This window comes from Trachemys scripta, chromosome 4, assembly GCF_013100865.1.
Source record: "Trachemys scripta elegans isolate TJP31775 chromosome 4, CAS_Tse_1.0, whole genome shotgun sequence".
NCBI lineage: Eukaryota > Metazoa > Chordata > Testudines > Emydidae > Trachemys > Trachemys scripta.
The window spans coordinates 91,090,084-91,210,585 of record NC_048301.1 but is presented as its reverse complement, the minus strand read 5'-3'; the positions used below and the strand labels follow the sequence as shown (position 1 = coordinate 91,210,585).

The window sequence follows — 120,502 nt, the reverse complement described above, 5'->3', positions numbered from 1 at the left end:
ACTATGGTTAAGAAAGCCTATCACCTTTATTTTGGCTGCAAAATTGGAGATCAGGACAAGAGGTGGGCCCCACACATATGCTGCAACACTTGTGCAACAAATCTTCGCCAGTGGTTTAACAGGAAAAAGAAATCTATGCCTTTTGCGGTGCCAATGATTTGGAGAGAGCCAATAGATCATACCAGCAATTGTTACTTCTGCATGATGCCTCCAGTTGGGAAAAAGTGGAGTGTGCATTATCCAAACATTCCATCAGCTATACGCCCAGTACTCCACAGAGAAGGACTGCCGGTTCCTGATGCACCAGAATCATTCTCACTTGAGTCAGACGAGGAAGAGGAAGAGGATGAAACTTCTGGTCCTGAACCATCAATGACACAGGACCCACATTTTCTCCCTTCCTCCTCCTCTGAACCACACCTCCTAACACAAGGTGAACTGAATGAACTTGTCAGGGATTTGGAACTACCCAAGAGTAAGGCAGAGCTGTTGGGCTCCAGACTACAGCAGTAGAATCTCCTGGCAGGTAATGTTAGGGTTTCCATGTTCCGTGACCGTCAAAAGGATCTTGTCCCATTCTTCTTCATGGAAGGTGATCTTGTAGCCTGCAACAACATCGATGGCGTGATGGCAGCCCTCAACGTCGTTCACTATCCAGATGAGTGGAGACTGTTCATTGATTCATCGAAGACGAGTCCTAAAGCTGTTTTACTGCCTAATGGCAATGTTTTGCCATCAATTCCAGTTGGTCATGCAGTCCATATGAAGGAAACCTATGACAACATGAAACAACTTTTGAGGTTCATAAACTATGACCAACATCAGTGGCAGCTTTGTGGCGATTTGAAGGTTGTTGCTCTCTTGCTTGGTCTGCAGACTGGATACACAAAGTACTGCTGTTTTCTCTGTGAATGGGATAGTCGTGCAAGAGATTCCCACTACATCAAGAAAGATTGGCCACTCCGACAGTCATTGGAGCCTGGGAGGAAAAGTGTTCAGCATCCACCACTTGTTGAATCAAGGAAGATTTTGTTACCACCCTTACACATCAAGCTGGGTCTGATGAAGAACTTTGTCAAGGCCATTGACAAAACACAAGCAGCTTGCAAGTACCTCCGTGGAAAATTTCCAAGGTTAAGTGAAGCTAAGATAAAGGAAGGTGTCTTTGTTGCTCCTCAGATTCGTGAACTTCTTCGAGATGATGCATTTGACCATGCACTGCGTGGCAAGGAAAAGACGGCATGGAAAGCCTTCCAGTTAATGGCAATAAATTTTCTCGGAAACAACAAGGCAGACAACTACAGGTTGTTGGTGGAAAACCTCCTCAAGGCATACAAAAGCCTTGGTTGCAACATGTCACTAAAGATACATTTTTTGCACTCTCATCTAGATTTTTTTCCACCAAACTGCGGAGCAGTGAGCGAAGAGCACGGCGAACGATTTCACCAGGACATTGCAACAATGGAGAAATGCTATCAGGGCAAATGGAGCCCATCAATGCTTGCAGACTATTGCTGGACAGTGACAAGAGATGCTCCATTTAATGAATACAAGAGACAAGCCAAGAAGCGCCGAGTAGACACTGAATAGGACTAAACTATGTACAGAATAGTTTTTTGCCTTTTGTTTCATAATAAGTTTTATTTATATAACCCTTTTGCTGATTTTTAAAGTGTTACATAAACAGGACAGGTGAAATATTATTATGTAAAGCAACCATAAACACATGAAAAGACCTAGGTTTACAATTTATGATTAAAACTCTACTATCTACACAGTATACATAGACATAAAATGTAAAAACTTAAATATCTTAGAAACAGTAGCCAATCCGTTGTTTTAATTGTCATATTTGAATTCAGCACATCAAAATACATAATAAATAGCACATTTTATCTCTGATAGCAGACGACTTCTCAAAAATTGTAGACCAGTGTAATTGGGAAAACAGTAATTTATAATTGTTGTAGGTGTTTTCATGGTTTGTCCTAATGTTTAAGTAGCATTTCTTGTATTATCAGAAAGGTCATATTTGAAACATTAATAACTTCTTATTGTTTTTCAAGAACTTTAAACTGTTTATATTAGAATTTTTAGCAATGGGTAATTGGATCTAAGGTTATTGATATTGTATTACATATTCTGTTCTTATTAACTTTGCTGCATAGAGTGGTATCTTTGGGTGTCATTCTCTACATATTTAATCATCTGGTTAATGTTGAAAATATTTTAAAAGTAAAAGAAATTCCTCCACATGGCTAGCCTTCTGTTTAAAGGTTGTAAGGATTTGTTTTTCTTGCTCAAACCATGACATAGAACAGGTGGTGTATAGTGTAGCTCATGGTCTATTGACCATGATACATGGACAGCTAGTGTAATAATGGTTCTCCTGGCTTTCCTTAAGTAAGATAAACTGAAATAAAAAATATTTCATAGGATGTTAAGAATTTGATTTAAATGTATCAATGCAAGTATATTCAGAGTTGAGGTTGAACCTCCTTAACCCAGCCTACTATACCTAGGTATAACAGTGCATGTAGAGTTCAGTCTCTGCATTTGGCAAGTTCTATAGTGTGCAGGGCTTAAGGGAGCAGGAGGTCACAACAGTGTCTGTAAGCCACCTTTTTGTTGCCCTGAGTTGTACCCATTTCAGCCCCTGGCATGAGTTAGAGCAGCCTCAGCTGCCCACAAGCAGATTCAGGAATTAGAGGAGAGGGGAAAGACAGGAAGGTAGAATGCAGTGTGGGAGGATGAGGGAGAACGAAGGAGAGAGCTGGGGAGTGTGTGGGGGGAAGGAACAGGGTGGATAAACCAGAGAGGCAGGGAAAGATAGGGCAAAGAGACAAAGCAGGAGGAAAAAGGGAAAGAATGGAGAAGAAGTTTCCAAAGTCAGCTGTGGGATCCTCAGTATGAATTCTTAAATATTATAGGTCTGCATTCTTTTCTTTAAAGTAAAATTTCTGCTCAAGATTATAATTTTGCACTCTTAGTTTTTAAATCACTTTCTTAAATTGTCAGAATTCCACCTTAAATTGATTCATTGTTCTCTAGGCTTCCTTCTAAAAAAACCCCACATTTTTGCACAAGGTCTACATAAACAAGACTCTTGGTTATTATATTTTTTCTTTAAAAAGAAGAACAGGAGTACTTGTGGCACCTTAGAGACTAACAAATTTATTAGAGCATAAGCTTTCGTGGACTACAGCCCACTTCTTCGGATGCATATAGAATGGAACATATATTGAGGAGATATATATACACACATACAGAGAGCATAAACAGGTGGGAGTTGTCTTACCAACTCTGAGAGGCCAATTAATTAAGAGAAAAAAAACTTTTGAAGTGATAATCAAGATAGCCCAGTACAGACAGTTTGATAAGAAGTGTGAGCATACTTACAAGGGGAGATAGAATCAATGTTTGTAATGGCTCAGCCATTCCCAGTCCTTATTCAAACCGGAGTTGATTGTGTCTAGTTTGCATATCAATTCTAGCTTTGTATCCCTGATTGTACTTGAGGGTCACCTCTTATTTGCAACCTTCACTTGAGACTGCATGTTGTGGCCAGCCACCAGTCTTAATTGGCTATGAGTATTGTTGTTGAATGAAATTAGGTACTTCTTTCCCAATGGGCTGAACTCATTTCCATTACAACATTACCAGATGGAGATATTGGAAATTTAACACTGATCTTTCACATGCTGGTCTGGGTTCATCAATACCAAGGGGATAGGTGTCTTATTAATACCTTAGCTAGATAGACAAAGCACTCTAGGACACTACTAGCTGAACTGAAACTTGAATGCAAAATTTTAGTGCAAAGCAAGTTTTTATATTCAAGTGATAAATCTCTCATAATATGAATTAAAAATTGAAACAATGCCAGTCTCTTAACAACAGAAACACTAGTGAATGCCTCTGTTGATGGATTAAAGTGTACAAGATTCAAGAATTGCAACTAAAGTTCCAGTTATTGATTTTATGGATGGTAATCTTTGAGATCTAAGATCTTCCAGGTCTAAAGTCCATAGTTAGTTGGTAAATCTCACACTATTGCAAAGTTTTTGTATATCCAAAAACAGTATTTAATTTTTAGGATTGTACATTCATATATTCAAAGGTTCAGGATAGTGGCTATACACCTAAACATTTGATCACTGCAAATGATACTAACATGTGCTGGCAGTATAATAATGCTATAGTTAAAGGTATTAAAATATCACTAATATTTGTATACTCTATGAGATAAAAGATAAGGGATCAAATGTTTCTAATCTTACTCAGGGATTACTTGACTCAAGATTCTCATTGACACTGGTGACTTTGCAGTGGCTATTACTGGAGTGGAAAGTATTATATTAATGACTTCAAATGGGAATTTTTCATTAATAAGAAACACAAGAGTTGTACTAAAATGTCTTTATTTTTCAGACATTTATAATAGCTATTTATCTATTTGTTCTGAGTAGAGAACAGGTTCTAAGTTCCTCTAAGACTCAGAGATTACTCCAATTTCTACTTCTTCTTTCTCCCCTGTTTCTTGCAAAGGCCCTACATGAAGGTGATCTTTCCTCTAGTGAAGGTTGGTTATAGCTCCCTCCAAAGTCTATGCTGATGGTGGGGGAGAAATGTATATCACCTTTTAGCACCCCTACCACCTGTTGACTTATGAATAAAGTATGGTGTACAGAACTTAAACTTGGATCCCCTCGTTTTAATTTAATACATAAAGATTTTCTCCTACTCCTTTTGAAATCAATAGGAATTTTGCCATTGCCTTAGTTGAAAATTGGACTGAGATCTAATTTATTTCTAATAAAATATGGTGTAAAACAACTATATTAAAGTAATTACAAACCATGAAAAAGTTTCACAGGCACCAGTAGTTGACATTTTCACATTTGGTCATCAAACCTGGTCTTTAATTCTTGTAAATATATTAAAAAATGTACTAATAAAATATTGTGTTGATCTATATTATGTTAAAAATTATTAAAATAATATGTATGTCATAATACACATTTATGCTCTTTTACATTAATTTGTTTGCATTAGAATTTCACTGATTTCTTTTGCATTCTTTAGATATTTAAATAAGTGCAATGTTATAATCTTAGTCTTACAATAAAAGAACCATTACAGTAAATGAACCAAAAAAAAAAGGTATTACTGCATTGGGATGAACAAAATCTTCAATACACATTGAAAATATAAACAAAATATTTAATATGTATGCCTTCTTCAGTAAAGATTGGTAAAGAAAAATTATACTGTAACATTAACTGTGTAGCTTTTTTGTGTTTTTACAGATTTCAAAATACACTTTACAGAAGAAATTGAATGAAATGGTAAGAAACTACAAAAACTGTAGATGACTATAGATGAAAGAGACCAAAAATTTTTGCAATGACAAAATGATGACAGATTGGGAGGGTTGTAATGAAAATACTGACAGAATTTTAGAAATAAGCTATGAAAAGTAACTGTTTAGACCTAGCTAAAAGAAAGAGGTCACATCATCTTGTTATATGTAAAATACTTCAGTTTTTTCTCTTCCTTTTACTATATTCTGACAATTGCAGAATTGTTTATAAAAACCTTTAATTTAATATTTGGAATATTTTTTTCTAAAATTGAAATATTCCTTAGTTTGTAGAGCATATGTAGTTTAACTTTTGCTTATTAGAGCCAGCGAAGATTTTTTTTACAGAACATAAAAAGAATAACGATATTACATTATCCTTAAAATTATAAGGCATGGCCTGGAGTTGGCTGCATTAGGATGGAATAGTCAGGGACAATGATATGTCTAAAAGTTAATACGTTAGCAAACAGAATGACATGGGGGGTGGGAGTTAGAATTATTTTTAATATTAATTCCCCAGCAGAGTTTAGATTTGATCCAAGGAGACAAAAATAAGAGGAGAGACAATTTACTCCCTCAGACATTGAATATAGAGTGACAGTTTAGACACTCTGAATCCTGTTGTGTGTTTTAGGAAGTGAAAGAGCGAGCTGCAGAAACATTGCTAAGCTTGATTGAATAGAAGCTGTGAAAATTCTGTTGCTGCTCAACTGGAAAGAATAAAGATAATATTGTCAGACCATTATAAACTGTGATTTTAATTAAGAAGCTCAAAAACTAGAGTCCAGTTTAGCTTTAAGTACCATGACATTTGTACTGAAAGTCATCTTCAACGCTACAGTGGTTTTACACAAAATGTGGTGAAATTGAATAATGTGTCCTTTGACCTGGGAGATAAGGCTACAAGTTAAAGATCAAAGGCAACATAAAATGTGTTTTGTCTTATTTCACTTTTAACTTGCATTTGTTGTTAAACAAGTACTTGTAATCTGAAAAATGTTAAAATATACAAAATTATTGAATTTATATTTATATCCCTTCAAGTACTGTCTTTTACTGAGCTCCCATGTTCCGTCTTCCATATGAAAGAGAATAATATTTAAATTACAACACTTTTTGTCTGCAAACTAGAGGTGTATTTACGCCTCCTAATGAAATGTTGCTTCTTTATATATCCTTGTATTTTATGTTGTGTGTGTAAAAATGTGTATATTATATATACACACAGACTCATAATCATTAAATAATTGTCTTCGGATGCCTTGGAAACACTCAAACACTACAGTGCTGATACACTGTAAGAACCTGGATGAATAAATAGGTACTCGTAATAATTTCCTAGAAATATGTGGGAAAACATGTTAGAAACCCCTTTTTTGAACATGTCCCTACCTTCTGTAATTCAGATTTTCTTAGCTCTATTCATAATAGGTGCTCAGAATCTATGATGATAGGGACCAGATAAGGAGGTAAATAGAAGTTCCATTATCTATCTATCTGTGTAGCAATGCAATAATGTATTTTAGATTGGGTCAGGTTCTGACAGCTTTACTCCTTGAGCAGTCCTGTTGAAATCAAAGAGATTCTGAGAGAATAAAGATGATAGATTTGTAGCCATTGTGAGTGATAGTGGCCAGTCCAGGGACTTTGAGATTATGATGTAGAAAATAGATAAACAAAGAGCTCTTAGAAATTCCAAGGCATTAGTTATTTGATGCTCATTTATATGACAGATTATTTCCTTCTTTATATTTCTGTTAAAGAAGGGTCAAATTCTGCCCTGGCTAGTGCATTGAAAATTAGCAGAAACAATGCCTAATTCATATTCTGTACCTTAGAAAACCTGCCAGCCAGGATAGCAACATTTGCTTCTGCTAGGGACTGGATGTACCATCTTGGGCTTGTGCACTCTTTAACCTGTAAAACTGCAATCTTCACACATTCTGTGCACACCATACGTAATCACGTTGTGCAATCAAGTTGGGTTTGGGAATCAAGGTTGCTGTGGGTTGTTATCCATTTATGATACTGTTGTATAAATTATGTTGGAATTTTTAACCAACAGGGCAAAAATTTTGTTTTTGTATCTGAAAAAGATTTTAGAAAACTTTTTAAATATTAATAGAAAATTTTAATGTCATTCCCTCCTGTTTCAATGAAAACAAGGGCCCCGATTCCCCAGTGCAGTATCCTAGTTTTTATACCTGTGGATTCTAGTCCGTGGGAAGATCAAGACAGTACTGGTGATGATAGTGTAGGCTTGGTGAAAGTGGCTCCTGTGCCATGCCTTCTCCCTGTAGCTGACATAGAGCCAAGAGGGCATGATTGGGGAAAGAGGTCATGGCCATGTCTTCCCCTTAACCTTGCTGATCCTTAGCAGCCATTATCAGTCCCTTGGCAATTAATGTAATTTAGTGTGTTCTGATGCTGGATTGGCACAGAATAGACTCAAGGTGAGCTTTTTATCATCTTTGTGCTTCCTCCCCAGCCTGCACTGCATTATCCTCAATTATAACTGAGGATCTGTGCTAAGGTTTTTAGGTTTTTCCCCCCTGAAACTTTTCCCTATAGTATCTGAAACATGATGCTATGCATGAGAACCAAGGAGGGATATTATATGTAAAGTAATCAGTCTAGTTTCACTCTTTCTAAGTTGAGTGTTATGAAAACAGTAAACACTCTAATTTGAGAAAAATAAATTCTATTTTATAAACTGTTTCATTTTTAATAATCTAAAATATTAGGGACACACTTAAGGAATTTTTATATGAATATGATTTTTATCTTGGCAGTCTCAACATTTTTAGGAATTCATCCACAACTGTTCATGGCTGAAAAACAGAAAAACTTGTTCTGGACCGCATTAATTTTTTTTTAAAAGATTGACTTTAGGGGGAAAAAATGTGAAGGGACTATTGTATGGGCCAAAATTTCCTGCTTTGATTTCCTGCTTTTGATTTATGCGGAGAAAATTATTTCTCCGCATAATTTCCACATCATCTTGCCTCAAGTCTCCTACAGTAATAACTTCTCCATCTCCCTGGTACTCTCAGTTCCCAATTACCACCTTCAGCCTCATGATATATATCTGACTACTAGTGTCTCCATTCCCAGCATATTCTCAGATCTGAGCACTTCATCTTGTGTCTTCCCCCAAGCAAGCTACCTGGCCCTGAGCTATTTCCCTGGACTAATTCCATCAAGAAATCACTCTGTTTCATCAAACAACATGGCCACAACCAATTCTACTCCCCATCCCAGCTTATCTTTATTTCAGGTGAAGGGCACTGTAGTTATCCTTCCACATGGAGTATCAGACTGTAGGACGGAGAAGTAAGATTCTTCTTCGAGTGCTTGCTCATATCCATTCCATTAGGTGTGCGCGCGCCGCGTGCACGATCGTCGGAGAATTTTCTACCCTAGCAACACCGGCGGGTCGGCTGTGGAGCCCCCTAGAGTGGCGCCTTCATGGCGCTGAATATATACCCCAGCCGACCCGGCGCCCCCTCAGTTCCTTCTTACCGCCCCTGACGATCGTTGGAACTGTGGAGCGCGGCGTAGCTGTTCTCCACTCTCCCTAGCTTATCCAGTTATTCATAGTTATAGTTATAGTTCTAGTTGTTTATAGTTCAATAGTTGGTTATTCACTTGTTTATAGTTGTTATATAGTTGAAGGGGATTAAAGGGGGTATCTCCCCCTTTTTTCCCCCGGCCGCGTGGCCGGGCTCATGCCCAAGGCTCCCGGCTTCAAACAGTGCGCCTCCTGCGCTAAGCCTATGCCTACAAGCGACCCGCACGACTCGTGTCTGAAGTGCCTGGGAGAGTCCCATCAAACAGATAAGTGCAAGATCTGTAAGGCCTTCAAACCGAGGACCAAGAAGGAGCGGGACTTTCGACTCCGGCAACTCCTTATGGAGGCGGCACTTAGCCCGGACGCTCCATCGGCGCGTCAGGCCCCGGCACCTAGCACCTCGGTGCGCAGTGCCCCGGCGGCACCGACCATGCCGACCACGTCGGACAAGCCTCCACGGCACCGGACTTCATCGGCACCGCACTCACAGCAAGTGCCTCGGCGCCGTTCATTATCCCCGGGACATAAAAAATCCCACAAGGCGGGGACCTCAGTGCCGAAGACGCCGGCTCCCCCGGTGCCGGGGGTAGAGCCGTGTCCATCTGTGGAGCACCGAAAACAGGTGCCTCCAGCACCGTCGACTCCGGCTCCGAGGCCGTTGAGTCCAGTGCAGACAGAGTCACCACCGAGACCGGCGGTGATACAGTGCCTCCCGTCGACACCGGAGACCTTTGCGACGGCGAGAGACTTGATCGCCCTCACGGAGCCGGCACCGCCCCAACCACCGGCACAGTCGGCACCGTTGACTCGCCCGGTCCAATCTAGGGGAAAACCTGCCTTGATGCGCCCTCCATCGCAGGGGCTGGAACCACGGCACCGGTCCAGGTCCCGAAGCAGGTCCCCACGCCGCTCGCAGTCCCGGCGCCGGATATCACCTCGGCACCGGTCGTACTCGCGGCCAAGATCATCGCGGCACCGCTCTACATCTCGGCACCGTTATGATCATCGGCACCGATCAACGTCGAGACGTAGCTCTCGGCACCGGTACGATCGACGTTCGACGTCGAGAGGCCGCTCCCGGCACCGGGCCTACTCCAGGTCATCGTCTCGATCCAGGTCCGACTCCCGGCACCGGCGAGGTCATCGGCACCGATCGCGATCTCGGCACCGATCGCCGGCACCGCGTAGAGATAGATCATCTCTAGACCGGCACCGTACGGCACCGTATCCCACGGGATTCGTCTCGGCGCAGTCGGCACCGCCATGGCCATCGAGATCGGTGTCTCGCTCCTCTGAGGACTTGTCAAGATCGGCATACCCCCCTCAGGGGCAAACCAGGGAGCAAGATTTAGGCCATTGGCAAGAGGGAGCAGAGGACCCTGACCATGGCCCATCTCACTGGTCGTTCTGGACCCCGTGGGCATACCACCAGGCGCAAGGGGCTCCAACAACCTCTCGCTCGGGTCACTCTGATTCAAGAGCCCCAGAGTCCACCATCTCTCGCCCTCCTCCAGGGGGCATGGAGGCCTCTGTGTCTGCACCACCTGACGTCCCAGACCCAAGGGCAGGTGATGCTCCGACCCAGGAACAGGGAGACCAGGATCCTCCCTCGGATCCCCTACCACCAGAGGCATCTTCCTCTTCCTCTCCGGATGAGGCAGTGGCGGGCACGTCGTGCACAGGTCCACCCCCAATAGATCTTCGGGCTCATCAGGACCTGTTACGTAGGATGGCCCGTAACATGGACCTACAGACGGAGGAGATAGTGGAGGTGCAGGACCCCATTGTAAATATCCTCGCGGCGGATGTCCCATCAAGAGTGGCGTTGCCCCTGATCCGCACGATCCAGGCGAATGCAACTACGATATGGCAAACCCCTGCCTCTATCCCACCTACAGCGAGAGGGGTCGAAAGAAAGTACTTTGTCCCCTCCAAAGACTACGAGTACTTGTATACCCATCCCTAGCCGTGTTCACTGGTGGTGTCATCAGTGAATGCAAGGGAGCGCCATGGTCAACAAGCCGCAGCGCCCAAATCAAAGGAGGCTAAGCGACTTGATTTGTTTGGCCGTAAAGTTTATTCAGCTGGAGGGCTGCAACTTAGAGCGGCTAACCAGCAGGTGCTCCTGAGCCGCTACAACTTTAATTCCTGGAACTCTATGGGGAAGTTCAAGGAATTGGTTCCCCAAGAGTCCAGGGAAGAGTTTGGGGCCTTGGTTGAGGAGGGTAAGAAGGTGGCTCGGACCTCCTTACAGGCCTCCCTGGACATAGCGGACTCGGCCGCGAGAACCCTGGCCGCAGGTATCGCTATGCGAAGGACTTCCTGGCTCCAAGTTTCCGGTTTGCCCCCCGAGTTACAGCAAACCCTGCAGGATTTGCCCTTTGACGGACAGGGGTTGTTCTCGGAAAAGACGGACTCTCGATTGCAGAGCCTCAAGGACTCCAGGACAATCATGCGCTCCCTGGGGATGCATGTCGCGGGTCCCCAGCGCAGACCATTCAGGCCCCAGCCTCAACGTTTTTACCCCCCCCCACCTCGTCAGAGACAGGACCCTGCCAGAAGGCGAGGGCGAGGTGGTAGGAGAAGATGGGCTGGCCCTCAACCCGATCAGAACCAGGGGCCACCAAGGCCACCTTCAGGTCCTAGACAGAACTTTTGAAGGTGCGGTCGAGGACGGCGCCCCAGTCATCCCCCAGGATCCAGCCCCCTCCTTTCGAGATCGCCTCTCCCACTTCCACCGTGTTTGGTCCCTTATAACTTCGGACCGTTGGGTCCTTCGCACGGTGGAGAGGGGATACGCTATCCAGTTTTCTTCTATCCCTCCCTCCCACCCCCCTTCCCCGTCCCTCTTCAGGGACCCTTCTCACGAGCAACTTCTTATACAGGAGGTTTCTACGCTCCTTGCCATGGGGGCCATAGAGGAGGTTCCGATAGAGTTAAGGGGCAGGGGATTTTATTCCCGTTACTTCCTGATCCCCAAGTCCAAAGGAGGTCTGCGGCCCATCTTGGACTTGCACGGACTCAACAAATTCGTAGTAAAGTTGAAGTTCCGCATGGTCTCTTTGGGGGCCATTATCCCTTCCCTCGATCCTGGAGACTGGTTCGCCGCCCTCGACATGAAAGACGCTTACTTTCATATTGCAATTTACCCGCCTCACAGACGCTTCCTGCGATTCGTGGTAAGCAGAGTGCACTATCAATTTGCAGTCCTTCCCTTCGGCCTATCCTCGGCCCCAAGAGTGTTCACGAAATGTATGGCTGTCGTGGCAGCGTACCTTCGTCGACAAGGGATACAGGTGTTCCCGTACCTAGACGACTGGTTGGTACGCGGTCGCACCAAAGAGCAAGTTCGAGCTCATGTCCACATAATAGTGCACACATTCAACAAGTTGGGCATCCTTCTCAACAAGGACAAATCCACTCTAGAACCTACCCAGAGAATAGAATTAATCGGCGCAGTCCTAGACTCCAGACGTGCACAAGCCATCCTGCCAGACAACCGCTTTTGTACCATCATGAGCCTCATTCAAGGGCTCAGGGCCTTCCCAACTACCACGGTGAGGTCGTGCCTCACCCTACTGGGTCACATGGCTTCCTGCACGTACGTAACCAGGCATGCCAGACTTCGGCTTCGCCCACTCCAGACCTGGGTGTCATCGATATACCGCCCACATCGAGACAGCCTGAACATGGTGGTCACGATCCCGAACTCGATCCTGTCCTCCCTCACGTGGTGGCTAGATCACAATGTGGTTTGCGAGGGGATGCCATTTCACGCACCACAACCCTCTCTGCAACTGGTTACAGACACTTCATCTCTGGGTTGGGGCGCCCACCTCAACGAACACCATACGCAGGGCCTGTGGACTGCATCCCAGTTAGCCCTGCACATCAATGTTCGGGAACTGATGGCGGTGCGCCTGGCGTGCCAGGCATTTCTCAATCTCCTACGTGGCCGTTGTGTGTTAGTTCTCATCGACAACACCACGGCCATGTTTTATATCAACAAGCAAGGAGGAGCACGTTCGTCAATTCTATGCCAAGAGGCCATTCGCCTGTGGGACTTCTGCATCGCCCACTCAATCCATCTCACGGCATCGTTCCTCCCTGGAGTCCAGAATACTTTAGCGGACCGACTCAGCAGGTCTTTTCAGACGCACGAGTGGTCCATCCGTCCGGACATCATACATTACATCTTCCAGAAGTGGGGGTTTCCCCAGATAGACCTGTTTGCATCTCGAGACAACAGGAAGTGCCACGTGTTCTGCTCCCTACAAGGTCGAGCTCCGGGCTCCCTCTCGGATGCGTTTCTCCTTCCCTGGAAAGACCACCTCTTTTATGCCTTCCCTCCGTTTCCTCTGGTCCACAAGGTACTGCTCAAATTGCGCAGAGACCAGGCACGGGTAATTCTGATCGCTCCAGCGTGGCCGAGACAACATTGGTACACCACACTGTTGGAACTCTCGATTCGGACACCGATCCCGCTTCCGTTATGTCCAGATCTCATCTCTCAGGACCACGGCCGACTGCGTCACCCCGACCTGCATTCTCTTCACCTCACGGCGTGGCTGCTCCATGGTTCTCCCAGACAGAACAACAATGCTCACTATCGGTCCAACAGATTCTGTTGAGCAGTAGGAAGCCATCAACACGAGCCACGTATCTGGCCAAGTGGAAGCGGTTCTCCTGTTGGTGCGAACAACGAGCCACGTCCCCGTTACAGGCACCTATTCCTTGCATATTGGAATATCTCCTCTCCCTAAAACAGCAAGGGTTGGCGATATCTTCAATTAGAGTTCACCTGGCCGCTATATCAGCCTTTCACCCAGGGGAACTCGCGTCCTCGGTATTCTCTAACCCGATGGTCGTTAGATTCCTCAAGGGCTTAGACCGGACGTACCCACAACAACGTCAGCCCGTCCCGACGTGGGACCTCAACCTGGTTCTCTCCAAGCTCACAGGTCCTCCATTCGAGCCACTGGCCACCTGTTCACTTTTGTACCTATCCTGGAAGACAGCCTTCCTCGTAGCCATCACCTCAGCAAGGCGCGTTTCTGAACTCAGGGCGCTTACATCCGAGCCCCCTTATACAGTTTTCCATAAGGATAAAGTGCAGCTTCGTCCACATCCTGCCTTTCTCCCTAAGGTGGTTTCTCCATTTCATATCAACCAGGACATATTTCTCCCGGTTTTTCATCCTAAACCACATGCTACTCGCCAGGATCAACGTTTACATTCTCTGGACGTACGCAGGGCCCTGGCTTTCTATATTGACCGCACAAGGCACTTTAGAAAGACGACGCAACTCTTCGTCGCAGTGGCCGACCGAATGAAAGGCTCACCGGTCTCCTCGCAACGCCTATCCTCCTGGATTACGTCTTGCATCCGGACTTGCTATGACCTGGCAGGTGTCTCGGCACCGCACCTCACCGCTCATTCCACGAGGGCCCAAGCTTCCTCGACGGCTTTTCTGGCGCAAGTTCCGATCCAGGACATTTGTAGAGCTGCGGTTTGGTCATCAGTCCACACGTTTACAGCTCACTATGCACTAGTACAGCAGTCCAGGGACGATGCTGCATTCGGATCAGCGGTTTTGCACACAGCAATGTCTCACTCCGACCCCGCCACCTAAGTTGGGCTTGGGAGTCACCTAATGGAATGGATATGAGCAAGCACTCGAAGAAGAAAAGACGGTTACTCACCGTTGTAACTGTTGTTCTTCGAGATGTGTTGCTCATATCCATTCCAAACCCGCCCTCCTTCCCCACTGTCGGAGTAGCCGGCAAGAAGGAATTGAGGGGGCGCCGGGTCGGCTGGGGTATATATTCAGCGCCATGAAGGCGCCACTCTAGGGGGCTCCACAGCCGACCCGCCGGTGTTGCTAGGGTAGAAAATTCTCCGACGATCGTGCACGCGGCGCGCGCACACCTAATGGAATGGATATGAGCAACACATCTCGAAGAACAACAGTTACAACGGTGAGTAACCGTCTTTTCCATGCCTTTCCACTCTAATAGGAACAGACTTCTGTGAAAGCTCCAGGATCAAACCCTCGCTCTCCAACAGACTCCTTCCAGATTTCCTCTATTTTGTTTCCAACAATTATTTTAGGGGAGGGATGTTAGGGCCTGAGTGGAAGACTGTTTTACATCCCTGCCAGGAAGGATGTTAGGGAAGTGGCAAACCTCGGCTTACCTTTTCTGGGAATGAAGCCAGGAGTGTGCTTTTCCACCAGAAGTCATCTTTGGGCCAGCCTTTGACGGACAGCAGGCCAGTCTCTTTCTCCCTTGGTAAGAACATGGGGAAATAGCAAATCAGCACGTTCTTCCTAGCAGAACATCTGTCCAGAATATGTGAAGGCAATGACATCCCATTTCCCCAGTGAGAAGGATATAGGGGGACTGGCATGTTGACCTATCATGAGGAAAGAAGGTGGCAAAACAGTAAGATAAAATATTGCCAAGTTAAAAAACAAAATTAAAAAATTTGCAGATCTTGGGGGGGGAACCAGAAGATTGGGAGAAACTTCCTGCAGATTTTGCTGTAATTCTTCAAAATATGATATTGTCAAAGCTTGTGATTCTTAATACACACACGGTTTTGTAATATTTTAAATATGAGGCATGTATTGTAATGCATTATTGCTAAAGTAAGCCAGGGGTTTAAAAATAATTCCTGCACTATAGGGTCAATTTGCCCTACATTGTGTCTCATTAATATGAAAATTAATCAAACCTTTCAGAGTAATGGAAATTACCTGCATCGGGAGGAGAACATACCCATGTATAAATTTATATATAGGTCTATTTAAGGTTTTGACATACAGAGAGATAACAGAAAAGAAATTCAATTTAAATTGACATGGCTCTTAGCTTATCATGCTGTGCCTGGCTACTTCAGAGCACAAGAGCTAGAGGCAAGAAGAAAAGATAAGCATGGATTACTTAATGCCAGGCCACAAATAAAGAAACAAAGACCAGGAAGTTATCTGGTGGTTATACAGGTCATGGGTTTATTGAATAAGTAACTGAATCAAATGACCCAAACCTAAACCTTGAGAGGAAGTCCCTCATGGGTGTGTGTAACTCCACCATTACTGAAATCTCTGAGCTGTCTGATCCCATGGAAAGACACTATGGGTATTCCTGGACTGGTCACAAGTGGTTCCATCCCCGGGACTGATTTGCCATGTTCCAGTTATGGCCCAATACAGTGTGTCTGGCACTGAAACCTTATTCTATGGTATACTTCTTTCAAGCCACCTTGGCGTAGCTGAGATGGCATATTACTTAATCCAATTATTTCCCTCGATCATGCTTTATCAGCAAGGAATGCCTACCTTTGAGGGCAGTCAGCTTAAGTTTGGCTCCTTCTACCACCATCTGCCTGGAGCAGAAGAAAAATTTGCACTTCATGTGTAAGTCTCTAATAGAATAAACATGTCTGAACCACTGTCAGAAGAAAAGGTAATAATCAAGTGTCGTCATTAACTTTCTTTTCTTATTTTTGTTGGTTTCATTCACATCCGTAGCATTACTTAAATGCAGTTATTTTGATGTTTTTTTCTGTGCTGACATAAGTAAAGGGTTGGAAAAGAGAGAAGAATTATATGAAAATTCATAGGCTGAATAGCTGGAAGTGATTTTATAAGTGGTAGCTGTTTCTTTAGCTGTGCTTCCATTACAACTTTCAATTTGCTGTATTGTGTTTAATTTTATTATCTTATACAACATGAAAAATTTGTATTATATATATCCTATTTTGCTAGTCTTATGTTGGCCATTTCTTTGATTACCATCAACTTTTATTATCTTCTGATGCTTGGACATATATTGCATTTGTTAGCCTATAAAAAGGGAGCACCACAGAAGTCAAGCAAGTTGGGCCAAATTCATCCCTGTGTAGCTCCACTGAAGTTACATACAGGAATGAATTTGGCCCAACCTGTTTGATTTCTGTTTTATTCCCTAGTAGCTTAACAAAGGCAATGTATGTCCAAGTAAAGTAATGAAATTACACAGGGATGAGTTTGCCTCTGTATTTTTAAAGGAAATTAAAGGGGAAATTTAGCACACTTAATAATTAAAAAAAAAAAACTAACAAAAAACAACAACAAAAACAAAACCACAACAAAACAAACCAGAACAAACCAGAAAAGAGACTAAAACCTAAAGTAAAAAAGGGATAAAAAGTAGTTTTACAACTGCATTGGTGTGTCACCTGGAATACTGTTCATTTCTGGCCAGCATGTCACAGAAAAAAAGATGTTTTCAGTGTTGTAGTTGTGTTGGTTCCAGGATATTAGGAAGGCAAGGTGGGTGAGGTAATATCTTTTATTGTACCTACTTCTGTTGATGAAAGAGTAAAGCTTTTGAGCTACTCAGAGCTCTTCAGCTCTGGCAAAGGTACTCAGTGTCACAGCTAAATACAAGGTGGAACAGATTGTTTAGCATAAGTAGTTAACACGTGGTGTTATAAGAGACCTTCAAGGTGAAATGGGCTGTTAACACCTCTGCAGTCATAGGACTAAAAAGGGGGAGTAGTGGGTTACAAATGTTGTAATAAGCCATAAATCCAGTGTCTTTATTAAGACCATGATTTTTATCATCTAGCAAAGTTGCGAAGCTTATATTCAGTGTAACTATTTATGCAAACTATCTTTTCCACCTTGTATTTATCTGCGACATGCTGAGTACTTTTCCCAGACCTGAAGAGCTCTGTATAGCTTGAAAGCTTGTCTTGTTTACAAACAGAAGTTTGTCCAATAAAGGATTACCTCACTCACCTTGTTTTGCTTAAAAAAAGATTAAAATTATTAGAGCACTGAAAAGACTTTCATATGAAAGTTGACTGAAAAGGTTATTACTGTTTACAGAGGAAATGAATAAATGAGCTCTCTTTCTCTCTCAAATGAATGGTATATAAAAGGCAAATCATGAACTCCTATTTACCCTTTCCTATAACACAATAACCAAAGAAACGATAGACTTAACACTGATAAAAGGAAATATATTTGACACAACAATTAACCTGTGGAATTCATTGACACAAGATATCACTCATTCAAGAGTTTAGTAGGATTAAAACAAATTAAATCATATGGGTAATTAGAAAATCCACAGTTAGATTATTTGAGTTAAAAATGTATAAGGGATGTAATCCTTCATCTTTCCGGGCATAAAACAACCATTGATTGGCAGTGGTTAGGAAGAAACTTCCCCTATGAATGACTTATTCCATAATTGTCCATGAATCTGGTACTGATTTGCATTTGTGTTCCAATATTTTTAACCTGTTAGAGCCTAACTTTTGTTTTTGAGAAGTGACTGACATTTTAGATGCTTCCTTTAGAAACTTTTAAAATCCCTAGCTACTGTTTAGTAGTAAATGGTGAGCTTTTGTTTTTAGCAAATAATATATTGAAATTATTTTATTTAGATAATTAAATTATACTATTCTTCTTTAAATCTCTTTGCAGTTCCATTTGATTCAGAATATTGTTGGTTGAGTTTGATGCTTTGATTTATCTGATTTAATAGTTGAAAGTTTGGCGAGCACATTTATAATTGCTAGAATTGCTCATTGAACTAATTCTTGATTCCTGTTTTCAACAGGATCAAAAGCTACAATTGCACATAATGGCAAAGGAGGAACATCATAAGAAACTGAATGAAGTTGAGAAATGCTATGCTACTATCACATGTCAATTTGGAATGATAAAAGCGGCTCATGAGAAATTAGAGCAAAATGGTAAATCTTTCTTAAATGTAGTCCTACAGTAGTTATTTTTGTAGTGGTTTTTTTTCTTCTTCAATGAGTATTTTCACATTTAGAGGTTAATCCTGTCTTATCCATGGCATTAGAGGACCCTACTCAGGTGGAACTGATGAGTTTCTGTGACGGAAAGGAGGGAGAAGAATTTCTGAACCCTGTACCTAGGTCCACTGCCTCTAGTTATCTGTTTCATGGGTGCTTCCTGTGTCCCCCAGTGAGCAAAGATCATAGACCTCAGTTCTACAAAGAGCTGAGTTATCTTGCAGAGTGCTGAGTGCCCTTACCTGTGATTGACCTCACTGAGGGTGAAATCCAGGCCCCACTGGAATCAGTGAGGGTTTTGCCTTTGACTTCAGTGGGGCCAAGATTTCATCCTGAGATTTGAAGACATTTAACACCTTTCAGGAAACCTCATCAGCACCTCATAGAATCTAGCCCTTAGAAAAATTGGGAAGCCAGACAACTTTTTTCCCTTCTTCGGGGGATGAGGGGTTTGCTGTCACCTTCCAGCCATCAACAATCTCAATTGACAATCTCCAACTCTGATTCATGTTGTTTTAAATTAAAAATGTTGTTGTCAATTGTACAGAAATAGAAAATAATAAAACAGGAAAAATAAATAGAACTAGATGAACAACATCATCTAGCACTCTTTTTTTAAAATTCTGCATAAATAACTATTCAAATATAATAAGTCTGTACCAAACACTCATTCCCATCTCTGTGCTTAAATTCTACAAAACTATTTGTGAATCTGTTGGTATATGACAAAATTGCACCAAGCATCTGTGTGCTTACTTATGTATAACAGTTTTGCACCAAATATGTTTTTCTTCCATAAAATAATACCAAAATTAAAACCAATAGCTCAAATATTTAAAAGTATTTGCAATTTTACACAGAACTTGTGTAGAAACCCCCCCCATTATATGCATATAAGTCATGAATTTATATGTGACCACACCTTTTCATGTACACAACCCTGACTTGCATGTGTATATTTAGTGTTTTGTACATCCTTTGTGGCTGCATGCAAACATGTGCAAAGATCTTTGAACATTCAGTCTGTATATGTAAATACACATATGGAATATAAATACATATTAGTTGTAAAAAAGACAGGAAAAAATCCAAGCATTATATGTCAAAAAAGGCTTGTGTAAATGAAGTTAAGTCATTTTTCAAAACCTTAAACTAGCTAGCTTTTTATATTTAGATAAGAGTAAATTGGTGGCCTGTTCTGTGAACATTCTTGGCATTTTAATGGCTGGGGTTATTCCTCATGCTCATGTCTTTTGAAATACAGTTGTGCTTAATATTTAAAACAAAAGAAAACATTGCTGTTCTTTCTTTTTATTTATCATGGAAAAGTCCTATTTATTGTTTATCCTATGCATAAAATGTTTTTTGCAATTTTTATGGAAAAATACATTAGCTTTCTGTATTTACATAATTTGGAATATGTATAAATGTATTTTATTATGGAAAATATTTGCAAAGTAAACAGCTGGAAAAGATTAAATATAACAGCAATACAAGTGCTTCTGTTCAACAAGAAAATGAGCTATTCACCATAGTAACTACAGTGTATTTCTTACTGAAGAGAAAATTAATTTTATACTGTGTTATTTAACAGCCATATTAAGCATGTAGATCGCTTGTAAATTCTGAATATGAATCTACAGTCAATGGAAAAGTCACAGGAATCCATACATTAAATAAACCTCTAATTTCTAACCTACTGATTTCCTGGGATTAAAAATAGTGTTTATGAAAACAATTTGTAGATCTTGAAAATGTTGAAGTTAAAAATTGGTGCTTCATGTAGTTGTATAGTAGAGATGCCCCTCTTTCTAATGGGATCCAGCACTTTTAACTCTGGCTTTATTTATTATTTGTTTCAATCTACCAGGCTTTAAAACCATGAAGGTGAAATCCTGGCTCCACTGAAGTCAATGGGAGTTTTGTTATAGACTTCAGTTGGATAGAATTTCACTTATGATATTTTATGTATTGGAAAGTTGTCTTGGGACATTTTAAGAAGTGTGTTACATTTTGTAATGCATCTATTTAATTTGAAAATCTCTCTCATAATACTGTTACTGAGGCTATTGTAAGCCTGATCATATTGTAAGCCCAACTTTCAAACGTTCCACCTGAAATTGACAAGTTGTAAATGCCTGAGTAGAATATTTCTAGGAATTTTGGGGGGAAAAATTAAAAAGGAGTAGGAGCTGGATGGCACAGACCTGTGCTACCCAATTTTGGAATGGGAGCTGTTGGAGCAGTAAAAAGAGGGTGCATGAAGGGAAAACATGAAGGGAAAAGCATGGAATAAGGGATGAAGAGAAAGTATAGGAGATCAAGATGCATGGATAGGGATAGAGGAGACTGAGAAATACAGAGATTGGGGGACATGTACAGTTTTTTTAGATGTAGTATTTTAAACACTTTTAGAGTGAAATTCTGGCTCAATTGAAGTCAATGGCAAAACTTTCATTGACCTCAATAGGGCCAGGATTTCACTCAAAGTTTTCAATGTAGATAAAAGTAGATTTTATGTCTCCTCTATTGCCTTTCTACTGTCCATTACCTCCCATATTCCAGCTAGGTATAATTGCCCCTACAGATCCTATGGATTTGCTAAAATCTTTGGAAGGGAAGCCCCATTTTGATGGGTCTCCTAAATTCTGTAGAGCCTGCCTCCTCACCTTATAGATAACCTGATTTAAACTTTTGATGATAATTAAAAGTAACAGAAAAGCACAAACAACCTCATTGTTTAAAATGTTAAAGTTGAAAATTAATGAAGGTAAAATCCAGCTAATATCCACAATAATATTACACTTTTCTTACAAAAATTCTACCCCTTTGTAAAAATCTAAAGGTTTGAGCTGTACCAGGGTAGTATAAATCAGTCTGATCCTAACTGAGTATTTTAGGCATTACTACAGTAAAACTAAGTAATTGAGACACTTGCAACCTTAGCTCCTTTTTCACAGAGTTTGTTAAGGAAGTTGTGTATATATTACAGTGTATATATCCACATGAAATTTTAATTTGAAGGCATGTTTTGAGGATGTATTTAATTTTTTTTCCATTGAAGTGCTGGAAGCACTACAACTTAATGAAAAACTGGCATCAGTGAATAAAAGGCAAGAGTCTGAAATAGATAATCTAAAGGAGGTAAGTACAGTATGTATTTTCCAGATGTTTGGGCTTGTTTGAGGAGCTTCAGTAGAAGTAGTAAGAATAATAACATACAAATTGTAGCGCTCTTCTTCATACTGGCTGAGTGGCTAGGATTGGCTTTCAGGATACCTGGGTTCAGTTCCTGGCTCTTCCACTGCTTTGCTGGGTCACCTTGGGCAGTCACATTCCTCTCTGTGTCTCAGTTCCCTGTCTGTAAAATGGGGATAATGCTACTGACCTCCTTTATAAAATGCTTTGAGATCTGTGGATGAAAAGCACTATATGAGAGGAAGGTATTATGTTAATATTATATGCTCCCCTTCCTGTGTAAAAAATATGTGGGAGGAAAGCAGCTTTAAGGAGTTCCTGGCACATAGAAACTGTCATTGATCTTCACTCATCCCAATTTCTTCTTTGCCAATAACTGGCAGCATGGCTTTCTCCTTTGCTTTGTTGCCATTGCCTTTCCCATCCCATAGAGTAAAGCAATAGATGGCACTTTTCAGAGTAGCCAGAGGGCGATAAAGCAGTGATTTTTAACCTTTTTTTATTTGTGGACCCCTAAAAGGTTCAAATGGAGGGGTGGACCCTTTTGGAAATCTTACATAGTCTACAGACCCCAGTTTGAAAGCCGCTGTTCTGTGGGTAACGATAGCCTTTCGCAGACCCCTTAGATATACTCTGTGGCCCTCCTTCCTGGTTGAAAATCATTGCGATAGCGTATGGCAGTGGTTCTCACCCAGGAGTCTGGGGCCCCCTGCGGGGCCGTGAGCAGATTTCCACCAAGCAGGGCCAGCATTAGACTCGCTGGGCCCAGGGTAGAGAGCCGACGCCCCACCGCATCGGACTGAAACCTCTGGGGCTGCAGCCGAAGCCTGAGCAATGTTACATCACTGGGGCTTGGGGCCCCAGGCAATTGCCCTGCTTGCTACCCCTTAACACTGGCCCTGGCAGAAACCAGTTCTTGGGCACAAGTGGGCCATGGAGTTTTTATAGCATGTTGGTGGGGCCTCGGAAAGAAAAAGGTTGAGAACCCCTGGCATATGGGCAAAAGAGCAACTATGCCTATAAAAGAAGTCTGGTAGCCTGGGAGAAAAAAAAGCATTGCAGAATCACTAAAATAAATTGAGAGCTTGGGACAAGTGTTACCAAGGTGAATGGGGGGCAGGTGGCATGTGGACAGTGAGGTTACCCTGCCACTGAGCTCCCTCCTGTCCCTCACACATGCAGAACTATAGTAGTTACCAGATATCTCTTTGGATTTGCCCTTTCTCCTAAGCAAGTGAGTGAGGCAAGCTAAAAGGGTTAATATGCATGTCAGGAGGGGTAGGTCTCTCTTCCCTTCTAGCAGCCAATTAAAGGGTAACAGGAGAAAAGCAAAGGCAACCCCTGCAATAGTCATGTAATTTCATTCTCTGTCCATAATCCCACCTTGTTCTTGCCTCCTCCTCCCCACTTCCATTTATTTGAAGGGAGGTCCAACAATGTTTCCCCCTTGATCATCAGGCTCCCAGAAACCTTGAAAGAGAACCAGTTCACTGCTCCACTCCCAATCTCCTTTGGGTTTCTGTTGCTCTGATATCTTCAGACAGATGACTTTGTGGTCATGCTCCTGCTGCTGCTACATGCTACCTGTTCAGGAGACTTGAGACTACTACTTGCAATAGGAAAAATTAGTTGTTTAGGAGAGGGATTCAGTTACCATTTAAGTTTGTTTTAAACTGATCAAAATTGGACATTTACTCACTGTGACTTGCATTTCTGAAAAGTGAGGTTGATGAGTACAGCAATGCTTTAAAATTCTACCTGCACCTAGTATTGTTTTTCAGTTTTTAATAGAACACATAGCTTCTCATTGTTGAGGTTCATTGGGGTATGATGCCTTTAAAAATCTGGTCCAGAAATCAATTATACCCTGAGATAGACAGTTTAATTAATTAAGACCCTTTTTTCATCTGTTTCTTTCAATCTCAAGCTTGTTGCCTATTGCAGACATTTATTTTGGGCTTACAGTTTTAATAACAGCAAAGATAAATCACTAATTAAATCTAATTTATTTTTAGTTGCATACTAGAGAATAAGGCACACCCTGAGTATTCAAAAACACCAAGTTCCAAAATGACTGTTTGATTCAAAAGATCAGAGCTCTGTCTCTTATTAAAATCATACTTATAAACTTAACGATAAAGCACAACATTGTGAAATTACTCAAAAGGGTGTTCAAATCATGAAGAGGTTTTATAGCTTTTAGAAAAGCCTATTTAGTCCAAATACATTATTCAGATAATAATAGCATTACACCAAAAATCCACTCCCCCAAAAGTAAATGGTTTTGAAAAACAAAACTAAAATGGGGGATTTGTTTTAAAATGGTTAACCTCAACAGTGTGTTGCAGGTAAAACAACTTTCCACTTCAGAACAAATATAACTATATGGTGCACTTTGACCACAGAAATCTTAATCTTTGAGAAATGAATTGTTGTCTGTGTAGAATGGTTCACATTCTTAGGCGAGATCAAAAATTGTATGGAGTCCACGAAAACTGGCTTTTGCATAACTGAGAGGCTTCATTGGAACTGGGGTCTGAGGCTTCATGATAAACCTCAAAATTCCAGAAATGTGTGAACGTAATAGTAAATTGGATTAGTTATTTTGGTTAAAGGGAAAAACCCAGAACAATTTTATGAAATAATAATTAGGACTTTTTAATATGTGAGGGCAAGAAAATTGTATACCGCATCCAGCAACACAATCTTTCACTCAGATTTTTTTTCTGCCAGGATTTATTCTTGAGGTTTAGGGGTATAAATTAAAAGAAAATATTTTTATTTTTATATAAGCAAAAAAAAAAAGAGAGAAAGAAAAGTCTCCTTTCCTCCTTTGACTACCACAGCGTGCTTTCTTGGATCCTTGCTTTCTTGGACCTTCACTCTTCAAGTGCTTCCTCCACATTGAACACTGGTGGGAGAACTACACTGCGAGTTAACTCCCTGCCTGTTATTGTTCAAGTAGAAGCAGCAGCTGAAACACTGGAGCTTAGATACAGTAGACTTAGGAATCATAGAAATGTAGGTCTGGAAGGGATCTCAAGATGCCAAGTCCAGCCCCCTGCGCTGAAGCAGGACCAAGTAAACTGAGACTATTCCTGACAGGTGTTTGTCTAGCTTGTGCTTAAAAATCTCCAATCATGAGGATTCCACAACCTCCTTTGGAAGCCTTCCTTAACTACCCTTATAGTTAGAAAGTTTTTCCTAATATCTAACCTAAATCTTCCTTGCTGCAGATTAAACCCATTACTTCTTGTTCTACTTTAGTAGAGATGGAAAACAATTGATCATTGTCCTTTTAATAACAGTTGTTAATATATTTGAAGAGTATCATCAGGTTCCCCTCAGTCTTCTTTTCTCAAGATTAAACATGCCCAGTTTTTTTAACCTTTCTTCATAGCTGAGGGTTTTATTTAAACTTATCATTTTTGTTTGCTCTTCTCTGGACTGTCTGCAATTTATTCACATCTTTTTCTTAAAGTGCAGTACCCAGAATTGGACACAGTTCTCCAGCTGAAGGCTCAGCAGTACTAAGTAGGGGAGGACACATGCCACCCTGTAACATATGACATTCCTAGTAATACACCCCAGAATATTAGCCTTTCACAACTACATCACACTGCTGACACACATTCAATTTGTGACCCATTATAATACTCAGATCTACTACCACCTAGCCAGTTATTTCCCATTTTGTAGTTGGGTGTTTGATTTTTCCCTCTTAAGTGTAGTACTTTGCACTAGTCTTTATTCAATTTATCTTGATGATTTAAAGACCAATTCTCCAATTTGTCAAGGTTGTTTTGAATGCTAATCCTGTTCCCCAAAGTGCTTGTAACCTCTCCCAGCTTGGTGTCATCTGCACATTTTATAAGCGTACTCTGCACTCCATTATCCAAGTCATTAATGAAAATATTGAATGGAAATGGACCCAGGACTGACTGGACTCCACTAGATACGCCACCCCAATTTGACAATAAACCTTTGATAACTACTCTTTAAGTATGGTCTTTTAACCAGCTGTATACACACCTAATAGTAATTTCATTAAACCACATTTCCCTAATTTGCTAATGAAAAGCCTTAATAAAATCAAGATATATCATATCTACTTCTTCTCCTCATCCACTAGGCCAGGAACCCTGTCCAAAAAGGAAATTGGGTTGGTTTGGTCTGATTTATTCTTGACAAACCTATGCTGGCTATTTCTTACAACCTATAATTCTCTGGTGCTTACAATTGATTGTTTGGATGAAAATACTGCATCTGTTTACATTTGGTTCATATTTGGAACGTTATCTTTGCAGCCATAAAGGCTAGAATCATAATTATTTTTATTTCAAAACTTAAAATTCTTCATAAAGTGATGGCCTAGGCCCCTGCACTCACCAAAGAAAGTTCTCCACTTGCCCTTGGTGAGTGGGTTTGTCTCTAGATCTGATTGTTAATATTTTCTCTATCCGTGTGGTCAGATAGATTACCAGATTTGTGGTATTGGTACAAAAGAAAATATACATGAATATATATCTTCGTCAGTTAGACCTCCCACTCCTCTACCTAACCTCCATGGCCTCAATATAAATGTGCATAATAGTTTTTTGTTTTTTTTTTTTACAGTGCAAGATAAGAAGTAAGGACCAGACTAACTACTTTGTAGGATTTTTCTTGTGCATGGCAGTAAATCCTGAGTTTTAGAAAGCATGCAGTATCAGAGCCATAGACAAAGTATTTGCACTTGCTTATCCATTGGGCTTTATAGTACACAGAATCTAATAACTGTCTCCCGTACAGATAGTGCATTCAAAAAATTGGCATAGTACTCACTTCCACAAAGTCAAACCTCTCACCCCCTCTTACATTTAATTTTGAAAATATGCTTTGTTGCTTGTTGTATAGACCCTTTCAGTAAAAACTAACAATGAGTATTATCTAATTTTTGTATGAAAAGACTGAAATTTCCTAATTGGATTTTCAGATTACAAAATATCACATTTCTAAAGTAATACTATTCTCTTTACAGTCTTCCAATTAAACAATTATACTTTGTCTATGTTAGAGCACTGTAAATTCACTTATGACTAGAGTATTAAAAATAGTTTATAAAAATGAATTAATTGATAGAGGTAGCTATACTCATATTCTTTCATATAACTCTATATTCATGAATTTCACATGCAAGATAATCTTCATTTTTTCTTTTGCACTGGTATATGATTTTGTCCAGAACAGTTAAACCATTGTTTCTGTGATAAGATGGAATTCCAGTTTTGTAGAGAAAAGTTAAACAGACCAAACATAGTTGCTAGATAAAACTATTACCATTCTGAATGCTTGGTTCACAACTATGGCATCATGAAGAATTCTTGATACTATCTGTGAACAGCATTCATAACCTCTGCTGTTTGTCTGAGTAAACGTCAGAGTGCTCAAGGAGAGAGCGATATTAAACAGACTACCTTGCACCAGAAAAGGAGGGGTGGGGGAGAAAAGGGCACAATATTTATGAGTCCAGGAACTATAAGTTGTAATTTAATGAGATCAAAGCATTTGCTGTTTATTTGCTGCACTAGCCGCTTTGGATAAACTAGTTAGAAAACAGATAATGTTTTTTTAAAAAGTGCAGGATATTTAAAAGATTATAAAGGCTATAAAATCAAAGGCATATTTTAAATGGAAAATCATGTTGTAAAGGTTTCTAATATTAAATTAATTTAGTGTTCTCTTGAGATTAAGTAATTAATGTTACAGAGAAAGCAAAGATCCCCAAAATTTATGGTCAGTTCCTGTTTTTGCCAGATATCCACTGCTCTTCCTTTTTTTCTGCTATTTCCCAGGAGTACACAGAAGTTGTCATTGGTGTACTAATGGGTACTTTTACTCCTGTTGTATGGCTCGGCACAGGAGTTCCCTACCAATATCAACTATAATGTAACTCTACTACTTTTGTAATAGGGAGAGACAGTAGCAATATTTATACAACCCCTCTTGGTAGATGACTTGATGGTTTTTTTTGTTTGTTTGTTTTACACTGATAGTTAAAACAAACAGTCATTACTATTAATTTAATGTATATTACTTAATTTCATTTGTTTTGGTATTTCTGTACTTTTTTAAAGAAAGGGCACGGGTCAGGATAGTGTAAAGATTTCTCTGTTTTGAGTTGCAGTGCTGATACTGGATGAACTATTTATGCATGTTTCCTGTGTTAAGGAACTGAAGAAAGTAACTACAGACTTGATAAGGTCCAAGGTCACATGTCAGTACAGGGTGGGAGAAGAAAACATCAATCTTACAGCAAAGGAACAGCAGTTACAAGAACTACAACAAAAAATCAGAATGGTATTCAAGAAGCTCTTAACATTTGTTGCCTAATGTTTCCTCTTGCTCATTTAAAAAACAGAGCTGTAATGATTTCCAAGTGATGCATACATGTTTCTATACCTTTTTGAGAACTGAATATTTGTAGTGACAATTATTTGATTTTAAATACTACATTTTCTAGGAAACTAAATTATAAATGTAAGATATTTTATTATTTATAAGATCAAATGTCTTTCAAGCACTAACTGTCATTAAATTGCTCTCGATAAGGATGAAAAATCAGTTTAATGTAATTTTATTAAAGAAAATGTATTAATATAAAGATTGTTGCATAATATTTTCATACATTACTTAATGTTCATTTTATATTTTGTTAAGGAAACAGAGATTAATAAAAATCTCAGTGAAGAAAATGCACACATTAAAGAAGAGAAACAGGTGAGCGGTTAATGCAATTTTGCTGTTTAAAGTTGATTAATAATACTTGTGATCAGAAATATTTGGCCATTTAAGAAATGTGCTCTAAACTCTTAAAATTAACTGTGTTCAGCATTTTACTTTTCAGAAGTAATTTAATGTTGATTTTAATAATAAAAACAGGATCTTACTGTTTTATATCAAATCAATTAATAGGACATACATTATTTTATTAATTTTGTTTTCCACATTATATTTCCAAGTCTTCATTTATTTAGTTAAATTTCAGACAAGAGAAACCTGGCATACCAATGAAAATAATCTTCTACATATGTATTCAATAAAGATATGCAGTAAGGATTGTAGAATACTTGTTTCCTCTTTCTGCACACTGGTACCCAACAAATTACTTGCATTTCACTGGTAGTCCATCCAGTTAAAATTGGGATCATGTGTCAAGCATCCAAATAAACTACTCAAACACACATTGACTGTAATAGCAGTGTACTGTACTGCTTTGCAGGATCTCATGTAAAAGTGATCTTTTCTTAGGTCATAAAAGACTCCCTCTCCATAGGTCATTAATACCAGGCATGTCAAAAAAGTGATGTACATGTTCTTAGGGAGGGGAAGGAACAGAATACTGACCACATTACCCATTGAGCACTCATTAAAGGGTGATCTAGCAGTACCATCGTAGTCTCAGAAGACTGTATTTTTACTTTACTTTTGAAGAATGCTTGACAGTAGAACTAGAAAAAGTAGGTAATGGATGCTTATTAGAGTTTAACTTAATGACTCTCACAGACCTAAGTTGTGCTAAAAATACTCCATGGAGTGATACTTTCAGTCTGGTGTATGGGTATGTTTGTATCCTTAAAAAAATCCACAAAGAGCCTCCTGCCTCCACCCAAAAAACCACCATGGCTAAAAACCCCTAAACGAAGCAGTTAGAGAGAAAAAGACATCCTTTTAAAAATTTGAAGTCAAATCCTACTCAGATAAATAGAAAGGAGCATCAACTCTGGCAAGCCAAGAGCAAAACTGTAATTAGGTAGGACAAAAGAGGATTTGAAGAGCACCTAGCAAAAGACAAACTAACAACAAAATTTTTTGTAAGTACATGAAAAACAGGAAGCCTGTCAAACTGAGTGGCGCTACTGGATGATCAACATGCTAAATGAGCACTCAGAGAAGACCAGTCATTGCAGAGAAGTTAAATGAATTCTGTGCATTGGTCTATACTGCAGAGGATAAGAGGGACATTCCCACATCTGAGCCATTCTTTTTACGGAACAGATCTGAGGAACTCTCCCAGACTGAGGTGTCAGTAGAGGAGGTTTTGGAACAAATTGAGGAATTAATCAGTAATAAGTGATCAGGACCAAATGGCATTCACCTAGGAGTTCTGAAGGAACTCACATATGAAATTGCAGAACTACTATCTGTGGCATGTAACCAGCCACTTAAGTCAGCCTCTGTACCAGTAGACTTTCAGACCTCCATGTGGTCTCTAATTCTGTGTACACAGATACTAGTACTTAAACATTTAGTTACCTGATTTTGCCTGAAAAAAAGAGACTACCTATAGTATATGAAAGAAGTCAGAAAACTTTCAGTTTTGAATCTCTTTAGAGATAAATTAATGTATGAGTTTGGTATGAGTCTCTCTTTCAATTCCATTCAACATTTAAGAATATTTTCTATCCCAAAATCAATTATGTCACACATTGCATCTGTGCAAATCATTTACTAGTAGCTACTGGATTACTGTTTAGGAGCAAGTTCTGTAGGGATTTGTGGATATATGTTGCTTGTTTAGGTCATTCTCTCTATCTTGGGACCTTCAGAAATGTGTCTTACATATTGTTTCATGTAAAGTGGCTTTTATTTTCTCCATCACATCTGCTTTAGCTAGCAGGCTTTGTCAACAGAGTCACCATTTTGTGTGTGTTATGAAGATACCTTGGTCTTTTCTTTTCTGTTTTTAATCAGTCTACAGTCTTCAGGGTGATCCTAGATTTACACCTTAATCAACCAGTTATTTGGGTGGTCCTCTCTTTGAGATCTTATTTTTCTTGAAACAAGGACGTCCTGCAGTCTTTAAATTCCATCTGTCCTGGAGAGCATTTCCTGCCATTTAGAGTGTATTCCATTCAATAACACTGAGTTCTTCTTAAAAATAGACTCTCTCTCTCTCTGCAGGACATGAGAAATTTTAAGACTCTAGGATTGTAGTATAATAGGAGCCCTTCAGGAGTAAGGTAGTGTACTGGCCTTTCATGTATGGAGATCTGAGCTCAAAACTTTGTCACAAAAAGAAATTAATTTGGTGGTTTGATCCTGTTTAACTGTGGTGTAGGTGTTCAGGCTCAGGCTGTAGCCTGGGTTCTAGGAGCCTGCAAGGTGGGAGGGTCCTGGAGCTCACGAGTCCAAATGTCTACGCCACAATTAACAGCCCTACAAGCCTGAGGCAGCTGGCAGAGATCAACCGCAGGTGTCCAATTGCAGTGTAGATATACCTTCTGTTCACCATGACACAAACACCACAAATTTGGCATAAGTGTCAGCTGCTTCTTAGGAGAATCCCAAAACTGGAAGAGCAACAGCGATATTGCAGGTCAGAACTGTAGTTTGCATTAGTAAAGCTGGGGAAGAAATTTACACAGCATTACATAGTATTTAAGTGAGAGCTACTAGTCCCTCACCACCATGAATATTGAATCCCTAAGAGCCACACTTTGAACCCTATACAGTGGTGAGTAGTTACTCTTGGGAATTCCTGTGAAATCAATGGAATATTTGTGTGAGTAACTGCTCACACAAGTAAGGGATTCACAATCTGGCCCTAAATTCATCTCAGAATTTAAAAATGCATGTGTTATTTTTAGTTCCAATGGGCCCATCATTGTAGCATTCTGGGGGGATATACCCCAGAAAGATCAGATGCTAGCTGCAAAGTCTGATAAACCTGAATTGTATCACAACATTCTGATGTTCATGTCATAATACACCATTACTGTGTGTAAATTCCAGCCCAGTAGAGTCTACATTCAGAAGATGGAGAACAGTTTTCAGGATCATCTGTTTGTGAAAGTGGTTGCCTGTTTCCTCTGGGGTCTTCCAAACTGGCAGTGATATATATTGTCATAACATTACTCTGCCAAATGTGCTGAACTCAAAACTGTGAAGTGCAGACAGAATTTGGCGCATTTAAACATGTCTTGTTCAGATGGGTCCAGAACTGCTACTGAACTGTTCATCAAGTGGCATCATATAAGAAAATACCTTGAGAAGAACTTTACTATTATATTGTTCCACAGAAAAAGGCCACAGAGGAGTTGAGTAGCTCTTTCGTCTTCCATCAACCCCCTCCCAAAACTGATACTGATAATTTAAAAAGAGAAATAGTGATATTAATGTAAATTATGTAATCTATTAACTGAGGAAAGAACACATGTGTTAATCAAAAATAAAGTATTTGTAAAACATCCATTATTTTCTTTATGCTCAAACTTCACAAACTAAACAAACTAATATACCATGATTTGTTTGTTTATTTTCATAAGGAGATTATCAGTTCTCTACAACATATGCAGCAGCTGTTTCAGCGACTGACCCAAACAAATGTCAGAATGGAAAGTGAATTGAATGCACTGAAAGAAGAATATAAGGTCAGATTTTTCTTGATTATACAATCTACTACTACCTGCTGTATACTTTTGAAGAGTGTAGGGCTGTTAAACACATCAGAATGCTTTTCAGAACTTTTGACCTCTGATCCTCTGGTCCCTCAGCTCCTTAATTTTCAGTATGAACCTTGAAACACACCCTGTTCCCTAAACTCCTCAAAGAAAAAGATGGCTGCCAATTTTCACCAATTTTTTTCTAGAGGATAAAGCAAATCTTAGTTAACCTCAAGACTGTTGTTTTAGTTAAGTGATTTTTGTTGTTGTTGTTAAGATGTGTTTTTTTTTTTTTTTTTTTTTAGAAAATTGAGTTCTGAAAATCAAGGAGCAAGATCCTGTCCTCAATTTCAGCAAAATTCAGGGCAAAAGGGCTGGCATAATGACATCCGGAGCATAGTGCCACCTTCCCTCACCCTCCTTGGCATAGGCTGCATGTTAAAAGTGGTGAAGGGGCAGATCAGAGTATGCTGAATTTGACAAATTAAACCACTTTCAATGAGTGGCAGTAGCTATGTCCACAGGAGAGCTCTCTCCCATTAGCGTAGAGTGGCTACACGAGTTATCTTACAGCAGCGCAGCTGCAGCGGTACAGCTGCGCCATTGTAAGGTCTATAGTGTAGACCAGCAGTTCCCAAACTTGTTCCGCCGCTTCTGCAGGGAAAGCCCCTGGTGAGCCGGGCCGGTTTGTGTACCTGCCGCGTCCGCAGGTTTGGCCGATCGCGGCTCCCAGTGGCCGTGGTTCGCTGCTCCAGGCCAATGGGAGCTGCTGGAAGCACGTTGCCAGCAGCTCCCATTGGCCTGGAGCAGCGAACCGCGGCCACTGGGAGTCGCGATCGGCCAAACCTGCGGACGCGGCAGGTACACAAACCGGCCCGGCCCACCAGGGGCTTTCCCTGCAGAAGCGGCGGAACAAGTTTGGGAACCACTGGTGTAGACATACCTTAACTATCTAAAGGTATTTAGAACCATTTATACACATAAAGAGGATTCCACAGTGAACAAATAGCTCAGATATTGCCTAACTTCCAACTTGTAGCAGCAGAAAATCTCCAATCAAAGGCACACCTGAATTGGAGCACTCATAGGGACACCACTCGAAGAAGAAGAAAAAATAATACATTTCTGTTTGAACTGTGAAAGCGAATCTAGTTCCCAATCAGTATACATATCTACTAAAAAAACAAAAACCCACAACTTTCCAAACTGGAACTAATTGATATCCTAGTTGAAAGTCTCAGCAAAGAGGCTAAGAAGTGACTGGAGCTTAAAATAGCCCGTCATCCTGTGCACACTACCACTGATGCTGGCGGAACTTATGTTGTTGATCAGGTGTGTTTTTTCACACCCCTCAGCAATATAAGTTTTGCCGACATAAGTGATAGTGTTGACATGGCCTTAGTCAGTCATAAGTTTTCCATAATGTTTCCTTTTTAAAACAAAAACAAACCAAAAAATCCTTCTTTTCTGTGTCAGATTTCCTGCTGCTAAGTCAATCCCTTAGAGTAGAACAAAAGTCTCCACGTTTTAATAACTGTCCATCTTGTAAGCCAGTGATGCTCATTATGCCTTGGTGAGAGGCACATCCCTGAGAGAGATGCCATTTGCAAGTCATTCGCAAGCAGAACACAGAATATAAGAGAGAGACTTGCTTGAATTTGTTTTTGCTGGAGAGATTGATACACCCCTCTTCATGTCCTGGAGTGGCTGGAAATGAAAACTCTAAGCAGTCCTCTTCAAAAAGCACTGCTGTCAGCTCTGTAGCTCGTAGCTCTGAGGGTCACATCTAAGAAAGTCTCTTCTTCAACTGGTAAAACTTCTGAGGTCAGGGGAAGAAAGGAGCACCACTCTGCTAAGGGGCATTAATCCAGGTCACTGTCAACATGTCCTGGCTCTAAGAGGCAGAATTCCTCTTGCTCTGCCACAGAAAAGGGTAGCTCATGCTTAGGAAGGGTCCATCTGGCACCGATGCAGGCACTGGTTATTTTATCCCAGTTACAACTGTTGCAGAATGTCACTGTGTGGCTAGCAGCTGAGCAATCCCTTGTGGCCTTAGGATGACCTTGCAAATGACTCCTGCCTCAGTTTCCTCCTTCCACAGGCTTCTTCAGTAACTCACCAACCCTTTTCTCCATTCACACTCTCTCTCGGATTGTAATATATTAAAATTTAACAAACATTTAAAGTAAAGTTCATATTCATCCATTTACACCTTATCAGGTCACTGCCAAGTCTTTCCTGCCTGTACTCTCCCCAAGTCTTATGCTTCAACTCAGAAAGCTGCAGGGCTGGCTGAGCTTGGTGTACTCCTCTATTTGTCATTCATTGGATATGGTGGCTTGAGGGCTAACATCATTCTTAGACTGTTTCAATTGGTAGATAGACCAATCCAGTATGTGTGTGGGAGTTCCGTTTGCTCCCCATCAACTAACTTTGAGTTTGGTTATGGATGCTTCTGCCTTAGGTTGGGGGGCCCACCTGCAATCTCAGTAGATTCAGAGACTGTCTGGTCTAGCCAGGATTTAGCTCTCCATATAATGTAAGAGTTGAAAGCCATTCATCTAGCTTGTCACACTTTCCTTCCCCATATCAAGGGAAGAAATTTGCTAGTACTTATGGTCAACATGCAGCCATGTTCTGTTTGAACAGAGAGCGGTCATATCAACACTTCTTTCCCAAGAGGCAATGCTGCTTTGGGACTTGTCACTAACTCAATCCATCTCAAAGCCTCCCATCTTCTAGAACAGTCTGGCAGACCTACTGAGCAGGTTTTTCACTAGTCACCACGTGTGGTCTCTGCCCAGATATAGTCAGGTTCGTTTTCCAACTGTGTGCAACCTGCATCAACAGGAAGTGTCATTCATTTTGTTCTCTAGCATGGTCTCTGATGGATGCTTTCCTATTTCCCTGGAAGTACAAAATCATGTACACATATCCTCTGGTTCTGCTCCTTCACAGAGTGTTGTTAAAATCAAGCAGAACCATGCTTGAGTGATACACATAGCACCGGCGTGGCCTCACCAGTGTTGCTTTTCCACTGCTGAGCCTCTCAACTAAGGCTCCATTGACACCACAAGACCCAGATCTGATATCACAGGACCACAGTCATCTCCATTCCATTCAGGAGGTCCGTTATACAGCCTGGATGCTCCACGGTTAACACCTCAGGAAGAGATCTGTTCAAAGGAGTTACAAAACATTATCTTGAATAGTAGGAAGATTTAGACTAGGTAGCTTTATCTGTTGAAATGGAAGTCTCTCTCTGTCTAGTCCACAATAAGGGGTTTCCAATACAACATGTGCTGGACTATTTGTTATACCTGAAACACCAAAGTCTTGCCATTAGTTCTGCCAGGATTCACCTAACAGCTATCTCGGCTTTCAACCTTCTGGATTGACATAGGACTGGAGAAAACAGAGTGATTATCAATCAGGATTTTGAAGGGTCTGGACCAGTTATATCCCCAAGTAGAGGATCCTATTCCCCTTGTGATTTAAGCTTAGGGTACATCTACACTACAGCGGGGAGTCGATTTAAGATACGCAAATTCAGCTACGTGAATAGCGTGGCTGAATTCGACGTATTGCAGCCGACTTACTCCGTTGTGAGGACGGCGGCAAAATCGACTTCTGCCGCTTTTTGTCGGCGGCGCTTACTACCACCTCCGCTGGTGGAGTTAGAGCGCCGATTCGGGGATTGATTGTCGCGTCCCGACGGGACGCGATAAATCGATCCCCGAGAGGTCGATTTCTACCCGCCGATTCAGGCGGGTAGTATAGACCAGACCTGAGTATACTGGCAAAACTAATGGGTTCTCCCTTTGTACTGCTGACTACCTGTTAATTACTCCATCTTTTAATAAAGGTAGCCTTTTCAGTGGCAATTATCTCAGCAAGAAAAGTAGGTGGATTGAGAGCTCTGATATCTGAACCACCATATGCAGTCTTCTACAAGGACAAGGTATGCCTATGCCCTCATCCAAAGTTTTTCACCAAAATGTTTTTCACTTCCACGTCAGTCAGCAATATGTTTACGAATTTTCTTCCTAAGCCTCATGCTCATACATGAGGATAGGCTCTATATGTTGGATGTTAGCAGAGTGTTTTAGCATTTTACTTGACAGGAATAAATCATTTAGCTCATCCTTGCAATTATTCATGGAAGTTTCAGATAGGATGAAGGACCTTCCAATCTCTTCTCAAAGAATTCCGTCATGGATCTCCTCCTGTATATGATTGTGCTGTGACATGGCCAATATTACTCCATTGAACAGGATGTTAGCACAGCCAACCGGAGCACATGCAGCTTCTGCAACTCTTCTAGCTCAAGTACTTATTTTGGACATTTGTAGATCTGCAACTTGGTCTTCATTTTGCATACTGTTGCTTCTCATTATGCCATCTCTCAACAGTCTAGAGAAGACGCCAGATTTGGATTGTAGTCCTTTAATCATTATGCAGGTAGACTCTGATCCTACCTCCAGATTGAAATGCTTGAGAGTCATCTGAAGTGGAATGGACATGGGCAATCACTTGCAGAAGAAAAACTGCTATTAACCTGTAATTATCGTTCTTTGATTTGCATTGCACATGTCTAATCCACATCTCACCCTCCTTCCTCTGTATATTGGAGTCTGTCTGGTAAGAGGGAACTGAGCGAGGTCGAGGGCAGCTCAGCCCTTTATAGTATTATGCAGCAGCATGAGGCAGTAGAGGGGGCATGTGCCACCCCTATGAGCACCCCAAGGGAAAAATCTGATGCTAGTGTACTGGATGTGCACAGACATAAAGTGGAATGGATACGTGCAACACATCTCAAAGAACAACTCCTAGAGCTCAGGGCCATTTGCCGGACTTGCACAGCATTCCTTCCACTCCTGAAAAGGTTGACCATTCAGATTATGACAGACAACACCATGGAGATGTTTTATATCAACAGGCAACGGGAAACAAGATCCACCCCGCTTTGTCAGGAAGCTGTACATCTATGGAATTCCTGCATTTGACATTAAATTACCCTAAAAGCCCTTAACTTACAAGGCTTGCAGAATGTTCTGGAAGACCACCTGAGGAAGCAGTTTGGAAGTAACATGTGATCAGTAAAAGATACCATCATACAGGACATCTTCGTCAGATAGGGGAACCTGTTTGCAATGAAAGAGAACAAGAAATGTCTCAGATTCTGCTCCAAAGGAGTCAGTGCCAGGATTCTCTGTCAGATGTGCTGCTGATCCCCAGGGCTCCAGGACTAATGTATACATACCCTCCAATCCCATTAGTTGTAAGAATCATCAGGAAATTCAGACAGCAATCAGCCAGATGATCACACTGGCACTGGCCTTGCTAAGGCAGGTCTGAGTCTCAGACTTGATGAATCTCTCCATTTGACCTCCAGTCCTACTACCTCTTCCAGCTAGATGTAATCTTCCAGACAGAGGGGAAAATCCTCCATCTTGATCCAGCTTTTCTGAACCTCACTGCATGGATGCTGGCTGGTCAACAGCAGTGGAAGGGAACATCTCTTTATGGGTCCAGACTATCTTTTATTATTTAATTAGGTGGGTGTTAGTATATTTCCCCCACAGATCATGAAGTAAGCTTCTCCATACATGTAGGAATGAGCTACTGTAGGTTTTTAAATGCTGAATATTATATTCATTCTCCAAATATTTTATAGTGTGGCTACATTAACTAGACAGTGATTATAGGCATGTTAAGATTAAGTAAATCAAAGTAATTTGATATTTTTGTAGCTATAAAGTGAAGTAGAAAAGAATTCCTTTGAAGAATGTTTTATATCTGACATTTTTTCAGAAGTGGTTTCAAAGAATCACAGCAAAATCCTATAAATACAGTTGATCATGTAGTTACATGCATTAAAACTGTGTTTACATTTTCAAATGTGTTTGTATGATCTTTATAGAAGGTAATGGATACCGTAAGTCTTTTATCTTCTGCACTTTGTTATAAAAATATGATAGGATAAAATTCCAGCAGTACTAGAGAGATGTGTGAGAACTGTTACTGTTGATTTACATGAGCTTGCTTTTAATTTATCAATATGACAGTAAAGTTGACACTGAGTAAGCCCAGAAACATTAGAAGCACAATTATGACAGCATAAAAAAACCTTAATAGCATATTACTATTCTTTTTAAAGCACTTTTATTCAATTTCAGTAAACCAATAAAAATAAAGGGCAATCAGACATACACTAAATATTTGACATACCAACAGATGTGTTTTACAATTTTAAATTAAACAATTCAAATTATAGAAAAGGTTATTAAGCAAGTTTGAGTATAAGTTGTGATAACAAAAGACAAAAATATTTTCTTTGGTTATACTGTAGTTTTTTCTTTAAGTACACTGGGATTTGATTGTGCTACATTTCATATTTCTCAGCTCTACACTTCATATTACTTTTTCAGCACATTAAAACTTATGCAGTGAAACTGAATAATGGCAAGTGTTTTTATACCCTTTTATAGCCATTTCTTTTTCATAACCTCCCCCTGTTTCCTGTTAGCTATACTATAAGCACCTTTCTGTTAATTTATGAAAATTATTGTTGAGTGAGCACATTATCACTGATCTGTATGGCACTTTCAGCATGTTAGAAGCAAAGGTCCAAGCAACATAAAACACATCAAAATTCATTAATGTGATATTGATTATTTTTTGGATAATTAATTTTATTGCAGACCCTTGAAAGAGATAATGAGCTGCAAAGGGAGAAGGCAAAAGAAAATGAAGAAAAGTTCCTTAATCTTCAGAATGAGCATGAGAAAGCACTAAGAACTTGGAAAAAAGATGTAAGTTTATTAAATTAAATGTTAGTATAGTCAAAGGGTTTTGGAATAGTCAAACATTTCAAATAATTCCTAAAACCCATGAAAATATTGCAAAAATAATGTATGAAAAAGTAAAATATTTTCTTTCCTGGACACTCCAAATTTGTGTCAAAAAATATTTTAAAAGGTAGATTTAGTAGAAACTCCATTTGACTTCTGCATTTTAGAAGGCCAGGCGTGCATCTCTTTTGGGCCTACACCACATAGGCCAAATGGAGGCTTTTGTTTTGTTTGTTTTTTAATTTAACCTTAGCACTTAGATATAGTTCCAGACTTATGCTTTTGTCAACCACTGTTTACATCGGAGGTATTGATGTTTCCTTAGCATGCACTAATACCAGGGGTTCTCAACCTTTTCCTTTCTGAGGCCTCCCCAACATGCTATAAAAATTCCATGTCCCACCTGTGCCACAACTACTGTTTTTCTGCATATAAAAGCCAGGGCCAGCATTAGGGGGTAGCAAGCAGGGCAATTGCCTGGCTCCCATGCCACAGGGGACCCTGCGAAGCTAAGTTGCTTAGGCTTCAGCACTGGGTGGCAGGGCGTGGGGCTTTGGGCTTCAGCCCCATGCAGTGGGGCTTTGGCTTTCTGCCCTGGGCCCCAGCAAGTGTAATGCGAGCCCTGCTTGGTGGCCCCCCTGAAACCTGTTCCCAGCCCCCTCAGGGAACCTCAGATTCTGGGTTGAGGACCACTGTACTAATGTATTTTGCATTTACATTGGCTAAATTATATTTCTATTACAGAACCTTGTCATAGTACCTAAACTATTACAAATATACCATTTGCATTTTCTAGTTTGTATTCCTGTACATTAAAAAAGTCATTTATAAATTATACATTACATTATAAAAGTCTAGTGTAACCCCCCATAAATTGAAATTATGAAAATTAAAGGAACTTTATCAAGATTATTTGGCTTAAGTACTGACCTACCCTCAATATTTGTTTTTAGTGGTACGACTTTATATGTATTTTTAAACAAATATTGAATGGTTTCTTAAAAAAAACCAACAACTCAGTAACAGCAACTTTGCAGTAAATTTGCAATAACAAATCAACTATAATAATATGAGATATTATACATACAAAAGAGGAAGGGAAATATTTTGGGGTAAGAAAATAAACTTTTCATGTTTTCAAGGTATTTGTGAAAACATGGCAAACTGTCAACAGCTTTTTTTTTTATATAGTTTTTAATTTCTATCCTGGCTTTCCCTTGATCAATACACATGGCTCTTCTTGAAGAACACTGGTTACAAGGAAGTAACCTCCATTTCACTACAGGGTAGAATAAAAGACTCTAACAAAGTAATTTTCCCTCCCTTGGTATTCACCCCTTCTTGTCAACTGTTGAGACTAGGCCACTTCCACCTAAATTGAATTGGCTCGTTAGCACTGACCCCTCACTTGGTAAGGCAACTCCCATCTTTTCATGTGCTATAATGTATATTCTGTTTACTGTATTTTTCACTCCATGCATCTGATGAAGTGGGTGCTAGCCCACAAAAGCTTATGCCTAATAAATTTGTTAGTCTCTAAAGTGCCACAAGGACTCCTTGTTGTTTTTGCTGATACAGACTAACACAGCTACCACTCTGAAACCTAACAAACACAGTTACCACTGTCTATGCATTTGAGTCTTACAAACTGGAATAAATGGTGACCAAAACCCAGGCTAGAGCAAGAAGAGGATAAGAGATAATGGAAATGTGTCTAAAATCTGTATGTTGAGTGTATGTCGGCACAGCAATTAAATACCTGGGCTGACCTGGGTCAGCTGACTCACGTTTGTGGGGCTGTAAAACTGCTGTGTAGATGTCTGGGCTTGGGCTGGACCCCAAGCTGTGGGACTATATGGGGGAATGGTCCCAGTGCCCACGCTCCAGCCTGAGCCTGAATGTCTACAAAGCAATTTCTAGCTCCACGAGTGTCAACTGCCCTGGGCCAGCCATGACCATGCTGTGAGTCTTTTATTCCAGTGTAGACGTACCCTGAGTGAAGGGGATAAGAAAATTGGCTGGTTTTGGTTATAGCATTCAGAGGCACCTGTTTTGTCATTTACTTCTATTGTGAGGTTTCAGACGTTTTACTTTTTTTATTATAGGTTTCAGAGTAGCAGTTTATCTTAATTTGAGAAGCTGTTGATATATCTATAAAAATTATCTTTCGGGTTTCCATATGCAAAAAGATTGGTGTGTTCACTTGTTCTGTGACCTTTCAATTATTACAGGAGGAAGACTTGAGAATAGAAATGGATGCTATTAAAAATATGCTGGTATCACTTAAAGAAGCTTATGGACATCTCCAAGACTGCCACCTTTCTCAGAAAGATCAACATACTGAGCAAGAGGAAAATCTGCAGGTAAAAATAAGGAGTATTTAATGGTTGCAAAACCTTATATTTCTTGTAAAGATATCAGTGAAGAAAAGATGCTTTGGTAATGTTTGCAATCCTGCTGTGCACTCCACTTAATCTAAGCAATTTAAACTTCTGTTTTGCTCTATTCAATCATTTCTCCAACATAATGATCCAAGAACAGTCTGAAATTTACTGAGCATATAGTAGGTTTTTTCCTGTTGGTCAAGCCACTTCTGTCCCTCCTTTTGGAGCCAGACAATGTCCTGGGACCATGGGTGCTTGCTCTATCCCAACCTCCAAGCTCTCCATCCAACAGTGTGGATGCTTCATGGTCGATGCCCGTTGAAAAGTCCTGCTCCAAAGATGTTCAAAACATGCTTCTGAATAGCAGAAAACCCTCAAATAGAAATTCCTGGCTAAGTGGAAGTGCTTCTCTATTTGGTCTCAGAGGAAACGTGCATCTCCAGAACGAGCACCCCTGGACCTCATACTGGACTATCTTCTAAATCTAAAACAACGTTTGGCTATTAGCTCTCTAAGGGTGCATCTGGCAGCTATTTTGGCCTTCCACGTATGGGTGGATAATAGATCCTTTTTTCCAACTCCATCATCACCCAATTCCTAAAGGATTTGGCCAGATTGTAGCCTCAGCTATGAGACCCAATCCCTCCTTGGGATTGGAACGGAGTCCTAGCAAAATTGATGGGACCCCCCTTCAAACCCCTTGCAACTTGCTCCCTTCTTCACCTCTCTATGAAGGTGGCATTTCTAGTGGCAGTTACCTCAGCCAGAAGGGCGGGTGAGTTGAGAACTCTGGTGTCAGAACCTCTCTATACAGTTTTCCATAAAGATAAAATTTATCTTCACTCTTCACTGAAATTTCTTACAGTAGTCGTCTCTAATTTTCATGTTAAACAAGCAATCTATTCATTTTTTTCTGAAACCCCATACACATAGGGATGAGGAAAAGCTTCACTCATCGGTTGTCAGAACGGCTTTAGCATTCTCCCTGGATCATACTCAGTCTTTCAGATCCTCTACACAACTGTTTGTAGTGGTTGGAGAGCGCTAAGGGCCAACCAGTTTCCACTCAGAGAATCTCTTCCTGGATCACTTATTCACTAGCTGGCTAATACCATCCCACCAGGTGGAGTGTTGGCACGTTCTACTAGAGTTCAGGCATCTTCTGCAGCTTTCCTGACACAAGCACCAATTCTAGACATTTGTAAAGCAGTGACTTGGTCATCACTCCACACTTTCACTTCTCATTACAGCCTTTCCCATCAGTCCAGAAACGGTGCTAGTTTTGGATGGTTTTCATCCCTTCCCCTTTTTAGGGGATGGACCTTCCCCCTTCAAGAAAAAGGGGAGTTCCATCAAAGATGAGCCTGTGCCGGCCCAGCCTGGTTTGAGCACCAGTGGATGCCACGTCCAATGCCTTTCACACTGCCTCTAGTAACCATATTGGGAACCATACTGGGATCCTTGGGCTGCATATCGATAACAAATTTGCCATGCCCCTCATCTCTCTTGTGTGGACAAGAGAGGAAGACATTTTCTCCTACTCCACCTATCCTTCCCTCCACTACCTCAGGCACAAGAGTCCTTTGAGAAGCAGTGAGCCAGGGCAGATAAAGGTGCTACTCTCCAAATAAATATTTCTTCATCTTCTACAGCTGATTACTTCAAACACTTCCAAGGGAATCTTTAGGGAATTCGCAATGCATTTCATTAACTCCTGGAAGAGGTCAGAGAGTTGCAGCATAAGCTTGTGGATATCCTCCACTGGACTCCCTCTACCCAAGTTGCCCTGCCTATCAGTGAGGCCTTGTTGGGTCCTGCTAAAATCCATCTAGCATACCCCTGTGATATTACATCCCAGCTAAGGACTACAGATTTTTGTTCACCCCTCCAACACCGAACTCCCTGGTTGTGGAGACAGTGAACATGGCAGACAATAACACATGAAAACCATGCCATATAATACAGATCAAAAATGTTGATCTATTTGGCAGCAAGACCTACTTGACTCTTCAGTGTAGGATCACAAATTATCAAGCTGTCAGGACAAAGCACAATCATTCAAATTATGCCAAATTCACCATCTTTATTGAGCTGGCTAAACAGTGATAGCTGTTTCAGGGTATTATCTATGAGGGCTAACTATTAGCTAGAACATCTTTGCAAGCCTCATTGGACATGGCTTGCACTGCTGCTCAGTCCATCTCCAAAGCAGTGATCATGCAGAGGGCATCCTGGCTCCAGCTGGCTGAATTCCCAAGGGACATCTGAGGACCTTCCCTTCGATGGTCTCAAACTGTTTGCTGAAGCCACTGATGAATGGTTGTTCAGATACCTTTAAGGATACATTGAGATCCCTTGGGATTTACATGCCTACAAGCAAATGAAAGTATGCCATTTGGGATCTGCTAAAAAGATCTTGCCCCATTCCATTTTCAAGATTCCAGAGACTTTATGAATTGCCCAGGAAGAAATCAAGGGTTCAGAGGAAGGGACCATCTACATCCTCTGTATCCACTACTGAGCTCCTATCATCATTTAAGCATCAGGTTTAATGAGCTGGTAGAGGGCCCAGAAGAACCCCACAAAATGGAGTTGCATCTACACCATTCCACCCACCTCCCACCCTATGGAGACCATTTCTCTCACTTTGAATCTGCATGGGAGAGATATCAGACAAATGGGTGCTGTAGGTTATCAGATTGGGGTACTCCATCCATTTTACTTCATTGCCTGCTACCCATCCCCCTTTCTTCAGGGACCTCTCTCAAGAGTACCTCAAGACAGGAAATTGACAACCTTCTGAGCATAGGAGCCATAGAATCAGTTCCAGTTCAGTACAGAGGGAGGGGCTTTTACTCCAGTTACTTTCTGGCCCCAAAGATGAACAGGGGATGGAGACTGATCTTAGATTTAAGACTCCTAAACAACTTTGTGAAATCACAAACATTCAGGAAGTTGACTCTTGCAGCTATAATTCCATCGCTGGAACCAGGGGATTGGCTTTTGGCCCTTGACCTTCAGGATGCCTACTTTCATACAGCAATTCATCTGTCTCACAAATGATTCCTGTGGTTTTTGATAGGTCAGGATCACTTCCCTTTGGCCTTTTGTCTGACCCAAGAGTGTTCTCAAAAATATTGGCAGCGGTTGCAGCTTACCTTTAATGTTTAGCAATAATTGTTTTCCTATACCTTGATACCTGGCTACTCAAGGATTGACGAGGTTTTCACTACCACAAAGATGTCAAGATTCCTGTTCCACAAGCTAGGTTTGCAGCTCAATATAGAGAAATCCATCTTAAGCCTGGTACAAACAATAGAGTTCATAGGAACCTCCTTAGATGTGATATCAGCCAGGGCTTATCTTCCCTCCAACAAATTCTTGATGTTAACAAATCTCACCTCAAAGATTCAAATCAGTCTACAGACATCTATAAGAAATTGTCTTCAACTGCTTGGACACATGGCAGCTTGCACCTTTGTGATGCAACATGCCAAGCTTTTCCTTTGATGTTTCCAGAGCTAGCTCAGGTCTGTTTATACTTAAAAAAAACAAACAAACAAACAAACACACAGCCTGACCAAGCTGGTGTCATGTCAGTCTCTCCTCAAGTACAAGATTCTCTCAATTGGTGGAAAGACCATGACAATGTCTGTGGGGGGATTCCATTTGTTCTACCTCCTCCTTCAGTCACCAAGACACTTGCATCTCTAATGGGTGGGGTCACATTTGGGACCCACACAACTCAGGGCAAATGATCTGCCCAAGAGACATGACTACACATCAACCTACTTGGGTTGAGGGCAGTCAGGAATGTCTATCTTTTTGCCTTTAATCAGAATTAGGTCCATAAAAGGTCCTGATGGACAACATAAAGAACATGCAGGTTATCAGCTGACAAGGAAGGGCCAGCTCTTCTTTCCTGTGTGCCAAAGCTCTGGAACTGGTGCATAGTCAATTTCAGCCTTATCTCGGCAGTTTACCTCCCGAGGATACAAAACAGAATAGCTAACAATCTCAGCAGGCACTTCTCCCAGGACTGTGTTTGGGATTTGGATTCTTAGATTCTCAGTCAAATCTTTCTCATTTAGGGAGTTCCAGAAATAGACCTCTTTGATACTGTTACCTACAACTTGAAATGCAAACACTTTTGCTCAAGTAGGGTCTTAGGCCTACACGTTCCTTGTTCCATGGACAAGAGGCCTGCTATATGTACTTCCTTCAACCGCTGTTTCTGAAAATGATCAATAAAATCAAGCAGGACAAACCCAGGATCCTATGAATAGTTCCAGTGTGGCCCAAACATATATAGTATTCTTACATGATTCTTAGCCATTTGTCAGGCAATTAGCCTTCCATCCATTCCTTATTTTCTTTCCCAAGATCCAATTGGATTCTTCACCCCAACCTGAAGATTCTTTGTCTTAAAACTTGACTCATGGGAATAGAGTGTACTTGTTCTGATGTTACTGAACTGTAGAAAAGGTGTTACTGAACAGTAGAAAAGATTCCATGAGATATACTTACCTCCGCAGGTGGAAAAGGTTCAGCCTTTCGCATATCCAGACATGTATTCCATCTGCTCACACTTCCCTCTCAGTTGTTCTAGATTACCTCCTTGAGCTGAAAAAGACAGGATTATCTATGAGCTCTATCAGGGTCCACCTGGCAGCTAAAACAGCTTTTCATTCCTGATTGAGAGATTCTCAGTTTTTGCTCATCCCACAACTTTGAGGTTTCTCAGAGGATTGGGGGAAAAGGTTCCCCCAATCCTCTGAGGGGCGCATTCTGATTTGGGATTTGAATTTAGTATTTAGAAGTCTTATGGGTCCCTCCTTTTGAGCCAATGGCTACTTCTTTCCTCATTAATTTATCTTAGAAGCTGTCCTTTTTGGTGGCTATCAACTCTGCTTGAAGGGTTGGGGAAAGAGGCTCTGATTGTGGAGCATCCATTTACAGTATTTTTCAAGAACAAAGTTTCATTATGTCCACATCCTAAATTTTCACCCAAGGTGTTGTCCAAGTTTTACATCAACCAAGTTATTCATTTATTTCCCCAGAGCCGCACCAGTCTAGAGAAGAGGCCACTTTGCATACTTTGGATGTTAGGAGAGCTTTAGCTTTTTATTTGGACAGAACTAAGTGAAGTAGAAAATTACCCAGACTGTTTGTGTCCATTGCAGATAGGTCTAAAGGTTCATCAATTTCCATCCAGAGACTCTACAGGTAGATTTCTGATTGCATTATATTGTGCTATAAATCTGCAGACATACAGACTCTTTCTGGGGTGTTGGCCCATTCCACGAGATCTCTGCCTATATCTAGGGCATTACTCAAGTGTGTTCCTATTCTGGACATTTCTAAGGCTGCCACTTGGACCTTCACACCACAGGCAGTGTGTGAACCACCGGGTGGAGGGAGGCTAGCACCCAGCCCTGCCCCTTCCACCCAAGACCCCTTCCCTTCCGTGCCGCCCATCAGAGCCCAGAGCTGCCCCCCACTGCAGCTGCCAGGCCCCTGCCCCAGGCTAACTCCCTGGAGCACTGGGAGGGCACATGGCGCAGCCGCAGCTCCCCCCCAGCTCCATAACGATGGGAGGGCGGGCGGCGCAGCCCAAGCTGGGGCCACCCCACAGGGAAACTGGACTCCAGCTGCATGGAGCAGGAAGCGGGGGAGGGATGTCTGGGGGCAGAGTGTGGGCGGTGGCACGCCTGGCTGTTTGGGGAGGCACAGCCTCCCCAGCCTATGATACCCATCGCGCATGCTCCACACATACAAGCATTAGACAGTGATCAAGTCTTCTAGATCAGAGGCAGCTGTTGGAAACAATCTTGTCTTCAGTCTTGGATTGGGCTCTGCAGCCTCCCCTCCAGCTGAGGGTTCTGCTCAGTAGGTCACCTGAAGTGGAGCTCCCATATGGACGCTACACAAAGAAGAAGAGGAGCTTTCTCACCTTGTGCAGTAACTGGAGTTCTTTGAGATGTGTCCCCCTTAGGGTGCCCCACTGCCTGCCCTCCTTTTCCTCTGCTTTGGAGATTATGAAGTAGAAAAGGAATTGAGGGCTGTTCACCTATGCAGTCTTATATAGCTTTGAAGTGGGGCACATGTGCAGGCTGAACGGCATTACTACCAAAAATCTCTGATTAAAGGCGCATGGGGTCTGAGCACACCTGAAGTGGAAAACCCACAGGGACACACATCTCCAAGAACTCCATTTACTGCACAGTGTGAGTAACCTCCCCTTTCATTAAAAAGAAAGTATTTCTCACTTTCATGGTTGATGAGAATAGCTTAAAAATGTGACATAAGTGCACCCTAATGTCTCCAAAACCAAGAGGCAAATAAAAAGAATGCAATACTGTTTTTTTCCCCCCAAAGTTGTGATTTTAAAGCCTTTTTCATGACTTTTGGGGCCTGACTCATGATTTCTGAATGTTTGAGTTTGGCTATACTGGGAATGGGAGGAAAAGAGGCAACAGAGGAAGAGACAGGCAATGTGCAAAGAAAGGGAGAGGAGACTTCAAACAAATCCATAGGAATGGAGGAAAAACAAGGTATCAGACCCCAAGATGGAAAAAGTCAATGGAGTTGTGGCTCTGGCCTATAGAAAAAAGTAAATAGAAGTGCCTATCCCTTTTTCAGGGACAAAAGGAGATGTACAAAGAAAGCAAATAGTTTGTGAAGAAAAAGTGCATGTCTGTGTAATTAGCAATTCCCTGCTCTCTTCAGTCTTCTTTTTCTGCCCTCACTTATTATTGGACAGGTCATTTGGGATCGTATGATGAAGCTCTGCCCTCTTTAGTGACCAAGTTAGCACATTTTATTAACACTTCTTCCTTTGAAAATTCTTCTAATATTTACATCATGCAAAGTTTCAGAGTAGCAGCCGTGTTAGTCTGTATCCGCAAAAAGAAGAACAGGAGTACTTGTGGCACCTTAGAGACTAACAAATTTATTAGAGCATAAGCTTTCGTGGACTACATCCGAAGAAGTGGGCTGTAGTCCACGAAAGCTTATGCTCTAATAAATTTGTTAGTCTCTAAGGTGCCACAAGTACTCCTGTTCTTTTTACATCATGCAAAGTTGCCCATCTGAAAAACCTAGAAGTCAAATAACTTGCCTGCTGAATATAGCTTGTGGGCCTGATACACTGCTGTATGTAAGCAAAGAAATTTCATTTAATTCAAAAGAATGACTCCTGATTTACAGCAGTGTAGTAAAAAAGTGAATCAGGCCCTTCCTGTTAAATCTAATCAAACTTTGATAAAGTAACCTTAATATATTTTATCTCTAATTAATAAGTTAACCATATCTACCATTTTATGATAGACTAGTCCGAAAGAAGATGCGTATACACAATCTACAATCAAAAATTATAGTATTTCTGGTCCTGGACAGGAAGATGACATTGAAGTAAAGAATATTGTAGGCTGCTCTTCAGACATTGATAAAGTACAGACCGAACAAAGTAATGGAAGTGGATGCATAGAAGAGACATATAACATTGTTGCCAAAGGTATAAATACTCACAAATACATTTTATGATGAGAGAGATTCAGTGCTCAAAATCAAATATAATATAAATTAATGAAATTCTTGGTATCAGTAGGTGCCACTTTGCTAAAGTACACAAAGCTCTGAGTATAGGCACAATCCTTCTTGGAGCTGCTTGCCTCACTCAGGTACAATTTGCATGCTCACCATCCCTTCTGGTGCGGTGTATTTTCTGTGCCAATGTGAGGACAGGTTCGGAGAAACTTGCTTGTCCCCAGCTCTAGTATAGGAGTGTAAGGAGGGAGACACTCTTCCCTTCTATCTGTACACCCTGCTGAAGATAGGGTTGCAATAGCTCAATATGTAATGGTATAATTACTATTCCCATGCAGGCCACGTCCACAAACACTTATGCCTCATATAGCTTTCTAAAACTTTTTTTTTTTTTTTTAAGTTTTTGAACCTGCCCATGAAATGGTACTTATCTAAGCCCAGACTCCAAAATGACAGGAATGGAAAGTCAAAACTTTAAGACCTTCATAACTGTATGGTGGTTTATTGAATCTTCTCTTTTCTTACTATCTAATAGAAATGTTCATAGCATTGGAGTATATTTACAGTGAACAGCTTCTGTAAGTATCAGATGCCTTAGCTTTTCTTCATTATTTAGCCACCTGTAAATGATGGCATGTTCCTATGGTATGAACACTGTCCCTTAAATAGGGTTGATGAGTTATAGATCAGAAAGATTAAGAGAAAAATTACACCAGTAAATTAGTGACTTTATTTAAGCTACATATAGGATGAAAAAAAATCATAAGAAATTGTTTAAGTTAAATAGCTAAATATATGGCTATAAGCAATTTCATTGCAGAGACCATTATCAGCTATTCTGGCAAATACCAACTGGGATAGTATTACAACCAAATCATAGAATAGTTAACAGTTTCATTTTTTAAAAAATAGGCAAAAATGTAAGTATATTGTTCTGTTTGAACATTATAAATATTTTGTCAAGTACATGAATACAATATTTGCCTCTAGGAACTTTCTGGTATTTAAAAAAATTGTCACTATTTCACGTATGAGGAAAATGAACATTAATGAAAATATCAATACATCTTTATGAATTGCATTTTGCAAAAAACAAAACATTTAACATTCAGATGTTTTTGTCACTAATATTTTCATCCTAATAGATTTACAACTTCTTGAAAATTATAAGGATGAAGTTAACGTCGCTAGCCACTGTGAAGAAAAGGAAAGGGAGGCTCCTCCAGGCAAAACCCTCTGCACAGATATTGATTTAATGACTCAAGGACAGACCTCGGAAGTATGTGTTGCTGAGTGCAAAAAGACAGCAAATATAGGAAAAACAGACAAAACGTTCTTGGAGAAAAACAATGCAAGTGCAGAACTAAAGCCACAGGACAGATCTTGTGCATTGGCAAAACTCCCAGAGAACACAAGAAAGATGCTCCTTGACAATACTGAAGAATTTGGTGTCTGCAGTATGGATGCAGGTCAACAGACAGACTCCAGCAAGCATATATTTGGCAATGCTTCAAATGAATTAGTTTGTAATACAAATGATAAGGCAGATGCCACACAGGATGACAAAGGTGTCTTTATAAATGAAGCACCAAACAAAGAATCCAGACAGGTTATTGGCATAGAAGACAGTCCTGTAACTGAGAGAACTGCAGACAACCATCAAACCATGTCTGAATTTAATTTTACCATCCTGACTCAGGTTACAGAAAGTAGTCATACAAAGTTTCAGAAATGTCACTTACAGGAGTCTAATGACATTTATTTAGATAATGAACAAGACAAAACAGAACCACTTCATCTGTTAAATCGAAGCACCAGTGGTATATCCTCAGATATATTTCAATTTAAACAGATTCATACAGATATTCAAGAGAAACACAACAGTGACACTGCAAGCACAACTAATGGAAACTGTGCACTGAACAGTACTTGTGATACAGCAAGTGATGCTCCAGTTCTGCCTACTACTTTCTGTGATAATGTAAGTGTGAACACGGACAATACAAAAGAAAATAACACTAATACGTCTCTGTTAGAGAATTTCAATTTAAGTACTGAAAAAACAGATAAATGGACAAATCTGAATGATATGCACAGCAACCAAAGTGAGCAAGACATTTCTGGACAGACTGAAACTGATACAAATACATATGCATGCACAGATGTTGTTTTGCCTCTGAATACTGAAAATATATGTGCTTCTCAGACTATTATTCATAAACAAATGGTTATAAATAAAATTACCACCGATAAACAAATGTCCTGGGAAAAAGTTCATGAAAATGATTTTCAGATACCCAAAACGAAGGATGGACAATCCCTTGTGATTAATGATAATGCACTAGAGAATTCATTGTTAAGAGCAAAGAGAGAGTCACTAAATAGTACAGTTCCAGGAGAGAAAATTGCTGAAGGTCGCCTGGAAGAATCATGTTCTTTACTCATAAGGACATCTGGAGATTTAGTAAACAGAAGTGGAAGGTCATCCTTTGATCTTTCAACTTCAGATAAAAAAACTGAGAAAACTCCAGTATACTTAAGTTTTTCAGATCTCGGTCCTTGGTTGAGAGTAAATCAAGTTGAAAGTCAAACAGCGTGGGCTTCAACTTCCGAAGGGCCTTTCCATTTGAAAGAGAAACTACTATGTATATCAGAAAACAAAAAGATTCTTTCAAAAGCACAGTGTCAAAATCTGAGCATAAATGCTGTCATGAAAGAAATAGGACTAGGTAAGAGAAATAATTATTTACATTTTAAAGTATAAGAGGAACATAATAGTGAATATATAGGTAGGAAAAACATTAAATATGGAAGTTCTCTATTCAATGTAAAGTAGTATCAGAGGAAAAATGTAAACCTTTTGATAATTTTAGCTATTATCTCTGAAACTTAGATTTGCCCTACTAAGATGTTGAGATTTCTCAACTAACCCACATTATAGATGTAATTAAGTGACCTATTCTGTGTTTATTCTATTATCTGAATAAATAAACTTTATCCCTTCCCTCCCTTTGTAAAACAAAAATCAGTGCCAGGATAACTAAATGTAATTCTCATAGGAATTTCTATAGCAATCATCATCATCACTGCTCAGAGACCTAGATCTCAATCCTGCATCATGATCCCCTAATGTGGACAGCTGCATCCATGCTACTGGATTCTGATGCAAGAGGGGCCCCCAATCATAAAGACTAAGCACAGTAACTAGTTTGGGGATAAGAGTGTGCTCATAGGAGGTGCTGAGTACCTTTTGGAAAGTTTTCACTTCCCTCAGCTCTCACAGAAATTAACGTTAGTTGTGGGGTGCTCTGTGCCTCTTAGAATTGGGTCCATAAACAGCTTGTTTGGTTATATTAGTGTATGTCATTAATCCAGATAACACTCACGCACACAAAATAAACAGAAAATGTCAAAAAATAAGAAAGGAGAAGATTCTATCTTTTGATACTTTGGGAAAGAAAAACAAGTGAGCCCATTAGAAGGCTTTTGGTGATTTGGTGATTATTTGCTGAACAATATTATGCATACACAAAAGCTGGGCGAACAACAAATATGAACTTTGCTATAAACATTTGTAAACTTAGTCTAGTAAAATGTGGGAAAAAAAGCATACATCATAGATGTAATTTATTTTGTAATAAATCTACCAATTAGATTTGATTACTTTAATGAGAAGTGCTGTTTTTAAACTCCAAATAATCTTATCAAGACAGAGGTAATTTTTGTTTCTCTATATTAAGAAAAAAAATAATGTATTATTTTTACAACATCCAAAATTGTGCTAGGTGATTTAGAAAAAAATAAGAGTTATAGGGTAAAATTTTCAAATGCACCTAAATGATTTAGGTGCTTAAGTTCCAGTGACTTCCCTCCAAAGTTACCTCAGCACTTTTGAAAATGTTACCCTTAGTCACTGCTCCAAAAAATTTATGATTTTAAAAAAGCAAACAAGACACAGCAAGTAAAAATAAACAAACAATGAAGGAAATAGGGGAAAAGGAAAGAAAAACTAAAATTGTAAAAGCTTCAGAGTAGCAGCCGTGTTAGTCTGTATCAGCAAAAAGAACAGGAGTACTTGTGGCACCTTAGAGACGAACAAATTTATTTGAGCATAAGCTTTCGTGGGCTACTGCCCACTTCATCGGATGCATAGAATGGAACATACAGTAAGAGGATATTTATACATACAGAGAACATGAAAAGATGGAAGTACCCATACCAACTATATGCAACAGAAAAGCTTCAAAAACAGACTCCAATGAGAAGCTGCTGAACTTGAATTAATATGCAAACTAGATACCATTAAGTTAGGTTTGAACAGAGACTGGGAATGGCTTGGTCATTACACAAATTGAATTGAATCTATTTCCCCATGTTAAAGTATCCTCACACCTTTGTGTAAACAGTCCGAAATGGGCCATCTTGATTATCACTTCAAAAGTTTTTCTCCCCTGCTAATAGCTTCTCTTAATTAATTAGCCTCTTACAGTTGGTATGGGTACTTCCACCTTTTCATGTTCTCTGTATGCATAAATATCTTCTTACTGTATGTTCCATTCTATGCATCTGATGAAGTGGGCTGGAGCCCACGAAAGCTTATGCTCAAATAAATTTGTTTGTCTCTAAGGTGCCACAAGTACTCCTGTTCTTTTTGCTAAATTTGTAAAAATAAGGTTATGTGGGTACATATGTTTTGTTATGCACATGTCTTGGCGATTTCTTATATATCTCTATATGCCTGGATTTGTGCCTGTAATGTTTTTATATTGATAAGCTATACCTCTAATTATTGAGTAATAAAATAGTGGATCCAGTAAACACACCATTAGGCCTGACTGGCCCTTCAACAGAAGAATCCATGAGCTAAAGTAGGAGGAGAACTAGAGGGTCATTCCCTGGCAGGTTTCCATCTCTCTGACTGACTGACTGACTGACTCACACACACACACACACACACACACACACACACCTCTTTATAGAATGAGCCACAATTCTACCTTCAAATCCCATTGCCCTCAGCTTAGGGGCTTTTATGTCTCTGCATTGGGGCTCTAGAGACCCAGGAGAACTCCCTTCCTCTGCACCCTGGCAGCAGAGCTCCAATAAAGCTATGTTGAAAGGGCTCCTTCTAGCTGAAACTATCCTAACGGCCCTGTTAAAGGGAATTTCTCCCTATACAGATGGGACTGTAGAAGAGTTAATATAGCCTCCTGCTGTATCAACTTTGTCAGATATAATCTATAGAAGTGTGGGTGGGTGGGTGGGGAATGATAAAACCCAGTCTCTCCAGCTCTCAGCCTGTCTGCTCCCTGTGTCTCGCCTATCCAATCCCTTTGCATAGATTCCAGCTCAACCAGGGGTACACAAACCCCTTTGGGCATAGGTGCCAACTCTGTGGGTGCACCAGGGCTGGGGCGGAAGGAGGAAGAAGTGGAGTGGGGGCGGGGCTTGAGCGCCCACCAGGAACTCAGAAAGTCGGTGCCTCTGCCTGGGGATACGCAGAGGTCTTCCAGGGGATACATCAGCCCATCTAGCTATTTGCCTAGTTTTATAACAGGCTACCTAAAAAGCATGAATGACTTGTTTATACTGCTTTATATACTGTATACTGCAATGTCAGTACAATATTTGTATTCCAATTGATTTATTTTATAATTATATGGTAAAAATGAGAAAGTAAGCAATTTTTCAGTACTAGTGTCCTGTGACACTTGTATTTTATGTCTGATTTTGTAAGCAAGTAGTTTAACTGAGGTGAAGCTTGGGGGGTATGCAAGACAAATCAGACTCCTGAAAGGGGGACAGTAGTCTGAAAGGTTGAGAGCCACTGCCTTAGAATATGTCTACACTGCAATTAAAAACCATGGCCGGCCTGTGATAGCTGACTCGGGCTCACAGGGCTCAGACTAAGGGGCTGTTTAATTGTAGTGAAGACATTCAGGCTCTGACTGGAACCTGGCCTCTTGGACACTGCGAGCTGGGAGGGTCCTAGAGTCAAGGCTGCAGCCAGAGTCCGAATGTCTACACCACAATTAAACAGACCCTTACCTGAGCCTTGCAAGCCTGAGTGAGCTGTCACAGGCCTGCTGCAGATGTCTAAGGCTATGTCTACACTAGAGACCTTACAGCGGAATCGATGCAGCTGTGCTGCTATAAGATCTCCCGTGAAGCCGCTCTATACCAACGGGAAAGAACTCCTCCACCAGCATAATTAATCCACCCCCACATAGCGCTGTCGTTACTGGCACTTCTGATAGTGTAATTTTTGTCGGTCAGGGATGTGTTTTTTCAAAATGCAGACAGTTTATATGGAAATCTAAATGTATTGTTGTGGTGGAATGTATTAATAGCTGCCATCAAGGCGGTCTTTGATCTATAGATAGTCACTGAAATCAACACCTCTGCCCTGGCTTTCTGTATTAGCCAACATTAAACCTCCAGCTTTCCATCAAGATATATCCACAGCATGAGAACTTAAATGCACTGAAGGCTACCCTGAACTTCTCATCCAGCAGATAATGGATAACATACCCTAACAATGCCTGAAATCACGAAAACCACTATGGACCACATATGACCACTTCATGTCTCTGGATCTGGTCAGGGAATGGCAAATGTCTGGACCTCATCTACCATTCCAAACAAGCAGATTATTACTGATCCAACAAGCCACCCTCCCAGTTTTGACTAGCCACACAGACTTTGGACCACACATCTAACTGCATCCAACAAACACTGGGAGATGTGGCTACTTGATGTACAAGTGTAAAATGAAAGACTTTCCGTCACGCGACTGTGGTGAGAACATCTAATCCATCAAACACATCATAATGCAGTGCCCCAAATACGGATTCAGAGGTGAATTGATGATATCCACAGTGTCACAGAGGAGGCCCAGAAATAGCTTATGGACCTACAACTGCATCTATAGTATGTTGCTCTGCAAATGCCATATGCAGGAGAGCATCACAGATCTCATTAAAGCTGATGTATGTGCTAAGTACCTTTCAACAATAGGAAGCCACTGCCCAAGGCAATGGGTGCATGGCAAGGCCAATCAGCAGCCAAGGCACATAGGGTGAGTGAGGGGTTTTCTTAGGACTGTTTGGGAAAAAAAATAAAAAATAAATCAGGGGAGAATTGATTGGTTGCAGCTTGTCCCTGTGTGTGAGAGGTAGAAAACACAGACAGTCAGCCCAATGTGAGAGAAGTGCTGGTGAGCATGGCCCTGGGAGGAACACAAGGACAGAGCTTATTTTGGGCATAATACTCACTGAAAAGGCAGACTTCAATTTCTGAGCAAGGAAACTGCCTACTATGTTTAGGGAAACAGGATTCTGTGTATGTTCTTTGTAAATAGGATTGCAACCTGACTCACATCATCAATTTTTCCTCCCTAAGGAAGGACGCCCTGAATATTGGCCAACTGCTAGAGTCAAAAAGGGGCAACAGTATCAATGAAAATTTTATGTCCAGTAGGGCTAAGGAAAATCAGAAGGAATTCATTAAATATAGCAGAAACAAAGGAAATCCAAACACTGATACAGGTCTCAGACTAGTTAAGGATGATAAAATTGTCAATCATGAAGCAGAAAAGATGTAATTATTCAATTGATATTTCTGTTCTGTATTTGGAAAGAAGCAGGGTGATGTATTCATATGTTAAAATAATAAGGAAATATTTTCTGTGCCATCAGTAACAAGGAAGCATGTTAAACAGCAACTATTAATTTTTTTAAATGGACAGGATTGGATAACTTGCATCCATGAATATTAAAAGAATTGTCTAAGGATTGCTCTCAACCTTTAATGATGATTCCTATTATTCCTAGATTTGTTAAAGTTCAAGGACTGGAAAAAAGCTGATGTTGAATAATTATTTTAAAGGTAAATGGGATGACTGGATAACTTTAGGCTGATTATCCTGCCATTCATCCCAGACAAAACCATGGAAAGGCAGATATGGGACAAAATCAGTAAAGGATTAAAGTATGGTAGCATGATTAATACTAATCAGCGCAGTTTTATGGAAAATAGGTCTTGTCAGACAAATGCGATATTGGTTTTAATGCAATCATGTTTGTTTGGTAAAGGTCATTGTGTTGGCATAATATACTTAGATGTCTGTAAGGTATCCGACTTAGTCCCACATGATGATAAAATTAACACTATAAAGAAACACTTTACAAAATCATTGTACCATATTCAAAAGATTAAAAGCTGGTTAACTGGTAGGTCTAAAAAAATAATTAGAAATGGGGTATTATCCTATGGTTGTGTTTCTAGTGGGATCCCACAAGGATCTATTCTTGGCCCAATGCAATTCAATATCTTTATCATGATCTGGAAGAACGTAACAATGTAAAAATTACAGATGGCACACACAGAGATGGAGTAGAAAATAATGATGACAGGCCCATTATAAAGACCAAGTTAGAACACCTGGAAAAGTGGGCTCATTTGAATAAAAGGTTTTAATACTGCCAAATGCAAGATCAAATATTTAGGAACAAGGAATGTAGGTCACAAATTCAAGATGGTAGTTAGTATCCTGGAATGCAATGGAACTGAAAAGAACTTAGGGTTAATGTTGGATAAGCAACAGAACATGAGCCTCCAGTTAGGTATAATCTGGGAAATATCAAGGCAGTGAGATAGTATTACCTCTGTATATGGCATGAGACCACTACTGGAATACTGTGTCCAGTTCTGGGGCTCAAACTTCAATAAAGATGCTGAAAAATTGGAAAGAGTTCAGAAAGAGCTATAAGATGCCTCCACCGGCACCAGCGCGACCAGTACGGACAAGATCCCTGTCCCCCCGGCACTGACAATCAGTACTAGTGGACAACCAGGACAATCAGTACTAATGGAATCCTGCCACTTCAGGGACCTCCGCATATCGGACGTACCGCAGTCTCTACTTCTCAGTGCCAGGATCTATGCACTGAGCCTGTGCTTAGCACGGGAATTATCCCCACTGCCATGCCATGCTCCTCCGCTCTCTAGTGAGGGTTCAGACAGTGAACCAGAGGAAGTGGCATCACAATACTCCACTCAGGCCCCATATAGTGCTCAGTATCAACAAAGCCCTAAAATATACCCGCAGGTGGCCCCACCACTGCCATCCTGGTTTGGCCACTCATGGGCACCATCACCGGGATCTATGTCTCCCTACTGGCCCTTTTGGGACTCTTGGGCAGCATATCGCTGGCATGCCTCTCGGGCTTCAAGCCTCACCCGAGAACCCTCAAGACACACCCCCTCGGCCGCAGCATCCAGAGCTTCGGAGCCTCCACAAGATATTATAGAGGAACTGGAGGGTGGTGCCGAGGAAGAACTGACACAGAGGATCATATTCTCCTCCTCCCCAGACAAAGCAGTAATGCCTTCCCCACCATCTCTGGCAGATGACTTTTGTCTCTTCCAGGAGTTAGCAAAGAGTTGCAGACACTCTCCAAATACCACTAGAAGTACATTCACCATTGACTCCTTGACTTGACATCCTCCATTCTACTTCCTCTCAAAGATCGCCCTCCCTATTAAACTACCTTAGACCCGGCAAGAACCATACGGCAAACCCCAGCGTTGGTAGTGCCTACTTGCAAGTGGGCAGACAAAAACTACTATGTCCCTGCCAATGAATCTGAATTCCTCTTTTGCCAGGTTATGCTCAGGCCACATCCAACCTCCCTGTTTCACATGAATCAATTGAGTCACCTTCCAATTTTTTACTCCAAGCCTCACCAAGACAACAGGGAGGCTATATTGCATACCCTAGATGTCAGGAGAGCCCTGGGTCTTCTATCTGGGCAGGACAAAGGCCTTCAGGAAGTCCCGTAGGGTTTTCCTCTCCATTGTGGAAAGATTCAAGGGCTCAGCAATATCAGCCCAAAGGCTCTCCAAGTGGGTCTCAAATGGCATCAGACAGTGTTACCAAACTTGCAACATGACCCCTCCAGACTCTATTCATATACACACCACAAGGTCAATCTCCTCATCTGTTGCCTTCTTCCAGAATAGCCCTATCTCAGAGATCTGTAGAGCAGCAACATGGGCATCAGTCCACTCTTTCGCAGAACACTATGTGATCACTGGGGTCTCTGCCTCCAATGCCATCTTCGGCTCCACAATACGGTCATCTGTAACTGACCCAACTCTGAAGTCCCGGCCCTTCAGAAGGGGTACTGCTCAGGAGTCACCTACAGTTGAGCACCCATAGGGACACTACTCAAAGAAGTTACCTTGTGCAGTAATGATGGTTCTTTGAGATATGTATTCCTACAGGTGCTCCACAACCCATGCTCCTCCCCTTTACTTTAGAGTTCTTGTCAATGAGTCTGCTGTAGAGAAGGAACTGAGGGAGGTTAGCTTTCATGCATTGGCTAGCCTCATGGTGCAGCCATATGAGAGACAGCACATGTGCAGGCCTAACAGACACTGCTACTGAAGTCTCCAATCAGCAGTGCAGGGACGCAAGCACATCCACCCATAGGAGGACACATCTCGAAAACCCATCATTACGGCACAAGGTGAGGAACTTTTTCTCAGCACAGGGTCCTGCCTTTTGGTCCTTCTGCAGCACAGGGTATTCACCAAATGCTTGGCAGTCACACCATGGGTGGAATCCATGTGGACAACAGATCTCATAGAAATACAGGCACTGTAGGTTAAGTAACTACAAAACTTTTACACATTTAACACATCTGTTTAGATTAGAAGATGTTGTAGTCTTGTGGGATACCTGACTTCAAATCTCAATACAAATGCCATGCTTTCAGATTGGTGCATTGCAGAAATAGTTAACAGCCTATGTGAGGGAATTCCTTATGCCACTCAACCACAATTCTGCCAGGGAATTAGGGAGTGACATTGGTAGGTTACAGAGATCAGCCACAACACATGATCTCCAGGGCGAACTGGGAAATAATATAAGACCTTCCTGAAGAATTATAACAGAACCAAACAACAAAAAAATAATGAAATATAACATTATAATTAGACTAAGGTCTCCTGCTGGTACATACATGTGAAAGCATTTATAAAAATTAATGCCAAGGCAAAGCACATATGTATATTCATAGTAAGGTAATAACTTTTGCTACTGTACTAAATGATTGATATTTGTTACTTTGCTGTATCAACATTGACTCATAACACTAACTGACTACGCTGACTGGTTTAGAAAATAGACTTCAGCCCTGATCCTGCAAAGATTTAGGCATGTGCTTAATGGCACTACTCACAGCGTGGAAAGTCTTTGCAGCATTGGGCCTTACTGTGTAAGTCATTTTCCATTGACTTTTTTAATGGAAATTTTGTGGCCAACTCTAACCATGTGATACTTGACAAATAGGGTCCCACCACTGACCAACATTTCGTCCCCCTCCGCCATCTCATCCTCCTCACCAGATGAGGCAGAGATGCCTCCCTCTGCCCTCTCTTACAGACAACATTAAACTCTTTCAAGACCTAAGAGGGTGGCAGATACTTTGCAATTGCCTCTAGAGGTAAAAGAATCACACCATAAGCTGATAGACATTTTACACTCTTCTTCTTCATCCAGAGAAACCTTCCACATCAATGAGGCTTTCTTGGATCCAGCCAAGATGATATTGCAGACCCTGCATCGGTCGCGCCAATCTGTAAGCGAGCTGATAAGAAATACTACATCCCAGCCAAGGGCACAGAGTTTCTTTTCTCCCATCCACCCCCTAATTTGATTGTTGTGGATGCAGTGAACTCCAGAGGTCGTCAGCACCAGGCAAAGTCCATCTCACATGATAAATATTGGAAACGCCTCAACCATTTTGGAAGAAAGGCTTATTCTTCTGCCACACTACAATTCCATATCGCAAATTACCAAGCTCTAATAGCAAAATATGACTACTTCAATTACTCCAAACTCAATTTGTTTATTGATCAGCTTTTGGAATAACACAGAGATCAGTTTAGGGCCATTATCAAAGGACAACTGGTAGCCAAGATGGCTCTTCAATCAGTGCTCGACGTAGGCAATTCTGCAGCACGATCCATCTTCACAGCAATTATGATGCGATGAGCCTCTTGGCTACATTTATCTGGCTTCCCCAAAGAAGTACAGACAACCACAGAGGACCTTCCCTTCAAAGGCACCAAATTGTTTGCAGAAAAGACGGACGCATCCCTCCACACACACACAAAGACTCCAGGGCTACTCTTTGGTTGTTGGGGATTTGTACACCTGACAGAAGAGAAAATACAGTCCTCAGCCCCTCACTTAAATCTTGCACAGCACACTATCAAACCCAATGCTTTTATGAAAGGAAAAAGTCCAGATTCTCAAACTGAAAACCATCGGGCACAAAGCCTTCCTCTTCCCAACCATCCACTTCAGAACATCAATTTTGACAGATTAGTCAGGGCACCAACAGACCACTCCCTCCAATACCATCTGATGCTAAACAACCCTTCACATCCCTTTGGGTGCCACCTTGCTCTGTTCCACAGCACCTGGGATTGGATAACATCTGACAAATTGGTGCTAGAGATCATCCTCAATGGGTATTCCATTCATTTCACCTCCCTTCCTCTGTCCCTGCAACACCTTTCCCCATCCCTCTTCAGGGACCTGCCTCATGAGAGTCTATTGTGACAAGAGATAGATCACCTTCTCTGTGTAGGAGCCAGAGAACCAGTACCTCAGCAAGTAGGAGGCAAAGGTTTTTACTCTTTACAGTAAAAAAGAAGTGGGGTTGGAGATCCATATGGGACCTCAGAGCACTCAACAAGTTTGCCAAGGCTCAAAAATTCAAGATGGTCATTCTAACAGCGATTATTCCAGCTTTGGAAAAGGGAGACTTTTTTACCCCTCGACTTTCAGGATGCTTATTTCAATCTTACCATCCCACAGAGGGTTCCTCATATTTACCCCAAGACAGGACAACCACCAGTACAGTGTACTCCTTTTCGGGCTATCATCGGCTCCCAGAGTATTCTCCAAGGTCTTCATTGTAGTGGCAGCTCATCTTCATTTCCAGAGAATCATGATCTGTCCCCATCTAAATGGGGGTTTAGACAACTGCCTCATCAGGGCTCGTTCCTTCGACCAAACTCTGCAGGTTACCCATATGACTATGGGCTTGTTCAGAAGCCTGGGCCTACAAATCAACGTCCAAAAATAAATGTTAACATCAGTACAGAGATTAGAGTTCATAGGAGCCAATCTCGACTCTCTCCGAGTGAGAGCGCTCCTCCCACAAAACAGATTCTATAAGAGTGGAACAGCTTGAGGACCAGTGCAAACCAGCCCTCAAATATCAGCCAGACGCTGCCTTCAACTGTTGGGGCCCATGGCTGTAGACACATCTGTGATAGCTTATGCCAGGTTTTGCATGAGGTGTCTCCAGTCATAGTTCACCTCAGTTTACAGACCAATCAGAGACAGCCTAGACAAGCCCCTATCATTACCCACCAAAGTCAAGCAATCCTTGAAGTGGTGGAAGGATCCAGCAAACATCTGCACGGGGATCTCGTTTGCACAGCCCAACCCCCCTCCGGCACTACTCCTCACCATTGACGCATCCCTTATAGGATGGGGAACACATCTCAACAACCTCACAACATGGGGCAAGTGGTCACCCACGGAGGCATGTGTTCATATCACTGTCCTCAAATTCAGAGCACTCAGGAATGCGTGTGCTTATTTCCTTCTGCTGATTAGAGGTACACACACAAGGGTCATGACAGACAACCTAGCATGTATGTACGACATAAATCATCAATGGGTGCCAGATTACCTTCCCTTTGTGAGGAAGCACTAATGCTATGGAACTGGTGCATTACAATATCAATGGCCTACCTACCAGGAGTGCAGAACACGACACTGGAGAGTCTCAGATGCAAGTTCCTACACAACCACGAATGGGAGATAACTCAGTAGTACTCTATGGCATATTCAGACAGTGAGGGACACCAACAATAGACTTGTTCACCACTTACCTGAACAAGAAATGCCCATGCTACTTCTCCAAGGCAGGCCTCGGTCAGCACTAGGAATGTTTTCTTTCTCTCATGGGACAAGGGCCGTTTATACGCCTTTCCCACATTTCCTCTATCGCTGAAAGTCCTATTAAAAATAAAGAGAGCAATTGTATTAATGATTGCTCCCATCTAGCTGAGACAGATATGATACCCTTACCTGTCACAGCTGGCAACATGTCTGCTAGTCTCTCTCCATACCTCCTCTCGCAGAACGAAGGAAACACTTTCCACCCCAACCTGTGGATACTCCAACTCAAGGCCTGGCTCCTTCATGGTTCCAGCACATATAAAGATCCTGCTTTCAGGAAGTATGGGGAGTGTTATTACATAGTATGAAATTGGCTACCCTGTTTACTTACCTGCAAAAGCAGACTAGATTTCTGGTTTGGTGTAATTCCAAGCAAATTTCCCCATCTGCTACTCTCCCAATGGTACAGTATATACTGACTCAAGAAATCAGGACTCTCTCTTAGTTCATTCAAAGTTCACCTAGCAGTCATAGCAGCCTTTTATGAAGAAATAAGAGGGATTCTCAGTGCTCTCGCACCCAACTACAAAACAATTCCTTGAGGATATAGTAAATCTTTTTCCCCAACCCAGATGCCCCACCTCAATATGGGACCTCAATGTAATACTAAAGAGCCTGACTAAGCCACCCTTTGAACCCATGGCCACTTGTTAGCTCACATACCTGCCTAAGAAGACAGTGTTCCTTGTGGCAATCACCTCAGCAAGGCGAATAGGGAAGATAGCAGCACTAATGGCACCCCTCCCACCCCCTTATACAATATTATTTCGGGACAAGGTTACTTTCAGACCGCAGCCAAAGTTCATCCCCAAGATGACCTCATCTTTTCACATAAACCAACTGATTCACCTCCCATCCTTTTAGCCTAATCCTCACTGCGATAACAAGAGGCTATACTGCACACCCTAGATGTTAGGAGAGCCCTGGCCTTTTACCTGGCAAGGACAAAGGCCTTTAGGAAATCTAAGCTTTTCCTTTCCATTACGGAAAGGTCTAATGGTGCAACGATATCGGCCCAGAGACTCTCCAAATGGGTCTCGAATTGTATCAAACACCATCAGGGTCACAACATAGTATCGCCATCTGGAATCCACACACACTCCACAAAATTTGTTTCCTCCTCTGTCACCTTCCTCAAGAATGTCCCCTTCTCAGAAATCTACATGGCGACAACCTGAGAGTCTGCGCATACCTTCTCAGAACACTCTATGATTACTGCGGAGTCTGCTTCCAACGCAGTCTTTGGCTCCGCAGTATTGTCATCCATAACAGCTCCAAAATCCCAGCTTCCCATTAGGGATACTGCTCAGGAGTCACCTACAGTGGAGCACCCATATGGACACTACTCAAAGAAGAGGAAGTTACTCACCATGTGCAGTAAAGATGGTTCTCTAAGATCTGTGTCCCTAGGGATGCTCCATGACCCACCCTCCTCCGCTTACTTAGCAGTTCTTGTCAAGGACTCTGTGGTAGAGGAGGAACTGAGGGGGATTCACCCGGGCGTGCTGGTTAGCCTCCTGGCAGAGTACGAGGAGGGGACAGCACATATGTGGGGTGAATGAACATTGCTACCAAAGTTCTATCAGCAGCGCAGGGATGCAAGAGCAGCTGCCATGGAGCACCTTTACGGACACACATCTCACAGAACTATTGTTACTGCACAAGGTGAGTAACTTCCTCTTCATTGCAATTATTTACCAAAAATATCTTATTTTCATACTGGGACTTTTTGTAATGCATTATAGAAATGAAATGATGGTAAACAGTATTTTTTATTAAAATGGAAACTTTATTAAAAAAATCATTCTTGCTGCTCTTCTACTGAAAAATAATTTCTGGCAGTAAGATCAGTGTAGAAAAACAAAGTATAAATGAGGTAAAATCAAAACAAAAATTCTGTGATTTAAAACAAACACTTGTGATTCTTAAGATCAGAGATAAACCAGAAGTTTAGTCACTCTAAAATTAGTGCCTAGAAAATGAATTGCAGTTGTTACCATTTCCTTTTTGTCAATCAGATTCTAGCAGTATTAACAGAGTTGCTGACACTTTGAATACCTCAAGTATCCATCGAGGTCCCAAGAGAGATCCCAGTGAAGAATGGAATGCAATAGCAAAGACTTTTTATGATTCTTCTTTTCCCACAGAACATGTAAGTCAATTAAAAATATTGCCGAGCAGACCTTGGTGAGCTAATTCCACAGATATGTGTAGAACTGTATGCATCTGGATGCTTTAAGACCTAGTCGATCTCCAAAATAATATCAAGAGGGCAACATGGCACCATTTTTCACAATTAATGTTGATAGAAAACAGCAGGAAAAAGTCACAGCATATAAATCAAGCAGATGCTAGCCAGTCTATTTTGGGATGAGAGGGTGAGGTAGTTCATTATGCACCTCAATAAAAATGATCACCTACAATATAGGAAGACAAGCACATTATGTTCCTTTTGTTTACTTATCTAATAAAATAATTCAGAATATATATGAATTGCAGTATCTGTTAGCTAGTTTGTTCTATGCTGCAATAAAATATATATTACTCATTGCTTTTGAATTTGTTCATTATCATCTTTGTTTAATAAGGCAGAATATTCACATTGGTATACATCAATGTATGCATAAGCAGAGAATTAAGAAGAAACCTGTCATCCTCTAGGGTCAATTTGTCATATAAGATTAAACTAGCCATGTTTCATGTTGCATTTTGGAGATCTCTGTGGTACATAACACTGTATGTAAAAACTTGAAGAAAAGGGCTGAGTCTGGTTTCTGTCTCAAAGAGACAAGTTCTAAGGCACAATATTAAACATACCTTCAAGGGTGATTTTTTTTTTTGGTGACAACTTGTGAATTAACCATCTTGGACCTTCCATTTTGGAAATGATTACTGAGAAGATGGTGGGCAGTCAGCTGGATCCTATTGGTCTGGTTATGTAGAGATAATTATACTGATATCTTCATCTGATAGACCAAGGTTAGAGGTCTACTGATTTTATTGGATCACTTTCAATACTATTTCAGCACCATTGGCTCACCTGTTCTCTAGTAGCACTATTCCTTCCTTTTGGATAAATCTCAAAGGGTTGTATTGAACAACTCTTCAGCCTCTCAAAACACTACTTCCATGTTATCAGTATTCTTTTTCAACCAACATGAGGCCACCGGTGAAAGTTGAGTTGTTTTAGGCTGCATGCGCAGCAATATGCTCATGATACTCAGATCTCTCTTTTGCCTAACTCAGGTTCCAATGTGTTTGCTCTTTCCACATGTGAAAGACATAGGAATAAGGATAAAGATGAGCTGAAGTTAATGCTGAGTGGTAGGGAGAAGCACCTGGATAAATTGGCAGGAATTATATCCACTCCTTTTAATGAGTGGAAATGCTATTTCTGCCCTTAGTTAAAATAGTAGACCAACATGTCTTAGCTACAGCTAGACAAGAGGTTGCAGCATTTCCTTTAACATACACACCTCTGACTGCATTTATACACACTTTTGTCACTTCTAGACTACACTACTGAACTGTGGTCTACCTAGGGCTATTCATGAAATCCAAGCGAAGACTTCCACTGGGGGAGAATGTAGCCACTTGCCTTTGTGGATTAGACATATGTGAGACATAACCAGTGGATCTTGCTGACTTCAGGTGCATTTCAAAGTGTTGAATCTATAAAGCCCCAGCCTGGGATTTTGCTTCTGCCTCTTCCCATTTGTTTTGGTATTACAATTGTAATAAGTTATTTCCTCAAGACTATAACTTTTATAGGCATAAAGAAGGGGAGCTGGAGGATTAAAAATAGTTAAGAGGTGTTCTTGATCACTAACAACTTATATTGCTATCATATAGACTACTGTACCAGTTATGTGCTACAGCACACTGAATAAATTGTATTCTAGCTCAGACTAAATACATTCATCTGGGAGGGAAAAAAAAAAAAAAAGGAAAGCTAGGGGGTATTTTTTTATTTAGTTGAGCCCTTTAATTCTGAAACATTTCCTGCTCCAGACATGAGACATGTCTCATTCACTGCATCTTGAAAGGTAAAAGCTGCACAACTAAGGTCTACAATGAGAGCAGCTCTCTCCTGAAGACCTTGTAAGGTGCATGAGATCAGACCCTCTGGTGATGTAGTCATTTCTGCTATATAGATTTTTTTTTTTTTTAAAGTAAACCTAGAAAAAATAGAGGCTATTAAAGTTGGATAGTTAAACAGTCATAAACCAGGAAATTACAAAGGTAAAACCTTAATTCTGGCCCTTGTACTTATGCATTATAATAATATCTGATCATTTAATTAGACTGTCTCAAATACAATCCATACAGCTTTTCTACAACCTTAGGGCATATACACACTACCACTTATGTTGGTATAACTTAGGTCACTCAGAGTTGTAAATAAGCCACCCCCCCAAATAACGTAAGTTACACCAATCTAAGCACCGGCGTGGACAGCGCTGTCAGTGGAGAGCTTCTCCTGCCGATACAGTTACCGCCTCTCACAGAGGTGGTTTTATTATGCTGAGGGGAGAGATCTCGCCCATTGGCATAAAGCATCTTCAGATGTGCTATAGTGCTTCTAGTGTAGACTAGCCCTTACATACATTTGTGGTATTTTGTAGTACTGTGTGTGCCAGCCATAGTCCAGTAGTCATTTCTATCAGAAGTGGAGTACATCATTGTACCATTTTCACAAAGCATACTGCAAACTAGGTATAACAGCAATAGAGAAAATTTGCTGGGATACTTGAAATATTTCATAGCTAACACATTTCATAACTACCTGAGCCCCATGAATTATATGTGAGGATGTATGTGTAGTGGTTGAAAAAAATTGTATAAGATATGGCTGCTGACTAAATAAGCCATGTATTTGGATAAGACAGGCAAGAATGTACCATATAAAAGTCTAAGTCAAGGATGACCTGGACCACAACAACATGGAAAATAGGATATATACGAATGACAAAAATAGTACAAGATACTACACAAGTGCACCTAAGATTATGGGGGGGGGGGGGGGGGAATCAAGGAATTGTATATATCCATACACTGTGCTTGCAATCAGAATGCATATGCACAAGTGCAGAGTTAAGGTTGCATGAGCATCCTTAACTCATTTGCTGACCCGAGTGCTTAACATTTAAAAGCCTAAAGGATACAAATTTTTAATCCAGTGGATGGGATTCACATAGCTATCCAGTATTTCAAACACATTGTAACATATCTATATTGAATCTATGAGCCTCTACACATACTACCTACTGCAATTTATTCTCCAGGGCTCAAATGCTGGTCCCTCTTGGACGAAAACCCTAGTAAATGGCCTTGCACATGGGAACCTTACTAGCAATGCCAAGTGCAAAAACAATTCTCCTCCTGCCAATCTAATAAGAAGGTGCAAGTATAGTTCCATGCATCCCCTAAATGGGAATTCTGGCTGGTGGAAGCATTGGCAATGGACAGCTTGCCCACAGTCCTTCAGGCCTGTGGAGAAGAGCCAGGTCCACCATTCATTGTCTTACATATAGTGCAGTTTCTCTGCATGGCAGCCCACTTAGTGGAATTGCAACAGTTTCGTTACATTTTGGACCTTACTAGGGGTAGAAGTGTGGAACAGCATTTGGTCATAAAAGAAATAACTATTATATTTTTCCATACTCCATCTTGAGATAAATTACTCTTATTTTAGTGTACAGTTGAAACATACTTACAATATTCCTTTTAAAATGCAAAAATGGTTATAAAAACACGACATAATGGGTCTTGTAGGAGGTTAGGCCTTAGATACGTATTTTTATTTTTCATAATTATTTTAACAAAGTGGTGTGGAGTCAGTGTCCTTACAGCTTCAAGAGATACTCCCTCTGCCTGTAGCTGAAAAATGACCCTAATAGTCAAAAAGTGCTAGATGCATCTTCAGTCAGCTGGACAACTTGTGCATGGAGCCAACTCCTTGAGACCCTGTGTGTGTCAAGGACTCCCGTAACAGAATTGCAGTTCTTGGAAATGTAGTTTCAAAGTACCACTCAGTGGAAATAATCTGACAAGCAGTTGAAATATTTGTTAATTCATTATATTATGTCTGAAAGGTGAGCCATGGACCAATAAAATGTCCCCACACCAAACCAGCTGCATCTATGTGTAACACGTGTGCTGTGCAAAGAGTTGGTTTGCTCTAGTAATTATCCACAGCCAGAGTAACTAGGACACTATTTCCATTCTATGTCACTTTAAAAATGAAAGTAAGCAGTTTGAACACAAGTAGCATATTGGAAAAATGCCAAGTTTCTAATGGCTGATTCCGCTTTCCTACTCCATTAGTAGTGGCAGTCCTCGGAAGGGAGAAAACAAAAGCTAAAAAAAAAAAAAAAATGTATACTGCAGCTTTACGTCTATTAAATTTAACCTTAGGGTTTACCATTGTTTTGTTTTGATAGAAGGTAGAATGGAGTGCATAATTCAAGGGAGCAAATAACTTATTTTAAAAAATTCTTGCAGTTTTTTTCTTAGGGGAAAGTGAAAAGGTTTATTACAGATACCTATATAGTCCGAAGATATAACTTTGATCACTTATTTTATCATCTGTCAGTGCTGGATCCAGAAAACACTGTACATGCTTGATTCGATCAGATGTGAGTGTGTCTCTACAACATGGTAAACACAACCATCCAAAAAACTAAATGAAGAGCAAAAAGAGCTCTTAACAACATGAGGCTCATTTTTTCCTCACTGACTGTCAGCTGAAGAATGAAGAGTATTTTTAAATTGTGACAGGCATCACTACATAAAAATATCTCCAACTGGCATAATGTATGTTAGCAAATACTTTGCTAAACTGCATACTTAATCCAAAATCGGCAGTCTCTCCCCAATTCTCAGAGAATATTCTGCATTTAAGTCTCAAATTAAGACTTCATTATTTTTATAGAATACAGTACATTTACTAATACATTATGAAGCAGAATAAATTAAAAGCAAACTATGCTTGTCAAACTAAATGAAATTAGTTTTGCAATGCATTATCCTCACTGTTAATCATGTCTGTTTCCTCCTTACTTGCTAATCTTCAAAATTCAATAATTTGCAATGCATCTCTAGATATATCAAGTTATTCTGAGTTTAATGCATTTATAATGCTAAATTTTATTCTCTTAGGTTAAAGCAGGAGTTACTGTATCATGCCACCAGCAGAAGCTTTCCCATCTGGCTTCCAATGTAGATACACCAATCTCAAGTAAAAGTTTACTCAGCAAGGAAGAGCAGAATTGTGATTCTCATAACTTCTTTATAAAAAGTCAAATCAATGACACTGAAAAGTTTTTGAATTTAGAAAGGCTCCACCGGTCTAGAAAAAGGAAATATGAAGAAAGTCTAGAAAAAGCTGCGGTAGGGGACAAAACAGAAAAATAATTCAATCTCTGAATATGCATATCATAGAAAGATTTGTAGAAATCTTCTACTGGAAGTAAAGAGGTGCATATTTTATTTTGTGGGTAACTCTAGACTGCAAACTCGCCGATTCCCTCCCCAGTATTTTGATGTAATTGTATTAAAAGAAAATAGATTCCCTACATTTCTGCAATTAAAGTCCTTGCAAGTTGTTACAAAATTTTTGCTAGAAGTTAAAAATTTAACACAAGTGTTATAAGTATATGTCTGTTAAGTGTAATTTGTGATGTATTTAACAACTGTACCTCCTTCAGATGTTGAAAATCTTAGCTGCAGGACTTCCTAATTTCTCCGCCAGAATGAGCACTAGCACAACTATCAAACAAAAGCGACAAAGGATGTCTCAGAATGGAATGGTCCCTTCAAACCTTTATGACTCACTAACTGGCACAGGAATAAGAAAGTCTGCTGTTTACATGTATCAGATCTTAAAGAGGAGCTAATTTTTTTTTTAATATCATACTAAGTACATATAGATACAATCGGAATTTTAGAATAAATATTGTCTCTTAAAAGGCAAGTCATTAAATGTATCATTTACAGAGATAATAGGGTGGCAATTTCATAAAGATTTAATTTTTCTCTATCCAGCTGATAATCATCTCTTCTTTTCCATTTCCACTCACTTTAGAATTACTTGAATCATCATCCTGCTGCTTCTCTCGTCCCTCCCTACCCCTCAAAGAAAGGATTAAAATTGAGAGAACCAAAATGAATTAATGCATAGCCAATATGATCATTATTCATTGTTAAAAATGTATTAATGAACTCAAGGTGTTTTCCCATTTTACTTTTATTGCTTTTGTAGCTCATAGTTGAGTCTTTAATTTCTTAAAACCAATTACACATATTTTGGAGACAAAAAAACTTCAAAAGTTGTCAAAATGAAGTTTTGAATGTTTTTGGAATCTGCTTTGAGGCAAACAAAAAAAACGTAACATTCAGGTATCAGAAAGACTGAGGAGACTGTTTTTCACATGATTCAGATTTTGTTTCCAGGAGTTAAGTGTGTCATACAATTGTTGCCATTGCTGCTTTCCAAAAGTCCGATGTGTGCTGTTACTATAAAAGTAAAACAAAATTGAAAAAGGGATTAAGACAGCATTTTTGCTATTTTTAATCTCTCTATAAAAGGCTTTACCATACCCACACTGTATCTTTCCCCAAGTATTTAAAGCAGCAAAAGTCATTAGTATTCTTGCCACTGTTAGGTCATTAAATGAAATGTGCTGGAAAATAGGACTCTCTTATTAAATAAGCTAATCACATTCAATCTGAGCTTTAATAAAATTATGATAAATAGCAACTATTTAACTACAGGCAACTGATAGGAACAATACCTTGCTTCTAGTTAAAATATTAAACAGATATATTAAATGAAATAATTAGAACACATTAAATTGTTCTACAAAATGCCGCAAAGAATTAAGTCTTACCTGACAACTACTTTTCTCTGTGTCTGATCAATTTTGCAGTTCACCATCTTTGTCTTTACAGCTGAAAAAAGGAAAACGATTTGAGTGATATTTTCAAGAGACAGCAAGGACATAAAATAGTATAAGCATCTTTAAACTCAAATTCATGTAAATATATACAAGTAATAACTTGCTGGATGTTACAGCGAAATAATCTGGTAGGCAGAAAAGCAAAGTGATGTAACAAGGTCATCCATGAATTCCTATGGTTTGGTGCCAATCTATTAAAGCAATATCCTGTACAGTTTTTATGAACTGTTCTCCCCTACAAAACACATCCTGTTTTAAAGACAGCAAGCAAAAACAGATGACAAATTAAACCTGCAAACAATTTATTAGTTCTATAAATGATTATTTGAAATACAATTCCTGTCACTGAAAAGAAAACACTTCTCAAAAGTCAACAGTTGGCCAAGTCTTTAAATATGATGTTTCATACATGATTTTTTACATAAATTTAGAAATACAAATTGGGGGGAGGGTTTAAACCACATGTGGCTTGACAGACAAGTCTACATTAAAACAAGCAGTACCTTTTCATTACTTAAGTTCTAATATTCTATAGAGCTGTGTACCCAATTTAGCAAACTGCATGTAATTTTCTCTTAAAGATAACTAAGTATCTGTATTATAAGAATGGTGTACTCAGCTTGTGTGTGTTAAACATCTGACACTCAAGTAAGACCCAAATCACATCTGTTCTAAAAAATCCTAAAACAAGGAATTAGTTTTAGAATAAAAACAAATAGTCCTCATGAAAAAAGTGTGTAAAATATAAGCATGCTAACTCTTCTTACCATCAATGACAAATGCTTCTACATCATCTGCTCCAATCTGAAGTTCCTGCTGCATTGTGTCAAATGAGATTTCTTTGTTTTCCACTGCCATTCCCATAAAAGTAAGTAGTCTCATTTTTGCCATATTCTGCTCATGTAACAAGCCTGCACAACAGAGCATTGATAGTTTATGGGTATGAATTATAATTTGATAAACAAGTTTAACTATTTTCCACATTCTTTCTACTACATATGCCTCAGAATAATTTCAAATTCACTTTACATCATTTGAGTAAATGTTCCCTATCTGGCTTTATCAACATTCCTGCATCTACCTTGTGCTTTACAAAAAACACCCAATTTGCTCTTAGGTTTTTCTGGACACAGTTGTTGGCACCGAAAGTGCAGAAAAACAGCAAAATCTTGGGTCTTGATCAACTAGTGAACAGTCAGCTCACATCTCCTTGAGATGTAACAGAATTTAGATATTCCAAATCAGTTACAGCAGAATGTCATAGGATGGGGTAGACAAAATTAGTTCAAAGTGCATCACCAGACAGAAGAGAAGCATAATGGAACAGGGAAACCCAGATGACCCTAATGGTGCCCAAGCCCCCTCCCACTGCTACAATATCCTGAACTCTCATTCTCCTTGGTCCTCTTCCAGTATACATATACCCTGTGGCTAAGACTAAAACGGAAGGTGGCTCCTTGAAAACAACTTCTCTCTTGATAATGCTCATTACTAAAAGCAGAGATTTTTTTTTTTTTTTTTAATAGAAATATATCCTGTTGAGAAAATATATTAGCCTTAACAGGGGACTCCTCTCAAACTTCAGATAACAACGCAGGACACCTAGTGGCAATATATTCCCTGACATGCAGAAATGAAAAAATAGTAAAGGAAATGGAAACATACCTATATATAGGTACTTATATAACCCCCACCACCATAGCACAACTTGTGTCAATTGTCAGTGTATTATATTTACAACACTCCTGTGATGTAGGAAAGTGCTACTGTGCTCATCTTACGGATGGGGACACAGGCACAGAGTTTACATGACTTTCTAAGGTCCTTCACACAGAAAGTCTGTCAGAGCAGGGAACTGAACCAGGATCTCATGAATCCCAGACCAAGCCGTAAGAACTAAACTATCCTTCCTTCCTCAAGCAAGGCCTATATATGGCCTTCCCCAACTGTGGCACCTTATCTAGATATTCTTATTCAACCAATCAAGTTTTGGGGGCTAAATTCTAGAATCTGCATAAAGTTTAATTAAAATTAACTTCAGTCACTTTAATCCAGTGTAACAACACAGATATTCACACTGCTCAGTAAATATTTAAGTTTGAAATTTATAACATCTGTACCCTAATAAAAGATCAGGGAAGCACATTATTACAGGACATCATGTTGTGTTAATTAGCAATAATTATGATGCAGGCTCCCAATCTGGCACAGATTCAACAAAAATGTGATCATCATAACTCAAATGAACAAGAACCACCAGCAACTATAGCTAACTGGGTGTAATGGAAATCTACAACCATCAAAAAAAATCAATTAGTGCACATTAACCCTAATTAACAAATGCAAATGAGATGCTGATTAACTTTTTGAAGCAAGAAAGGTTGCTGATAACACCAGATTAGATGTGGACATGTTAGGGCGATTCAGTTGACACAAGATAATGCTACTATTGGCCTAAGTTGTCAGCATTAATAAAACAAATTGTAACAAACTGATGCCACCTGTAGGAGCCTTTATTGAATAGCTTTTACAGACTAGTTTAATTTTTAATTAGCACTGAATCCAAAACAAGATTAAAACAGAAGCAAATACTCTATTAGATGCCAAATCTTACTACTTATAATTAATTTTACTCTGTTATTCACACTAATATTTATAATTTCAAAGTATCATTGCTATCAAGAGGAAACAGCTAATTAAAAAAAAATTCAGGAAAATAAGTTTAAAATGAAGCTATTTACAAAATGATAGCCAAATGTTCCTGAGAGATTTCTGTATTCTTTTCTATCTCCACAACCAGTTTTTAAAAGATTTAGATTAAATGTGACCAGAAAATGCTGTTACCATTGTAATTCAAAAACTACTTTTATGTGTGTGTAGAATCCTGGCCAAGACAAAAAGATTCCTTACATAATTTTCTGACAGTTCAAACAAACACCAGGAAGTGAGAAAAAGCTATTAAAATTGGAGATAGATTACCTTTTTTCCATTTAAAAATAATTTTCAGTAAGAAAAATGTCGTTTTACAAGAATTAGCATATATTAAATATACTGAAAATCTCTACATTTTCAGATTTAAGGTATTTACTGATTAAACCTGTATATAGGAAAGGAAGCAAGAATAGTATGGATCATATTGGTGGGTGAGCATAACACAACAGATGCAAAGCATTTACTGTAAATTAATTCTCTGTATATTTCAAAAATCAGCAAAACTGCATTTTCAGCAATTATTTCTAGGAACAGACAAGCAAGTTATTTGTGGAGATTCAAATGTATGAAAAATGTATGAAAAAGATGGCCTCTTTTGCACTAAGACAGTTCTATAGTCATCTGTAAGCTTTTCTGATGTTTCAAATACACTCATGCAAACAGTAGCTGTGCTCTACCCTATCTACAATATACAAAGTGTGGATATCAAACAGCAGGCTTTCTTTTGTCCATAAAATGGAAGTGCATATTGATGTTTCTAGTCATACTTTTACATTTTAATACAAAGTACCAGTGTCAAAGTTTTCAGTAAAATTATTCTCATACTCATACTACAATTCATTAAACCAATGATGCCCATGTTAGGTTACACTAAACTATGTTTTGTTTTACAAAACTATAACATTTTTCTCAAATGAGGACAGTCCTGGTATTCGTCATTTCATAATCAAAATTATAAAAAAAATAATTTTTATGGAAACATTTATTCATTACCAATATGTCAAAACCTTAATGTAGTAATAAAAAAATCTGCATCATTGAGCAATTTCTGCATTGTCACTGACCCCTGTCCTAAAAAGCTGCAATATAGAAAACATAATTTTACTGCATGCAATAGCTTATGAACCAGTGCTCCTTTGAAACAGTCAATTACACATCAATGGGGGAGTGTCAAAGTGTTAATTACTACTCCTTTTTTCCACAGTGTGTAAATAAAGAGGGTGCTGACATTAACATTCCATCGCATAGCTTCATGTGATGAAACAAATTAACTGGGACAGAATGTGGTTTGCCAAAGCATAATGCATCAGCAATGAACAAACATTTGCATCTCTTTATCTTATTGTACTTCACCCTTGTTATACAGCTATGTGGTAGAGTTAAATCATTTAAGCAATAAAAGTTTAGAAGTAAAGGCAGAGGAATCCTTTTTTTTAAAAGGTATGAATAATTAAGTGCTCATGAAAGTACAGGACCAATAGATCCTTCCAGGTATGGTGTGGATAGATATGGTATAAGCTTCCTCAAACAGTTTTGTTAATACTCCCCAATTCTGATCTGCACAACAAACCCGAATCTTATCAGCTGAACAAGAGCCAATCACACCAAATTGTGAAAAACTGCTTGGTAAGCTCTAAATCTAGAAAATGGGGACTAAGGGATTGTCTACTCTTGAAAGTTAATTTGAAATAAGGTGTTGTGTGAATTCAGAGTCTTTTGGCTATTTCTGAATATAACTCCTTGTGTGACACTTATTTTGGAATAAAAGTGCCTTGTTCCTGTTAAGCTTAATCCACTTTCAAAGTGGGTTAAACTGAATCACGTCTGGTCTACACTGGAGGGGCGGGGGGGAATCGATCTAAGATATGCAACTTCAGCTACATGAGTAGCATAGCTGAAGTTGAAGTATCTTAGATCGATTTACCTCGGGTCCTCCGGCGCGGGATGGACGGCCGCGGCTCCCCCGTCGAATCCACTACCGACGCTCGCTCCGGTGGAGTTCCGGAGTCGACGGGGAGTGCGTTTGGGGATCGATATATCGCGTCTTAACGAGACGCGATATATCGATCCCCAATAAATCGATCGCTACCCGCCGATACGGCGGGTAGTCTGGAGGTACCCTCTGAAAAGGCACCCTTATTCAGGAATAAAACTACTAAATTAGTTGCCATCTTGGATTTAAACAAGATGAGAGGCCAACTCTGACTGAAATATTGACCCCCAACTCACTGTCACTTCGAACCCTACGTGCACTCTTAAAGCTTGTTTACTTCAGAAAGTTGCTATACCAGTATAGTTAAAGCAGTACAACTTCCCTAGTGTGGATGCAGCTCTACCGCTATAAAGGTACTTTATACCAGCTGATATAGCTATAACTAAAGCGGTATATAAGGCACCTTTCAGGTTACATTGTGTCCACATTAGGACTTTTACTGATATAACTACACCTCTACCCCAATACAATGTTGTTCTCAGGAGCCAAAAAAATCTTACCACATTATAGGTGAAACTTGCTTTGATCCGCCAGAGTGCGCAGCCCCTCCCACCCCCGGAGCACTGATTTACTGCGTTATATCCGAATTCGTGTTATATCAGGGTAGAGGTATTTTGGTTAAAAAGATCACCTTCCCTAATCAAAATAGTTATACAGGCCAAACTTTAGGACAGACCAAAGCCATACTGTTATCTGAATCAAAAGTTTTGCAGGGTTTATAAATACAGAACACATAAAAGATCTGCTCAGTGATTTAAAAATCTAAACAATTTCAGATGTGTATAAGAAAAAATGCTTTGGTATCAAATTATTTAAAAATTAATGCATTTTTAAAAATTCTGCATACAGAGCACTCTTCAGAAGCCAGGATGAAACCATTATGCTTGTAGACTGACTACTGGTATCAAGGCTCTGAGCCATAACAGCATGGTAGTATGGCATCCATATTTATAAGGCAGGAGGTGAGAGGATCCCTTACTGGTCTGGATGATACCCCAAACGTCACAGAAAACCAAGCCTTATAAAATGTTTTGCATTGTTTTCTTAGAGAATACACAAAAGATGTGCTCAGTGATTTAAAATTTAAATCTAAACAATTTTGATTCTGCATATAAAAAATGCTTTTGTATCAAATTATTTAAAAGTTAATGCATTTTTTGAAATTATGCATCTAAAGCACTCTTCAGCAGAAGTTGGTGAATTTTCTTAAGGTATCCCATGTTCCCAAAATGAAGCACATTCCAGGGGTGTCTTGCCAAGATGAGGGCTTCACTCCAGCACCTCAAATGTGAATTTATATTTTGTTATCCTAACTGTTTTGGAATTCTGGACAAACATATCCTTTTAAAGCTCAATTTCTGATGCCTGTAAGAGAACTCTCTCATTCAGTCTTATGACATACAACTTATGACAAGTTAACTGTTCAACTACCTCAAGATAAAAAGCGTAACGTGTCACAGTAACTTTCTCCCCCGTCCCCTGCTGTTATTCATTGTAATTATTGTGTAACTGACATTGCCAAGTTATTGGGAGAAGTTACATGAGCACTAATGTAATGAAGTAAAAGCTATGGGATTATTTTGTAAATGTATAAACTATTCAGAAGAGTGCGGAGAGAAGAATTAGCTCTGCTCAATAATTTTGTGCTCTGTAACCCATTTTTAAAATGCGTTCTTAACGGAAGCTGTCAACCCTTTAGTACACAAGCACAAGCCACACTGCATTAAAAAAATGGAACACAGGAATTACTATACTGAATTAGGTTATTGATGGATCTCATCTGGCACCACATCTCCATCAATGACCAGCAAGAACTGCTTCAGAAGAAGGTGTATACCCTTCAAAAGCTAACAATTATGCAATAACATGCCCTTGGAGTAGCTTATTCCTAACCCCAGGGAGCTGTTTTATGTCCCGCAACATGAGGATTAAACTTCCCTTTGAATTTTTTTATTAAAACTATAGATGCTCTTATGGATAAATGTCTAATACTTGACGCATTCTTGTGGCAGTGAGTACCACAGATTAGTTGTGTGGTTAAAAAAAAAATTATTTGCTTTTATGTTTTTTAAAATTGGTTTCATTTTAATTTGTTTGACTGCCCGCCTACATTTGCACTCATTTATATTATATGCTTATTCTCATTTAAGAAACTGGAATCCTAATATTTCAGCCCAATCTATCTTCTACAATAAGGGAGTGGAACACAGTGTATGCTTTGATGCATGGATTGTATAAAAAATTAAGTGAATTAAATGTCAAATTTAAACAACCTTTTATGTATCTGGCCCTCTCCATAACCATTTAGATTCTCAAGACCAACTGGTTTGCTTGAAAACATCCGTTCCTTAGCTGAATATGAAAAAAAATGACACTGCTTTGAAGCTTCATAGTCATTACTGAGCTAACTATCCATTTAAATCATACTAAGACTTTACTTGACCATCACAAAACTAATATAAGTTTTCCTCCTCTTAAAGCCACCAGACAATTAGTTGTTTATGCTCAGGAACAAGTCTATTTTCTGACCCCCATTCAGGTATTTAATTACTACACTGATACTTCATAAATTTTAGTTTGCTTCGATTCAGCTTAGCACTATCATATGTAAACAAATGTTTAGAGCAGGGGTAGTCAATTATTTTTTGTCAAGGTCCAAATTTCTTGGTCAAGGTATAGTCAAGGTCCAGACTCCAAAGAAAATAATAAAACAATAATGATAAGAAGTAGTAAATAAAAAGATTTCGGGGTCCATTCAAAAGCATCTGGTGATCCGGATTCGGCACACAGCCTGCCTATTGATTACCACTGGTTTAGAATGTCACAAATTTCAAATTCTTGTACAACAGAGAAGTGTTACCAACAGGTTTTTTAAGGACTCCATTACAATTATACCTAATTACAATTAACACCACCTATGAAACACAGTACCTGAATAGTAGATAAAAGAAATCAATCAAAAATGTATTAAAGCAAGTACCAGGAAAACGTATTAAGATGTCTAACATGGGATTGCTTGTACATGAAGTTGACAAGCACAGTATTTGCTGCTAGAGAAAGGAATGTATGAGCTCAAGACAAACTGTAGCCTTCTCGCAAGATGGATGGCTAGCTAAGAGTCTTAACCTCAATGAATAAAGAACTTGTGGCAAAGGCCCCGAAGTTTAAACTGGGGTGAGGAAAGGAGACAGGTAATATTAACTTGTTCTAGCTAAGAATAAGCCACAATTAAATGTACCTCCAAAGTCATTGAGAAAGACTTTCTAAATACACCTCTACCCCGATAGAACGCTGTCCTCAGGAGCCAAAAAATCTTACCGCGTTATATGTGAAACTGCATTATATTGAACTTGCTTTGATCCGCTGGAGCATGCAGTCCATCCCCTCCACCCCCCGAGTGCTGCTTTATCGCGTTATATTCGAATTGGTGTTATATCGGGGTAGAGGTGTATCTATAATTAAAGCCTAGTATCTGTTAAGTTCAGTAGCCATCTGCCTCTTTGTGGACATCACTTTACTCTCTATACACATAAACCAGTAAGCTGTATTGTAGGGCACAGGACAGGGAAGTGTGCCACAATTTATAATTCTACAACAGTTGTCAAAGCGCAGACACTGAGCATAATAAGGGATGCCAGGCAACTTTTAAAATTAAAAAGAAAAAAGATTAAGCTTTGAACCGACTGAGCAGGGAAGGCCTTTGAAAGTTCCAATCCAAAGCCATGGAAAGAGTACTAGAAAGTCAGAAATGCAATCATTTAAAACTTACCAAGCGAGTCAATGAAGTCTTTGTTGTTCTGATAAAACTTGACGTAGGATGCTAATTTTGCACTTACAAAAATAGTCAAAAGCTAAAGAGAAGAAGGAAAACCTCAAATATAAAAACAGTTTAACTAAATTTCATTACAGTCAAACTGAACAGGTACCTCATGAGCATTTGCACTGAAGGCACATGAAAAGATCAGATGCAGTTTAATGAATCTCTCTGAATGTACTTACAAAATGCAAATGGCATCAGAAAAAAAAAAAAAAAGAACGAAGTTAACCATTTAGGGCCAACATTTGCCTCTAGATAATGACCACTCCCACTAACTTCAAAATGGACAATTTGTCTTGAGCTTGTTTTCCCAGGCCCTACTTCTGACTTCAAAGGCAGTTGGTGCCTATGTATCTAATGGCAAAATTTGGATCTTAGTGACAAGATTTCCTTACCCAAAGTGCACTTGCTTTAGTGATTATCTGTGAAGATCATATTCATCATCTTAAATTAGAGTTGTACCTTGTTCTTACAATTAGTCTAAGGAAACAAATTGCAAATAATTTTGTAAATTAATCCCTTGCTCAAGCATCTCTTGCAGTCCAATGGTCATTGTTCCTGCATAGGATACAGCTGAAGTCAGTCAACTTCAAAAATAGATCAAATCAACAAAGAAAAAAAAAAAGCCCACTGCAGATGTCGTCAAAACAACTTGTCTGAAAAACAAAGTTACTTACATCATGGATAAGTTCTCCTTCCAAAAATTTCACTGGTTTTAAGGCAAGAAGGTGGTCGAAGAGAAAGGTATTTGGGTCCTTCAGTGCTCGGACAATACATCTAGTTAGAGAAGGAAAGTACACATGGGTTACAATAAATAAATGCACTGCCAATTAAATTATAATAGAATTTAATGTGCACTTCTACAGTGCTTTCTAGTGAATCTCAAAATGCTTACCAAATTATTCATAAACAATAGGCTCGCATCACCATTGTGAATATGGAAGTATTTTTAATCCCCATTTTAAAGATTCCTAACCCGTGCTTTAGCTATACGCTTGGTTTTTATTCCCTTACGTAATTTAAATGATTAAAGATGGGTAAATTATCTTTAATATCACCTATAAACTTCATAGAACCAAGTCACTTTGGGAAGATGGATTAGACTCAGACATGTGACACAAAGCAGAACAAACACCAAGAAGCTTAAACATACTAAGGTTCATAGTTTACTAGTTGCAGCTAAAAACTTTAAACAGTCCTATAAAGTTTCTATAACTCCTGAAAAACACTTTTTGTTAAACTGCATGCTTAGTAATTATATTTACAGAAAGTAACCAACTTTTAGGATAGTATTAATATTACACTAGGGCTTAGCAGTCCCAACAGATTGTGATCCCATTGCATCAGGCACTTTTCATTTACTGTAAAAGACACATGCCTGGAAAAGCTCTCAGTCTGAAAAAACAAGACAAATAAAACAAGTGGAAGCAAAGAAGTATTAGGATTATCCCACTTTACAGATAGAGAAGTGAGGCATAAAAAAATTAAGTAACTTGCCCAAGGTCACACAGGAAGTCTGAGATAGGGCAGGACTGATCCTAGATCTCCTGACTGCCTTAACCTCAATGCCACCCCTCTCTTCACAACACTGCTAACAGATAACAACAAAAGTACTTGGCCACCAGACTATAATACACAAGCGGAAACAAGTATTTGGTATGATACTTTGGTCTGCAAGTCTTTAGGGTATGGTTTTTGTATGTAGATATGGGTATTTGGTGCTAGTAAGTATGCAAATATTAATTCAGTAATAATAATCAGATCTATCAATGATTACAGTTAAGATTGCCTAACACTCTCCATTATGAAAACTTATTTTCAGATGCTCTAATTTTGCCAACTTTAATCATTTTTGCTGAAAATCCCCATGCCAGGTCTCTTCCTCAGACTGAATCCCTCCCCTGCCCCCCTATTTCAGTGAAAACAGTTCAGCCATTTTAGAAAACAAGATTAAGAAAAATAGACAGTTTTGACAACGTTATCCCCCCAACCCAACTGTTTTGTTGATAAGCCCTAGTATTTCTATGCTTCGGAACAAGAACTTGAAACATGGAAGAGGAGAACCTTAGGGTCAGGGAGGTGCATTTCTACTGGTCCTGTGAAAACTAACAGAACTGGCAGAGTTAAAAGACTGAAAAAAAATCACAATTTGCACATGCTCAGTAGAGCTTGTTAGATAGTGCTAAAATCTCCAAACATGCTAACTAAACTGAGCATGCTCCTAGTCTCCCCACTGAGCATTTTGGAGGGCAGAGCCCAAGATGGGTTGGGCTGGAAATCAGGAGGAGACCATGAGTTAGTTCTGATATTTATTAATTCTGTGCACTTTGCAGCCATTATTGCTGAGCAAGGACTCACATCTCTAACTTAGGAGGCAGTCGGGCAACATTCACTCATTTTACAAATAAGGTAACAGGTACTTTAAAAAAAAAAGTTTCCTTTTTTAAGAGAGGGGGAAATTACATAAAAATGCTACTTTAGAAAAACATTAAAGTTGAAAAGTCAAGCTCTCAAGAGTTAGAATTGCCAAAATCAAAGTTTTGTTGCAAGCTTAATTAGGCCTCTCACATGTGCTACAATAAGTCTTTAATTACATGATCACGTGCTGTTTGTTCTACAGCATCCTTTAACCACATTCTAGGTCAGATGTGGGCAAACTACAGCCCGGGGGCCACATCCGGCCTGCGGGACCATTCTCCCTTGCCCAAGACCGTTCTCCCCTACCCCTGAGCTCCTGGCCCGGGAGGCTAGCCCCCAGCCCCTCCCCTGCTGTTCTCCCTCCCCCGCAGCCACAGCTCACTGTGCCACCAGTGCAATGCTCTGGGCGGCGAGCTCCTGGGGCAGCACAGCTGCAGAGCCCGGCCTGACCCGGTGCTCTGTGCTGCACAGTGCGTGGCTGACTCCAGCCGTGCGGCGCGGCTGCCTGTCATGGTGCAGCCGTGCCGCTACCCACCGGTGCTCCAGGCAGCATGGTAAGGGGACAGGGAGCAGGGGAGGGGGGTTGGATAGAGGGCAGGGGAGTTCGGGGGGATGGGCAGGGGTGTAGATAGGGGTCGGGGTGGTCAGAGGGCAGGGGAACAGGGGGGTTGAATGGGGGCAGTCAGGAAGGAGAGGAGGGGTTGGATGGGGCGAAGGGAGGCAGTCAGGGGTGGGGGTTCCGGGGGCGGTCAGGGGACAGGGAGAAGGGGTGGTTGGATGGGGCAGGGGTCCCGGAGGGGCAGTCAGGAAGGAGAGGTGGTGTTGGATGGGGGGGTTGGATGGGGCAGGAGTCCTGGAGGAGCCGTCAGGGGCAAGAAGCAGGGGGGGTTGGATAGGGGGCAGGGGCCGGGCCATGCCTGCCTGTTTGGGGAGGCACAGCCTCCACTAACTAGCCCTCCATACAATTTCTGAAACCCGATGCGGCCCTCAGGCCAAAAAGTTTGCCCGCCCCCGTTCTAGGTGAAGGATTTTCTAGTGATCCATAGTGTGGTGATCCATGTAGTTGCTCCTGTTAATATTCTAAATTTAAATAACTTTACTGAGTAGATCTGAGGGAGTCCCCAAATGTAATGTTATCACATACATCAAAAGTTTTTGTTAGCTTTTATGTATGTGTGACCAAAATGTTTAAATCTGTGGGTACTCACAGAATATGGGCATGGGGTGACCTATTTGCTCACACTCTCCAGAAGATGTTAGGGTTCAATTCATTTAAACAAAACTGAACTACAGCATCCACTGCAAAAAATTAACTTCCTCAATTTATTGTATAAGAGTCAATGTATGGTAATTTACTCAGTAAGAGCAATGAAGGTGACCAAAAGGTACTATTTAAAAGTATCCCATAACAATAAGACACAGCACTGAATGAACTCAATAGCAAGGATGACACTTTTCACAACATTTTGAATATAGCCTTTATAACCTTGTGGGAGAGATAGCTCAGTGGTTTGAGCATTGGCCTACTAAACCCACGGTTGTGACTTCAATCCTTGAGGGGGCCATTTAAGGATCTAGGGCAAAAATCTGTTTGGGGATTAGTCCTGCGTTGAGCAGGGGGTTGGACTAGATGACCTCCTGAGGTCCCTTCCAACCCTGATATTCTATTCTATTCTGAACCTTCTTTCCGTGTTATCCAAAGCCATGGAATGGTGTCTTGTTCTCCATGAGACCTCCCAACATACCCTCTTGGGAGTGGGGAAGGCTCAGAAAAATAGCCTTTTATAAAAAGTAGATCATTTTAAAGCGTATTTCATATAAAGTAACCTTCGTAAAACCATTCCCTCTGCTGCCCACAAGTACTTCCTGACCTCTAACCCTCTAGCAACAGGCCAGCACAATCCTGTGTGGTTTGAGACCAACAGAATATTGAAAGGTAGGAAGACTCGCAGAGGAATCAGCTGAACATGCTTTGTGGGGTTTAGCGAAGTTTTGGCATTTAAAAGTCAGTTGTGCAACTGACTGTTCAATGCTCTCATTATTTGGGGCGCTCAGCACATAACCATACAATTATTGCATTACAAGTCACCTTCAAGGAAATCCAAGAGTTTCATATTACCTGTGAGCATCAACTCTAGCCTGGGAAGCATTATCCTCTGTGTAACTTCCCAACAGTTCCACCATTACTTTGGCTGCAGAGTCACTATGGGGGGAAGGGAGAGAAAAAAAGTGTTACCTCAGGAACGTTGAAAAATAATTACAAGCTACTCAGATATTTAAATAACTCCACTATGAAGTTATAGTTCACCTGAAATTGTATTTCAAAGGATGTGGATGATCAGTTTTAATTGCAGTGAAGAGGACAAATTAGCTAAATGTATTCATTCAATTGTGGTTTTACAAAATGTTTATCTTCACCCTTCATTTCATTCTCTTAAATTGATAAATTACCTGCTAGTTATGGAAAGCTTTCCTAGCTGGGAACCACTTTATGTGATTCACTAGAATACTCTTCTTACACACATCTGGATCTAATCACTGCAGAATAAGTAGTACTGCACAGTTTACTTCAAAATGCAAGATGGCATATTTAAAGATCATTTATGGTCAGAAAAGTGACTATGTAAAAGCAGCACCTTCTTACTTAACAGATCTGTTCTGTGAGCATTCAGAATGACATCTACTGACATTAGTGTCAAAATTAAGTTTTTACTACATTTTGCTCCTGTAAACCTAGCAAAGTGAATAAAGCTGAGAGTGAGCCAGATTGTTCTCTCACTCACATTCACACAATTAAGTTCCAATTGCAAAATTTTTATTATTGGTCATGATGTGGAAGTCAGAAAGAACTCAGCTTTGGTTTGCCAGGCTTACTTTTAGAAAAAATCTTTACAAGTAAACGGAGTAAAACTTGATATGAAAAGCTGTGGTCTTGTCTACATTGAAGGTTTTGGTGGGATTTTTGTGTGTGGGTTTTTTTACAACATCCTACCAGTGCTATCAACAATGGAAATGCTACTGCAGACCAGTTCCTAATTAGATGATGGAGTAGTAAACACACCAGTGATTGATGTGCATGCTAGTGATTTCACCACTGCTAGCTGTAGTGAAGCCACCAACTGCGGGAGGTTTCACAAAAGCTTCAGCATAGACCAATACCATACCATTTCTATAGTCACCTTTCAGAAGGTATAACTACACTATCAAAATAAGAGACTAGCAGTTTTCCACATGGACAGAAGGTTTGACCTTTTCTTTAATGATGCAAACTTTCTGAATGAGTCACTGAGACCTGGACAACATTACCAATAACAGAATTTAACCAGTTTTGTGTTCTCTACCCATAAAATCACTAACAAGTCTCTCCTGGAACTATCTTACTACTTGCTTTGAAGGGGCTAATCTACATTTGGAACCAAATCTCAGTCAGGAGGATACTAATTCATGCACTTTTCTGAAAAGTGTCTAATACGTTCATGAAAAAGATTCCTTTTCCCCTCCTTCCCTCTACACATAACACCGGGTCTCCCTTCACTATCAGCTCTATTTTGCTTGTTAGTAAGAAGCTCAAACTGATTATTCTAACCTTCAGAGTGTCAGAGTATTTTTGTAACATGAAAATCTGAACATTTCCTTTACAGCAATTCCAGGCACTGTGGATTTCCTTCTGTGATCCATTAGAATATCTGCAAATTTGTTCTTAAATGAAACAAAGTAGACTTTTATGAATGGAAAGCCTCAAATTGCAATCTTTAGCAGTATAGTCAGCATTTAACTAGTTACATTTAACCATGAACTCTGAACAAGACACAAAGGGCAGAAACCAAGTGATGAATCGTAACCATCCCTGGCAGTGTTGTGATACCAGCCACATATGGCTAGCCCATAGGGGGCTCAGGTGATAGGTGTTTTAGTATTTTTATAGCACTGTTCTTTTTTGCATTATGTTATTATTAAGGAAAATAATATTCAAGAAGACACCTTGCAAAGCTGCCACTTATCACAGCCTCTATAAGAAGAGGCTTCAAGCTCCCACAGAATTCTGGCATGATGGAAAGCAAGAGATAGCTGATTCAATCTGGAGATGGATCAAATGGGAAACATCTCTTTTGCCCAAGGTGTTGTGTACGCAGCGGAATCTGTCCCAGAACTGCTATTGCTGCAGAATTTTGTTCCATGATCAAAGCTTACTTTTTTTTTAAAAAAAGCCCTTTATGGTTGTGAATACAGTTGGTTCACCTTTGGAAAATCAACTGATGAAGTGCTGTCTACATAAGGGCTAGGCTACACACAAACTTGCAGCAAAATAACAAAAGGTATGACTTAAAAGCTGATATAGACATTTACATGAATGTCTGCGTGTGAACACTTATTTTGGAAGACAAGCGGTTTAAGTTGTTACAGCCAATATAGTACCTGTTTGCATGTAGACTAGCCCTAAGGCAGTGTCTACATTAGAGATTTTTGCACTGGCAAAGGTACACCAACGCAGTACACAGCATAAACCTCTAGTGAAGACACAATGAACCAATTTAAAATGAGGTTTACTGTGCGTAGACAACCTGAAATAATGGCCGAGAAGCATGAACTGCCCCATGCATCTCAGAAAGCTGCTACCTATAAAACCTAGTTATGAAAATTTAGGCCTTGCCTTAACTGCTAAAAACGTACGTTTTTACTAAAGCACATGAAAGATCGTGAGATACAGACTGAAGACTAGATACTTTAGTTTTAACAACGGGCAAACTTGCAGAGGTCAGCCCTATACATGCATCTATTTTAGCAGCAAAGACAAGGACTCAAATGTCAACAATGTTAACTATTTCATCACTGATCATTTTAGTAGACACATCCAGCTAGTGTGTTTATCTCAAACTGCCTCCTACAACTTCCCAGCTGCCAAAAGCGCTGACATTTTCCACCCACCTGCCAAGATTTCCAGTTTCTCCACTGATAATTTATTTTCATTTCTGCAGCACTTTGAAAGTGAAAAAATTAGAAACTAAACTAAAATGAAAACTCACGAAAAATACTGTTCTGGTTGTAATATTTTCATATTTAACAAAACTCTATTTTGAATTGATCTGATCTGCTGCAGAATTTAGGACAAGCCTTGCTCTTACCCTTGCTATAGGGCATTTAGCTCATTTTAGAGAAAATATTTGCTGCTCACTTTTTAGAAAACAAAGGAGTTTTCACTCCGTACTTCCAGAAAATGTCAAATTAAGAATTTCAAGAAATTAAACTCTCCTCCCCTCCAGTCTTTTACATTCCCTTAGAACAAGTATTGCAGACATTTCTGCCCTATTTAATTCAGTTCAATTTTGGATGCTGAACGTGGCAACATTTTATAAAAGCTCTCTACTATGCCATATATCTCCTGTGTTATGCACACTTGTATTTTTAATATTCTTCTATCAAGACAGCCCAGGCAAATACTTTCAGCTTCACTGGCCAATCTAAATGTATGATTAGTCAAAAAGTCAATGGGAAGGAGGTAGCTGAAACCAGGTATAATAGAGAGGTGAGAAGGGGAACAGAGTATACAGGGGGGGTTAAACAAGATTTGGAAATCACAAGTCCCTTTAGATTTTAAAAATTCAGTGGGAGGATATAACTATTGATCTTGCAAGATCAGTGCTGAGTACTTCCTTGGGAGCACCAGCAGACTGGAAGAGAAGAGAGTCTGCTATGCCTAGCGGTTTCACTCTGCTACAGCTGGGAAAGTGCTATGTGCAGCAGCAACTAAGGCACCAAGCTCTACTGGACAATCTCTGCAGGAAGAAGCACAAAGAACAGTGGGGGAAAAAATCAGCTACCAATAAAGACCTCAGAAATAAGGCAACCCCTGCCATCTTCCAATTTTCCTCAGTTCACTGTGGAAAAATTAATATTGTTTTCTTACTCCAAGGACTCCCGATGATTCTTGAACATTAGAAATAGAAGACTTCCACCAAAAAGTAGCAGGAGAGGACTCCATAAAGCAAATTCTCACTTATTACTGTGGGATGGAAGTGTGCATGTTTAACATCTGTATCTAAAGTAGCCTTCAGAAGTTACTGAAACTGTACAGTCTATGGCCATGCACTATGGAAGATCCATTAGCTATACATATCAATCCATCTTACAACTGCCGGTGAGAAATCAGAAAGTTAATAAATAATTATTTCTCCATGTCCTTTGTTTATAAACAGACAAAGTAATTGAAGTATGTCTTTATCACTTCATTTTTCCATTCCCATTTATCTTTTCATACTGCTAGGTCTAGCAACATTCCTGAATGCTAAGGCTGGAATGCTGCTTTGAGTTTCCCAGAGTATTGCAGATAGTGCCTGCCCATTGATCCAGGAGAATGATCTGGGTCAAAGGTCACTCCTTATTTTCCTTCCCCTAATAAGAGTAAGATGCTCTGAAAAATCGTCCTATTGATTGCAAACTCTGCACTGACCCAGATGGTAGCACCATGCATGTAGGAGTTTGTGAAAAATATTTTTAATACTTAACTCCATAGTGCAGTGTTTTTTTGTTTTTTTTACACACGCACACAATTTTGGTAGAAAAGTTGGAAACATTACCAAAAACAAGACAATTTAAAGAAAATTAATTCAGATACAGATTTGATAACTAGCCAAGTTAGAAAACAGTTAACTGTTTAAAAGACACAACTGGAGCCAATTTGTTAACTTCCTCTTCAATTCAAAGATCTACAGGTGGAATTTGAAAACGATAATGGAAAAGCAAGCTAGTTCAATTGCAAATAGCTTTTCTTTTAATTAGATGACATAAATGGATGATGCTTTTTATCTTGGTTTATTTTTAACATTTGTAATAAGCTAATTATTGTTTTGCTTTAGAAAAACATAGGGCTCTATAATTCAATTGGTGGAATAAGAAATTTTTATAGAGTAGAAATGTATATTAACTTAGTACTTTTCAAACAAAGCATACACTCTTCATTACATACAAGGTCTTTGGTTAACCCCTCAAAGAATGTGTAAGTATTACTTTGGCCACCTGAGAGCTGCTATATAGTCTCATCAGTGCAAAAGTATTCTAGTGAAAATGGCTGAATGAGTAAGAAGTTGAATGAAGGTTACACCTCAGATCTTTGGCTACAGTGAAGACAATTTTACACCACAGTATCATTGTAAATCATCCCTGATACCAGCTTAGCCACTCTTGGGAGCTTTACCCCAATTTAGGGCAGGATCCCCTGAGTGAGAGCCAACATAGCCATTTCCCAACATCCATGACCAGTGGAACCCATGAGTAGTTGATCCCTGTTTGCCATATGTGAAATCTAGCAGTTTATACAAACTGAAAACCATTCCTCTCAACGATTTATTTAAATACAGTATTTTTTTCCCTCTTGCAGCAGGCAAGTAGCAAAAACCACCACAACCATGCTGCCCTTCCAAAAAGCTGACCAAAACCTCAAACCTTTAATTAAAAATATTTTAATAACCTCAAGTCCTTTTTAATTAAGTGAGGGGAAGGAATACCAAAAGTGTGTGCATGATATTCTGACATGGTGTCAAGTATCAGGGGGTAGCCATGTTAGTCTGTATCCACAAAAACAACAAGGAATCGGGTAATCTGAAGAAGTGAGGTTTTTTACCCACGAAAGCTTATGCCCAAATAAATCTGTTGACTGGACTCTCTTTTTTTATAATATTCTGAGGGGCTGTGATAATAAGCGTATTAAAATAAGATGCCTGCTTGTCCACAAAGATAAAGAGGGTTGTCCATCTACATAAAGGATGTGAGGAGTGTTAAAACCATACCAAAAATCCTGAAACTGTTGTGTAACAATTCCTTATTTAAATCCGAATGAAAAAAGTTTACTTTTGTTAAGGCAAGGTTTGTGCCTCTTGTTTATCCTTTCTTATCTGTAAATGTAAAGAGTTATGCTGACGTGTGCAAACAAAAGCTGCTGTCAATTTATTAACACTAAAATTAATTTGCAGGTAGACTATACAGAATTACATAAGATGTCAAATTACTTTGGTCAGCCTAGTTCATTAGATCAAAGACTCCTATTACGGTCCCCAATGAGATTTTAAAACAATTCAGCAGGTATTATATTAACATTAATTTCCATGTCTAGTGCAGAGCTTTGTCTCAAAGGTAATGTTTATAACAGCAGACCAATTGTGATAACTTTGATTAATAGACACCCCCCCACACACACCAACTGAACAATAGAGATGGCACTACACGGATTTAAAACATCAAAGCTCAATTAAATAATAAATTTGGCATAATGCTATCATTTCTAGAAGGAAAGCAAAAGTTTTACTTTTGTAAGTTTATAGCTTTCAATCAACCCACTACTAACTTTAGTATCTTCTAAGACGGGGTGGGCAAACTTTTTGGCCCTAGGGCCACATCGGGTACAGAAATTCTATGGAGGGACAGATAGGGAAGGCTGGGGGAGGCTATGCCTCCCCAAACAGCGAGGCGTGGCCTGGCCCCCACCCCCTATCCAGCCCCCCACCCAACGCCCCCGCTCCCCACCCAACCTCCCCTGCTCCCCACCCCTGACTGCCTCCCGGGACTCCCGCCCCATCCAACCTCCCTTGTTCCCCGCCCCCCGCCCCACTATCCAACCCTCCCTGCTCTCCCCGCCCCACATTACCTGTGTGGTGGGGGGAAAGGAGGGCTCAGTCCTTTCCCTGTGCGTTTCCCCTGCTCGTTTGGCTGCTCTCCCCAGCAGTCAGATAGGGCTTGCTCCCTGTCTGGACTTGGCAGCTGGGAACAGGGGCCAAGCATGGTGGAGGTGGAGCGGGGCCCTGGCTTGCTCTGCCCCTGTCCCCTGCAGCAGGGCCCAGTCCCCTTGACCGCCCCGCCCCTGGAACTCCCCCTGCTCCCTGACTGCGCCACCCTGGAGCACCAGATCTGGCAACGCTATAGCTGTGCCACCTGGCCAGAGCTGCAGCCACACTGCCCAGGCGCTGGGGGAACTGTGACTGCAAGGGAGGCAAGGAGGGAGGGGAGCAGAAGGGGAGTGGCCAGGGACTAGCCTCTGCCCCGCTCACTGCGCTGCCGGGGAGTTGGGCTGGCTGCTCCGCAGGCCTGTCCTGACCTTGCTCCCTGGCAGGAGCTCAGGGGCCCAAGGGAAGGGTACTGCCAGATGTGGCCCGCAGGCCATAGTTTGCCCCCCTCTGTTCTAAGAGAAAACCTTTTAACTTAAAATTAAAAGAGCTCTTAAATATTAGTCTAAGATGTAATAAAAGTATGTCCAGCTGTATTTGATGAGATTTAAAAGATTTACAGTAAAGAATAGTGTAATGAAAAACTATTTCCCCCCAATCTCATACTATATACCAATTTAAAACTACTGAAATAGTCTCTTATTTAACTCAACATACCTCTTCTTGCAGTCCACCAGTGCATCATATAGCAGTCTCAGAAGAGTATGTTTTTTCTCTGTGCTGAGATTCCAGTCAGAAATCCACTTTCGAACCTACATAGAAAACAATTCAAAAAGAAGTGCTACTAACGTTTTCTGAAGAGTAATCTGACTTAACTTTAGAACTAAAAACACTGCCCACTTAAACATGATCCAAGCTCTCCCGAAGAGGAAAAAGAATGATGGAAAGAATCTTTCCCAGAGATCCCTGTCTGGCTCTTCTGGGTATTCACTCCACAGTCCAAAATCAGGAAAGTGCACCACTGGAGGGCCCCAAATAAGTACCTCGCACCCTCTTCCTAAAGGAAGAGAATGGGCATACAGATCTCCGCCTCCATAGTGAGGGACATCAAACTAGTGTCCCAAAGCTGGTTACAGCACTTTTTCCACACCCTGCATATTCAAACGAAGCTCAGACAGATCTGATGTGTTTAACATCAAGGAGAGAGGTTTACTTTCTAGTTTGTTGTGAAGAGCAGTTTGACTTTGATTGAAGGGACAAAAACTTTTAAAAGGTCAAAAACCTCTCAATTAAAAATTTGCTTTTTATTCCAATTGAGCTTGACAATTTTTAATAGTGACAGCCACTATGTATTACCTCTGACTACCCTTTAACAACAGACGGCATACAGTTAATATAGAAAATAACTAGTGACACCACATCAATTACCTGATCTAGTTCAGTTGGAATGTACTGAATGGCACCACATGCTGAGGCCACTTTAATAAGGCTGCAGTAGACTGTGTATCTCACAGGAGTATTCTTATCCATACCATGGAAGAGATTGCTCAGCCTAAACCACAAAGAACAAATCAATTAACCCTAGCAGGTTTGGCAATTAATGAGGTGAATGTGCACAGACATCAATGTGTCCACTGACGTGTACTAGCATATAAAATCTGTCTAACCACCATTAGAGCCCAGTGTGGATACAAAATTTATATCCGCAGATATAAAGCAGATATTCGCGGAGATGCAGGGCTCTAGGGGGGGCCGTGGCCAACCACTGGGTCAGGAACTGCAGCAGCAAAAGCAGCAGTATGTTGGGCCACCACTTGTAAGAGCCAGCACCCAGCCTGGGCAGCTCCTCCGGCGTGGCTGGGCCGTCCCCACCCCCATTCATTGAGCCAGGCACCAGGCTCACAAGCAGCTGTCCCTGGTTGCAATAGTGTGTGCAAGCTGCTTGCACACTCTCAGACAGGAATGTGCGAGTTAGCCACAGATGTAAATTTTGTATCCGCACAGGGCTCTAACCACCATCATCTCACTGCTAGGACAGAGATGATAATGGCTTACTGCTTTATAGCACCTTGCATCAGAGGATCTCAAAGCTCTCTAAAAACATTAATAAATTCAGCCTCAGAATAACCCAGTGAGGTAGGTAGGTATCCCCATTTGTAGATAAGGGGAAAAGAGGCAAAAAGGTGACAAAAAATGCAAAGGTCACACATGCACGAAGTTTCAATAGAAGCCAGTTTTCAATTCCCGGGCCTGTACTTAAAGACAAAAAACAAACCAAAACATACACACGACTATCCCTCCTCCTGAAAGGAAGGATATTTTATAAAATATTTTAGCCCCCTAATCCCTAGGGGATACTTACAGCTGCAGCCTCAGAGATGGACGCTCACCTTCCCGAAATTTTACCAACTTCTCACACAGGCTTTCAATCAAAGCTTCTTGTTTGTCAGGTTCCAGGATAAGAAGCAGAGATACTACACTGTTCATTACACTTTCAACATCTACACATAAACAAAACATGCATCAACTTAACACTGCAGGCAACAATTAGTTCATCAGTGCTAGAAATACTCCTGCCACAAATGCTTATTTTGTCTCAGCAAGACATACTGGAAAAGGGCAATTCCAGCCACAAAGGCTTTTTACAAAAACAGTTATTAAACTGGACAATATAATGTGTGTGACTGCAGCTCAGTTTAACCTGCAATTCCCTGCCAGCGTATCTCAACCCTATTTATTTTCCAGTTCTAAGGTGGAAAGAGAATTTGTTCTCATGACATCAATCTCAATATTTTATGGGAAGCCAATGTAAATTTCAAGGTCTTCATCCCTATCTTCAAACACTCAATGGCTTGGGTTCAGCACATCTAAAAGATTGCCTAAAATTTCAGAATGAGGACTGTGATCAACAACTCTGTATCTCAGGCACAATGGTACTTTATCACCAGGGTAAAGCTGATCTGCCAGAGACAAAGCTTTTTCAGGAGTCAGTCCCAGACCGTAGAACGAACTCCCACAGAAACTAAGGACCATCAATAAAGCTAATTTCCTCTGCAAGTGCAAGATGCACTTTGACTTGTCTGCTCTAACATACAGTGACATGTCTATACATATTTAAAAAAAAAACGTACCAAAACACTACACTGCAAACACAATTCCCCCCATCACTCCCCTCCCGGGGAGAAGATAAGAAAAAAATAACTACATTTGACAAATGTTCATTACACTGCTTAACACACAACTGGAAGGCACTCAAATAATACAGTGATAATAGCTGTACAAGAACCTACAAAGAATACAATTATCATTGAGACAGCCAACAAGGGTGCCAATTAATGCCAGCCATAGTTGCAGTTTGTTCTATGGACACCTTCTCATGACAGCACAGACTCAAGAGCACCTTGGTCACTGAGCAGCCAAGAGTTTGCAACAACTTTCCATCACTAACTACACTGGAACAGCAAATCCCCTGGTTCGCCCAGTCTTTGCACAAACTAGTTTTAATCTCAAATACACTGACATCCAATAAAAAGATCACTATAATATTCCAATTCACCAGATTCATTAGAATGCCAAAATGGAGATTAGCATTCCCAATGTTTAATTTCTGGGATTAACTGTACACTCCAAAAAGCAATGTAAAAAAAAATTATTAGCTTCCCCATGACAAGCATGGCAGACTATTATGAACATAATCTTCTCCAAATATGGCTACTTCAGTTTAAAAAAGTATGGTCATTCTGGCTATAGAATTATGGGGCCTATCCATATATTTTACATGCATTTGTCTGCTGCAAGATGCTAAATGATCAATATTCATAAATATTAATCCCAAAATGAATCCTTACCCTTTCAAATAAGACAGTCACATCAGCTATCTATTTTGTCACACCTAAAAGATATAGCCATATACAAGAATCATTTAGAATATAGGGTGCACAGAAACTCAGTTAAGGCTGTCATAGTACACTTAATATTTACTGCAATTAGTCCTGCATTCTGTTGAAAGGTCTCAGAAGACAATGTTAAATTTCTAGGGTAGAGTTAACTGATTTAGTTTACCCTCAACATTAACAGTTACTTGCATCAAATTTCTTCATTCTTCTTAAAGTTATGCTGCTACTTACTTGAATGGGGCCCCCTGCTCTTAACCAACAACAAGTCTTATTTCACCACTATTTTTTTTTTTTAATGAAAATTGGTGTTGTACATGATTAATCACCCATCCCAGACACAGTCCAAACTATATTTCCCATTTCTTCAAAAGGGACTGCATGTCATCAAGAGACAGGACTGAATACAGGCACATTTTGCCTTGTTTAAACTACACACTGAAGGAAACATTTCTTTACCACTGTGGGAAATTATGCCCTATTGTGGGTTAACAAGAGCCTGTTGTACTATAATAATGTTGACACTTCTACTGAATACAGTCTGTTCATGTATGAGTCTTTATGTAGTGAAGGCCATGGAACAGGTCTCCAAACTTTGCCAACAGTTATCTGAGAGCGTGTCTGTGCAAGTGATTTATTTTGTCTTCTTTTGTGTCTGCATTATGCAGATTCAAAGAGAGGAGGGAAAGAATGGCTTAACTCCCACAGACCACTACACCATATGCCGCAGAGACTAAACACTGCCTTACATGGCCTCTAAGTCTATTTGTGAATTTACACCAGTCAAGGACAGGGTGAGTATGGTATCACATCACTTTCACTGTAGGTGAATAACCTCAGTACACAGCAGTTTCTAAGTTCCCAGCTGGGATTCTTCTATTACTGACAAAAAATAATGTTGGTGTATAGGCTGGTCCCTTTAAAAATTTAGGGTAGGATTTTCAGAAACTCCCAGCACTGACCTAGCTCCCATTTAATTCAACAGGCATTTTACCACTGACTTCAAATGGGCGCAATGCTGAACACTTTTGAAAATCCTTCTTAATGCATAATGAGCTTCCTATGAGTACTACTCTCACTCTTGGTCTCTCTGCCATGCAAGTGCTCTGTGTAACTCAAGGTGACTCACAAGCTCAGTCATCATAATGTTCCTGAGCATGCTAATCAAGAATATCCATACCAAGACTTTCAAAGACACAAACCTTTATCATCTTCCTTTAGACATACATCACAGACTTCAATAATCTGAGCCAAGTCAATGTGAAGTCCACCTTCAGAGTTCTCTTCAGAGATCTCAGCTCCTTTAGATTTCAGATAAGCTCGAAGTTCGGCAGCCTTTTAAAGAAATAAAGAAACTAATACAAACGTACATACTACTAGCAACAGCTTATTGGCTGTCTTCACTTGAATGAAAAGGTGTGCTTTTAACTCAAATTAGCCAACTTGAGGTAAAATCCTAGTAAAAAGCAAGACAGTTTGTACTTTTCACACGAGTTAGCTGGTTTCCTCATAGTCTTGTGTGAAAACTATAAATACCTTGCCTTCTCTAGGATTTTACCTCAAATTAGCTAACAAGCTGAGAACACACCTCTTCCCTGGTGACAAGGCCTATACAATAACTTTATAATCCAACACTTTACTAAATGACTGAATATAAGCTCTTTGAAGCCATACGTTTGTACAGCAATTAGCATCATGGGGCCCTGATCTGATCGAGATCTTTAGGTGCTAGTGCAATACAAAGATAAATGCTTTAAAAAAAAATCTTTATGTCAAGGATCAAAATTAAATAAACATGGTATTTCTTAAGAAATAACTGGAAAGTACATTTCAGAACCCCACACTATATTAAAGAGGTTTTGGATTGAACATTTGAAGAGCTGTTACTAGACAGTAGTGCACTTAGACATTCATGCCACAAATATCTAGTCTCTGTGGTTTGGGAGTATTTTCAATGTCTGTTTATTTTGCAGAACTTAAATATTATTTTAAAAGCCTTCAGAAAGTGAGCAGGTGCTAGTGTCCACAGACAGACTGAAGCAATAGCTCAAATATATGAGCTAACCCATAGCATGATAGCAATTTTAATACAAAGAAGGTTGAAAGAATAAAAGATGTAAGTAACATCATATATCTGACATTTCTCCTCAAAGTAGGACTCTAGGGGAGGAATTAAGGAAGGAGGGAGAAATAAAAGATGTTAGAAGCATGGGATTTGGGAGGAGGGGATTAAAAGACAATACTGGATAAAATAATTAATATTTGAACTAATCAAAGACATAAGCAATTCATTACATTTAGTGTTCTAACTTATTCTAACTCTGAGCAAAGTTTATTTTAAAAGGCCTCATGGAGTTCCCAAGCATTTTAATGGAACTTTTGCAATTTCCTATTCCCACAGTCTACAGAGCTCCAGCAGGCACAAGGTTAATATATTCTAGTATTCATTTAAAGAAAATGGTATGTAACATGTTCATCAGTGCTTCACTTATTTGTTTTCTAGTCTCAGGAAATGTTTTGTTTGTCTTGCAAATATTGTTTAATTTTTTAACAAAGAATGTAACACCCTATAATATTTGTAGATTAAATATCAGCAAAATGATATAAAACTGAACATTCCATTCAATACAATATATATATATGCTTAGTGTCATCAAGTGTTTCATATTGCTGAGCACTGTTAAAAAACTGCCTTGTTTCATTTTAAAAGATTTCAGTAACAGAATGGTACCGACAATAAAGTGCTCTAGGATCATCTGGGATAAAGAGTTATATAGCTCTGGTATATTATTAATTCTGACTTTAGAAAGGCTTTGTATGAAAAATCCACCATACCTCAGGCTGAGTGCACTGAGGTCCAGTTACAACTTCTAGCTATTAGGGTTAGGGCCATTCTGGGATGGATTGAAACTGACCACATCTGCAGTGTTGTTGTAGCCCTGTTGGTTCCAGGATATTAGAGACAAGGTGGGTGAAGCAATATCTTTCATTGGACCAACTACCGTAGGCGAGGAAGGCAAGCTTTCCAGCCACGCAGAGCTCCTCTTCGGGTCTTGTCTTTCTCACTAACAGAAGCTAGTTCAATAAGGGATATTACCTCACTCACCTTCTCTCGCTCTGGAACGGACCAGCCGACTAAGGGGGCACCGGCATGAAGATTAGTTAACGCTTTCCAGCCCCACCCCCGTTCCGGGACAGGCCTGACGGCAGCCCAGCCCCCAACGCACGCACGGGATCGGGGGTGTCCGCAACACAAGCGACAGGGGCGGGCGGGAGTTTCTAGTGGCTTCCTGAGCGTCCCCCCAGGCCGTTGGCAGCCAGGGCGAAGGGTCACTCAGCCCGTGCACGCCCCGGGCTCGCTGCCCCCCGCCGCCGCCGCCGCCGCTCCGGCCCCTCGGCTGGACACTCGCTGGGTTTGAGTCCAGGAGGCCGGCGCCGCCGCACAAGCCCGCCCGGGACGTTGGGACACGCGGTGCGGGCCGGGGCCGGCACGGAGGAGGGGCGGCTGCATCGCCCAAATCGCGGACACCCAGCGCGGCTTCCCCGGGCCCCTAACCTGATCCTCCTCGGTGATATCGATAAAGGCCGGGACGCTCATGGCCGCGACGGCGCTACTAGCTGGCCCGGAGAGAGCACGCCACCCGCACCGGAAAGATGGTGGTGCGTCACTTCCGGGACAGCGCACAGTCCGCTTCCGGGTTACTGGCCGCTCTGCCCCTCCCCCTGTGGGTACTGGCGGACAGCAGCCAGTCAGCGGCCGAACCCCAGTGCGGGGCCCGGTACCCGCGGAGACACATCCCGGCTGTACGTGGTGCGGTAGCGCCCCGGCTCTGCGGTGGTTGTGTAAAGCCCCAGCTCCTGGAGTCCCGTGAGAGCCTCCGCATCCCTTAACCGTTCTAGCCCGCAGGACAGCGGAGATAAGCGGGAAGACTTGAACCTTAGCGGCTCCAAAGGCAGAAGGAAAATGTAAACAGCCCAAGAGGCGTTGTGTGCATCGCACAGCCTTTGGGGCCTGATGGTCATTGGACACGGGGAGGTGACAGCACGGCATGCGTGATTCACTCAAAGCCCACCACCAAACTAACCTTCCCAGAAGCCAAAGATATCCTCTTATCCCCCCGCGAGAAAGTATAGCCCTCCTCAAAGGCTAACGCCTGTGGTGATTCTCGCTCTACTTCTGAGCACACTTTGTTCCTCTGCTCTACGTACTTCCCATCTGTAGCCCCACAAAGTCACGAATGCCTCCTCCTGACATTAGCCAAGCTGGCAATAATCAGTGGAGCAGAAGGATGTTCAGTGAGGAGATTCTCGTGATTGTGGTGCCTTCCTCCATTCCTTGGATCATTCATGCATCTGGGCCTGGTTCCTCTGCCGGGCATCCACTGACACCTTTGCAGAACAGTTAGCATTGTCCCTTTCCAGACACCATCCAGTTCCTGCATTTTGTATTTATGAGTCATGACACCTGTCCCTATTCTCAGTTTTGTAATCCCAAGTAATTAGTTGATTTCTGGGCTCAGTGGCTCCTCTCTCTTATGAGGTGGTGGGTCTTTCATTTTGGTGGACTTATGCCCACCCTTCTGAGACTTCAAATAGGCCCAGAACATAAGAACGGCTGTACTGGGTCAGACCAAAGGTCCATCTAGCCAAGTATCCTGTCTACCAATAGTGGCCAATGCCAGGTGCCCCAGAGAGAGTGAACCTAACCGGTAATGATCAAGTGATCTCTCTCCTGCCATCCATCTCCACCCTCTGACAGACAGAGGCTGGAGACACCATTCCTTACCCATCGTGGCTAATAGCCATTAATGGACTTAACCTCCATGAATTTATCCAGTTCTCTTTTAAACGCGGTTATAGTCCTAGCCTTCACAACCTCCTCAGGCAAGGAGTTCCACAAGTTAACTGTGCGCTGTGTGAAGAAGAACTTCCTTTTATTTGTTTTAAACCTGCTGCCCATTAATTTCATTTGGTGGCCCCTAGTTCTTGTATTATGGGAATAAGTAAATAATTTTTCCTTATCTACTTTCTCCACATCACTCATGATTTTATATACCTCTATCATATCCCCCCTTAGTCTCCTCTTTTCCAAGCTGAAAAGTCCTAGCCTCTTTAATCTCTCCTCATATGAGACCCATTCCAAACCCCTATTCATTTTAGTTGCCCTTCTCTGAACCTTTTCTAGTGCTAGTATATCTTTTTTGAGATGAGGAGACCACATCTGTACGCAGTATTCAAGATGTGGTCGTACCATTGATTTATATAAGGGCAATAATATATTCTCTGTCTTATTCTCTATCCCCTTTTTAATGATTCCGAACATCCTGTTTGCTTTTTTGACCGCCTCTGCACACTGTGTGGACATCTTCAGAGAACTATCCATGATGACTCCAAGATCTTTTTCTTGATTTGTTGTAGCTAAATTAGCCGCCATCATATTGTATGTATAGTTGGGGTTATTTTTCCCAATGTGCATTACTTTACATTTATCCACATTAAATTTCATTTGCCATTTTGTTGCCAGTCACTTAGTTTTGTGAGATCTTTTTGAAGTTCTTCACAGTCTGCTTTGGTCCTAACTATCTTGAGCAGTTTAGTATCATCTGCAAACTTTGCCACTTCACTTTTTACCCCTTTCTCCAGATCATTTATGAATAAGTTGAATAGGATTGTTCCTAGGACAGACCCTTGGAGAACACCACTAGTTACCCCTCTCCAATGAGGTGGTTTTTTGGTAAAGTATGAAGTGGGAGAGCACTCCTTCAGTCTTGCCAAATTACAGACCCCAAATTTAGGAGGTATTCAGTTTTCAAGTTGGTTTATTTAAATTAAAATGTATTTAAAGAATTCACAATCAATGGTCATAACCAGTCAATATAACATTACAGACTGCTGAGATGGAGCGTTACTGCTTTACAATTTTTCTTCTTTTTTCCCAACCTCTTCCCTCTGGCCATTTCTAAGTGGGGAGGTTAAAGAGCTCACTGCTGCCTATGTACACTATTCCTATTAACCAATCTTGGTTAAACAGGATTAGAGACCCAGATCCTCAAAGTTATGTAGGAAATCAGTAGGAGTTAGGCACCTAAATACCTTTGAGGCTCTGTGCTAAAGTGGATACCTATTCCAGTGTCTCTGATGTCCTCCTGCCATCATTCTAATCCTACCTAAGCGCTCTTTATCTATCTTTCACAAGACTACTATTCTATAGAGGCCACAATCTTCTGTTCTTGGCCCTCTGCTCTTTTGAACCTTTTGTTCTTTTCTTGCTTGTCTTTTTGCCATTATAGCTACCATTTTTGTACTGATCATATTAAAGTATATGTGTCTTTTGACTCCTTTAGTTTTAGAATTCATTTTAATGTTTAGTAATCTTTTGTAACTAATAAACAATACTCTTCTGCTTATAGGTGCAAAACTGGTTCAGGAGGGATACTATCTACAGAGCTGAAAGATGATCTCATGATACTTGTCATGACAAACAAGAAATCCAACTGTACAGTAAGTTGCTGAAATTTAATCCTTCCCGGGGGTAAAATCCTGGCTAGAAAATCAATGACAAAACTCCCATTGTCTTCAGTAGGGCCAGGATTTCATCATAACTCTTGATAAGCCTCTTGTGCTCCTCTTCTTTGTTTTTGCTATCAATTTATTTTTTTTAATTTCATTGGTTGTTGGTAGGTTGGTACTGAATAGATACATAACGAGGCAACATTACATTAAAAACAAAAGCAACAACAAAAAGCTCTACCAAAACAAAACACTTCACTGCATATACAATTCTCCTACTTGGGAAAGGATGAGAAAACAAATGGTATCTGACTGATGTTAGTCACATTGCTAATTGCACTTCTGGAAGGTGCCCTGATACCACACTGATGAGTGTCATATAAGAACCTACTTAGAATATCTTATATAAAATACTTGCTAACACTCAGAAGAATGTGTATATTTTAATCATTCATTTAGTCTATGGTTGAGCTGACGATGCAAAAGTCAGATCCAGAAATGGATTGAAAACACTCAGAGTTCTGAGGTTTACAGGGATTTTGGTTCATCCCATTATAAAGATGGGGAAGATTAGCAAAATTCAGATTCTGATCCAGATCTGAGCTCAGACTTTGAACACTTTTTAAATATTGGAGTGATCAGTATACAGGTTTTGAGTCTATTTATTCATTATATTAAATGCTAGTTCAAAAATTAACTTTTTCTTGCCAGAAATTAGTTTCTGTATTTTTTCCCTGTCAGATGATTCTCATTATATGGTAAGAAAATGATAGGAATGATTAAACTCAATACCCCAGAAGAATAAATAGTGAGGCAATGTGATTAGAACTCAGTACTGAAAGTCAGGTCTCTTGAGTTCTAATCCTAGCCTTTCCTGTGTGACCTTTCGTAACTCACTTAATCTGTTTGTGCCTCAGTTTCCCATCTGTAAAATGAAGATATTATTTAACTAACTCTGTAAAGTACTTTGAGATCTTAAGATGATATATATCTATATATCGATACACATCTATCTATCTATATATATGCATTTTATAATTATTAATATTGTTCCCATTTTTATGTATAAAAAAGTCTGAAAGATTTTTCTTTTTACATTTTTTCCCAGAGAAGTTTTTTTTTGTCTATGTTTTACATTACAAATTAAAGGTGTACCTCTTCTGTTTTTCTTGGAAAACTCTATGAACAGCTAGAGAACTAGTAGATTTATGACATTACAGGTACTTTGGAAAGAACTTGATTAACTGAGAGGGGAGGGGATTTTTATTTGAAATATTAAAGTTTTCGTTTGTTTTTTGTTTTTATCTTATCACTCAAATTCCTATTAAGTGCAGGCAAAGCTTTCTTGTTAAGTATTCAACATATGTCCCTTTAGCATAGGGTTGAGAAAATTCTCAATCCATATCTCTCCATCGTTCAAGGGAGACCTCCAGTATACCAGGGAGACCAGGCTTGATAGTTCTCGCATTTGCAAGGTTTAAAAAAAAAAGCCAAAAAATTGGGGAGGGGGAAATGAAACAACCAAACCTAGTTTTCCTTTCCTTCTCCTATTACCTTTAATAATTATTTTTATAATTCATGTTCACTAGGGATCGGAGTGTCAAAAATGCCTACATGATTTAAGACCAAAGTCCCACTGAAAGTCTTGCGCTCCTAAATTACTTAGTCTCGTTTGAAAATCCTCCACTAGATTAGTAGCACTCTACTGTAAGCCACTTTCTTGCCTTCATTGCACTGGGAATTATAACCAACATTTAAAAAGTTACAGTATGCCTAAAATTCCAGTATGTTCTCTTCCTACATAGTGGGCAAGAATCCAGCAGAGTTAGGCAGGATTGGCCGTGAAAGGAAGGGATGCTGCTTGTGGGGCATAATTTCCCCTCCATTGACCACCCACAGAAGCCCTGAAAGGTGTGAGAGGGCAGGGCTGTGGGACAACTGCTCTCCTCCTCATTTTTCCCACCACATCTACATGCTGTGGAACCCTCCAAAACATAAGAGGAAAGGATCTGGGGGAAGCATTCACAGGAGAGACCTGGGCAGGAGCTATTCTGCCAAGGGGACAGAAGGGAACAAAGCACCCAGTATGAAAGTACTTCTGGTGCTATGATAAGTAGCCTGCATAGGCAACTATAAGGCCCCAAGATTGATAACTAGGTTAAAATCTTTCCAGTGTCTTATGTTTAATAGCAAATACCTTTTGTAGGAAGGATGTCCTGGCTTATAATTGCTTGGGAATAGTAGCTGTTAGCAAATAGTAAAGAACTTTTTCATATTCTGTAAGACTAATTCAAAACAGACATTTCAGTGAGAAAAAAAAAACAGCAATGAAATTGTTCAGTACCAGGAAAAGGGAGCTGAAGTGATTACGGTACTTTTTAATGGGCATTTTGAGGTTGGTACTGCAATCCTATGTTTTGTATTGTTTACACTTGACAGTGTGAATCATTTTGCTGATTTAATGCTTGGTAAACTCTTAATTCTGATGTCAATAACTTACGGTTTTTAAGTGCAGTGCAGTCCATAATGACTGGATTTGCTTCATGCTTCAAAAGTTTAAACAATCTACAGTATGAAAAAAATATATATTGTTTTACTGAAGTGATAATGCTGTTTGTTGAGCAAAAAGAGGATATGGTGTTCATGAATATCTAGCCTCGAAGTTACAAACAAAACTTCAGCCTTAAAGTGGAGAAGAGCACTAATTAAAATAGCATTAAAGGTTAATGGATTCCTGTGCATGATGGATTAATTTTAACAATTGATTTTAAAAGGCTTTTAGAAACAATGACTCCTTGAATATTAATTGAATGTTTTTGAGTTTAGGAGAAAAAAAATCTTAATCCTTGTGTTGATATGTTATGCAGTAGTTAGGAAAAAGTAATAGTTTACAATGAATGACTGAGATACATTGACTTAACGAAGCCACTGCAAGTACTGTGCTTTAACAAGGGCAGATGTTATTTTTGTAATTCTGGAAATTCCCTTTTATGAAAATTTCACAATTCCCATTAAAACACAACTTCTTGTCTTCAACTTCACTTTATAAACCAGGGCTCCACCTCCCCTGCAGGAAGCCTGATTAATTTATCTTTGCATGGGGAATTCTGTGCAAGCTGAGGGGAATGCAATCTACAACTCCAGTCTGTGGGAATACTGTGGACCTGCAGAGCAGAGGTCTGCAACCATTGCTCTAGTCTGTGTGCTGGAATACTGGCTGAAACTCCATCATGCCCCTATCAGGAGTTTTGGATAATTGGATCACAGTAACCACAGATACCATGGTCTTGCCCTGAACATGTTCTCAACAGATCACTATGTCCCAACCTATAACAATTTTTAGAAACTGAAATATTTCTAAAGTTCTTTGTAAAATGTGTGCACATACAAGAAAACATCATTTTTAAGCTCAGACCATTAAAACCTTTATACTGTGTCTTGTCACACTATCATTTACTGTTGTATATTCCACATATTTTACGGATAAACTATTTTAGAAATGTTTTAAAGAACATAAATAGTTTTTACTAAATCATGAAGATTGTTATCTAGTCTTTTCTTCCTAGAGATCTCTCAACCATGCACTGACCAGACTCTCATCTTGTGAGCTCTTTGAGGCAAGGATTGTGTCTGTTTACACCTTCCTGAGTCCAGTGAAGCCCTGACGCTGATCAGGCTCTTTGTGCACTAGCTTTATGTAAATAATAATTAATGCCACTGGTTTGCTTTGGAGATCTGCAAGCTTCTACCTATAGCTCACTGTCACCCTAATCCCAACTTGTTATATTACTGATTTTAGCAATGCTTTTTGAAACAGTCAACCCCAATTTAAATGTATACTGAGATATCTTTGCTAAAACTACTTTCCTAAACAGCATATTTTAATATTATCTGATTTATGTTGTCATTTTAAAAAATCATATTTTGTATTTAAATAGATTAAATATTTCAAGTGACTAATGATTTTGGATGCCTCCATCTTTTGAGTGCCCAACTTGAGAAACTAAAAGGATTTTAAAGTTTTTTAGAGGATGGATGGTTAGCACTTTGAAAATCTTGGCACTACTGTTTTCATCCCAAAGCACTTCACAAATGTCTCTTATCCAGCACCACTGAAAAAAGCAGCCACCTCTGGAGAGACAGCACTGGACAACCAGTGCACAGCATGCTGCCCAGGTATGGGTGGGAGAAGGGACATATTGGCTAAAAATACTAATGCAAACCTGATTTGTCATGGGATCTTTAATTTCTGCTCTTTGCTGTGGTGATGAACCCAGATGCAGGCTCATTGTACATTATTAAATAAATAAAACAATAAAGTAACTATTGACCATGCAGTTTTAAGGTCTTCTCTGAAATACTCATACACAGTATATTGCGTGGTGCTTACTCTATTTTTCCCAGAAGGATTAAGGTGTTAGGGGACTCTGTTGGCATTTGAATTTGAGATCCGAGGAAGTGTTTTTTTAATATAAAATTTATGTATTTATTTTAAGTTACTGATCTTAGTGAAGTTAAGTAAAAGAATGTGCTTTAGTTACCACTAAAAATGTAACATCTCTATATATGAGACTCTGTTTTATGTAACTGAATCTGCAACTTATTAGAGAGACAAGGTGGGTGAGGTCATTATTGGACCAACTTCTGTTGGTGAGAGAGACAATCTTTCGATCTTATACAGAGGTCTTCTTCAGGTTTGGGAAAGGTACTAAGGGTATGTCTACACTGGCAGAGTTACAGCGCTGGCAGTTACAGCACTGCTCAGAGAGCGCTGAAGTGAAACCACTGTTGTGTGTTCACACTGTCAGTTGCCTGCGCAATAGTGTGTTCACACTTGTGGCACTTGCAGCGGTATTCAGAGTGGTGCATTCTGGGCAGCTATCCCATAGAGCATCTCTTCCTCTTCTGCCTATGCTTGTAAGAACAGCAAGAGGAGCAGCTGGACAATCCACCCTCTTCCACTCTCTGACTCCACCACCTCAACCAAGCTTCATACTCAGCAGTGATGATTGTAGTATTAAATTGCTTGTTTAAAATTGTTTAAAATGTATATAATGCCTTTTGTCTAGCCAAAAAATATTTCCCTGGAACCTAACTCCCCCATTTACATTAATTCTTATGGGGAAATTGGATTCGCTTAACATCATTTTGCTTAAAGTCGCATTTTTCAGGAACATAACTACAACGTTAAGTGAGGAGTTACTGTATCTGTGAAGCCAAAATGCAACATTTTACAGAAGCAGTATTGTTTGCAACACACAGAACACTGGTTCAGTGATTTAAAACACAGCCAGTACTCTCACACCTGTCACTAACTGGCGGACCCCAGGCAAGCACCCATGAGCCACAAGACCCCCAAAATGGTGAGTAGCCACAGGGGCAGGGTAAATCAGTGTTCCCGGGCCCTACTGTACACTGAGCACATGGCTCTTCAGGAGAGCCAACACTGTAGAGGGGGGGCCTGATAATTATTCCTGTCCCCACATTTTCCACAGGCTGTGTTCATTATGGAAGATATCTTGCTGCTGAGGGTGAGCAGGAAATCAAGGAGGGTCTTCTCCAAGACTGCAGCTTCCACCCTGGCCCTTACGTGGCTCACCTGTGTGCAGCAATGGTCTCCCCACCCCCAGATGCTGATGGGGTCCAGCAGCTCGGCATTGCTGCAAGCGGGAGATCGCCTGGTCTGTGGTGCAGGCATGGAAACCTGGAAAGATGCGCTGAGACCGCTGCACGCATCACTGAGCAAACAGGAAGGGGACTTTTAAAATTCCAAAGGAATTTACGGGGTACGAATGACGGTTGGTCACCTGAGGGCAGGGTAGTAGAGTTCAAACCGATGGCCAGGGAGGTAAGAACAGGCATTGTGGGACACCTCACGGAGGCCATTCGCAGCACTGTAATCGACCAGGTTGTCTACACTGGCACCGTGGCGCTGAACCCCGGCACAGAAAGATGTATGCCTCTCGTCAGGGTGGTTATTTTACAGCGCTGCAAACTGCAGTTTCTGCGCGCTAAGTGGCTTGGCAGTGTGTACATCTCGGGACTTACAATGCAGAAAGCTGCTTTACTGTGCAGAAACTTGCCAGTATAGAGAGGGCCTAAGTGTCACAGCTAAATACAAGATCAAACAGATAGTTTAGCATAAGTAGTTAACACATATTCTAAGGGACCAGTCAAGGTGAAGTGGCCAGTTAACACTTCTGTAGTCTGGGACAAAAAGGGGAGTTAGTGGGTCACAGATTGTTGTAATAAGTCATAAATCCAATGTCTGTATTAAGACCATGATTTTTAGTGTCTAGCAAAGTTATGAATTTTAGAATCCAGGCTCGTCTTTTGGAAGTGTTGTGCAGGTTTCCTTTGAGGATGAGGACTGATAGCTCAGATATAGAGTGATCACTTTGTGAAAAATGTTTACCCACAAGTGTTTTTCTCTTTTATCATTTTCCTGTGTGAGTTCATTCAAAAGCATAGGGATTGTCTGGTTTGAGCCACATAATTGATATTGGGCATTGAGTGCACTGGAAGAGGTACACCACATATTGTGATAGGCATGTGTAGGACCCATGGATCTTGAAACATGTATTGTGGGGGATGTTGATCACTGACTGCAGCTTATAATATTTAAATATTTAGTGCATGAACCCCACACAGGCTCTGGCATGGATGGGGTTAAAACCTGGTCTCAAGCAGCCAGACATCCCTGCAAAAACAGCGAGGATTGCAGTGGAATGTAGCCACCTGACAAACTGGCTGTCTGCAGTCTACTAATACTAACAAGAGTGAGTGGATTAGGAAGATCTTCATGGTGGAATGTTTGCAGGCCCCACCCACTGCAAGAAAGAGAAAGAGCACAGAAAAGTCCAGCATGATTTCAGAAGGAGCTAGCATATAGATATATCTATATCAACAAGGCCATCCTTACCTATACGCAAAGTACGCAGCTGCATAGGCCCCAGGAAACTTGGGGATGGTGTGAAGGACAGAGAGAAGAGGGGGTGAGTGATTGACACCTGTTGTAAACCAGAGATTATTTTGCTGCAGTAGACAGAGCCAGAAAAAAAGAGATGGAGTATAGAGCAGAATGGGTGTCCTATCCTGCATTTTCTGGGCACCGTGATGAAGAAAACAATTCCTTAAGCTTTTAGGGGCCATATCCTGCAACCTCCTACTCACATGAGAAGGCTTTATGGAACCAAGTAGTCTTTTTAAGTCAATGGGTTTTAGGGTTGGACTATTGAGGCCCAGATCCTCCTCTTGAAGGGGATCCGTCACACACAGAACCCACCTTTCCATACAAAAGAGGAGCACATGCACAGCTGTTGTGGTGACACTTTTTCCTTCTCCATCTTGGGAGGACTTTCTAGGCAATCTGATATCCGAAAGAAGAGATGAAAATTGAGTTGGTTGGGGATGGTTTGGGTGGGAGGGATTACTGCAAATAGACCCAGCCTTGTGGAAACTGGTCAGAAAAACTGGCAACCCCTCTGGCTTTGCAACTATTGTGTTTTTTCTGCTGAATGCTTGCTTGAGATCCTTGGCACATGGGTGACCAGAAGGAAAGTGTGGTAGTGTGGGTTGGAGCCAGGCTGTTCTGGAGTAGGGGGGAATCCTGGCAGAGATTTCTTCATTCTAAGGCTCCTCTCACTTCTTTTTCCTCAGCGGGAGAAGATCTGGCCATAGTTAGGACAGCATAGGTAGGAAAGCCTTTACTTTAAATGTGAACTATGGATGGTAACTTGTCCAGATAAAGTAAGAACTGACCCAAACCTCTGCCCAAAACTCAAATGAATCCCAAATCAAAATGTATTTGTTGTCCAGAAAAGTATGGACTTTATTATAAAGTTTGACTTTATTATAAAAAAATAATTTTAACTTTCCTGTGTATCTGTATTTCCGGGTTCTGGCTGGGACAGGAAGGGCAAGTGCTAAAATACCTTTTGAGAGCCTGTTCTTGCGAGACATATTAAATATCTCACTAGGAAGCCCATTTTGTGATACTTCCAGATTTTCTAATCTTAAGAAGTCTGAAATATGAAATATTTCAGCAAATATGGGAATTTTTGCATGCTTATCTGGTTTTATTTTAAACTGTTCGTAAATAATCAACATCTCCCTGCTTCTTTCAAATCCATCCTAATCACATAGATTTTTTTTCTACCAGCTATTGCTCAGACTAACCTGTCACCCGCATTAAAAAGGTAAAAAATAAAATATGCACTGAATTTAATAAGTAAAATTCAGTATTACATCATTAATAATAGTTGGCTCTGATGTGCAACTTTTTGTCTTCAAAAAGTCCTTACAAATATATTTTATTTGGACTATGGACACACTTATTTTGGAGCTTGTGTAGCAGGTGTTTTTCTTAACCATTTTTAGGAGAAATCCCAAGTTTAGAGGAAATGAGCAGTCTATTATTTAAATTTCCTGAGATTAGAGGAAGAACACTTTGCCAAACAATGCCTCTTCACTTCAAAACCTCTCCTCATAAATTATGTTAGAAGATCTTATTAAAGGTCTGTAAAAATTTCCTATTAAAAATGGTTGATTGCAGTCCAGACCATCACAGCTTTTGTGCTTTCGTTGAAATACCACAGCTGTCGCGAAGAAATATACTGTGAGACAAAAGGTTTTGTTTCCTTAGTAATAAATTATTTCTGTGATATCCGAAGAAAGATAAAACTTTCACTACGTTTGAGTGAAGGAAGATTCTAGTGATAACTTGTTCAAAAATCTATAAAAAGAATATAAGAATGTAGATCTAGATAGCAAATTAGAATCAGACTTCCTTTTAGTTTAGTAAAGCAATTACTTCTGAAGTCAGTGAAGATTATAACCATGGATAATGGAATGACTTACTAAAGCACAGTGACTATATCTCAATAGAACCTCAAGTTGAAATTTTCAACTCTGACCTTCGGGAATGATATAACAGAAACCTTTAGCATTGGCAATTTTTAAACCAACCAAACCAAATTTTAAAACCAATCAAATTTTTAAATTATAAGAAACAGTATGTTTACTAATATATTTACAAATAGAGCTGGGCAAATACTGCAAAATTTTTCAGAGGCTTTTACAGATTTGCTTTGACTATGTTTGTGTTTTCATCTATCTACGAAATATGAATTTTCTGTTGGGAATTTTTGCAGAAGCAGCAAATCTATAGGGTATAATGGAATATGTTTGCATAAAGCAAATATTGATTTAGTAAACTCAAGCTTTTATACTGAGGACATAATTCTAAGCATTATACTCACTTAGTCAGGGAACAGAAGTATACCATGTGACCTACTTAGCTAGTCAAAACTTAATAACACACCTGTATTTTGTGCACAACCTACAGCCTAAAAGTATTTACATAAATTATATGGCAAGTAATGTTTTATGAAAGATAAAGAAAATCACAATTTGCTCCTGGACAGTTTGTAGAAAAAGGTCAAATTAACTATATAAATTATTTGTTGTAAACAGAAATTGGTGAATAATTTATTAGTAAATTGAGAAGAAATATAGATCCTAGAAAAAAGAGTGCAAGAGATATTTTGGGTTATTGGCACAGAAATTAGTTTGCTTTTATTATTATTTATTTTTAAGTGTCAACACTATTCTTAAGTAAGCCAATTTCTTTACTGTGTGGCTAATAAAAGAGTTGACTGGAATCTTATTATATATGTGTATATATAGCACCAGTGATGTGCCGGGCAAAAAACTCCTCCCATTCCCTGTGGAGTTTTCAGTGTAATTTGGACAAATACAATACAAGTCCTTGATCCTGTAATCAGATCCATTTGTACAGGCCCTTATGGGGCCCTGTAACTTTTTCGTCAAGAGTGATTTTCTGATCAATCAGAATTAAGATCTGTAGCTCTCTTGTACAGCAACATGTGTTGGGTACTGAATATTTCAAACTATTGCACAAACATAAGAACTAAGTATTATTATTAACATACTAAATATCTTTAGCTTAGGGTCTAAATATGGGAAATTCGTCTTTGGAAATGATTTTTTCTGGAGGTCAGGGAAGATTACTATATGTCTTTGGTAACAGGATCCTGATCCTGCAATATTTACTGAAGCCAAAAGTTCCATTAATTTGTAGCAAAGAATCACATATACAAGTAACTTTACTCAGAGGAGTAGCCCCATTGTCACCATTTGTGGGCTTTGCCAAATTTCTGAGGGCCAGATTCTAATATCCTTACTCACATTGAGTAGTATATTACTCTATAAGTTATTCCATTGATGTCAATGGGACCTCTTGTGGAGTGAGATGCTACTCAACAAGAGAAAGGGTATCACAATCTAGCCCTACTTTCATGAACTCAACGATAATAAATACTTAAAAGGAGTTCTCTTATTTAAAATGTCTATTTCATAATATTAAATAAATAAAAATTACTAAATCATTTTGCCAGTTGTTGGCCACGCTGATCAAAGACAGTTTCTCATAAACTGAGAACAATGGTGACTGCTGTCTCTCTTGCTTCAAAATCAGGAGGGACTCCTCTGCTTCATAAGATTTATTTTCTAATGACAATCCATAAAGATACATGAATAAAAATGTGGGGAATTTTAAACATTTATTTTATGTATTATATATATAATGCCATACACTCAGATGATGCTTTACAAAACACACACATAGACAATGTCCCTGCTCTAAGAAGCTTAGAGTCTATGAGAAATATGAACAATTTAATGATTACAAAAGAGATGTACTCTTTATTTTATTGTATGTATCCATTTTACTTAATATCCTAGAGCTCTAGGCTAAAAATTAAACATACAATATAATTAAGATAGCATCCATCCTAATCTAACTCCCTACTCACATAACAAAATATCTACCAAGCAATTAGATACAAAAAGAACAGACCCCCAAGAACACACCCACCAGACACCTCAACTCTTCTCATATGTCCAGGAGAACAGATGGACCTTCCAGTGCACTCTGAAGGTCAGCAAACTGAAGGTCCTTTGGACCAATTGTGGGAAAGAGAATTCCAAAGTCAGGGGCCCTTCACATTAAACACCCTGTCACCAGACCCCTTCCCTTTTAAACTGAAGGGTCTCTAGCTTGAATACCTTCACTGATTGCACCTGCAGCAGTATCGCAAGAGGAGAGAGAGAAACTCTTGGGTAAGCAAGTCTCATTCCAGTTAGGGCTTTATAGGTTAAACTCCATGTGAAAACTAACAGGCAGCCAGTGCAGATATAGTAGAGCAGTAGTATAATATATTACTTGGGAAAATTTCCCTTAATAAGCAGGTAGCTGAATTCTGCACTAGTTTAAGCTTCCAGATAGCTTTAAGGGATAGCCCTATAAAGAGCACCTTTCAGTAGTCTAAACTTGAGGCATCAAAGACAAGAGTCACACTAGTGAGAATCAGATCTGAAAGAAATGGAATCCCCTAAGCTGCCTCTTCTCTTGTCTTTACATGTCACCATGGCTTACAGATGACCTGGGACAGATGAAGTGAGAGGGAGGATGGCTAGAGCACTAGTGTGGGAAGTCTCATGCTGAAACTAACTGCATTATAGGGATTTAAAAAAAAAATTCAGTTGTGACTGTAAAAGGCAAAGGTTCTTGGTCTCCATCATTGCCTCTGCAAAATCTCAAAGAAGACTGCTTCTGATGGTAAACAGTTGCTTAGTCTGGTTGTCTCTTCTCTGGCTGATTCAAATCCCTTCCATTGTGAGGAAATCTCTAGTTTTTATGTGGAGAAAATACTTGGATTTGCTCTGAGCTCTGCATCTGTGAGTCATACTATATAAGTCAAAGGGTGTTGAACTGCTCTAATTTACCCCAGTTTACATGTTCTTCCTTCTTTTCGGTGTGTAAATAACCACTTTCGATTCCATTGCTCGCTGGTAGAGTATAAGTAAAAGGGAGGCCAAGTGAGCATAAGGGAGTTAAGGTAGTGTAAGGAGGTTCGGTGTAAAGATGGCCTTGTGGATAGAGCTATTTGGAAAAATTCCAACAAAACATTTTTTCGTCAGAATTTGCCAACTGATTGAAATGGAAACATTTTGCGGAGATGGTTCAATCTCAACAAAGTTCCTCTGGAAACCAGATAGGTTTCCATCAGATTTCCTGGTTTCCTGCCAGCTTACCTGCCCAGTTCCTTAGGAGCCTGGACTTCCAGGGTTTATAGTTTTGGGGCAGCCTGCCAGGCTGTTTTTTATAAATTACATATTTTCTCAAACCATAAATATTACTCCTGAAGAGGATACTGAAATGAGAATAATATGACTTCTAAGTACTAGAGCGTCTGATGTTAGCCATTCTGAGCTTAAACTGTTTCATTTTCAACAGAATTGAAGATCTACAAAGTATATTCAACCTCCTGCAGACTGCAGTTGTTAAAAGAAAATAAATCACTTAAACAGGGTCACAAGCAACAAAGGCCAATATGGGTTCAGAGTTTACAGGTCTCCACATTTATCAGGTAGAAATATGCTACATTTCACTGTTTCATAAAATATCCTTTTATGAAAAAGCCATCAATCTTTGTATGTCCTGCTAAAACTCTGATTTCTCAAATGAAAGAAATGAATGATGACACTGAATCAAGAAATCGTTTATGAGTTTATATTTTTGCAGGACCACCATGACTTTCACATACGTTTTCAATTTCTGTAAGGATGTGATTATCGTATGGATATGTTTTACTCCCACTGCCTGTACTAAGGGATCTGTCAGAATTGTGTACCCTTTTCTTGGGCAGATCAGGATTAATTCAACCTTTTTTTTAACTGCTGTGCTAATAACCATGCTAGTGTTTAGTAAGTGGTAATCCACTTACTTTTGTAATTTATCAAGAATTTAAATTTTATATATTAAACATATAACAAATATAGAGAAGTTTCTATGTAAATTAAAATATGTATCTAATCTAGGAAGATAATTGTATCTACATTTGTTAATAGTTTTTTAGAATTAATTTTGTGTAATTTGCAGCTATTCTGCAAAATTTCTTCTTAATCCTTTTGTTTTAGCCTACTTTTGGCTTTGTCTTGCATTCTCTCTCTATCTCTTTAGTAGCCTTGCATCTCTTATTCCAGCAGGACAATTTCTATGTAAAACAATTTTACTGTCATAATTACACCCACATTGCAAGAATTGCAATGCCAGAGACTAGCATTTTCAGCGCACTAGTAATATATATCCATTTCTAGGGTGGAGAGTGGCAGCCATATGAACAACTGACAAACAAAACACTGTACAATAATGAGGGAAGGAAATTTTAGCCAAAGACATGGGAGTAAACTACGACTGTTTTGAAAAGTGTCATAGGTTTTCTAATGTCACTGCAGAGCAAAGACAATTTTTTTTTTAAGGTCTTGTCTGAAGGTCGTCACTATTCACATAATTTTTAGTGTATCTACCTCCAAAGAAGGAAAAGGTGAGAGTGTGTTGAGAGTTGAACTTTTGTTTTCAAAGAGTGACCTGATGCTTGGACCTTAAGCCACCATCTCTGGCAAACTCAGTACAGTCCCACCATCTGGGTCATTGGAGTGGGATGAACCCTTGGTTGGGAGAGTTTTCTGTTTTTTTTTTTTATTATTATTTGTTTATTTGATTTTTGAGTAATCTGACTCTACCTATGCTTTATTCCTGCTGCATTATTCCACCAGTTTATGTGGTCCTCCCTTGAATTTCTTATTTGGTCCCTGAGGAGGATTTTACTTTAGTATTTATTACAGAGCTTAATAAAAATAATAATTACTAAAGCAACCTTTGCATCTAACAAGATTTATGTTACATTTGATATAATCACACATCAGAATAAAACATAAAATACTTACAATTCTTGAATTGTTTGAAAGTTGGTAAATGTTTTTCATGAAATTGATATGTTTTTTGAATTCCCTTAGAAACCACTTTTTGGTAAAGTCTTTAATTTATTTTATGATACTGCACATACAAATACACATCATACTTCCTTAGGAACTGAAAAGTTAGGTTGACTTACAGTCAAAGCATATACTATCCAAACGTTTCTTTATACCTCTCAGTTCTCCGTTTTCTCTCCCAAGGAAAAAAGGGTTTGAAAAGAAAGAAGTTATGACTTTTGGGGAAGGAGAACCAAGTCACACATGGAACAGCAGTGTTTAATATGGAGCTAGCACTATAAGAATGCAAGCCTTGCTGCATTGTAACATGCAGTTTTTATGTAGTTACAAGGACTTGCACAGTAATTTAAGCAGCTCACTCTTACATGAGCATGCTATGAAATATATCTCATGACACCACCAAAGCCTCTGGAAAACCTTACATAGGAGAGGAGATATAAACAACTTTCAATGGGCACTATACATTACAAACTAAACATCTCCCTAAAACAAAATCTGTCTTGTCTGAGTAGACTGAAAGGAGAATAAACTAACTATTCTGTTGGTGATGACTTTAAAGAAAATATTACGGATGGTATGGAGGAGGGAACTAAGAAGTTGTGCATTTTAGTTTTTCCAGTGCATTTGAGAAGTATTGCAAACATCTGCAATTTGAAGGAGCCCCTAAAAGCACTCTGCAAAACGTTCAGGTAATTCTTTAGGTACACCACCAGATCTTCCAAATAATCCTACAAAAACCTTTAATGGGATTTCAGCATTTTTTGTCTTTAGCTGTCAGCACTGTACTGTATGGCAGTTCTTGTTGATGAGTCAAATAAATGGCTGATCTTCAAATCAAATAAATCCAAATTAGCCAAAAGAATGTGAGGCCTCTTGTTGGTAAAGTGTATTGATCCCACAGCATTGTTTGATTGATAAATTGTTCATCATTTAATGTATTTTCCATATGAAGAGAGTCCCAAAGCTTCAAGTGACACCGGCCAGTTTCCATTCTAAATGGCTGCACATATTTTAGCAGCATTTTCCCTCCCTGTAGGTCATTGTAAAGTCTACCGAAACTTTGTTAAATTCTTGATCTACAATGTTGTTTTTCACACAGGTCAGACTGTCGTATTCCACAGTTATGGTCTTGCCAATTAAAAACAGTTTAGTAAACAATTACTAAATTTGAAAATGAAACTATTAGAGAAAACTATTAATAGTGTTCTACGGGTGGGTACTGATTTGGAAGAGCTCTCAGTGTGATACCATAGAAATATAGGATTTGCGATACCAGATCAGATCAGACACTCATCTAGTCTGGTGTGCTGTCTCCAACAGTGGCCATTACCAGATGATTAGGAGGAAGATGCAAGGAACTTCATAACATATCTTTATGAGGGGAGGGATAGCTCAGTGGTTTGAGCATTGGCCTGTTAAACTTCAGCGTTGTGAGTTCAGTCCCTGAAGGGGCCACTGAGGGATTTGGGGCAAAATCAGTACTTGGTCTTGCTAGTGAAGGCAGGGGCTGGACTTGATGACCTTTCAGTTCTATGAGAGAGGTATATCTCCATATATTTATTTAAAAAAAAACAAACACTCATGGAATAATTGGCCTGTGGGGGAAGTTTCCTCCTAATCCCATACCAATCACTGTTTGGCTTACGCCATGAAGCATGAGAGTTTATCTTTCTTTTTAAAATTAGTATCCTATCTAATGAAACCATGAGTGTTCTGATTGTCTGTGTAACTGACTAATCCTCTTTTGAATCCAGTGAATTCTAAAAGTTGATTATGTGTTTTGGGAAACTTTTAAATTTGTCTTTCATTTTTACTGGAAGTCCTATTATTCTTGTATTATGACAGAGAGAAAAGTGGAGTGCCTTACTTCTCTGTATTGCTCATTATTTTATATACTTCTGTTAAGCCCCCTCTTATTCATCTTCTTTCTAAATTATATAGTCCTGATCTTTTCAACCTGTCCTCATATAGAAGTCTAACCATACCTTTAATCATCAAGTCTCTGAACTCCTTCTTGATAAAAAGTTTAGTGAATGGTTTTGAAGAATATGATCTTCTTTTGAGGAAAAAAATGGTTTTGTAGCTAAACCAGAGAACTAGGAATCAGAAGTTCTAATATGGGCTCTGCATACAAAGACTTCCTTGTAAAATTGGGAAAGCCAATTTTTCTTTGCCTCAGTCACCCTATCTGTAAAATGTAAAATCTTAAAATAATATTTCCTTTGGTCACAGAGCTATTGTGAGCTTAATTTCATGTTTGTAAAGTCTTTTAAGATTCTTGCCTAAAAGATAATATGGAAGTGCAAAGTATTATTATTTTATTATTACCGTATATACTCGTTCATAAGCTGAATTTTTTTAGTAAAAAAGGGAAGCACCAGAGAAGGGGGTCAGCTTATGAACAGGTATAGAGAGGGAGAGGTGGGGCCACAGCCCCTCCCCACAACAGAGGGAGCAAGGAGAGGCAGCATAGCCAGCAGAGCCAGAAGGGAAGAGGCAGGGCCAGAATCTCTCCCCTTCTGGCCATGCTGCTCTCCCCGCAGCCTCTGAAGCAGCTGAAGCTCTGGGGCTGGCAGGCTGCAGCCGTGCCACTCGGCCCCGCCTCCCAGAGCAGGCTGTGGCCGCACCGCCCAGCCTGCTGGAGCACACTGCGGCCGTGCCGCCCGGCTCAGCCTGCTGGAACATGCTGTGGCCACGCCGCCCGGTCTGGCCCGCTGGAGCAGCTCCAGCCAGGACAGAGACATCCTCCCCTGGCCCTCTCCAGATAAGGTGGGAAGGGATGGGATGGGGAGAGTGTGGCAGTCCCGGGCTGGGGTGGGGTCATGTGAGGGGTAGTCACAGGGGTTACTCCTCTGACTCCCAGCTTCTCCCTCCCAAAAAATTTTCCCACCAGTTGCTGTCCTGGTCCGCCAGGGAAAGCAGCTAGTGCGCCAGGACACTTTGTTTACTTAGGTTTACCTCCGTGCCTGCGGACGCTCGAGGTAAACAAACCATCTCGACCCACCAGCAGCTTATTCTAATGGCCCGGGAGCCAAAGTTTGCTGACCCCTGAATTATAGAGTCAGCTTATGAACGGGTTATAAAAATTTTCCATTTTTACTTATCCATCTTATCCATCTTGGGGGGGTTGGCTTATAGACGAACCGGCTTATGATTGAGTATATATGAGTATATATGAGTACTTTCGTTTTTGTTTTTCGTGGGAGGCTCACAGACTTCTATAAAATGATGCAGCTAGCCCATTGGCCTTTTCAGGTTTAGTAAAACTATTACGTTTCAAAAGAATCTATCTTGCTAGGCATTATATTTTCATCATTATTATCCTGTACTGTTTAATTCCAAGAGCACATTGATAAATTACATTTGTCTTGGTACTGTTCTCAAGGATATATAAATGTGCTTCTGGGTAAGAAATATTTTTTTTAAATATTTCTTTAAATACTCAAACATTGAAAAAAAATTCCAGTATGTCTTCAACTTGAGAACTTTTCTTAGCTGGAGTATAGTAGAGCTGTTCAGAGCATGGTTAAGAAACTGCTTAACTGTCCAAGTGTATTATTAATTTGTATATTTTAACGATTAAGCTCTTTTTTCTTCTGTTACTCTGGAGTAACCTCTTGTGGCAAATCCCAGTTCTTTTTAATCAGTGTCTTGCTTCCATAATCCAAAAGCTCAGGTGTTTGCCATTGCTGTTATTTCTTCTTATCTTATTATTGAACATCCTGGATCCTAGTGATATTGCTTAAAATATGTCTTCGTGAAGCCACATACATGCAACAGTTCAGAAAAGCTGTAACATAAATTTCATTTGAAGAGCTAACATGCTGCAAGGAATCTTTCAGTGTACATCTGCTAAATTCATGCCCATGTTAAAATACTCTTAGCTTTGTAACAAAAACAAAAAGACCAAAAAGAAACATACTTATGTATTTTCTGTTTTTCAAAAGCAGTGAAAGGTCAGTGAAAAACCAGGGAAGGTTAAAAAAGGAAATTTGTTACCATACAAATAATCAAAACACTGTGATCCAATTTAGAGTTATTCGCTATTTTTCATCACAATAGAAACAAGCAGGAAACTTTGTATATTAAAGCTTACTCCTGAATCCAGGTTTCTATCTACTGTCATGGTATCTCTAGCAATATCTAAACTCTACAAGAAGAGCAAAGATTACGCATAATTCTTCACCCAAAAAATCTCATATTATGATTCAATAAACCAGCCAATTCATCATCACATTTTAATAAAACAAATAGCTTCTTACTCCCCTTCACCATCCTTTAGTAAATAACGTTACATATTTCAGAGTAGCAGCCGTGTTAGTCTGTATCCGCAAAAAGAACAGGAGTACTTGTGGCACCTTAGAGACTAACAAATTTATTAGAGCATAAGCTTTCAAGTGGGCTGTAGTCCACGAAAGCTTATGCTCTAATAAATTTGTTAGTCTCTAAGGTGCCACAAGTACTCCTGTTCTTTT

At 40.1% G+C, this 120,502-nt stretch overlaps 2 protein-coding genes and 1 long non-coding RNA gene across 3 annotated transcripts; 2 read left to right on the top strand and 1 right to left on the bottom strand.

Annotated features, from left to right (window-relative positions):
* The first annotated feature begins 5,316 nt into the window (after positions 1-5,316).
* CCDC73 (coiled-coil domain containing 73) lies at positions 5,317-71,292 on the top strand. Its single transcript, XM_034768758.1, has 12 exons — positions 5,317-5,348; positions 18,551-18,686; positions 21,817-21,896; positions 28,161-28,289; positions 28,650-28,709; positions 32,258-32,362; positions 39,079-39,189; positions 41,460-41,591; positions 48,942-49,128; positions 50,306-51,889; positions 65,229-65,362; positions 70,372-71,292. Exons 1-12 carry the CDS (start codon positions 5,346-5,348, stop codon positions 70,624-70,626), a joined length of 2,916 nt encoding a protein of 971 aa, XP_034624649.1. The 5' UTR covers positions 5,317-5,345; the 3' UTR covers positions 70,627-71,292.
* A 150-nt stretch (positions 71,293-71,442) lies between these two features.
* EIF3M (eukaryotic translation initiation factor 3 subunit M) lies at positions 71,443-99,354 on the bottom strand. Its single transcript, XM_034769914.1, has 11 exons — positions 99,214-99,354; positions 96,860-96,992; positions 94,127-94,265; positions 93,193-93,316; positions 92,482-92,576; positions 85,230-85,313; positions 81,370-81,469; positions 80,645-80,726; positions 72,938-73,081; positions 72,102-72,162; positions 71,443-71,727 (listed from the first exon to the last, which is right to left on the bottom strand). Exons 1-11 carry the CDS (start codon positions 99,253-99,255, stop codon positions 71,607-71,609), a joined length of 1,125 nt encoding a protein of 374 aa, XP_034625805.1. The 5' UTR covers positions 99,256-99,354; the 3' UTR covers positions 71,443-71,606.
* A 31-nt stretch (positions 99,355-99,385) lies between these two features.
* On the top strand, positions 99,386-105,848 carry LOC117877121. The gene is made up of 3 exons (XR_004645619.1): positions 99,386-99,693; positions 102,068-102,158; positions 105,222-105,848. It is a non-coding gene; the product is annotated as an uncharacterized LOC117877121 (long non-coding RNA).
* Positions 105,849-120,502: the final 14,654 nt, after the last annotated feature.

Excerpts from the sequence above, each read along its gene's own strand:
- CCDC73 (XM_034768758.1), top strand. Across the intron at positions 49,129-50,305 it reads ATATAACATTGTTGCCAAAG|ATTTACAACTTCTTGAAAAT; the intron begins GTATAAATACTC and ends TCATCCTAATAG. Across the intron at positions 65,363-70,371 it reads CTTCTTTTCCCACAGAACAT|GTTAAAGCAGGAGTTACTGT; the intron begins GTAAGTCAATTA and ends TTATTCTCTTAG.
- EIF3M (XM_034769914.1), bottom strand. The coding sequence starts at position 99,255 with ATGAGCGTCCCGGCCTTTATCGATATCACCGAGGAGGATCAG. Across the intron at positions 81,470-85,229 it reads GCTAGAGTTGATGCTCACAG|ATGTATTGTCCGAGCACTGA; the intron begins GTAATATGAAAC and ends TTCTCTAACTAG. Across the intron at positions 80,727-81,369 it reads AAGGAGAACTTATCCATGAT|CTTTTGACTATTTTTGTAAG; the intron begins GTAAGTAACTTT and ends TCTTCTCTTTAG.